Here is a 122,046-nt window from a genome sequence, read left to right on the forward strand (position 1 = left end):
GCAAGACCAAATAATTAAACAGCCCGAGAGTTCGGCAGATTGGTCTCCCCTTTGGGAAAATACAAGAAAATCAACAATTAACACTAATTAATCTCCTATTAACACCAGATAATTAGGAGACGAGCAATTCCCTGTAATCTGATGGCGGATCTGACAGCTAATGATTTCCATACCCGGTGAGGTGGGAGGAGGGCGAGGCAGGCTCAGCTAAAGGGGTCTCCTGGCCCCCACTGGGCTGCTCCCCACCCTGCGTAGCACGTTAGCCTGTCTTGGGGACCAAGCAGGCAAACAGACCAAAGTGTCCCATTGATTCCTCTGGCTTGGCCAGGGTTCCTGTCCTTGCTGTGGAAATTCCTCAGGGACATGCCACCCCAGCCAGATCTCCAGGGCTCACTGTATTGGATTTGGCCCTTGGGAGATGTGGGTCCAGGTTTTAAAGAATTATTTATTTTCAATGTATTTGAAAGAGGGCCAGACGAACAAAAATCTCCTGTCTATTGGTTCACTCCCCAAATGCCTACAATGCTAGGACTGAGTTAGGCTGAACCTGAACTGTGGAATTCAGTCTGGGTCTCCCATGTGGGTGGCAGGGACCACCAAGGCTTGAAACATCACTACTGCCTCCCAGGGAACACAGCAGCGGGAAGCCAGACGGGAAGCGGCGCAGGGACTTAAACCAGGCAGCCTGATAAATGGAAGCAGGTGTCCCAGCAGAGCCCTGACCACTGCCAACTCCTGCCCCCAGAGCCTGGCGTCCAGGCTGATGGTGAGAGTCACTGAAATTCGTTGAAGCCCAAGTTCCTAACGTGTGATGCAGCCTCCACCCTACAGGGATGGGAAGCTGAGGAGCAAGATGCGGACAGGAGGATGCACAGGTTAGACCTGTGCTGTCAAGTGTCACCTTAACCTGGGGTCCTTCAGGGCCCCCCAAATGCCTGTGTGGCCCGTGCTGACAGCACAGACTCCAGGGCTATCACGTGACCTCTGTTTTTTCTGTGCCTCAGCTGTAAAGCACAGCGATAGCAATGCACCTGATTTATGGAGTTAGTGCAAGAAAGGGAGTTAACCCAAGGCAGGTCTGGGCTAGGGCTTTGTCTAACCCACAGCTGGTGCTTGGTGTTTGGTAGCTGGTGGTATACATTCTAATGTTAAATAAGGTTATAAGGGGCCGGCATGTTGGTGCCGTTGGTTAGTCCTCCACCCGTGACACCAGGATCCCATACGGGTGCCGGTTCTAATCCTGCTTGTTCCACTTCCCGTCCAGCTCCCTGCTTGTGGCCTGGGAAAGCAGCGGAGGATGGCCCAAGTCCTTGGGACCCGGTATCCACATGGGAGACCCAGAAGTTCCTGGCTCCCAGCTTCAGATTGGCTCAGCTTTGGGTGTTGCAGCCATTTGGGAAGTAAACCAGAGAAAGAAAGATTTCTCCCTTGCTCTGTTTCTCCTTCTCTTTCTGCAACTTTTGCTAATAAAGATAAATAAGTATTTAAAAAATAAGGAGGCACGCGACGACACTTGCTGTGCAATTAGGCACTTTCTCCATAGAAGGTGTTGTTAGACAGAGAGAGAGACACAGGTTTCAGTCACTGCACAGGCTTCCTGGAGGAGGCAGGGTTTGGAAGGAGGGAGGGGCCTGCTCCCTGGTGTAGTTGGCTAAGCCTCCACCTGCAGTGCCAGTATCCCATGTGGGAGCTGACTCCAGCTCCCTGTGAATGTACCTGGAAAAGAAGCGGAGGACAGCCTGAGTCCTTGGGCCCGTGCACCACATGGGAGACCTGGACAAGGCCCCAGGCTCCTGGCTTCGAGCCACCCCCAAGCTCTGGCCATTGTGGCCATTTGGGGAATGAGCTAGCAGATGGAATAATAAATAATGGAATAATAATAATAATAAATCTTAGAGAAGGAGGAGGGCGCTGGCATTCCTGGCAGGATGGGCCATGGAGTAGAATGTGGAGGCAGGGTCCACACGGCGTCAGGAAGGGCAGGACCAGCCTGGCAACATGCAGGAGTAGCAGGTGGAACAGGAGAGCCAGCGGCTGTATTTTCCTATCTCTAATGAGTGAGGTCGAGATGCCTGTCCCAGACACACAGGGCTGTGGCCACTTTGGTCACATAACCCAGGGACAGGGCAGGAAGCCAAGGGTGTGGCTGTGTAAAATGTTTGCCCCAGAGGTCCTTTGCCCCGGGCAAAGCCTGGCCTTTGAGCCACGCCCACAGCACACCTGCATGCCCGACTGTCAGGCAGAGGGAGCCCTCCTCTGAGCCAGGAGTCTGAGAGCCCTGGTGTGACATGCGGGGTGTGTGTGTGTGTCTGTGTGTGTGTGTGTAGGGGGTACGAGCAGGTCAAGTGTGGGAATTCGGCCTGGAAGATAGCCGTTAGCAGGTGTTATGCAGGCTCCATGGTGACTACCTGCAGCTTGAGATCCATCGGGACACGGCGTGAACAAAGCATGAAGGAGCTCTCAGAGACTCAGGGCAGGCACCAAGGCATCATGGTACCTGCATGGGTCCAAGCCGTCCACCCTGTCCACATAGGCCAGCACCCTCCCTGGGCCATGCTCAGTCCTGATCCATAAGTGGTTTGTGATGTACGGGTTCTGTCTTCGCTTTGAAGTGGGAGCTTCCGGGTGGTGAGGACCTTGTCTCTTCACGGATGAACCCCCAATGCCGGCTGTGGAAGTCCCCATCAGGTTTCTGCCTGCTTGTCCTTCTTGAATGTTCTCCTGGCTCTGGAATTCCTCTTGCCCTCAGAGCCCAAGCCCCCTTCTCCAAATTGGGCATTCTTCTCCATCCAGTAGTTGAGCTTTCTTCAAAACAATATTTTTACTTATCTGAAGGTAGAGAGAGAGCTTCCACCCCCAACTGCTCCCACAATATCTGGGACTGGGCCAGGTTGAAGCCAGCAACTCAGCCTGGATCTTCCCTGTGGATGGCGCTGGAGTCGGCCGCGTCCCATGGTGTGCAGGAGCAGGAAGCCGGGTTGGAAGTGAAGCCGGGACCTGAGCCAGCCCTAGGCTATGGACCTCTAAAGCACTTTGTTAACCTCTACACCAAATGCTTATCCTGACTGATTTTTTTTTTCAAATTGTCTGAACATCTCCAACCAGCAGTCTAGGGCCCCTTTGTGCTTGGCAGAAAACCCAGCCCAGGCAGGTTGCTGAGCAGTTAAGGGCATGCAGTGACCGCCAGCCTGGGATTTCCAGAACTGCAGCCAGGGCCAGGGATGGGATCTTTTCTATGTTCAGTTTCACCAGTTTGCAAAATGAGGGTACCAGCTCATACTGTATGGGGACAAGATGCAAGCGTTCTTAGGTGGAAATCAGCTAAGTGATGCGTGACGGAAATGGTAGCCCTGGGGGTCCTGGGATGGCTGCACTCCCTCTGTCACCAAGGCTGAAATGTCAAGTCCAGGGCTGGGCAGGTTCATCCCTGCTGGAGGCCCTGACAGGATTCTGGCCCTGCCCGTCTTCTAGGTTCTGGTGGTTGCCCGCAGTCCTTGGCGTTCCTTGGTTGCAGACACCTTCCTCCAAGGCCTGCTTCGTCATCCGGTCTTTCTCTCTGGGGATGTGTCTGTGCCCCATTCCCCTTCTCACAGGGACACCAGTCAGATTGCATCAGGGCCTAGCTTAATGGTCTCATTGTAACCTGACGAGAACTGCAAAGACCAGATAATGTCCCATTCCAGGTAGCAAGCAGTAGGACTTCAATCTGTCTTCTGGGGGACGAAAGGCAACCCCGACAGCTGTCCTAGAGGGGTCTAGTGCTGAGGTGAGGGGCCTGACTCGTGTCTGCCCCCTGCAGGTGCTGGAGCGCTGGTGCACGTCCCCGCGAACCATTGAGGTCCTCATGAACACCTACAGCGTCGTGCAGCTTCCGGAGGAGGCCGCGGGCCTGGTACCCCCCGAAACTCTGCAGGTCAGACCCCAGGCTGGCCAGTCGTTCAGCCTGGCCCCGAGGGACCGTCAGCCTCTCCCATCCTTCCCTCCCATCCCCAAAACAGAGGCCTTGTGGAGGGAGGAGCGCCTGTAGGATTTGCTGCTTCCAGGAGGTTCCTTAGAGACACCCCAGGGGCCCATTAGGAGGAGTGGGTGTCATCTGCCGGTAGCTGCCCCTGACCGAGCCCCCGTTCTGCTTGCAGAAACACCAGCACTTCTACTCCTCCCTCTTCGCTTTGGTGAGGCAGCCCCGCGCACTGCAGCACCTGTGCCGCTGCGCCCTGCGTGCTCACCTGGCAGAGCGCCTGCTCCAGGCCCTGCCCCGCCTCCCCCTGCCACCCCGCCTGCTCCGTTACCTGCGGCTGGACTTCGAGGACGTGCTCTACTAGGTGAGCCAGGGGGGCTGGCCACGGTCACAACAGGCGGTGGGGAGCAGAAGTGGAACGGGCCCAGGTCCCATCCTGCCCCCTGCTGACCACCAGACTTCTCCATAGCCACAGGTCTCCTTCCAGGTGTGCCCTTGGGGAGTGCGTGTCCAAGGCTGCAAGGGGCAACCTGTGCACCAGCTAAGCTCAGGCTGCCCCTCATCTATCTCTATGGGCAGGGAAGGTGCCGGGGCTATGATTCCAATCCCAGAGAGGTGGGCAGACTGTGACAGCCAAGTGACATTTGCTGAGACAGTGAGGACTTGTGGCAAAGGACACACTCCCCTTGGGGCTCCCCTGAAGTCCCCTCAAGCCTGAGCAAATTGTATGTGCATTAAAATCTAATGTTCAGTGCTGTCTGTAGCAGGCTTGCCTGCAGGCTGGTAGGGAAGTCAGGGCAGGCTGACTTACAAGGGTCTTCCTGCCAGCTCATGGGTGCCCGCTGCCTCATTGTCTCCCTTTGGCAGCCACCAGCTGGTGAAGGGATCCCCGTCTGACCTGTCCCTGGGGACCCTGAAATGGCAGAATGGTCACCAGGTGAGATGGTGTCCGAAAGGGACTAAAGAATGGACATGGGGGGGCAGTGCAGAACTTCCACCTGTGGTGCCAGCATCCCATATGGGCAACAGTTCAAGTCCTGGCTCTCCAGTACCTATCCAGGTTCCTGCGAATGCACCTGGGATGGCAACCAAGGATGGCTCGAGGGCTTGGACCCTCGTATCCAGGGGGAGACCTGGACGAATCTCCTGGTTCCTGGCTTCAGCATGGTTCAGCCCTGCTGTTGTGGCCACCTGGAGAGTGATCCAATGGATCGAAGGTGTCTCTCTTCCTCAATCTCCCTTAACCTCTCTCTCTCTTTCTGTAACTCTTTCAAATAAATCTTTTTTAAAAGTTATTGGTGTGGTGGTGTTTCATGTTAACCTCTGCCTGCGGCGCTGGCCTCCCATGTGGATGTCCATTCAAATCTTGGAAGTTCCACTTCTGACCAGCTTGCTACTAGTTTGGGAGAGCAGCAGAGGTTGGCCCAAGGGCGTGGCCTCTGCACCCACGTGCAGGACTTGGGAAAAGCTCCTGGTTAAAGATTTATTTATTTTTATTGGAAAGGCAGATGTACAGGGAGGAGGAGAGACAGAGAGGAAGATCTTCCATCTGATGGTTGGTTCACTCTGCAAGTGAACGCAACAGTCGGTGCTGTGCTGATCCAAAGCCAGGAGCCAGGAACTTCCTCCAGGCCTCCCACGCGGGTGCAGGGTACCAAAGCTTTCGGCCGTCCTCGACTACTTTCCCAGGCCACAAGCAGGGAGCTGAATGGGAAGTGGAGCAGCCTGGATTAGAACAGGTGTCCTTATGGGATCCCGGCGCGTTCAAGGCGAGGACTTTAGCCGCTAGGCCACGCCGCCAGGCCCAATAATCTTTACATAGTTGATTAGGGCACAAAGGGTCAAGGGCTACAGGAAAGTGGGTAAGACCATTGTTTCCACATTTGCTCTCTCTCTTTTTCTTCTGTATCTGGGTAAGAGGGGAGATAAAGGGAGAAGCCCACCTAGCCTCCCACCCATCCCAGGATCCCCGACATGGGGCATGCTCTGAGGGTCCTGCTCAAGTGGTTTTGAGAGTTCAACAGTTCTGAATGGCTGCTTGTCTCACCATTCCAAGCATGATGAAATCTCTCCAGAATCCACTGGCTGACATAGTCCACCTTAGAGTCTCCATTTGCCCAGATTTTCCCTGCCAACACATGGCTGAGGTAGTTGGTTGACTTTTTCTGTTCTCCATCCTCTGCTGAGGTACTGGGTATACGATCAGGATTTTTGAGAACTTGCAGAACAGCAGCACTGGACCAGGCTGGCAACTACAAGAGCAGCAGCCAATCAGGTGCATTGTGACATGTGACATCAACGGTTGCCAGGCAAATTGCCCAGGGCTCTGGAGCGTGCCTGTGCTGCCAGCCTCTGGTGTTAAAAGGTGGATGGACTTAGGGTACAGAGGCACCAGAGGGACCAGAGGTGTGAATGGGTGAGACCCTGAGCTGAAGTCATTCCGGGCTGATCCCACCTGCTCCATGTCACCCGGGTAAAGGTCAGGGATCAGGAAGTAGTGCTATTCCCAGGACATGCAAGGGGGGATGGGGTTCAACCTGATACTTGAGGTCTTTGTTCACTAGCCAGGACCGCTAGGGGCACTGCTTGGGGATCTCCGCCATCCCCGGTGGGAGGAGAGTCGGCTGTGTTCCAGGCACCTTAGCTAGGTGGATGAGCTCCAGTTTGCCTTCCAGTGGAGATCAGAGACAGCAGATGGGGGGCAGCGTCCAACAGTGACAAACACCAGGGGAGAAGGGCAAAAGGGAGTCATGGGCCAGGGACAAGTGGGAGTTGATGGAGAAGCCAGGCACAGGGGCAGAGCGGGGTGACAGAGGAGCCAGCCACAGGGGCAGAGCTGGGTGACAGAGGAGCCAGCCACAGGGGCAGAGCTGGGTGACAGAGGAGCCAGCCACAGGGGCAGAGCTGGGTGGCAGAGGAGCCAGGCACAGGGGCAGATCGGGGTGACAGAGGAGCCAGGCACAGGGGCAGAGCGGGGTGACAGAGGAGCCAGGCACAGGGGCAGAGCTGGGTGACAGAGGAGCCAGCCACAGGGGCAGAGCTGGGTGACAGAGGAGACAGCCACAGGGGCAGAGCAGGGAAGAGCAGGGTGACGGGAAGGGGGTCAAGTGCACACTGGCTGCTTCATGGCCAGGAGAAGCCGAGAGAGCTGCTGCCAAGAGCTGGGGTGGCGACAGCTGAGAGCTGGGCTGAGTGCCCTGGAGAACTGAAGGGCTTTGCTGATGGGGCAGGAGGGGGACACCAAAGGAAGGTGTCATGGGGTGACATATAGACCTTTGGCTTCAGCGACTGGATGTGTAATGGCACACATGATTGGGGGGAGGCGCTGGGGAAGCAGCGAGCATCCAGAGGTACCTCTGAGTGGGGCACAGTAAGCTGCAGCTGTCTGTTAGAGCTCTCCTGGGGCTGCGTCCAAGGGCATTGGAGTTCAGGGCCAAGGGCAAGTCTGGACGTACCTATGTGGGCTTCCTGACATGTGAAAGATATTCATGGCACTGCCCTAAGAGAACCCTGACTCGGGGGGGCTGCGCCCCAGAATCCTGCGGGTGCACCAATGGAAATGCTATCAACGTTCCTCCACTTTGTTAACCTTGTGCGTCCCGGGCTCCAGGCGTGGGGTACCAGGAACACGGCTGTGAGGGAGGCAGGCTCCTGTCCCCAACGGATGGTCCGTCTATCCTGAGAAGAGTGTGCACCACAGGCTAGAGTGCACGCAGCACTGCCGGGGATGCAGAAGAAGCGAGAGAGCAGAAGCTGCGGGCGTGGAGAGGGAGGTGAAGAGCGGGGAGCAGACATCTGGGGGGCACTTTGTGTCTTCTCCAAGTAGCCCCAGGGCTAAGGGGGGGATGCTAAGTGGAAGGGAAGAGTGTTGAAGACTTGGATAGCTTTTTTGAACGTTTACTGACTTATTTCAAAGGAAGAGGAACAGAAAGAGCCAGAGAGACACACAAGGATCTTCCATCTGCTGGTTCACTCCCCAAATGGTTGCAACAGCTGGAGCTGGGCCAGGCAGAAGCCAACCGACAGCCAGAACTCCACGAGATGGCCTCTGAAGGAAGCAGGAGGGAGGAAAGCGGGTGTGGGGTGGTCCGCACGAGGGCGCTGTGCCTGTCCTCCAGTGCTGGGAGGGTCCTTCCTGGGGGTTACACATCCAGACACCAGCAAGCTAGGGAGCCTCCTCCCCAGCCTCCCGGCGGTCGGCGGTCGGTCCCGCGGGCCCAGAACCTCTCCCCGGTAATTGCTTTCCATAATGTGTTTGCTCCAAACCAATTTCACGCCTCTGTGAGGACTCCGCCCTGCACTGGAGGCACGGACCTCCCCACAACCAACTTAGCCGCACATGTGAACATGGGGGAATCACACAGCACATGTTTAACACAACAGAGTTCAGGTACTGGGATGCAACAAACATACAGAAACTTACAGGTGCCTGCTAATCTGCAAGGCACTCATGTACGTCGTTCCCCCTCCCAAGCCCGCCCATCTGCCCAGTCTAGGGCATCCGTAGTTGAAGCACGCAGCGCGGTCACCAGGCTCTCACCTGCTCCTGCTCCCATTTGCCCTCGGACTGTGTGTAGGAAGAACGCAAGGGGGCGCTGCAGCACCCTGCACGGCCCTCGCCGTGTCTGCAGTTGCGCTATGCTACCACCAGAGGGTACCCGCGGACAGGGCCAGGCGCTGCCCACGGTAAGAGGACTTTGTCCTGGCAGTAAGCGAAGGACAGACCTGTTGAGACTTTTGAAGACTTTGCTCTTTCTTAGCCTCGCAGGTATTGCTTAGCAGTGCACGAAGGAGAGGCTAGACGGTAAGATCTTACACAGGCACAAGCAGATTAAAAACCCAGTGGCAGAATGAGAGTGGACGAGCCCGAGCATGTTGACAATTAAAGTAGTGCTTGCAGAATTCCGCTTTACACAGGAACATGAGGACTTGCTCCTAAGGGACCTGCTTGTGGATTCAGTAGCAGATCCACAGTTTTCTGTGGGCGAGGAAGGCAAGCACTCCTGTTTAGATGCCATGGCTGGGCAAAGCGCAATAGCGTAGGAGTTAAAGTCCTTGCCTTGAACGCACCAGGATCCCATAAGGGCACCAGTTCTAATCCCAGCAGCTCCACTTCCCATCCAGATCCCTGCCTGTGACCTGGGAAAGCAGCCGAGGACAATCCAAAGCTTTGGGATCCTGCAACCGTGTGGGAGACCCGGAAGAGCTCCTGGCTTCAGATCGGCTCAGCTCCAGCTGTTGCAGCCTCATGGGGAGTGAACCATTGGATGGAAGATCTTCCTCTCTGTCTCTCCTCCTCTCTGTATATCTGCCTTTGCAATAAAAATAAATAAATCTTTAAAAAATACATAGATGACATGGCTGCAACATCTCACGTTGGTGCTGTGATGAGAAAGATAAACAGCTCCTTTGGAATGCTTCCTTTGCATTAACTTTGAGAGAGCGACCTTCTTTACCTGTTGGTTCACTCCCCAAATGCCTCACAGCAGCAGGGTTGGGCAAAGTCAAGCCAGGAGCCTGGGACTCTGCTCCATCTTCCCCACCCATGGCAGGGGCCCAAGGACTTCAGCCATCACCTGCCTCCTCCCAGCGTGTGTACAAACAGGAAGCTGGAATTCGAAGCAGAACCGGGACTTGAACCAAGGCACTCAGATATAGGATGCAGGAATTACAAACGGCAGCACCCCAGGAAGCAGGTTCTGGGGTCACTGGAGAGATGAGTCCTTCCCCTCCCTAAGCATTCTGCTCTTTTTAAAAATATTCATTTTTATTGGAATGTAAGATTTACAAAGAGAAGGAGAGACAGAAAGATCTTCTGTTTGCTGGTTCACTCACCAAATGACTGCAATGGCCAGAGCTGAGCCAATCCGAAGCCAGGAGCTTTTTCTAGGTTTGCCACCACATGGATGCAAGGTCTCAAGACTTTGGGCCATCCTCAGCTGCTCTCCCAGGCCACAACAAGGAGCTGGAAGGGAAGCGGAACACCCAGGACACAAAGCGGCACCCGTTTGGGATGCTGGGCCCACAGGATGGAGGATTAGCCTGTCGTGCCATTGCACCAGCCCCAGCTCTTCTTCTTCTTTTTTAATTTATTTATTTTTATTTTTGATGATGCTTACCTAGCTGATCAGGGTGGGAAGGGTAGAGGTTTAGGCAAATGTGAATAACACCATTGTTTCCAAATTTTCTTCTTCTTCCTCTTGTATCTAACCCCGTCCTTTTAAAAAAAAAAAAAAAGATTTCTTTTTATTTGAAACCCACTGCATTATGACACCAGCCCATCCTCTTTGTCTATTAAGTGCAGGAAGAACTTATTTGGAAGTTGTTCCTGCAGACCCATTGATCTGTGCTTTCTGCCTAGGCCGAGCAGATCTCGATCATTCTCTCACGGACATGGGCCCCAGTCACGTGGCCCAGGCAGGGTCAGGAACAGAACTGGCAGGTCCTTGCAAGTGCTGACCATCTCCCCACATGGCCTCTGTCCAAGCTCGCAGAAAGGAAAGGGAAAGGAGATGAGATGTTGGAGCTGCTACTACGGACATGACACGGAACAGCAAGCTGTACCGGAAAGTCACACCCTTCATGGTCCCACCAGCAAGGCAACAGACAGAAGGTGCAAGTTAGTTACAAAATGCAGTAACTAACAATGATGGGCCATCACAGGTCGTCACGTGGTCCCCATGGGGTCGCTTGTCTCAGTTCAGACTGGGTCCACAGGGACTTGCTGGTACGTGCTCTGCCAAGCTGAGGCGAGAACCCACTGGAGCCAGCATGGTTTTGAGCAACAAGCTCTTTGGCTCTTTGGCGATGAACAACAAAGAGCAGCATGCCTCTTAACCCGGGTCTTTGACAATTCACAGTCCATTCTGCCCCAACAGGAAGCCACGGTAAAGTGGCCGTTGACCGGAAGGACTGATGGGAGGGACATGTGTCTAAATGGATCATTCTGGGCTTCTGGAATTGTCTCTGGTGTGATTTTACCGCCTATGCAAAGATTGAATGCAATTACTTTTTAAAACTAGATCTTGGTGTTTCAGCTGGCTGATGTTGTGACTGGTTGTCACAAGTTGCCATGATAACAGACCAGGTAGCATCGTCACAGAGCCGCTGCTGGAAGCCATGACCCCAAGCACCTGACCTCCCCTGTGTGCAGGCTGGTTTTCTGCGTCAGTGCAACCAAATGATTGTCCAGAGCCTCTGTAGGGCCCGGCGGCGTGGCCTAGCGGATAAAGTCCTTGCCTTGAAAGCCCCGGGAATCCCATATGGACGCGGGTTCTAATCCCTCAGCTGCACTTCCCATCCAGCTCCCTGCTTGTGGCCTGGGAAAGCAGTCGAGGACGGCCCAAAGCTTTGGGACCCTGCACCCGTGTGGGAGAACCCGGAAGAGGTTCCTGGTTCCCGGCATCGGATCGGCACGCACCGGCCCGTTGCAGCTCACTTGGGGAGTGAAACATCGGATGGAAGATCTTCCTCTCTGTCTCTCCTCCTCTCTGTATATCCGGCTTTCCAATAATAATAAAATCTTTCAAAAAAAAAAAAAAAAAAGAACCTCTGTAGACACCAGAACCAGAGCCAGGCCATGAACGAGTGGGGTGATGGACCCAGGCTCAGCCACCTCTCTGTCCCCGCAGTGACAGCTTCCCAGCAGCCTCGCCTTCGGTCACTGGAGTCTAAGCGCCCAGGGGAGGCCAGCAGTCCATGGCAATGACCCTTTTCTGGAGTCTTCTCTCTGATGAACTGTCACTCGAGGCATAACCAAAGAGAGCACCTCCTGACTCCCAACTTCTCTCTCCGTCCTGGTGACAATGTCTTTCAGGGTGCGAATTCTTTTTTTTTTTAAGATTTATTTTTTAAGGTTTATTTATTTTTATTGGAAAGGCAGAGGGAAGGAGAGACAGAGAGAAAGTTCTTCCATCCACTGGTTCACTCCCCAAGCAGCTGCAATGGCCAGAGCTGAGCAGATCCAAAGCCAGGAGCCGGGAGCTTCTTCTGGGTCTCCCACATGAGTCCAGGGACCCAAGGCTTTGGGCCGTCCTCAACTGCTTTCCCAGGCCAAGGCAGGGAGCTGAAAGGGAAGTGGAGCAGCTTAGATTAGAACCTGCATCCATATGGGATCCCATGCATGCAAGGTGATGACTTTAGCCACTAGGCTACTGCACTGGACCCTATTTTGTAAAAATTTGTTTGAAACATGGAGAATTCTGTTTTAGACGGAGACATGAGGACTTGCTCCTAAAGGACATGCGCGCGTGCGCACACACACACACACACACATCCTCCATCTGTTGGTTCACTCCCCAAATGGCTGCAATGGCCAAGGCTGAGAGAAAAGCCTGGAACTCCCAGTATTCCAGGCAACTTGCGCCATCTTCCACTGCCTTCCCAGGCACACAGGCAAGGACCTGGATCAGAAGTGGAGCAGTGGGGATTCCAACTGGAGCTCATATGGGATGTGGGCATCCCAGGCAGTAGCTTAACCCACAGCGCCACCATGCCAGCCTCTCAAGTACACCAGCCTGGTCCTGGGCCAACGTCGTCGTCGCTCTCCTGAGATCCATTCTCTCTTCACACCCTGCTGGGTCTGGACTGCAACCCTCAGACTCACCCCCACCTAAAATGAATCAATTCCCCCCCCACACACCCAACAGCATCTTCCCAAGCTTGCTCAGCTTTGCTACTATCCCTCTTAACTAGGGTGGCTCTTCTTGGCCCCAATGGAATAACCCAGAAGCCACATGCTGCTCACTCGCGCTAGCCAGGCTTGCCCTGCGTCCTTAAAGTGTGGGTCACTTACCTTCTGTTGATTTGCCTGTCTCCGTTACTTTTCTGCCCCCTGACCTGAGGTGCCCACCAGGTCACAATGCCTGTGACTTTCTGCCTCTAGACTGACAGCTCTAAGGCTGGGGATCAGGAGCAGGGGGACCGGAAAAGGCGCCACCATCGCTGTGACTGAGGATGGGGGAGGTGAGCGGAGTCATCCGCAATTAGCCGATAATTAGCGCCGCTGACCCTTGGGGCTCATCAGCGCTCCTGGGGCCAGCCCCCAGCAATCAGCCAGGGCAGGTCGCAAGTGTCAGGCCCGGAATGAATAGGGCTCATCAGCAGCGCCGGAGCCAGGGAGCCAATCAGGGAAATTAATAGCAGCAGAGAGGGAGAGAAGGCGAGGGAGGGGGGCGCTGACAGACAGACCGACAGACAGACGCTTACAGATGCAGGGGAGAAGGGAGGGCAGAGAGGTGGCGTTGGGAACACGGAAGGAGGGGAGGGAGAGAGTCCATCAAAGGGGAAATGGGAATAGGAGCGAGGGCCGAAAGAGGGCAAGCTGCGAGTGGGAGGCAGGGGGAGCATGGGAGAGCTGGGCACAGGGGAGAGGCAGGTGCTGGTGAGTACCCGCACAGTGTGGCCACCTGAGGAAATCACCCACAGAGGCGAGAACCAGGGACCACGCAGGTCAGCGGCCCACGGGGTCGCGGAGGTCGGAGGGAGCCCCAAGGTCAGCAAAGGCGACAGCAGAGGACCCGAGGACAGGCAGGGTCGGGGAGCCAGCACCGGAGAAAAGGGGCCCCCAACACAGGGCCCCCCACCCCACCCCCGGGCCGCAGCGCCCCCTGCCGTCCCCGCCCAGCCGCCCTCCCGCCTGACGTGGCGGCTGAGGTGGTCGCCCCAAGCCCGCCACCTCGTCGGCTCCGGGAGCCGGGCTGCGCGCGTGGGGAGGACAGAAAGGCAGACCCAGGGTGTGGGGGGGGACAGCCCTTGAGGGTCCGACGACAGAAGGCCCCGCCGCCCGCACTCCCGGTGCGCCCCGTCCATGTCCGGGGCCGCCCGCGGGGATCCCGCTCGCTCTCCGAGCCGGGCCGAGCCCGGGCCCGGGTGGACTGAGTTAGGAGGAGGGCAGGCCGGGTGAGGCGAGGAGAGGAGGGCGTGTGTGTGTGAGAGGTAAGGGGGGCGACCGGCCCCCAGCAGCTGCCGCCGCCTTCTCGTGGGCCGCAAACTTTCACAAAGCGACGTGTCGGGCCTCATCAATCTCCATTAATAATAGTTGGTTGGGCCGCGGGGGGCGGGCGGTGGGTCCCGGGCCGACCGGCCGGCCGGGGCCGCTGGGAACCGGGTTCTGCCGAGGGAGCGGGAGCCGGGCGCGGCGGCGGCGGGCGGAGGGAGGAAGTGAAGCGTAATTTGAGGAAGATGGATGAGTCCGGAGGGCGACACCCCCAGCCCGCCCGCTCGCCCGCCCCCTCCCTCCTTAGGAGAGAGCGAGGAGAGAGCGCGGCGCCGGAGCCACACTGCGCCGAGCCCGCGCCCCGCCGCCACCTCGGCCCGGGGAGCCGGCGAGCGAGCCCTGCGTGTCCGCGCGGGGCGCACGGCTGCGCCCGGAGCGGAGCGCCCCGGGGCGGCCGCAGCTCCCCGGCGCCATGCAGAGAGCCGGAGGCGGCGGCGCCCCCGCAGCCAGCGGCGGGGGCGGCGGCGGGGGCCCCGGCACCGCCTTCTCCATCGACTCCCTCATCGGCCCGCCGCCGCCGCGCTCCGGCCACTTGCTCTACACCGGTTACCCCATGTTCATGCCCTACCGGCCGCTCGTGCTGCCGCAGGCGCTGGCCCCCGCGCCGCTGCCCGCCGGCCTGCCGCCCCTTGCCCCGCTCGCCTCCTTTGCCGGCCGCCTCACCAACACCTTCTGCGCGGGGCTGGGCCAGGCTGTGCCCTCGATGGTGGCGCTGACCACCGCGCTGCCCAGCTTCGCCGAACCGCCCGACGCCTTCTACGGGCCCCCGGAGCTCTCCGCTGCCGCCGCCGCCGCTGCAGCCGCCGCTGCCGCCGCCACTGCCTCCCGGAACAACCCCGACTCGGGCGCCCGGCGCCCGGAGGGCGCACTGGAAGCGGAGGAGCTGCTGCCGGCCCGGGAGAAAGTGGCAGAGGCCGCACCGCCCCCGCCTCCGCACTTCGCAGAGACTTTCCCAAGTCTGCCGGGTAAGTGCTGGGGCAGATCCGGGGCGCCGAGCGGGAGGCGCGTTCATCTGGAGATCCCAGACGGGAACCTGCTCGGAATCTGGCACTCGTCCGCTGGCAGCCCAGGAGTCCCGCACCGCCAGATCACGCGCGCGTGGGGTCTGCAGGGCCAGCTCCCGGCCCTCGGGGATCGGGGGAAGGGGCGATCCTGTTGAAACCTCGCCAAGACTTTAGCCTCCCAACCTCCCAGCCCTCAAACTGGCCGCCGGCTCCTTACCCCCTGCCCACTCCTAATTCCTTCATTTTCCTCCGCTACCAAGGAGGGCGGGTGCACGGTTGGGATTTCTGAGGGCACCTACTGACACCCTACGGTGAGGATTTGTGGGGGGCCGTTGTCAGCTCAGTTAGAAGGGGACCCAGCCTGGCTTCTGAGAACATTGTTTTGACCCCAAGTGAGTTGGATGGAAGCCTATACATGCCGGGTGGGGAATGGAGTGAAAGCGCATGCTGATAAGAGGTCACTTCTGAACTGGCAGATTTAGAACTAAGCCTTGACGAACCAGGTGGAAGCTGGGCTGATTTGGGCGTGGCCCAGAGACCTGGAATCAGGCGGGATGCAGCTGGAATGAGCTAAGAGAGCCTCTCTGAGCCACGGGTGCTGCGTGGGGCGTGCCCCCGGCTGAGGCAGGTGTGACACACCCAGCTCCGCTGGAAAGCAGGCGCCTCCAAGCCCTCCCAGCTCGGACAGCCGTTTCCTGAGCAGCAGAGCCAAGCGACCCGCAATGGAAAGCTTGCCCAACTGTAGGGGAGCCTGTTTCACAAGAACAGGGGCCCCAGTCTGGTGTGAGGCACCAAGGCTTCCTCTTCCTCAGCAGCGGGGTGAATCCGGCCGGCCAGGTGCAGGGACCCCGGAGGCTTTGGAGCTGACCCAATAGAGACCAGGAGGAAATGGCCTGAGTCCTTTTGTCCTTTGCCAGAAAAGACACATTTGTGACCAGAGGGTCTGGGCCCGCCCTGAGACTGTGCAGAACGGGGGTCACTCTCGCAGACCCCTGGGGTTCGGCCAGAACTGGATCCATCCTCCCTTTCCGCTTTAGCCTTGGGTGTTGTGACTGGCCTGGCGAAGTCGGCTGCTGTGCTCTGGTAGGGAGGACCGCACCTGGAGCAGCACCCCCCTCCCCGGGCAGTGGCTGGAAGATGGGAAGAGCTGTCCACGAGGGAGAGGGCCAGTGTGCCAGCGCAGAGGCTGACCTTGAGACCAAAAGGCCAGGAAGCTTTGCTGCAGGGTGGTGCTGAGTGCAAGACGGACGACGTGGAAAATCCGAGAGGTGACTTTGGAGGCTGTGGGATTTGGAGATACAAGCAGACACACCCAGGAAAGGGCTGAACATCTTGTCCTCCCCCTGGAGTCCCCTTAGTTCTCAGTTTGATTCTTGTGTATCATGAGGGCATTTTTGTGAAGCAAATAGAATATTGGCGATGAAAGCCGCAGTGCCAGAGAGGAGCAGAGGGCAAGGCAGGAGAGAAATGCCAGCCCCAGCAGGATAGAGGGAAGCCCCAAAGAATGAGCCATCCCGAGACCATCCGAAGGGAGCAGGGACACCTCTAGTGTGTGCTGAGTGACAAGTGGCCACTGTCAGTGGCCTGAGAGAGAGGTGTGAAGTCTGTCTGGAGAGTGTTGAGGGTGGAAGTACAGATGCTGGGGGACCAGGGAAAAGTTTCTGCACTTGGAGGAATTTTCTTGAAAGGTTTCTCAGTACTGGGAGTGATGAGAATCGAATGTATCTGGAGTGATGAAGAACATGTTGGAAGCAAAAAGAGCTTTGTGCTGTTCTTGGGATGCAGGTGTCTCTTGGCTTAGAGTGCAGGGAAGGAGAGCTAGCAGGCATGTCACCACCTGAGCTGGGAAGGCTCTGTAGCGGGCAGCCTGGCCTGAGTGCCCGGAGGAAGGCAGCGGTGGGAGCCTGTGTTTGCTGCTCAGTTCACTTGGCAAGGACTCTCCTGGCTCTCCCTCCCCAGGCCCCTGCCAGCCACATGCCCAGGCAGTCCCAGGGACGTTAGCTGTCAACATGCATCGGGGTGAGCTGCCACAGCCCGCACTGATCGTGCTGAGGAACACTCCTCCTTTGGGGGGAATCGGGTTTGGGCATTTGGAGTGGGAAAAGTTCTCTGCTGACAGTACTTCAATGGGAACCTCAACATTACAAGAGTGGAGAAAAAAAATCAGTCAGTAAAAAGACAGAGGAACTGCTCTTCTGGCGTGAGCAGGTGACATTGGTCTGAATTATTAATAGTAATTTACATTTGTCTAGTGTCTTAAAACTATTAACAGCTTCCAATAAAGGTTGTGGTGAAGATAGGCCACTTTGGAAAACGACAAGTAAAGCTCTTTTACAGGGAATTACAGGGACTTAATTTTTATAGAGTTTAGATAGCCTTCTCTATGAGAATTGATGAAGAAAGAACAGAACTAAATTTTGAGTTCTCTTACTCATAGAGATTGTGTTAGCAAATAGGAAGACCAGATTCTGAATTAGTGGGCTGGAAAGTACTGCGTGGTGGATTGCAGCGAATTGCAGGTTGCCATGAGGGGGCGCTGTGGAGCCAAGTGGCATGGGAGCAAGGAGGGGGGATGTTGGAGGGTAAGGCGGAGGTGAAAATAGCAATCCACAGAAAAACCCAGAGTGGTGCTAGCAACCAGAGGGCTGATGCAAGTCTTACGTCATTAAGAAGTTTTTATTAGCCACTTTACAAAGGCAAAAAGGAAAATTAACTTTAATGAAACATCTTCCAATTTATCCATTGAAATATTATCATTTCAATAGTAGGATCAATGTTTTTAGTAAGAGGTTTACTACTAAGTCTTTTAAAAGTCGATGTCTTTCTTTTTTTTTAATTTATTTTTATTGCAAAGTCAGATATACAGAGAGGAGGAGAGACAGAGAGGAAGAGCTTCCATACATTGATTTATTCCTCAAGCATCTGCAACGGCCGGAGCTGTGCTGATCTGAAGCTAGGAGCCAGGAGCCTCTTCTGGCTCTCCCACACAGATGCAAGGACCCAAGGCCTTGGGCCGTCCTCAACTGCCTTCCCAGGCCACAGGCAGGGAGCTGGATGGGAAGTGGGGCAGCCAGGATTAGAACCAGCGCCCATATGGAATCCCAGTGCATGCAAAATGAGGACTTTAGCCACTAGGCTACCCTGCTAGGCCCATGTCTTTCCTTTTTTAAAGATATATTTATTATTTGAAAGGCAGAGTTATAGAAAGAGAAGGGGGAGGGAGGGATGGGGAGAGAGAAAGAGATCTTCCCTCTGCTGATTCACTCTCCAAATGGCTGTAATGGCAGGAGCCAGGGGCTTCCTCCAGATCTCCCACACGGGTGCAGGAGTCCAAGAACCTGAGCCCTTCTCTGCTGCCTTTCCAGTATATTAGCAAAGAATGGGGTAGGCAGTAGAGCTGCTGGGACTCGAACCGGCGCCCAGTTGCAATGCTGGTACCACAGCTGACGCTTAGCTTGCCATATACAGCACCAACAACAAACCAGTGTGACACTCACAGTACATCTCAATTTGGGCTAGCCGTGTTTGGGGTGACTGGTGGTGGCCGTACTCAGCAGGGCGTCTAGAGAGCTGCAAGAACAGAGCCGAAAAGGCCGATGCAGTGGCATATCAGGTTAATTCTCTGCCTGCAGCATCAGCATCCTATGTGAGGGGTTGGTTCTAGGCCCTACAGTTCCACTTCCCCATCCAGCTCCCTGCTTATGGCCTGGAAAAGCAGCAGAGGATGGCCCAAGGCCTTGAGCCCTTGCACCCATGTGGGAGATCCAGAAGAAGCTCCTGACTCCCAGTTTCAGATTAGCTCAGCTTCAGCCATTGTGGCCATTTGGCGAGTGAACCAGCAGATGAAAGATCTCTCTCCGTCACTCCTTATCTCTCTGTAAAATTCTGCCTTTCCAATAGAAATGTAATAAATTAAACATTTTAAAAAGGCAGCATCCTGAGCAAGCACTGAGGCTGGTGGTGAGTCCAACCTGTGGTAGGGAAATTAGCCAGAAAGGACCAGTCATCCTGCCCCTGGCACAAGGTGGGCCCAGCGAGAGGTGGTGCAGGGCCGCCCCTCTGAGACCACGGTGAGGAGGAGGCTGTGTGCTGGCGGAGGAGGCACAGAGCTGGCTGGTTGGAGAAAAGGAGACCAGCTCAGGGGCTCCTGGAGCCAAGAGTGTGAGGTTTCCTGAAGGCAAACACTTCAGAATTGCAGGTGCTCCACACCCAGCAGGTAGGATAGTGCCCTGAGAAGAAGCACTTGCAGTGGGCACAGCAAGAGCGAGAAGGGGCTGGTGACTGGTGGTGATGGAGATGGTAGGAAAATGTGATAAGGCAGTGTAGTGTAAACACCATTTAAAACAAAACAACAACAACAAACAGGCAAAAAGATATGCTACTTTCTGAGCAGAAATTGGTGGCCATGGCACCAACCTAGGCAGGGAACCAGGAAACCTGGCTAGGAGCATTGGATCTGGTGCTGAGGGTTGTGGGCTAAACCTCTGGTTGGAGCTTGGGAGCATTCTAGGCCAGCATTAGTTATGGTTGCCAAGAGAGGATGTTTACTTATGAGAGGAAAGCAGGCAACGGTAATATGATGTGCCACCGGAGACTTCTGCTGTTAGAAACCAGTTTTTGGAGGAATGTAGAAACGGAGTATGATTCTCCAGAACTTTCAAAGAAGAGCCTACTGTGAGAGTGACAGACCCTGTGACATTTATAGAAAAGCAATGATCCGTCAGCTCAGTGTAACCGAGCAGGTGTCCTAGCATGGCAACACATGGCTTCAGGCCCAGCTGGGTCACTTTAGCAGGTCCTCTAGTTCAATTCGGACAAGAACATGTGTTGAGTGTCCAACGTGGACTTGGAATGTTTAAGACGCTGGCCCTCTGGCTCTCTGCTTAGGGCCTTGCACAGCAGAGGAGGGCCGGGGGAGGTGAGGCCATGGAGGAGGGCCGGGGGAGGTGAGGCCATGGAGGAGGGCCAGGGGAGGTGAGGCCATGGAGGAGGGCCGGGGGAGGTGAGGCCATGGAGGAGGGCCGGGGGAGATGAGGCCATGGAGGAGGGCCGGGGGAGGTGAGGCCATGGAGGAGGGCCGGGGGAGGTGAGGCCATGGAGGAGGGCCGGGGGAGGTGAGGCCGTGGCCCTTCTGTAGACTTCCGGTTCCGCGCCAGAAGTTGGAATTCAGACAACTTTTCACGCTCCTGTCAGTTCCATCAGCTGCAGTGTTTTAAACAAGGATCTGAGCTCTTCTCAGGTGATCGATGAGCTATGGGAGGGAAGAAAGTATTCATTTTTAAGAACTTAAACTTGATACTTCCTTTATGAGTGCCAGCTAAAATCATACTTTTAGCCATTCATGAGTTTTTCTGTTTGTCACTAATGGAAACCACCTATGTTTTTTTCTTTCTTTTTTTAACCTATGTTTTCAGATAAATTTATAACCGAAGAAGGGATAAATGTGATTCTATCACAAATTTAGTTTTGTGATTTCCTAACTGTATTTTCATACAGTTGGCTTCTAGTGTAATCCTGTGCAGTTTCTGTGTCACACCCGGAAGCACGGTTCCGAGAAACGATTCGAACGTCTTATCACGTGGTCCTGGCGAGCTGCTGGCACCAAAAAGACGAGGTGTCCCTGGTTGAGCAGTGAGCAGGACAGTTGGATTGAAAGACATGGTGAAGGTGACGCTGTGAGAGAGGGCAGAGAGAAGGGACCTGCAGTGGCCCACAAGGACACGGAGGGATGGGACAGGTGATCTGGCTGCTGGGCACACGCTGCCCATGCTGAGACCAGAGGAGAGTGCCAATCCCAGGAAGGGTGGTGGTGGTGGGGCACCCATTTTAATTGGAAAGCCGGAGGAGCAGAATATTCTGAGCAAAGTGTTTCGCAGTTAGATGTTACAAGACAAAGCTACAGGCAAGAACCTGCTCTGCAAGTCATATGGGAAAAAGATTTCACCGAAACCAGCTAGAATCAGGAAAGAGAAGGCAGAGGGGGAGTCATGGAGTGGGGATGCTAAGGAGACTGAGCAGAAATTGGTGCTACAGCCACACAGAAAAGGGCAGGAGACAAGCGGGGAATGCCCCGTGCTATGTGGAACAGTGGGCTGTGCAGCGGGGGCCAGGGCCCAGGACAAGGCTGGACCCATGTAGCCGAGAGGAGACTGGGGGAGTGGGCACTGGAAGAAAGCAGCTTGGAATGCTGTGGTGGGAGTATGCGGTGCTAGGACTAACTGGCAGACATGGTCAAGGGAGAAACAGGAGCAGCAAGTCAGGAGCCAAGAGCACAGAGCAGAAAAGGGCCCTGGGAGAGGCCCCTGGGGCACAGGAGGCTGGGCTAGGGCCGAAGAGGGGAAGATGGATTTGCCCCTGGGAGCAGCGGGAGGAGAAGCTAGGTAGGTGTCTGGAGGGAGAGCAGATGCCATCCCTGTCCTGGGAGTGAATGGAGGAAGAGCTGCGTGCCGGAGCAGGTGGGGACTGTCCTGTGAACCAGGCCACGTGCTGTGTGAGCTGCTCAGCTGTGGCCAAATCACCCCTGTCTGTCAAGCCTTCCTCAATCGGTGAGATCAGGGAGTGGGCTTAGACGATCTCTGAGGTCCTTTCTAGCACTGCAGCCTGTTGTACCTACATGGATCTCTCAGTTATTGAATTGCTTGTCTTTCGAAGGTACCCTGAGCCCAGGGCCTGGGGGAATCTCACTCCTTCCCCATAGTGGGTCGTTAAAGGTTGTGGAGGTAGAGGAGGGACTTGAGTGGGGGCTGTTTAAGCAGACCTCAGGCTGGGCTTTGGGGGGGCAGGTTTTGTGGTCCGGGATTGCGGGAGTCGCTCCTGAGGTGTGTGTGTGTGCACACCTGCTGTGTTCGGTGAGGGCAGCATTGGATGAAGCTGGTAGATTCTTGTCTAGGAGAAAAAGAGCAGGGACCGTGAGGGCCTCTGCCTGGCAAGCAGGGAGGTAGCAAGTGAGAGTGAAGTGGCACTGTGGGTCAGCCCCTGGCCTTCTGTGCTGTCCCTCCTGCTGATTCTGCATTCACGGCAGGACGACCTTAGAATCCAGTCCCAACATAACCATAAGCTGGGAGGCATGGCCAGGCCTTGTGTCTTTTGTGGTCCCTAGGAACCTCAGCAGCCCTATGAGGACAGGACCACTTACCTCCCAGGGCGAGGGCTGAAAGATGCTCAGGAAATGTTTGTCATCATCCTAGCACTGCCAGTAGGTAGGGTGCTGGGCTGAAGGGGATGGGCAAGAACACAACGCCACGCCCTCAGAACTGTTGGGAGGGCGACTGCAGGGGGGTACCAGGTGCTGCCCCTGCCAGGGGCCACTGCGCAGCTGCCCCTGCCTCTCCCTCCCAAGGCTTCCTGGAGCCTCCCTTCTGTGTCCCTGGGGTCCTGTTCCCCCCTTCTCCACTGGAAATCTACCCCCTCCTTCAGCAGAATTCCTGTTCCCTCATGACTGCTCTCAGGCTGATGTTCAGAGCAGAGCCACTAATTCAGTGAATTTCCTCTCAGGCGGACCAAGGAAATAAAAAAAATATATATATACAAATGAAGTGAAACTTGTGGGATTTTAGGTAGCTGGTGTTATCAGTAATTCCAGGTGATTTACAGCAATGATTTTGGAAGGGCAAGTTGCAGGAGTGAGGTAGAGACGCCGGCTCTTGCTGGGTTGGGTGGCATCCTCACTTCAACGCTGTCAAGTGTACCTGCTCGGAACCCCGGGCTGCTAATGACACCTGCTCAGCTCTGAGTGAAAATGTCAGGTTATGGATGCATGTCACTGCCCAGTACCCACGTCCGCCAGAAGCCTCTTTCAGGTCTCCCACGCGGATGCAGGATCCCAAAGCTGGATGGGAGTCAGGGCAAGGCAAGGACTTTAACCACTATGCTATCACACCAGGCCCAGTATTTTTTTTTTTTTTTATTTATTCGAAGGTCAGAGAGATGGAAAGAGAAGCAAAGAAAGATGTGGCCACTTCAAGTGGTATCTTACTCATTCCACCAAATGCCCATTCCAGCTGTGCACCTTGGTAATCCCAGGCTGAGATCCCAGTGGATTCGACCACCTATAACAACAAAGATGTCAGATAATTCGCTTTGGTCATGGTCTCAAGAACACGGAACATTGCAGTTGACCGGACCGGAGCTACACTGCTACCCTTGGTCAGGAAGATGCCCCAGAAGAGGGGAGAAGCAGAACCCTGAAGAAGAATGTTACTGTTCACAAAAACAAACAAACAAAAAACAACCAAAAAAAAAAAAAAAAAACAGTGGTGAGTGAGTGAGCAGACAAAAGCACCCACTGGAAAGTCCACCAGGAGAAGCACCTCTGGCAGTGCCATGGAGGAGCAGGGAAGGAAGGACCCGCTGTGCACCGGCTGCAGGGCACAGGCAGGTGGGCAGGCTCCCGGGAGGGTGGCACTGAGGAAGGCGGAGTTAGTGGGAAAGTGCCCCTCACCCAGGCAAAACCTGCCAACCAGAGAAAACTGGTCTCAGAACAAAACCACTCCCTTGTTTGGCCACATTATTTTTAAAGCTAGAAAGGTGCATTTTTAAGATAAAAGGATTCAGCCTACATCCTAAAGACAAATGGGAGGAAGACCAATGGGAGAAAGAGCCCATTCAGGGGCAGGTGAGGTTGGTTGCGTGGGCCTCTCCCACGGACCTGACAAGCACCCTCACAGAGGATGTTGAAGGGGGAGATTAATTAACAACACAGTTGTAGCTAGAGTTCTATGGTGCACACTGAGAGGGTCGGATAAGAAGCTTGTTTACCTAATGAGGCATCTAAGAAGGCTTTGCTTTCAGTGGGAGGGAAGGACAAGATATTTTACCAGAAAGGGTGAAGAGAGCATTACCTGGAGGAGGCTTAGCCGACCAAGATTCTGACAGGTGCTTGGTTCCCAGGAGTGGGACTCACAAAAACCATGGAATCTTCTGGAAAGCCTGTTTCATTTGTCACCTGCAAATAAGGCTTCTAGCTCTGGTGTCACACTAATGGCCGCTCTGCTGTGCTCCACGGAGTGGCTGGAGATGAACTATGACAATAAACATGGGGGAAAAAGAAAACAATAAACATGGGGAAACATGGGAAGCACTTGGAGAAGTTAAGGGGGCCACAAGGGTGCTTGCTGGCTGTGGCAGGAAACTGCCCTGAATGTGGGGGGAAGCCAGGAGGGGCTCTGAGGGCCGTGGCATAGAGAACATTGTACCAGAGTGAGTGCAGGATGAGAAGAGTAGAGAGAGACCGTGAACATGAATGTTCCTTATTGCACCTAAAATGATGGGGAAAGTGGCAGCTAAACAGAAGCTCGCGATGAACAGGGCTGAGGGAAAAAACAAAGGGAAAGTGACTGGCTGTCTTAAGCGACGGGACAGCGGATGTCCCCACAGCAGTGAGGGCCAGTGGCTAGCCTTTGAGGAATGGCCCCCATGTGTGACCCCACCCAAACTGGAACTGGATGCAGACAGCAGACTAGCTAATCCTGGGAAGCAGGCAGCGAGTCAGGGAGATGCATTAGACTGGGCCGGGCAGGAGAGCCATTGGGAGAGTGTGGGGGCAGCTGTTTTCAAAGCGCCTTCTCTTTTGCAAATAACCATGTCGGCTAGTTTTCTGTGAGCTACAGCTGAGGGTGGGGGCTGGCCCTGGGGATGGGCAGTGCACCTGTAGCTGGGAGTTTGAGGCACTCCTCCATCCTGGGGGGAGGTCTGTGCCACCTCCTCCCATCACAAGACCATCATGTAGACCCTACAGGTATGTGTGCCTTCACCAGGAGAGGCCCCCCTGGGACATTGCTGACTCTCCATCTCTCTCCATACCTGTCCTAACACCTGGCCCCTGGTTTCCTCCCCGCGTGTGGAACTGCTGCTGTGTGCAGGGAATCCTGCAGCCCGAGTGCTGCCCTCAGCACAGGCGCAACCTGTCGCCATGGCTTGGTCCACACGATTGCTGGTTATTAGGGTAAGAACTTCGGCCAGGAGAATCCCCTCACCCTCAAACTCTGGATCTTCTCTGATACGCAGTCTGGCCCACAGACATGGCTTCCTGGCTAGACTTCTCACAGGCTCAAGTTTCACTTTGCTGAAAGCAGCCACATCAGAATCATTCTTTGCCATGTAAACATCTCCATGAAGTTTCATTTGCTTGGCCAGATCTTTTTTTCTTTTTTTCAAAGTCAGATATAGAGACAGAGAGGAAAATTATCCATCTGATGATTCATTCCCCAAGTTTCCGCAACTAAGCGGATTCGAAGCCAGGAGCCTCTTCCAGGTCTCCCATGTGGCTGCAGGGTCCCAAGGCGTTGGGCCATCTGTCACTGCTTTCCTAGGCCACAAGCAGGGAGCTAGATGGGAAGTGGAGCTGCTGAGATTAGAACCAGCACCCATATGGGATCCCTGCATATTCAAGGCAAGGACTTTTAGCGGCTAGGTTACCGCGCCGGCCCAGTCAGATCAACCCATGATAGCCTCGGCAGCTGGAAATTTACAGATAGCAAGTCTATGAAGTCTGATCATTCTAAATCTAAATTTTGCAAATAGAAATTTACAAAAGATTGATTTGCCTGTTCTGTCAGTTTTCAGTCCAAGATGAAGGTTTATGTGCCGTTTGGGGGTTTTGTTTGGCTATATATATTTTTTTTTACCATTGATATTCTAAGATTAAGGAACCTCGTTTGCATCTTTGACTCATGAAGACAGTGAGCGATTTAGGGGCAAGTGTGAGGCGCACCTCCTGGCGGCCCAGGTCCTCTGCCTGTGTTCGCAGCCTGGGCGTGGGGTAAGGCTGAGAGCAGGTGGCAGGGCCAGCGTGTACAGCTTTGCTCCAGATGCATGAGCACTGCCAGGCTCCTGGGTTGCCTTTCTGCTCTCTCTCCCTCCTCAGCGATTCAGCCCTTTTCTTCTCTCCACTCATTCTCCTGCTACTGCTTCACCTCACTTCACTCCCACTGCAATTCCTTTCCTCCTGCTCTGGTCTCTCCTTTTCTCTCTCACCCCGTGTCCCTCACTCACTCGCCTGGACACTCTCCTCTGAGGCCAGCCACGGTTGTGGCTGTTTCTTCTAGTGCCCCACCCCCAGCTGGCTCTGAGAGAGAGGCTTATCGGAGTCCTCAATGTCAAGATCAAAAAAGGCTCAGAGAGGAGCTCTTCCCCCAGGCCACCCAGCATCCCAGTGGGCTGGAGTCGGAAGAGAGGCTGGGAACCCACACCCCTCACCCACGCGGCTGTAACAGCTGCACGGGGCGTGGGCTGGCTGCGATGGCCCTGACTGGAGGCAGCGGGATGGATGACAGGGTCTCAGGAGGGCCCTGCCACAGTGAGGAAGCTGGGCACTCATCTCAATCACCATCAACTTAGATTTATGGGACACCCTTGGGTGCTGGGAGCTGTACTAAACGATGGCATCCTTCAAGCCTCAGCTCCAGTCTCCGCCTTCTTAGCACTGCTTACAATACTGTAAGATTGTGCTGTTTTACAACCTTTTGGTGTTTATTTTACTTGAAAGGCAGAGTTACAGAGAGGTATAACGATAAACACAGGGACAGAATCTTCCATCTGCTGATTCGCTGCCCAGATGGTCAGCACAGCCAGAGTTGACCAGTCCCTTACTCCAACCCATGGTTTAAACACTGGTGCGATGGCTCAATGGTTAAATCCTCCACCTTGCATGTGCCGGGATGCCATATGGGTGCTGGTTCATAGGTCAGCCGCTCCACTTCCTAGCTGCCCTACTTCCCATCCAGCTCCCTGCTTGTGGCCTGGGAAAGCAATCAAGGACGGCCCAAAGCCTTGGGACCCTGCACCCATGTGGAAGACCTGTAAGAAGCTCCTGGCTCCTCGCTTCAGATTGGGGAGTGAACCAGTGGATAAAAGATCTTTCTCTGTCTTTCCTTCACTGCAAATCTGCCTTTCCAATAAAAATAAATAAATCTTAAAAAAAAATTGAAGTTAGAGGATTTGGTAATGCAGGGTCCTGCCAGCCCATGTGAGATACTGAGCTCCAGGGGCAGTGGGTAAGACTGTATCCACAGGGTGGGGCTGTCTCATGGTGCAGAGAACCAGCTCGGGAGCTGGAAAGGGGTGCAGGGAGAGCAGCACACCATGGCTGGGAATGGGTTCTTTTACTTAGTCAACAGAGGCCTACTGCAGGCCCACTCTGAAGACCCCACAGCAACTGCACTGTCTCTCTAGTCCGTGTCTTCATGAGCCTGTGTTCCAGGATGCAGTAGCAGTCCAGAGAGCGGATGGATCTAGCTGGCCGTGTGGGCTGTGGCAGCCAGCTGGAGATGGGAAAGAGAAAGCCCTGGAGGTTTAAAGATTGAGTTATTTTTATAGGCAGGTACTACTGCAACACAGAGAAAATGAGAGAGAGAGAGGTAAGGGGAGAGGTCTTCTACCCACTGGTTCACTCCTCAGGTGGACTCAAAAGCCAGCCTCTGAAGCCAGGAGATTTCTCTGAATCGTCCATATGGGTGCAGGGGCCTAAGGCGTTGGGCCATCCACCACTGCTTTCCCAGACATAAGCTGGGATCTGGATCAGAAATGGAGCAGCCAGGCCCGGAGTTAGAGTGTCGTGGTTAAAGTCCTCGCCTTGCATGCCCAGGATCCCATATGGGCACCGGTTTGTGTCCCGGCTGCTCTGCTTCCCATCCAGCTCCCTACTTGTGTCCTGGGAAAGCAGTCAAGGACGGCCCAAAGCTTTGGGATCCTGCACCCACGTGGGAGACCAGGTAGAATCTCCTGGTTCCTGGCTCCTGGCTTTGGATTGGCTCAGCTCGTCGTTGCAGCTGCTTGGGGAGTGAATCATCAAACAGAAGATCTTCCTCTCTGTCTCTCCTCCTCTCTGTGTATCTGACTTTCCAATAAGAATAAATAAATCTTAAAAAAAAAAAAAAAAAAGAAATGGAGCCGCCAAGACTCGAACCAGCATCCATATGGGAAGCCAGTGCTGCAGGAGGTTTTGCTCTTATGAAATGACCAGAAAGATCTGACAGAGGTGAAGGAGGTTGAGAATGAGATGGAGGTGAAGAACCTGGTGGTCCACAGGGAGGGGAGGAGAGTGGGCAGAAGGGAGCAGTGAGATGATGCCCCGAGCCAGCTCATAGACGGTGGGACGTAGGATAGCTGGGAGCAAGGACTGCGGCTGTGGGTTTCCTCGAAGGGCAGTGGTGCTGGCAGAACCTGCCAAGGGACACATGTGGGCAGGGAGTGAGGCATTCTTAAGGCTTGGTTTGAACTCAGGGTTGGTGGAGCTCCCTTTGAGTGAGGAAGAGCTAGTTGGGGGTCGGGGAGAGCAAGAATTTGGTTTGGGGTGCATGACGTTTGAGTTGTGGGGAAGTAGAGCATAGAGTGCGGAAGGGCCCAGATTGGAATGAAGTGGGGAGAGCCAGGGATGCAAATCTTGCAGAAAACAAAGTGGATTTGGGTGGGGTATGAGAGTGAGTCCCAGGAGCATGTGGTGTGTGGGTGGTTGGCATTCCCAGACAGGACAGGATGGGGAAGGGGGATGCTGATCTCTAAGAAGGTGCCATTGTGGCTCTCTGTGCAAAGCAGCAGGTGCACACTGCAGCAGTGAGCGTGAGGGGTTGATGGGGGCTGCGGGCAGGTGGGAGAGGCCTAGGAAAGCATTGGAGAATTGGAGATCTGCCACACACACACACACACACACACACACACTCAGCCCCCCCCTCCTCAGGAAGGGTTTGCTCCCTGAACTTGCTTTACTTTCAGTTGCATCCTCAACCCCCAGGGTGCTCGGGGGTGCACCTGTCGGGTGAGGGTAGCTGCAGACAGAGTCTCCCACCTGTGCCTGGTGAGCCTGCTTGGGAAGGAGCCCGACTGCTTAGTCCTCCCACTACCTGTGGTCTTCCGGTCTCTTTCCTGGGTCAGTACTTAACTATTTCATGGCTTTTTGGTCCTTTGAGGCAGAGAACAAGGGAGTTTGGAAAAACTCAAATACTGAAAACATTTATGATGCATTGTTTGTAATTCCGATGGAAACATCCGTGAACAAGCAGATTAAGATCAATGGTTGAATTCATTTTTAGAATTATGTATGGATTAAAATGTTTATGTGCCTGTGATTACAAATAATCAGTAATCTACTAAATGAGGTGTTTTTTTTCCCCCATTTCCTATTCTGCATTTCCCCTTGTTGCATTTCCACTTCCTCCTCCTCCTCCATTTCCTCCAGTCCTCCCAGCAGATAACAGCAACTCGGGCCCCTCGGGATGCCAAACTTGGGCAGAACGCAGCTGCTTGGGCTGCTCAGGCAACCTTGGTCGGGAGGCAGATGACATCATTTTAACAGTGAAGGCAGAGGACTGGAAGGGGAGGGAGGACTTCAGGAACCCCGGGGACACATCTGGCCAGATGCACAGGGTGTGGCCGGGAACCCCTGTCCTCCCTGGGTGGTCACAGAACTGGGGAGGGGGCTGGTGAAGAAAGCTCCAGTTCCTGGGTCCTTGGAAAACATTTCTGGGGTCCAGATTTGGGGAGGGAGTAGATGGGTTGGACCCAATGGGTTGAACCCAACAGTCGCCTCTAGACATGCGACTCTGACTCCTGGACTGCTGGGGCCTCTTAACCCAGGTCAGGAAGTGGTTCTCGGCCCCGCCCTCCCCAAGGGGGGCTCTGGAAGTGTCTGAGCCAGCTGGCTCCAGGCATCATCTTGAGACCTGAGACCACAGCCTCAGGTCTTGGAGAAAGCTGGGGAGGTGGCAGATGGGGGAAGAGAGGAGGTGGTGGGGAAATGGAGGGGTCCTCGCCTGTGTGCTTCCTGTCTCCCCTACTTCTACTTAGTGAAATCTGTGCCAGTTAATACCTTTCTTCCCATTTCTTTGTCTCCCTTAAACCTGTCCCCATCACACCCCGTTTCTGTCTCCTCTCCCCGCCCCCCATGCCCATCACCTCTCCCTCCCTGGCCATGGCTCCTTGTGCCTTCCGCCCTTTCTCCCCGTCACAGCGGAGGGAAAGGTGTACAGCTCGGACGAGGAGAAGCTGGAGGCCCCGGCAGGAGACCCAGCTGGCAGTGATCAGGAGGAAGAGGGCTCAGGCGGTGACAGTGAGGACGACGCTTTCCTGGACACTTCCGCAGGGGGACCGGGGGCTCTTCTGGGACCTAAACCAAAGCTGAAGGGCAGCTTGGGGACTGGAGCCGAGGAGGCGACCCCAGTAGCAACAGGGGTCACAGCTCCCGGAGGCAAGAGCCGGCGGCGGCGCACAGCATTTACCAGCGAGCAGCTGTTGGAATTGGAAAAGGAATTTCACTGCAAAAAGTACCTGAGCCTGACCGAGCGCTCCCAGATTGCCCACGCCCTCAAGCTCAGCGAGGTGCAGGTCAAGATCTGGTTTCAGAATCGCAGGGCCAAGTGGAAGCGCATCAAGGCTGGCAATGTGAGCAGCCGCTCCGGGGAACCCGTGCGGAACCCCAAGATAGTCGTGCCCATTCCCGTGCACGTCAACAGGTTTGCTGTGCGAAGCCAGCACCAGCAGATGGAGCAGGGTGCCCGGCCTTGATGGCTCCAAGGACTTGGGAAAGCTGCACAGCCCTGCTGGGAGAACCCTGTTCCGGACACCTTGAGGACCAGGGGGCCATAGTGCATTGGGAATTCTGGTTCTGTTCGCCAGGGAGCCCCTGCGGACCAGGGTGGGCTGTAGGACCCCTGGGACCAGAAAGAGGAACCCAGTGTGGCCCCTGGCCAAGTGGATCGCAGCTCTTATTTATTTTGTGTAAAGTTTGTACATATGGAGCCATGCCTCTGCATCCAAGAGAGGGACTGGGAAGCTGTTTCTTTGGTCCCCAGCCAGAAACCCTTGCATCCTTCTACTGTGGGGTGGGGCACACTCTATAGCATCAGGATGGGCAGAAATGAGATGGAACGGTGGTGTCATGCCCCAGGCAGCCCTCCATGCCCTCATCATGTAAACTACCTCCACACTCCGCTCTCTCCTCCCACCCCTGTAGCTCCCACTGCAGTCCAGCCACTTGGCGCTCCCTCTCCCCTTCTCACATGCAAGCTCCTCCCATTTCAGCATCCTTCTCTTGGGAAGGGTGGACAGGCTCTGGGGATGCAGGTTCGCTGCCCTCTGGGTTTAGTAGGGAGATGGAACACCTGACCCTGACCTAGCTGGGGCATGTCCAGACCATCTAGAGGGGTCTTGCTGGTTAGTATCCCCTTGCGCTCATGGGTAAGTTGTGTCTACACACAGGGCACAGCATTTTCAGTGCCTCTCCACCCTGTGGTACTCCAGACGCCAGGGCTCAGGGGTACAGGGGGAAGGATCATCTTCAAGTTTCTGTTCCTAACAGCTCACACTGTGTCGGGAGTGTGGGATGCCATCGCCTTGTCTGTTTCCAGACAGCACAAACAGTGGCAAGGGGTCACTGCTGAGCAGCTGGGACAGGAGTGAACATGTGACAGATTGGAAAGGGAATGTACTGTGAAGGGAGCCATGGGGGTGGCAGTCAGAGGCTTTGGAGCTTTGGGGTTTGGGTACATGTCAACCCCAGGAGCTGAAGTTGGCTGCCTCTGGAGTGAGCCTGCTGCCTGAGGAGGCAGGTTGAGCTGGGCCACTCTGCAAGAGGAGCCGGGGGGCTCAGGTCAGGGAGAGGAGGGTGCATACTGGGGATAAAGCCCGGCCAACATCCTACTGTCCTTAGAGACCAACTGCTGGCTGCCCCCACTCATGTCACTCACTCTAGCTGGTGCCGAGGCCCACACATGAGCCCTGGATGACCCTCTCTCACCCAGCCGCTGGGGGCAGCCTGGCACTGTGACTGGTCACCCAGAGATGTTGCACTTCTCCAGCCAGGATGAACATATCCGGGGCAGGTCCTCTCCATCCTTTGGCAGAATTTCAGCAGGGTTTGAGAACAAGGCTGAAAAAACTACGCAACCCAGACCAGCTCTACCCCAGGTCTGGTGTCGATCAGGGCTAAGGCTCTCTGATACCCCAGACCTCACCACGTGGAATGCATGAGGCTGCAATCTCTGGCAGGGCTGGCATTCAGTGGTGCTGCGGGCACCTCGCTGGTGCTGTACACACTCCATGGCCCTCTGGGGTGGAGGGAGAGTGAGCGACACACGGAAGAGCTACAGGCTCAGCCTGTATCCCAGCCCTGCCCACGGTCTGTCCGGCCTTGGCCTAAGCGTACCATCACTGGGCATCCTGGAGGGACTCACTGCTACCGTTTTCCAACCCCACAACCCAGTCCTGCCCCTGCCCCCATGATGCTCTTGCCTATGGAAGGCTCGTTTTTTACCAGTCTTGCAGCAGGGGCTATGGACCAGGAAATAAAGTCTGGTTTCCTCTGTGAATGGTGTTACTGGATTCTTTACTTCCACATGGGCAGGTGTCCATGCACACGGCACCAGTTCCTGCACCCACCTCCTCAAGGCATTTCAGCCAACAAGGGCCACCAAGCAAGGTGGTTCCTGGCAGGGGCCGGCAGCAGACTCTCAGCCAGCCAGGACCCACACCTGCCACCTCTCATCCTTCAAGATGAGAATAGCTAAGGGATACAGAGAGGAGGAAAAATGGGGTCTCTCAACCCTGCCCCAGCTGGGCTCAGTCAGATGCTGGTGGGGGGTGGAGCTGGCTGTTGGCCACCAGTGACCCACCTTCCCTGCTTCCCCACAAGCAAAGCCCAGGCATAGGCCTAGCTCCACGGTGACACAGCTACCCAGAGTCCTGGCCAGACAACGGGGCTGGCCGCTGACTCCTCCCACACACATGCGCCTGGCCATGTGGCTCAGCACCTGGATCTGAGGTGAAGGAGGTGAGGTGGGGTGGGGGAACAGTGCCGCCTCCTCTCGGCAGGTGCCCCATGCTGTGTGCTGCCACCACACCCATGGCAAGGGCAAGTCTGCGAGAATTCGCCTGGAATGGGGTGGCAGGGGTGGTCTTTAGGAAGACTGCCTGCCCAGAACCCCAGAACTGAGCAGGATTGAGGTGTCAGGAGAGCAGAGGTGATGGAAAAGCAGGGAGTCAGCATAGGCCACGTGGCTGCACACGCAGTCTTGTTTATTGGCTCATCAAACACGCACACCGAGTATGTACACAGACATAAATATTCCAATGTACAAATGTTACATGGGACTTGCAGGCCGTGCCCAGTCTGTGCCCTGTCCTGTCACGTGGGAGGATAAAGGCTGGCGGGGGGCTGGCACTGGGAGGCCGGGATCTGCAGGAGGGAGAGGTCCTGCTCCCCTCTCCTCACAGGCACCTCCAAGGGGTCCTGGCCCTCCTCAGCATGTGTTCCCCTTCTCTGCCGCTGCTCAAACCGCAGACCTCCCTGCGGGTCCCTGGACTCTGGCCAGTTCCTCTGCTCCGTCGCTGCGCAAACCTTGCTGCTTCACCTCCGGCCCCCCTGGCCTCCTGCCTGCGCCTCAGAGGAGGCTGGGGCTTCGATGCAGCTCAGCGGAAGGGCTGGGGCCGTTGGCCGGCTCTCTGCCCGGGGCGGGGGCCAAGCCGCAGCCCTCCCCAGGGCAGCCATGCTGGGTGAGGATGTCCGCACACTCCTGGCTGCCAGCCCGCCGGGCGTAGGCCAGTGGGGTGAGACCCCGGGCGTCTCGGCTCCTCACGTCCACCCCGTACTGCGGGAGAGAGCACAGGTTGGCAGTTGGAACCATGTGAGTGGAGTGGGACGGAGCAGGGTAGGGCGAGCTGCCCACTCACCCAGATGAGCAGCTGCGTGAAGACCACGTTGGCCATGGCGCTGGAGAGGTGCAGGGCTGTGCGGCCATCACCGTCCCCATAGGTCTCATTCACCTCCTCCTTGGAGCCGTGGGCCAGCAGCATCACCAGCAGCCGCAGGTCATCCTCCACCACGGCGCGCAGCAGTTGCTGTCCCAGCGGCACGTCCGAGCTCGGCAGCGGGGCCAGGAAGAGCTTCTGCTCGTACTTGGCCCGGATCCAGCGTTCCTTCTCCTCCCTGCGGCCACAGGTCCGTCAGTTGGGGCAGGAGCCCACGCGGGGGGCCCAGGAGGTGGCCAGGAGAGCAAGCAGGGTGCAAGGGAGAGATGGTGAGAGTGGCACACACGGGGGTCTTGGGGGACCGGGGAAGCTGACACTGAAGGCAGGCCCCTGGGAGGCAGCAGGGCTGTGGGGGGCTGCGAGGGGCAAGAAGGTTCCAGACAGGCCCATGTGGTGGCTTATCTGGCCGTCGAAGTCTCTGGATTGGCAGCGCTGGAACAAAGCAGGTGGGGGCCCGGCACAGGGGGCCTGGCAGTCCCTATCTCCCACCCATTCTCCCCATCTCAGAACTCAGGCTAGGGGCTCCCCACCACACAGCGATAGGAACCCTGCGCATGCGCCTCCTGCTGGCCCCCTGACCTGCTGATAACACTCAGAAAGGGCCTGTTGTTGTGAGCCGCCTGAGTGACAGGCCCCACCGAGGGGGAGGGCCGCCCCCAGGGGCCCACTGCCAAGCACAGCAGCCGCTCCTTTTAACCCTTCTAACACTGTCATGGCCAGCAGCCACTGGGCACCCACCAGCCCTAGTCTGTCCACATGCTGGAAGATCCCACCCCTCATCAACCCACCAACCTGCAGGCTTCAGGCCCTGGCTTTGAGTAGCCATCCAGGGCCCCTTCCCAGACGCTGTTGGCTAGGGCATTGCCCATGGCGGTCATCACGGCCAGCAGCTCGGGCGGCCAATCGTCGAGGTCGAGGGAGCGGACCCGGGACAGGTGAGCCCCCAGGTGCCGGTGGATGCCCGAGCACTCGATGCACATGAGGGCGCCCAGATTCAGGCTTGCCCAGTCCGGATCTAGATCAGGAGAGGAACCCCATGCAGCAGGCCAGCAGCTGCCAAGGGACGACTGGACAAACCCTCCCGGCCTCTTCCCGGGCCCATCCAGCTGCCTTGGCACTCACTGGGCGCGTCGCAGTCAATGCAGAAGCTGTTGCCGCGAACAGTGCGGACGGCCTGCACGGCCAGAGCTGTGTTCTGGTTTCCCAGGCGAGCCTGCCGCAAGGTGCGAGGGACAGGGTGGTGGCCAGTCAGTTGCCAAGGCCCCATGCAGTCCCGTTCTCGTGACCTCCCACCCCACGCAGGCTCAGCAGCCCCTATGCTGACCTTGTCCTTGGCGCTGCGGCAGCCCTGCAGGCTGGCCAGGATCTGAGCCTGCACGCTCTGAACCCACAGTTCCCGTTCTTCTGCCGTGGAGGCCTCGAAGTGCCACGTCTGTCCGGTGAGCGACACCACCACGAACTCAAACGACTCCTCTGCCTCTGGGGAAGGGGGGGTTGACGCCGTCAGGTCCCATCACTGCTAACTCCAGTCCCCGCCCCACTCTGCTGGCACTTGCTCCCCCTCCATGACCACGGCTGCCCGCCAGGCCCCCTCGAGGGCAACCTGCAGGGGCTAGAAGGAAGGCCAGCAAACTCCCAAACCTCCATCCCTAACCACCTGTGGAGCCTGAGGCCTGGGTGTGCAGAAGGGTGGTGCAAAGTTCCAGCAGCCCTGGCACTGCCAGGAAGGGGGTTCTGGCAAGCCAGGGAGGGGTGGTTCCAGCCCAGTGACTGGAGAAGGAGGCAGTGGGGTGCTAGGAGGCAAGTGTTGGGAGAGGCTGGAAGGGGAGCGGGCGTGGGCACCATCCGTACGTGTCAGCTGCAGCCGCCTCATTTTGCAGCTCATTAAACCCAATATTCCTGACAGCGTCAGTGTGGGGCTCCTGGGAGCTGGGCCCCTCCCCCACAACGCTGCCACAGCAAGCCAGGAAGGGCAAGTGGATGTGGCGTAGAGGGTCCCTCCAGGAGCACATGATATTGGGGGACCGGCTTGGGGTGGGCCGGAAGCTGCCAGCAATGCTGTGAAGCTCACCCCAGCTCTACATCTAGTCCCCCTGGGGGATGGCCACACATGGGTCTCATTCCCTCAAGGGTCAGGACCCCAGAGGCAAACACTTCCTGACAATCAGCAGGGCCTGCCGTAGGGGCGGGAGACAGTTCGGGCACCTGTGGAGGCTCACAGCACCTGCGCCCCGGGCAGCCTCTCGCCTCACTGACATCCCCAGCCTCTACTGAACACTTCCTGTCCCCGCCACCTGCTAGGGTCCCTCAGCTGCACTGCCAACTCTGCTTTCCTCACACCCCAGCCTGGTGCCCCACCTCACACTGGTAGCCTGCGGTCACCTGTGGGCCATGACCACTAAGCGTCACTGTGGCACATGGTTGGCCGAGAGTGGCACCCTCCCCACCCTGGCAGAGCAGGAAGGACAAACTATATGCCCACAGAAGTCAATTTGTTCGGCACAAAGAGACCCCAACCCCAGAAGAGACAGGTGTTGAAGCTGCGGGGGTGGGGGGACCATCAGAAGAGTGGCAGGATAACTAATCAGGACAATTGATGATGGGGAAGGCACCACGGGTTGGAAGTGTGAGCAGCTGGAAGTCCATGGCCTACAGAAGACCAAGCAGAGACCTGGCTAATCCACACACACACACACACACACACACACGGGAAGCACCTATTATGTACCCAGTACTTGGCAGTTGAACGGGTGACATAAGAGACACAGAACACAAACATCCTTGCCGCGGGCCTTGGAAGTCACTGCAGTGGCCTGCTTTCGCCTTCTTCAGGGATAAGAGAAGGAAGCTCGCATTGCAGCAGGGAGGGTCTCAGGCGAGCACAAGTAGGGAGGGCCTGAAGATAGAGGCCTGGATGACGCCAAGAGGCCTCGGAAATGCTTCTGCCAGAAGCTGATGCTAAAGTAAGTGCTTAGTCCGCCTTGAGCAGGAGGCTGTTAGCTTTGCTACGTTATCCCTGGATCCCGCTGCCCCACCTCCTGTGCCCGAGCGCCCTCGGGGGTCCCCCCTAACCTTCAGCGGCACTGCTGGGGCCATCTGGTCGGGGGGTCCCGGTGCTCTTTTTCCGGCGATGCTTCTTCCGGTTGGAGTGGGGAGATGGGGGAGGCTCCAGCTTGGGGCTGGAACTGAGTGCCTCGGCTGGGTCACTGGCTGGTGAGGAGGGGAGAGGTGGAGAAGTGTGGGACGGGGTGTGGGGGGGAGCATGGGGCATGGCAGGGCGCAGGGCCCAGGAAGGAGAGAGCCAGGCCTGCCACCTGGGGGCCACACCACACCTCTGTGGGCCGAGGGGTCTGCCCAGGCTCCCCAGAAGCCAATGCGGAGAGGGAAAGAGAAACAGAGAGAAGGCAACTTGGAGCAGACACAAGCAGAGGAAGTGGCCCTCCAGCCTGGAGGGGTAGGAGGAGGCCCCAGGAACTCACAGGGAGCTGAAACCCCAGCAGCTCCGCACCAAATTTATCCTCAATCACACTCCCCGCTCCTCACAATTAATAGCAGAATTAGAAACAATCAGGGAGCTGCCTAATTACTGTCAATTAGAGCGCGCTAATCAAGCTCCGGCTCCCACACCCCGCCCGGCGCTCACCACTAAATGTCAAACTTCATTAGAGGCAGACGCGCGCTCCCGCCCTCCCCGCGTTCCTCCTTCCAGACTCAACAGAGAGGTCTCACCAGGGCCCAGCACCGGCCACCACCACGCAGGGACTGTGACCCCGGGGCCGGATCCCCTCCACCTGTCCTGGGGCTGGGCTGGGCCAGAAGGTGGCTCAACCGCTGGCCCCTGGCCGCTGGGCTGCGAGGGCATCTCGGGAGACACTCTCCCAGCAGCACAGCAGAGGGGGCGCGGGGTGGAGAAGGGGATCCACTGCCCCGTTCCTGGATTACCAGGGGGCAGAGGAGCAGACCAGAGGGCTGTGCCCTGTCTTTAGCTTTGGGAACCGCTGAGGAGCAGGGTCTGGAAGCCCAAGCGTTAGGATTCGGGTGAAAGTAAGAAGGGTTGAAGAAGGGGACACACACACACACACACACACACACACACACACACACACACACACACACACACACACACACACACACACACACACACACACACACACACACACACACACACACACACACACACACACACACACACACACACACACACACACACACACACACACACACACACACACACACACACACACACACACACACACACACACACACACACACACACCTCTTCCCCCCCCCCCCCCCCCCAAGGGAGCCGGCCGCTTTCCAGCCTTGGGCAAACGACAGGGGAGGCGAGATGGAGTTTCCCCACCCACCCAGGATGGGGCGGGGTTCTAGCCACACGGGCAGGACCCCTGAGCTCTCAGTACAGTTCCGCGGACCCCGCTGCCTTCGGAACGGCTTGCACAGCGTCAGAGTCCCCAGCCTCTAACCTCGCTGCTCAGCCCTTCCCTGGCGCCCCCGCGGAGAGGCTGATGAGCCGACTCGCGGGGGGCTGATGGCGACCGGGAGAGCGAGGCAGAAGGAGCTGCACAGGGCGGGCCTCTAGCGCCGCCGCTGGCCGAGCCCGGGACCTGCAGCCCTAGAGGATGGGCTCGGCGCTAGGGGAGGCTCGGGCCTCTGCGGTGTGTGCAGGTCCTCAGGCTGCAGCATCAGTCAGCCACGGACCCTGGAAGGGCCCCGAGGGTCCGACCACTGAGCACCTCTGGGGCTGAAAGTGTTCTGTGGCTCCCCTCCTCTCTGCTTGCCTAACGGGGGGGGGCCCCAGCTGCTGCCGAGATGCCACTCACCAGGGTGCTGCGTGCTGGGGGGCAGGGCAGAGGCCTCACTCCACTGGTCGGTGCTGGAAACGGAGCAGGAGCGCTGGTGCAGCCCCTGGGGGCTCGGGCCAGCCCAGGCTGAGCTGCTGACGGGGCGCTCAGAATGCAAGGAAGTGCTGCTGGCCGAGTGGGGGGCACCTGGGAGGTGGGGGGTGGAGGTGAGGCTGGGAGAGGGGCAGAACTCCAGAAATGCCAGCAGGTTACTAAGGAAAATTCAGAGGGAGGGTCCGGCCTCAGCAGGTAGCAGCCAGGCATACTAGAGGAGCCCTTCATGCCTCAGGGGGCAGCCTGGCCCCAGACCAGGACACTCCCTTCTCTCCTGAGCCATAAAGAGGGCCAAGGGCAGGGACTCCGTCCCCTCCGTGAGGTCTCCCCATCAAGTGCCCCAGGCAGGGGAGTGGGGGAGTGCTCCCAACCTGGCTGGGCTGTGTACTGACCCCACCCCACCTCTCCTGGCCCAGGCCCAGGCCCTGCACCTTGCATCTTAGTCCACAAACGCCATTTGCTCTGCCTTGGCTTTGCTGCCATTCTGACGAGAAATAAGTGTATCAAATTCAAGTAATTATGTCTAATTAGTATTAGTAATTATCCTGTTGGGCTGGAGAAAATTAATCTTTCGTTTCCCATCAGGGAAGAATGGCAAAGCCGAGGGGAACCAAAGGCTCTGGGAGTGCAGCGGCTGGGCAGGCTGAGCCTTGGGGGGAGGACAGACTCTCGCCCCCAGCAGGCTGTGGGGTCCTCCAGGCTGGAATCCTGGGCTGGGCAGGCCAGGCCTAGCAGGGGAGGACAGACCCTCGCTCCCAGCAGACTGTGGGGCCCTCCAAGCTGGAACCCTGGCAACAGTCATGGGCCTCAGAGGCCCTGCCGAAACCTAAGTTCCCTGCCCTGTAAGATTGAGAGTAGTAACTTGACGTCAGGAGGAAGAAATGGCCAGGGGAGCCCAACCTCAGAAGCTGGCCAGATATGGAGGCTGTGGGGTGAGGCAATCAGGGGCCTGAAGCTGGGCTGAAGCAGAGGGAGCAGACAGAAGCCAGGTCTGCGGGGGGTGCACAGCCATGGGTGCCTCCCAGCAGCCAGGCAGGTGTGTGGGACTGGGGTCTGGCCAGGCCAGCACAGGAAGCAGCTGGAAGGTCAAGGAGCAGGCTGGCAGCACAGTGCTTAGGGAGGCCCGAGGCAAGTTGTTGTTTCTCTTGTTTTAGGAACAACACTCACAGCAGGACTGGACACAGCAGATGCAGAGTCACACCCGTGTGCTGCCGAGACAGGCCAGTGTGTCCCCTTGCAGCCCCCAACCCCAGCCCTCAGGAGACCTGACGGTGTGGCTGCCTCCCAGCCCAGTCATTCTCCTCCCATCCTCAGCGAGGCTTCCAGAGGACACACTCGCTCCCTGGTTTCTCACCCACCTTGCTACCCCTGACCAGGTCCTGCTTCATTTGCATCTAGCTTCCTAACCCTAGCCTGCGCCCCACCACCCCCCAGCCCCATCCAAAGAGAGCCCGGGCCCAACTCTCCTCCCCAAGCCCCCCAACCCAAAACCCTGAGGGAGGAAAAGTGCTTTCCCTTTTCTTTGTTAATTCTCCCCTCATTACGCCTGCAATCCCACAATCAGTGTGCACTGTAATTGTCGAATTTGATGCTAATGATTAATGAATTAAACATGGAGCCATCAATTAGTCCTCGGAGGATAATTCTGCATAAAGCAGCGGATAATGTAATTACAGTAACAAAGATAATGAGATGTTAACATCGCCCGGTGAGCGGGAGACATGTGTGTGTGCACGCGGGTCGGTGTCAGTGTGCGGCTGCGGGCATGCGGCGTGGTAGGCGCCGTCAGTGCGTTCCCGCGTGTGGGTGCTGTAATTAGGGGAGCGTGCGCACCAGCTTCCTCTTGCAAGCCACTTCAGCGCCCCGGGGGCAGGTGGCCTGGGCCTGGAACCAGAAACCTAAGCCAACCAGCCAGGGTGCATCAGCTCCCTGTACAGGCCTGGCACTGCCACCAGCTCAGCTGGGTCTGTGCCCCTAACACATCCTACAGGCTCCCCACTAGGGTGCAACCCCAGCATTTCCACCTCCCATGGGAGGCACACTGGCTTCTTTGGACCCACAATCTTGACTTCCCAGTGTTGCAGTGGCCCGGTGGCTGGTGTGGAGACGACTACCGTGCCCCACAGCGTTGACCTGCTCGGTGGTGGCCACCCTCACGACACACACACACACACACACACACACACACACACACACACGCTGTACCACGCTGGGAAGCTGCTGCCTAACCCAGCTGTTGCAGCCCAAGTGCCAGCAGCACTCTGAATGGGTGGTCCTTAGTTTGGGGTCTCTGGTTCATCCCAGGGGACTTGGTATCCTTACCCCGGACCCCCCGCTATGTCTGAAGCCCCCTCCTATCACCATGACAAGCAGACACATGCCCTGAGCCTCCCAGGAAAGACAGCACACACCCCGGCTCAGGACCTCCAGAGCTGACAGCTGACACAGGGGCAGGGCAGCGACCCCAGCTGCTGTTTCTGGGTCCAGCGAGGACACGATCAGAGGGGACCTAGAGATCTTAGAAAGAAAGGTTCAGAAGCCCAGGGAGTGGAGTGTTGGGGCAAGAGAACAGGGTATAGGGAAAGACAGTCCCATAAGAGTTAGGGGCCCCAGAGCAGAAGCCTGAGGGAGAGGGGACAAGCGAAGACTAGGAAGTCCCTGGGACAGATGATCTTGTGTGTAAACCCATACGATCCCACCGAAAGGTATGAGAAAAGCTGCACCTCCACGCCTCTCAGCCTCCACCTTCCTTCCGACGGCCCCATCCTCCAGCACAGCCCCGCCTTGTGAGCCCAATGGACTCGGGCCGCTCTGTCCCTCTCACCTCCTGCCTCTGTGTGGCAAGGCAGGCGGAGAGGCTGGCCCATCCCTCCAGTCACCTGCTCAGCTCCAGATGCAAAGAGGGTCTCCACCTCGTTCCCCAAACTGACCGCTCCTCTAGAAGTCTGCTGCTGTCTTAGTGAGTGCCCCCACAGCTGAGATAACCCCAAAGTGAGGGACCAGCTGGGCAACAGGTCGGGAGCCTCGTACCCAGACTCAAAAGTGGTAGGTAGGCCCATGGCCTGCTCCCTTGACCACACTGTGGCCATGCCCAGCCTTCCAGTACTTTCCACCTGATCCACCAAGAAGGCCGCCTCACCTGTGCCCCCACCCAGTTGTGTGTGACTCCGCTCCATGGGCAGCCCGTTGGCACGGGGGCTGGTTCCCGGGGCTGTGGCAGGCGTGGCTCGGGGCAGACGCTTGCCTGGCACCTTCACCGTGGTCCGCAGCAGGTCAATCTCCTTGCCGTGGATATTCTGCATGTAATCCTAGATGTCACAAGAGTGAGATGTAGAGTGGTCAGCGTGGTTCACTTTACAACAGTCCTCAACAACTCTATGTCCCCCAGCTGTGCTGCTTCCTGAGGTTGGGAGGGTGTGGGAGGTGGAAGCAAAGATCAAATCTTAAAACAAACAGGGCCCAGTGCGATAGCCTAGCGGCTAATGTCCTTGCCTTGCACGCGCCGGGATCCCATATACGTGCTGGGTCTTGTCCTTGCAGTCCCATCCAGCTCCCTGCTTGTGGCCCGGGAAAGCTGTCAAGGATGGCCCAGGACCTTCGGACCCTGCACCCACGTGGGAGACCCGGAAGAGGCTCTGGGCTCCCGGCTTCAGATCAGTGCAACTCTGGCCATTGCAACCACTTGGGGAGTGAATCAATAGAAGATCTTCTCTGTCTCTCCTCCTCTCTATATCTGACTTTCCAATTAAAAAAAAAAGCCCATCTCTGAGGGCTGGCGTTATGACCCAGAGGGTGAGTGCAGCTGCCGCTCATGACACCAGCACCCCCATCAGAGTACCTGATGGCTCTGCTTCCAGTGCAGCTCCCTGCTGTTGCACCCGGGAGAGCAACAGAGGAAGGCCCAGGCACATGGGCATTGCCACCCATGTGTGCAGCCTAGATGGAGCTCCTGGTCTAGTGGACGAAACAGTTCTCTCTCTTACTCTTTCAGATAAAAAAAATATGTATTTTAAAAGATTTATTTATTTTTATTGGAAAAGCAAATTTATACAGAAGAGATGGAAAGATCTTCCATCCACTGTTCACTGCCCCAAAGTGGCTGCAATGGCTGGAGCTGAGCTGATCTGAAGCCAGGAGCCAGGAGCTTCCTCCAGGTCTCCCACGTGAATGCACAGTCCCAAGGCTTTGGGCCATCCAAAGAGTGCCAGGGTAGCAGAAGGGCAGAGATGCAGGCATGGTTGGTAGGGGTAGCATGGCAGGGGAACAGGGCTGCTTTCCCAGGCCACAAGCAGGGAGCTGGATAGGAGGTGGAGTGCCTGGGACATGAACCAGTGCCGACATGGGATCCCGAAGCATGCAAGGTGAGGATTTAGCCACTGAGCTATTATGCTGAACGCTCAAATAAATAAATCTTAAAACAACACCCACAAACATCACCCGCCCAAAGTTCCCAGGTCCCAGGTCTGGAAGGAAGCAAGGTCGGGGGGGATCTAGGGACATGGAGCAGGGTACCTGAGGCTTAGCCCCTTACAGCAGCCAGCGATGTGGAGGTTGAGCCCTGGGCAAAGAGGGCTTCTGGAGACAGCCCTAAGACGGTGGACAGGACCCTACCCTCTGGGGGCTGGGGAGATGGTCCTGTGCTTCTCCCCGTTTCAGAAGCACCCCGGGAACCTTCAAAAGCCTAACCTGGTATTAAACATTTGCTGGACAATTTAGAGGGAAACACCCACCATTTCTGCTGGACTTGAGAATACAGCCACGGGCCTCCCAGTTCTTAGCCCTTCTACCGCTAATGGTCACTGGTGTCTCAGCAGCAGCCAGGCATGCCATGTGCCAGGGCAGTGCACCAAAGACACACACACACACACACGCGCGCGCGCGCGCACATATACACAGCACAAGTGTCACCTCCCAGCCTTCCACGCCAGGGTAGTACATCAAAGATGCACCCATACACCCACACATGATTCAAGTGTCATCTCCTGGCCTTCCACACCCACTCTGCAGGTAAACAGGCTGCTGGAGGCCAGGTGCCCTGCAGTTACCCCCCAAGGCGGGGTACCGGTTTTTCAGATCCCCATAGCTGCGCTCTACATGCAGTTTCTTCAACCTGTTCTAGGCACAGGGATGCTCTGCGTCTTCGGCTCGGAGACAACACAGCCTGGCTGAGGGCAAAGTTGGCAAGACCTGCAGGCCCCTCCACACCCCAACCCCAGGGCATCTCCTAAACCCAGAGCCGGGCCTAGCTGCACCTCCTGCTTCTCACCTCTCCTTCTAGTCCTCCCTTCTAGGTCTCCGTCACAGTCATGCTCCCACACCCTGGTCCCCCATGGTGGCAGATCCTCCCCACGGGGCCACATGCCTTCCCGGGAGAAGCAGCAAGGTGGCTGCCAGGGCAGCAGGGTCTCCAGAAGGCAGCCCTGTTCCCCTGGCATGCTATTCCTACCAACCATGCCTGCATCTCTGCCCTCCTGCTACCCTGGCACTCTGTGGGGGGCAGTGCCCGGCCCCGGGAACACACACTCTGGGCATCTGCTCCCTGTCTCGGGACCACAGGCCACAGTCTCTGCTGGCCATCTCTGGCTCGGGCAAGGCTTCTTCGACCACCTCTAGGCCCATAGTCTGCCTAGAGCTGCCAAGGTTCTTCTCACAGAGATGGCCAGGAAGGAAGCCAACCCAGGACCCCTTTTTCTGCTGGCCCCTCTTCTGTGTCCCTCAAACTAAACCTTCAGTGTTGCCTTGCCAGTCACTGTGGACCTCTGGTCTCTCAGCCCAGTGCCCAAGGTGTGACTATACTGTTAATGCTTCCTTTCTCCACCTCCATCCCACAAACTCAACTTCTACAGGTTTTTGTCCCTGGTCTCTGCACATACTGATCCCTGGTCCCTGCACATACTGATCCCTTATCCCTGCTTGTACCTGTCCAGTTGCATCTTGGATTGGCCACTCTAGACAACTGCCAACAGCTGGCTGGGCCGAAGGCACAGCTGTTGTCATCTCCCAGGGGAGGGACTTGGACCGCTCTAGTTCACAAGGAGGTCACAGCATCTGTGAGCTTCCAAGCCCACTCACACAGCCCTGGGACGCCCAGGCTGGGATGTGGCAGAAGTTGACCGGATGCCAAGCATGAGAGTTACACGGAGGTGACTCTGTTCAGGGCCAAAGAGCCAGAAACTGGATTCAGGGGAAAGGGCTGTCCCACGTGAGCATCTCTGACTGCCCTGGATGGGGAGTCCAGGAGCTCACAGAGGCCACCATCCACAGTGCTGGACCTTGTGCCCTGTGCCCGGCCAGCTCCAGGGCCCAGCACCAGGAGGGGACCTCAGGAGCAGAGCAACAGCGTTTCCCTCCGTCAGCAGAACGGGGAGCGCGGCGGTGGTGGTGGCGGCGGCTCAGGAGAGCGGTCACCACGGCTGCCTTTATTACCCACCATCAAACAGCAATTTCTTCCCCAGCCTCCTCGCTAATTACCCAGCCAGCGTTCTCATCTCGTTTTATTACTGGAATTAACAACGAGTTCAGAGCGTGGAAAGCTATTAAGATGTGTGATTAAGCCACATTCAATTAGTTTCTACAAACAATTTAATTGATGTTGCAGATAGAATTAACAGAAGGTGATTGTGTGAATGGCTCCGTTGGCTGCAAAATGGGGGAGGCTGTGGCGGGCTCTCTCGGGCCAGGCAAGGATCGAGCATGAAGCTCAAGGCTTGCCCACCAACCCATCCCCTGCACATCCGGTCCAGCCTGCCCTGACCCACCTCCACCACTGGGTAAGGTGGTGCCGGCACCTGCTACTGTGCCTCAGCTCTTAGGTGAGATCGCCCCGTGGAAGTGGGGGACCAAGCAGGGAACTCCAGGCTCTGGAATTCCCAGAGGGCCTGCCCTCCACATTCCCCACTGGGGAGGCTGCCTGCTCACAGGTGGGAAGGCAGCCTGGTCATGCCAGCAGCTGGAGTTTGCTGGAGTTGAAGCAGGTGGCAAAGAGTAAGCAGAAGAAGTTAAGGCAACAGGCACAGTGAAGGGCCAGAGAGGAGTGGGGGAGGTGAGAAGCCCCGGGTGGGAAGTACACACAGAGCCCTGAGCACAGCAAACCTCTGACCTGGCTCCATGTGGCCCTCTGTGGTCACAGCCCAGTTCCTTGTTAGTTCTGTGCCTCCTCCTCGTCTGGATGGGTTCTAGGCCTCTGGCAGTTCCTCCATGTCCAGCCACGAAGGGACATGAACAGGGAGCCGTGGGAAGCCAGGGAAGAGCTACCGCTGACTGACCGGCAACTGGCTCTTGGGTGCTGCCTGGACCATCCTCTTCACAGCTTCCTGGGCCCTACAACTACCTGCCCCTCAGAGAGCACCTCACAAAGGACACCCCTATGGGCCCGGAAGCTCCAGCACCCATTCCTGTCACAGGCAGCAGGAGAGGGGGTGCCTGGGGAACCTTCCTGTATCCAATGCCTTTCCTGGGATGCCCCAAAGAGATCTGAGCTCTGGGCAAGTGCAGACAGATCTGGGTGTTGCTGAGTCAATCAAGAGTCCACATTTCAGCCGGAAGAAGGCAGGGGGTAGGTGAGTCACACCAGCAGGCTGTGTTCGCCTTCCCCTCTGTCCCACAGACACAGCCTGCTGCCTCTTGGCATCCCTCTTCTCCACTCTGGGTGTCCTTCACTAGCTGGGGTAAGCAGAGAGCATGGGCTGAGCGCCCAGCCGGGCTGGCACAAAGCAGAAGGGCTAACCCTGCGTGGTGGGAAAGTCCGAAGCTCAGAGCACTCATGAGCCTACCAATCAGGGGGACAGAAATGCAGCCGGGGGGACTTGGCAGGTGCCACTTCCCGGGGTTTCCTATCTGGCACGATGCTGCAAGGGCCCCCTCCATCCGTTAATGTGGTCAAACTATCCCCCGACATACTGCCGCCCTCCCTAAGAGGCAGCTCCGTCCCAGCCCCATGGCAATAAGACTTTGTGCCTGCTGAGGGTCCTTGGACCACCTCTGATGCCTTCACCTCTGCTCAGTGTCACTCCCAGCAAGCTGTGCTGTTCCCTCATCACTTCTTAGGGACTGAGAAGCAGGCCAAGGTCTGTGGGAAGCGGCCAAGGAGTTACTGAACCAAACGGAGGGAACGCCACTCTGGCAGCCCCGCTTAGCCTCATCCCAGCCCTGTTCCTGTGCTGGGAGGTGGGTAGACTGAGGAACAAGGTGAGGAGGGTTCCCCAGAAGGCCCCCTGGGGCTGCCTGGGCACTGCCCTTGGCACTGGGCTGGGGCGGGACCCAGCACTTCCCAGGGTACAGATTCAAAGGCAGGCTGGGGACCCTCAGAGGCAGGCCCAGGGCCTCGGGCCCGGGGGTGGGGCCGGCCCACGTGCTGTGCTCGAGGGGCTTCACGGGAGAACTCATTAGCCCCGCAGTGGGGTGGTGACAGAGATGGATTCTGGTGACAGCTGTGTGCTGGAGCCACGCAGGGAGGGGAGAGGGAAGGAGGATGTGTGGGCGGGACTGCCACAGGGGCTACTCTGCAATGCCTGCAGCCCTAGGACCCCGGCCACACACCTGCAGAAGCCTCTGCAACACCAGTTTCTTCCTCACCTCCCAGAGGACATTCCTGAGGGCCCAGGGACAGCCTTGCCCACTCCTGCCTCCTCTACCACCCCAGGCCCTGCAGCCTGGAGCTCCCCCCGCTGGCATGGCCCAGCTGAAGACAACCACTGAGCAGCATCAGCACAGAGCCCTTAAAGAGCTGTGCGAGTGAGCGCGTCCCTGTGCTTTCAATAGCTGGGATGTGGGACGGCCAGCCCTGCTGCCCGGAGGGCCAGCCTAGCACCTGCTGGGTGGGGTATGGGCAGTATGGGTCCCTGGCAGAGCACAGCCCTGACCTATTGCCCATGCTCCACCCTGAGTGTGAGTGCTCGGCTAGGCCTGCATCCCGTGCCCTTGTCAAGCAACCAGTGAGGTCCTTCCTCAAGGGAGACGCCACACGGGATCACATTCACGAGGTTGTGGTACAGTGTTAAACTGCTGCCTACAGGCCCGGCGAGATAGTGTAGTGGTTAAAGTTCTCGCCTTGAATGCACCAGCATCCCATATGGGCACTGGTTCTAACCCCGGCAGCTCCACTTCCCATCCAGCTCCCTGCTTGTGGCCTGGAAAAGCAGTTGAGGACGGCCCAAAGTTTTGGGACTCTGCACCCGCGTGGGAGACCTGGAAGAAACTCCTGGCTCCTGGCTTTGGAATTGGCTCAGCTCCAGCTGTTGCAGCCGTTTGGGGAGTGAATCAACGGACAGAAGATCTTCCTCTGTGTCTCTCCTCCTTTCTGTATATCTGACTTTCCAATAAATAAATCTTAATAAATAAGTAAATAAATAAATAAATAAACTGCTGCCTACAATGCTGGCAGGCCCATATTGGCACGATGGAACCGTGGTTCGAGTCCCGGCTGCTCTTGTTCTACTTCTGCTAAGATGCCAGGGAAAGGAGTGGATGATGGTCCAAGTGTGTGGGCCCCTGCACCCACGCGGGAGTCCAAGATAGGAGCTCCGGGCTCCTGGCCTTCGTTGGACCCAACACTAGCTGTTGCAGCCATCTGGGGAGTGAATCAGTGGGTTAAAAAATCTTTCCCCTTTACCTCTTTCTCTTTCTCTAGAACTCTGCCTTTCAAATAAATAAATAAATTCTTAGAGAAAAAAACACAATCCCTGCAGTCTTGGTTAATCTTCCCCCCCAGGACTCAAACCCCTGAGCCCAGACTCACATGCAGGCTGGGGTGATAGGTGAGCAGTCCATTATCACACAGCGTCACATATTTCTTCTTCCACTCCTTGTTGAGGGACTTGCCGCTGCGCTTCAGCAGGATGCCCTGTAAACACAGCTGTGGTCAGAGATCACGAGCCAGCCCCACCTGCCCCCGCCAGGCCACCCCCGCTGCACGGCAGCAGAAAGGCCTCTGAACTTGGGTGCACCAGCTAGATAGCTCCTGCCATGGAACTCAGTCGGCCTGGGCATGAAACACCCTCTCTCCAGCAGAGCTGGTCAAGCGTCTGGACAGCTGCAGGGGTGGTGAGGCGCTGGGCACCTGGAGTGAAAAAGCAGCCGCGATCTCAGGGACAGCCTGGCTAGCAACTCCTCTATGAAAGCTCTGGACTGCCCCCGTCAAAGCTGGCCACTGGGACAACCCAGCGTTCCACCTCAACGGATGCACATCCCCCATGACCAGGAAGCCGCTGGCCCAAGACCAGGAGATTAGCATCAGACAGGGATCAGCTCAGTAGTCAGCCACTGCACACATGCAGCACACACCTGCTAGAAGAACTGGGGGACAGGGCCCCACGCGGTAGCCTATTGGCTAAAGTCCTTGCCTTGAATACGCCAGGAGCCCATATGGGTGCCGGTTCTGATCCTGGCAGCCCCGTTTCCCATCCAGCTCCCTGCTTGTGGCCTGGGAAAACAGTAAAGCACGGCCCAAAGCCTTGGGACCCTGCACCCGCGTGGGAGACCTGGAAGAAACTCCTGGCTCCTAACTTTGGATTAGCTCGGCTTCGGCTGTTGTGGCCGCTTGGGGAGTAACTCAACTGGATGGAGGATCTTCCTTTCTGTCTCGCCTCATCTCTGCACATCTGACTTTGCAATAAAGATACATAAATTCTTCAAAAAAAAAAACAACAACAGGGGACAGCTCCTCGGGCCTACATGGTGGGCAGCTAGGGAGGGCAGGAGGCAGATCCCACCAACAGACAGACCGAGATGGTGCCCCTCCACAGCTCCGTGCGCCTGCCTGCCTGCCTTCCCTCGGGCCAGAGCTCCTCTAGTGAGCACCCCCAGCACCCCCAGACTGTGCAACAACAGCTGCCACAACAAGGACTGGGAGGTGATAGGGTTGGGCCCCAGGACCAGCATCAACCCAGGGGCTCTCCCCACAGCTCCTTAACCTCAGGAGGTGCAGCTCCCCATTGAGATCTCAATGAGACTCCCATAAGAGGAGGAGGAGGAGGGACACAGTAGGCCCAGGAGGAAGAGCTGAGAAAGGCATTGGAAAACAGGAGGGAAAAGCTCCCCTCCAGCTGACTGAGACAGTGCGCTTAGTCCACACCAGGGAGGAGCCCCAGCAGAGGCCCAGGACACGGAGGGAGAGCGAGGGGCTGCTTCCCCGCCTTTAGCCTCTGGTCCCCAAGACCCAGCACAGGTGTCAGCACTGCACTCCAGCAGCACACCTGCCTCCTCAAGGCGGCTCAGGGGACCCTGACCCGTCCTTGTCGCCCATACCTCACCACAGGGCGAGGACAGAGAAGGGCACACGACTCTAGGGGCTCAGGTAGCTCCACCCACAGGCTCCCCTTTCCCAAGGACACCCCACACCTTTGCTTTTCTCTCCTGCCTGTCACCCCCAGGCGACAAACGCCATTTGCAGGTGGTCACCTAAGAGAGGACGTGGAGTCCGTGGCCCTCTGAGGACATATCAGTGTGGGACACCCTTCCGGGGAGCGCCTACTGATTAGTTTATGCTGTATGTGTGTGCCAGGGTATTGCACTGAGCCCTGTAAAACGTAGTTCGTAGTTATCAAACAATGGTCAACGGGGGTGCAGCAGGACACGTATTCAGCCGAGGACTAATGACCCAACCACAGCCTCTCCCACTGGATAACCTGCATTGAAGCCCCAACTCCATCACCCCATTCTAACTTCCAGCTCAGATGAAGCCTGAAAGGAAGCTCAAGTGATGGGGCCCCAGCCACCCAGATGGTAAGACCTGGATCAAGTCCTGGAGCCACTGCACACATTCTGCTGAGTGAAGCAGCAGGTGGTCAGTGCTGTGTCAATAAACAATCTAGAAAGGAGGCTTCTGAAGGCAGGTGCGTTCTGGCTTCCTCAGTGTGGCCCTGCCTTCCAGTCTGGGTCACCTGCCTTGGTGCCCCGGGCCTGGCATGCTCCACCCAGCACAGGCCAGGGACGGCAGTGGCTGTGAGCACAGCCCACAGTACAACGGGCCCCTGGTCCTCGGCCATGACAAGCACCTCTGAGGACAAAGGGCCACCAGCTTCTGCAGAAACCCTTGGGAATCATGTCTGACCACGTGCAGATGTGTGGGTGGAGCTTCCTTCACGGGCAGCCACCTCACAGGGCTGCAGGCTCCAATCCCAACCCCGGCTGCCCTTCCTCTGCCCCTCTCTCCCTGCCCTCACAGGTTCAGTCTTTGCTTCCAATCCGGCTACGGCAGAAGGCAGACCCTGCTCCCCTTGGCCACTGCTAGGCCAGAGCATGGAAGCAACCTTGGACTTGAGGCCTGCAGAGCCCCTCCCACCCACTCAGCCTGCTGGACCTCCTGGCCTGGATGTCTGCTGCGTTCCCCTTGCCCCCACCTCTCTCCTTGCTCCACACCTGCACTGCGAGCAGCTCCAGCAGCTCTGGGAGAGGCCGGGCAGTGTTACCGGGAGGGAGTGGGCGGAGCGCACGGGGCTGGGCAAGCGCGGCTGGCAGGGCCCGACCCGACCCGGCCGCCCACTCAGCTCCGCTGCCCACCTCTCGCCGGGGAGCCACACCCGCCTATCGCCACACTGTCCCGGCTCCCTAAGCTATCCCATCCCACCCCGCGGTTCCAGAAGGGAGAAGAGCTACAGGGGTTCTGCTCCCCTCCCTGGCCGGCCGGCTGCGCACGGCGGAGCAGGAAGCAATCTGGGGCGGAGTGGGAGCGGTGCGGAGGCGACAGCCCCCAGAGGACCCGTTCCCGCCGCCGCCTCCCTCCCAGCTCCGCCAGCCGACTTAATTGCGGAGTCCGGATTGATTGGGAATGCAAATGGCAACTGAAATGCAATCTCTACTCCCAGCAGGAGCTGGGGGGGGGAGGGGATGGAACAGAAACTGGGGGGAATGGGGGGCGGGGAAAAGGGCGGGGCCACAGAATGGGCGGTTGAACCAGTCCCAACAAGCAATTGGGGGGGATCTGCTCCCATCACCCCACCCCAATGCATGGCTGGGAGGGGAGGGGAGAGAGCGCCTACAGGTCCCTACCTGTGTGCGGCAGGGACCTAACACCTAAAGGAAGGGGCAGGCAATACCTGCCCAGCAGCACAGGCCCCCAGCAGGAAGCCGGGGGCAAGCTGACCAGCCAGCTTCTGGGGGCTGATTCCCAGGGTTCCTTCTCCCTATCCCCTGCCTGCAGAGGACTTGGGGAACAAATAAGCCACCTCCAAGCCGTCACCGCCCCCAGACAGGAAGGGGAGTGTGTTTACTGATTACACATATTCAGGTACACAGCCACTCAGGAAACACACGCCTCGCTCACATTTCCTACTCCAAGCAGGGAGTGGAGTGGAGACTGTGCCCCAGCACGCATTCCACCCACCGCAGCCAGGGAGGTGCCCGGCACTGCAGAGCCACATGCACTGTGGCTCGTGTGGACCCTCATCTACGACACTGACGTGCACACGCAAGCACAGGAGACGATGCGGGGCTCTGTGCCTGGAGCCTTTCCTGCGACCTCCCAGTGTGGCAGCCCAGCCACCTGCTATCATCCCCGACAGGCACAACTGCGACAGGTGCTTGATGAGAGTGAGGTGAGGCTGACTCCCAGCCTCCCCTTCCTCCCCGCCCCCCACACACTTGCTGGCACTCTTGCAGGTCACACTGGCTAGCCCCAGTCCCCAAGAGTGCACACTGCCCACAGGTCCCCTGCCTGTGCAGGCCAAACCTGCCCATGCGGTCTGGCTCGCTTCCCTGGCTACCGATCCCAGCCCCCTCTGTGGTCAGAGCTTGACAGTATTAGTCCTGGTAGACACAGCGTCTTCTACCACCAGATCCCAGAAAGAGCCATGTCAAGTCAGTACTTGGGGGGATCCAACAGCCAGGCTTCCACCACACTCCTCCTCCCCTAACCAGTTCTCATAGGCCCTGAGCTCCTTGGGGTCATTACCACCCAAGATTTCCTTACTCTGCCACCATTCTGAGCACAGTTGCCTTCCAGTGTCCAACGTCTTTTCTAGCTCATGGATCCATGGCTGGAGGTCTGGGGGAAGCCAGGCCTCAGGGTGCCTAGGATCCACTCCTACACACTGCAATGTCTCAGAAAGGAAGAGTCTCACATCCGGAAAATGACACCATTAAACATAGATGGGTGTAAACCGCACCCCCTCCCGCTCCAGACACACCCCTGCAAATTATTTGCTTCTGGATAGAAGGCCCAGACAAAGCTCTCCAGGCTGAATTGGGAACCAGCAACCGCTGGCGGAACCAAAGGCGTCGGCAGGTAGCTCTCTGCTGCCCTCTAGTGGCAATCAGAAGGTAGAGGCAGAGCCACGAGCCCAGGGAAGGACTGGTGAAGGAAGGAAAGGCCTCACTTGGCCTCCTGCCTGGACCACATGTCCCCTCCTTAAGGGCATGAGAGGGCGGCCTCTCAACACAGAAGCCAGAGGAGTAGCAGCCTCTGGTACTTGCTGGGCCTCGCTCCCAGCTGTCCTAGGACCACCAGGGCAGGCGAGTGCTGACCTGTTTGATGGGGATGGCCCGACCGCTTCCGATACTGTCCAGCTTGCAGTCAGCAGCCTTCTTCTCTCTGTCCAGGTCAGCACCCTTCCGAGACTGCAAGAGAAAACAGGAGGAGTTGTTGACGGGGGTGGCCAGGGTCTCAGGAGGGATGGGAGGGGGCGGGGAAACTGCCCAGCTAGCATCTCCTCTCCACCCTCCCTCCTTCCTTCCTCCCTCCTCCTCGACAGCCCTGGCGCTGGGGCGGGAAGGAATTGAGACCACGAGTATTCCAACGGGTTTATTCTTACACACGGCACCGTACAGAGCAGCACAGGTCACTGAGCCGGGCCCACCCCTCACAAGAGCAAGTACAGGAAGGACTGGGGCGTGAGGAGCACGCAGCCCGGGGGGCGGGGCCTGGGGGCCAGGAGGGACCAGGAGAGGTGGCCAGTGGGGACTGAGGGCTGGCCGGGAGCACGCCGACCAACCAGGGCGGTAGGGACAGGAGAGACCGCGAGTGAGCGGGCAGGTGGCCCGGCTGCGGCACAGACACCACACGGCACGTGGCACCGAGAGCGTCGCGTGGCCCAAGGGGGCACAGTGGATGGAGAGAGAGAGGAGAGAGGCCAGAAGAGGCCCTTTGCGCCCTGCCAAGCTCCTGGGGCAGAGTCCGCCTGAAACGCGGATCCTAGGAAATGGTGGGGTGGTGGTGAGGGAGGAGGCCAGAAAGAGGGGCAAGGCAAGCGCGGCGACAGCGGTGGCTTCCGGAGGAACAGGAGCAGGAACAGGAACGGCGGAAGTCCATGCAGGAAGGAGCAGAGGAGGGGAGGGGCAGGAAAGCGCCCCCCAGGAGCAGCTGGGCCGGTGGGGCGGTGGGCCGGGCCTCCCCCGCCCCTCTGGGCCTCGTCGCGCTGGCCGGGCCGGGCTGGCGTGGGGCCGAGCTCCCTTCTTCTCCATGCAGCGAGCCTGGCGCAGCGTCCGGGCCGGGACCAGGTCTCCGGCAGCCCCCCAGCGCGGACTCCGGCGCTCCTAGCCTTCCCTGGGGGGGGGGGTGTGGGGGTTAGTTACAAAGGTTCTTGTGGGTGTCTGGAGCGGGCGCTGGCGGCCGCTTCTCATGGGAGAGCAGTCCCAGGGCCCGGGCCGCCTCCGGCCCCGACAGGGGCAATGTCCAGAGGTGCTGTGTCACCACCTGGTCTTCTAATTTGGAAGGAGTTGGAAAGGCCTTTTTGTTGATGAAAAGTTGGAAACAGTGGCACATATCTGCAAATATCGAGAGAATAGAGATTTTTGGCAAGTTAGACTCAAGCCCCCGCACAAGTCGGTCAGCACTGGTGAGGGCACAGACCCAGGAGCCTGGGGAGAGGCGGCAGCGGGATGAAGAGGAGGAGGAGGAGGAGGCGGAGGAGGAGGAGGAGGCAGAGGAGGCGGAGGAGGCAGCAGCAGGCGGCTACACCACTGGGCAGGCACGGCCCAGCCCAGACAAACTTGGCTGGGAGGATTTGCCACTTGGCCCGGGGCCCATCCATCCCTCCTGGAGCCAAGGGCACAGGGAGGGGTGGGAAGGACTGCGCGGACAGCGTGGGAGGTATAGCACAGCCAGAGGGAGCAGGAAGAACTGGGCAGAGAGCCGCCCGGCAGCTCGGCGGGTTGCATCTGCCCCCGGAACCCCTCCTGGGCTCCACGAAACCCAGACAGCCACGGCCCTCTGCCCCCTTCTGCCCGGGGAGGAGGTAGGAGCACTACCACCAGGTCCCCAGACAGAAGAATCTAATCGGGAGGAGTGGGGTGTGGCCCACCCTTAGCCAGGCGGGTCAGCCAAGAGGGCCCCCACCACCAAAGGGCCCCTGAGAACCCAAAGAGGCATGGAGGATGGGAACCGGGCAAGAGCAGAGAACAAAGCAAGGACATGAAGTCATGGTGGGGAGACGGGAGGTCACAGCCATGACCAAGGTGTGTCAGGGAGGAATCACCAGCCATACAGAGCAGGCGCGACACAAGAAGCTCCCACCTCGAGCCAGGGAGGATCAGGAGGGAGAAGAGGGGTGGTCTCAGCAGCGAAGATGATGGGGCAAGTCCCCAGATACACCCATGGTGATGGGCATGCCTTGTGGTGGCCTTGGGCACAGCGGTGCCAAGTGAGGTCGGCGAGGGAACAATGCAAGACAGACAGTAAAGGGGCCACGGTGCAGATGGAGAGCATGAGAGGGCCCAGCAGGAAGGCCAGGCCGGGAGCGAGCTGGAGGCGGCGATGGTGGCGGCAACAGGGTGGGCAGCTGAGGCAGGCAGCACAGAGCACAGGGTACAGGGGCCTGAAGGTGCCGCAGAGAGAAGTGAAGGAGGGGGGTCCTGGGGTTGTCACAGAGCCAGCCAGCGGTGGTTGGGGGTGGTGCAGGGGGTGGAAATGGGAGCTTAAGAATGAAACTGAGGCAGCAGGTGATGGAGGCACCAGGTCAGGCAGCAGGATGGGCCCTGCCAGAAGCGGGCGGGCCCCAGGGCTGTGCATCTCAATGGATGTGAACAGAAACGAGAAACTATGAAGCCACGATGGTTTGGGCTGAGCAAGTGCAGTGCAGTGGCAGCCATCAGTGACAAGAGGGTCCGTCAGCATGATGACAAGAGGGTGGCAGGTGCGGAGCAGGGAGGCAAACAGCCAGCCAGGGGTGCAGGGAGGATGCGTGCTGGGCAGGGCGGAGGCAAGGACAAAGACCCGAGGGCACTGGCTCTATCTGGGTAGGGTCCCGAGGGCCCAAGGCAGGAGCCCAGCCCTGGCACTGGGTAAGAGGTGCACAGTGGCACAGAGGGACAGGTGCCATCGTGGCACAACTGGCATGGGAGGCCAAGGCTCCAGAAACCAGAGTTCGGCCTAAAGCCCAGCAGGAGGCTGGGGTTGGGGTTGGCACCCTGTGTTAGACACTGGGGGCTGGAGATGGCAGATCCCAGGGTAGCAAGAGTGTGGTGCTGACAGCTGAGGGGTTGGCCCCCCGGGCAGGGCTGGCCCAGCCCACCCCGGGGTCGGGGGCGGGGGGAATTCTACGGGGAGGGGCAAGGAGCTCACAAGGAGACAGGACAAACCTGAGAGGGAGGCACGAGGCAGCGTGGTGAAGCCCAGGAAAAGGTGGCTAAGCCTTTGTTAAACCAATCACAGCGGTGGGTGGGAAGCATGAGGCCCCCCTCGGCAGGGGGGACACGGGACAAGAGCCACGAGGCGGGCAGGGAGGCCTGCCTCTGACTCTAGCTCGGCCAGCTAACCCTCTGTGTCGCCTTGGGCAAACAGCCTTCCGGCCTCCGGTTCATTAGCTGTTGAATCAAAGGGGGTCAGGGCGGTTAGGCCAAAGATTCCGTTTCAGCTGGAACAGACACCCCCAAGGGGCCTGGACAGGAGGCAGGGAGGGAGAGGCAGGTGGAGGGCAGGGGAAGGGAACATGTGGGAAGGTGGGGCATGGTAAGGGCAGCCCAGGGCAGCCCCCTTGCAGGGCCCAGAGATGCAGCCTGAAAGGTTCTGAGGGCACCGGGAAGGAATTTCTAGGAGCCGTGTGTGCATCTATGTACAACAGAGAGAGAGAGAGAGCAAGAGACTGTGGACGGCGCCTTCCTGACTGGGAGCTGGGGCTCCCAGGGCCCTGCCTGCTCTGTGAGGGCGGCTGGGGCAGGCCAGGGCGGGTCACATACCGTGAAGATGTTGGAGCGCCTCTTGGACTGCTTGCGGATGGGTGTGGGGGTAGAGGAGGCAGCGATGGTCTCGATGCGCAGCTCCCGCTGGCTGATGCTGGGGGTGGAGGGCACTGAGGAGGAATAGTCGCTGAAGGCGCTGCTGCCGCCATTCGTGGCCTAAGAACAGAGAGGGGCTGCTGCTGCTGGTGGCTCTGGGGTGTGCGGCGGGGCTGTGGCCTAGGTGGGGAGTCTGGGGGTTCAGGCTGCAGGGTGGAGGTGAAGGTGTAAGGGAAGCCAAGGGGCCTTTCAGGTGTGTGTGGCTGACAAAGGGCTGCTCGCTCAGGCGGCACGCCGAGGGCCGGCCCATCAGAGGGAGTTACAGGGAAGAGAAGCAGGAAGGGAGGAGAAGCCAGCGGGGAGCAGCCAGCACACAGGAGTGTCAGAGCTCCAGGAGCCCATGACAACCGCCCTGCCTAGAGCATGGGGCACTTCACCTTCACGCAGCCCTGACCCGTGCAAAAGGGGCAGCTGTCCGGGCCCTGTCCCTTCAGCTGACCAGCAGACAGGCGATGGGGCCTGGAAGCACTCAGAGACACCGTCCACTCCCCACTCCCAGAGGTCAGGCTGTCGCCCAGGGAAAGGAGAGGGCTGGTATGGAGCAGGCCTGAAGAACACAGCCTCCGCCCTGCGCTGCCTGGCAGGGGGGCCTCGGGAAGCAGTTCATGAGGTGATGCTAACAGGGGTGAGGGGAGCAAATGCTTCCACTGTCTGCACTCAAGTGGATAGGTGGGTGGAAGGGTGGAAAGGGGCTGGGAAAGGGCAGCAAGAAGCTACAGTCCCCCACAGGCACAGCTGAGGCCAGGGCCAAGCACGCAGGCTGTGAGTTGGAGCCACATGCAAGGCTGGGAGGCCAGAGGGAGGTGGATGAGTATGAGGAGGGGGCTGGCAGAAACAGAGGCAGACGAGGAGCACCAAGGGACAGGGGTGCGCACCTGGTTGATGTGCACAGACGGAATAGAGGCAGCAGACACAGCCGAGTGGCTGGGCGAGTTGGGCAGGGACTTGCAGGGTCCAATGGCCAGCTGCTGCTTCTTCCTCAAGGCCACCACCTTCTGGGCCACTGCAGAGAACAGCAGAGTCAGTTATACCCATTAGGGAGAAATTAAGAGCCCGGCTTAGCACCTGCCTCCACCCTGCCCCTCACCCTCACCCCCGCTTCACAGGGCAGGGGGAAGTGGGGGAGCGGCTCAGGGACCGCCTGTGCCCTTTCTCTGGAACCCGAGTTACCGTCCTGGAAGACGCGCTCCACGTTGAGCCCGTACGTGGCACAGGTCTCATAGTAGGTGCAGCGCTTCAGGTCTGTGGACAGCTTGCGGGCCCGGCTGTCGTCAATGACTCGGGGGTTGGCAGCACTGATGGCGTCTGTGGGAGGGGAGCCGCTCAGCAGGTGGTGGCAAAGCTAGGACAGCGTGGGCTGAGGCCCCAGCGCAGGGCACACACAAAGCGCTGAAGACACACACAGGTAGGTGCCTGAGTACTATTTCAACCACAAGCCCACAGGTGGTCTCCGGGTTTCTCCAGGAAATGTGCCCATGAGCACCTCGCTGGTGGCCAGACTAAGCCAGGGAGCGCCCATGCAGATGAACTGGGCATTGTGGGTAGGGAGCATTGGGTCTGGGACTCTCCCCACCCTGATCCCTGGGGCTGCACCCATTCCTCGCAGGCTCCTACAGGCCCCGCCTCTCACCCTGTGTGCCCACCAGCACCATGGGCACTTCGCTGGTGTTCCGGAAGCTACAGAGCCGCAGGAAGTAGTTATACACCGTCTGGAAGCTGATCTCGTCCTCCAGGCTGAACACGAATACTACCGCATCCACCCAGGCAGCAAACTAGGAGAGACCAAGCAAAGTGAACAGCCTCACTTGGCCCCCAGCTCAGGAGAGGGAGAGGAAGAGGGAGAGCAGGCCCCTCACTGGGTGGGCAGGCCCAAGCCAAGCCACCCTCCTTCCCCTAGATGAGCAACCTTGGCCAATCCCAAGTCTTAACCTCGAGAAAAGGGTGCCAGGCACAGGGGGTGGCCCCGGGACCTGGGACAGGAGCATCACCTGGAGCTCGGGGGGCCCTCCTTCATCTCGGATCAGCAACAGGTAGCTCTGGCCATCCACCACAATCTCCTTCTTAAACCGACCCCCTAGGACAGAGGGCAGGGTCAGCAGTGCCCAGGCAGAGAGCCCAGGAGGGCCCGGCAGGGCAGAAGAGCGGTTCTCCACAGAAGTAAGAGGATGAGGGAGTGGAAACTTGAGACCCCCCACCCAAGCAGTGACTGAGGACAGTGAGGTGAGTGTAGCTCGGAGCCCCAACCAGGCTGCCACGCTCACCTTCAGGGGACTCCTCCTGGACATAGGTTCCCGTCAGATAGCGGTGCACCAGGGCCGACTTCCCACTAGACAGGTTTCCTACTATGCCCTGCAGGAGACGAATGGGCAAGAGCTGTGGTCACAGGGCACCCAAGGCGGGCCAGCAGACAAAGAGGCTCAGAGAGGGAGGCCAGGTGGGAGGTGGGTAGGAGGCGGATGGGGAGAGGCTGGTACAAACCCGAAGCCGTGGGTGAGGCCGAACTAAGAGGAGGCAGGGAGTGGGAGCCCCAGAAGCCCTGGTCAGGCCACACAGCTCCAAGCCTCCCCCAGGCTAGTCCCTGGCCCACCGGCACCTTGAGCGCCTCACTCACCACTTTAAGCTCCGGCACCGAGCGGCTCAGGGTCCACTCCTGGCTGTTCACAAATGAGTCTGAGAAGACAGAGGCGCTGGGTCAGGGTCAGGGCCAGGGTCACGGTTACAGACATACATCTGTGCTACCCCTCTTCCACCACTGCCAATGTCCTCTCCTGAGCCAAGGCTAGAGGACAGCACAGGATGGGATCCCAACTTTGACCCTAGCTCACTGGGAGGGGCAGGGCAAAACTTAGCGAGGACTTTCAGATCTCTGTCTTCTCCAGAAAGTAAGCAGCTCCCACCTGAGAACAGCAGGTCTCAGACCAGACCCCAAATGGCCTGAGCACCAGCAGAGGGGCAGGCCTCCTGCGAGTAGCAGCAGCTCACCCTTGGCAGGGTGGCGCCACTCAGTACATTCCTGAGCCAAGGAAAAAGAGGGTGGAGCCACACCCAAGCTCGGGGAGAGGCAGGTGGAACGCGGTGCTGGCGGCCCCGCCCTCCTCCCCGAGACTCCTCCCCGGTGGGCAGCAGCACCTCCGCGCCCACTTTACCTTCGGCGAGCCAGCTCTGGTGGGAGAAACCTCTGATTGACTCGAGCCTTGTCACCGCCAGCCCCATCCCAATGCTCCGGGTCTCCGTGCACAGATTCCAGCCTGGGACAGCTGCGCAGGCTGTGCAGTGCCCGCCTCCCAGTCCCTGCTCCCAGACGCGCTGTCCCCAAGAGGTTTTGAAGAAAAAGCTCCTAGGACTAGGTCCCCAAGGAGTCCCTTAAAGTCAGCTTAATGCGAGCCTGCAAACCAGAAGATGTGCCCCACCTCTGGCCTCCAGTGGCAAATAGGAGACCCAGATGCAGTTCAAACCCAGGAGCTTTCTTCCTCTTCCAGAATGCCAGGGGGCAAGGCTTTTGCCCGAACCTGCCTGCCTGGAATCTCTACCACTACCCACGACCCCAGACACTCGAACTGGTGCTTGCGCCAGACCCAGCTAGCTCGCGGTCCGCAATGGTGCGCCCACCTCCGCCAGGTAGGTTTTCCGGCAGACTCGCACGGCTCTCAGTTTGTGACTAGGCTCCACCCGGACAGGCCACCCAAGGCTCCGCGAAGCCGTCCCCTTACCACTCGGCGCGCCCAGGAACCCGGGGGCCGCGGCTGCCCGGCGGCTCCACAGCGGTACGGCGGGAGGCGAGGCGGACGCAGACTCCCTCCTGCGGAAGCGGCTAGTAAGCAGCTTCCAGAGGCTGGCGGCGGTGCGGGGGCGGCCCGGCTCGGGCGAGGCGCACGGGGCCTCGGCACCCAGCAGGTCGCGGCGGCTAGGGAAGGCACCCAAAGAGCCAGTGTCGCCGTCGCTGCGGGTGCGCGCGCGGGGTGGCCGGGCCAGCAGCCCCGACTCGGAACGCCGAATCTCCTGGCCGCGGCGCAGGCGGAAGCTGAAGCTCTTCCTCAGCGCAGACAGGCCACGCCGGGGGCCCTCGGCGCCGCGTCCCCCGCCGCCACGGAACACCTGCCAGCGCTGGCTGCTCCACAAGGAAGCGCCGCGCAAGAAGCCTGAGCTACCGGACCGGCCCAGTCCGGGGCTTGGCGCCTCGGCCGCCGCTGCCGCCGCCGCCAGTTCCAGACGGTTCACCTCCAGGAACGTCATGCTCGTGGGCCGTGGCCGTGGCGCCGGCTCCCCTGAGGCGCGGCTGCGCCGGGTTGGCGCGGGACTGGCCGCCGGTGAGCAGGGCGACTCCGATTGCGCGGGGCCACGGCGGCCGAGGCGCGGGCGCAGGAGACCAAGCAGCAGGCCCCTGGCGCTGGCGGGCGCCGGCCCTGGGCCGCCCGAGCACACACTCCGAGGCCGAAGCGGCTGCTCTCGCGCGGCACACAGGGCGGCCTGCAGGGCGGCGGCGCGACCGGCCGGGGCGCCTTGCAGGTCCAACGAGTCACAGACGCTGAGGGCGCGGCGGCAGGCGGCGGGCCGCTCCCCGCTGCAGCTGTCCACTGATGGCCAGCCCCGCTCCATGCTCAGGGCCGGCAGGCCAGGGCCAGGCCCATGGCGAGGGGCGCAGGGCTGGGCCCGGGCCGGGGCCGCGGCCGGAGCGCACGGACCGCAGGCCTGTGGGGCACCTGGTATCGGCCGTCCTGGTGTCTCACCTCCTCCACCTCCGAGCCGGCAAGCCCAGACCTGGAGAGGCCCGGAGCCAGCGCAGCCAGGAGAGGCAGCAAGTCTGGCCTGGAACACCGGGAACGGCGGGCGGCTTGGCGTAGGGGAGCCGGCCTGCTCGGGCAGCCCCCGGGAGCCCACAGAAAACAGGAAATTCCAGCTCCGGGCTCCTCCTAGGATTGGGCAGGTAGGCGAGGAGCTGTCATTAATTAAGAACTCGCCAAATAAATAGCAGTCCGAGTGCAGCACACATGGGGGCCCGGTTCTAGAGAAAAGTGAAAAGGGTTACCAGCTTCACAAGAGGAGGGCTGACCGGAAGGGTCAGGGCCATGAAAAGCCCTCCGTGAGGAGTCCAGGAGGCAAGTCTCCTGCCCCTGGGCCTCTGGGACCCCATCTGAGGTTCTGGCGTGGCGCGCCAGATGCTGCTTCCACCGACTGCAGCTCCTGACCGAGGCCGCCCTGTCCTTTGGAGGTTGCAGAACCCAGAAGATGAGCCAGCCTGCCTGTGGGCAGGGGATACCTGCCTAGGCCTGGACTCCGCTCTGCAAGGGGACTCACCCCTGCAAGCCTCAGCAGCCACATGCAGGGCCAGAGCTGCAGCTGGTGGAAACAGCAGCCCCTGCCTTGAGGGGTGCTGCACCGGCCTCCCCCTAGAACCTAGGCAGGCAGTCCATCAGGGTGTCCCCAACAGCCAGCACCCCCTGCAGTCCACACACACAGCAGAGAGAAGCCGGCTCAAGTCCTAGCCAGGAGCACAGGCTGAGGGGCTGTGTGCTTCCTCACAGGGGAACAGAGGGAGGCAGGAAGAGAAAGACCCCTGCTCTCCCACCCCCATCTAACCTCACCCAACTCCCACCATGCCTTTCAGCGGTCCTGCTCAGGGCTGCAGAGATAAAAGCAGCACATTCCAGAGGGGGCTGGGGTAAGGGGGGGATGCCTGAGAAAGGCAGGGCCTCTCAGCCCAGGTGCTCCCCACCGCCAGGAGGCCTGGAGACTCCCAAGTTCTGGGCTGGATCTCCGCAGCCTGGAGAGGCCTGGGGGCGGGGTGGCTGTTCACAGTGCAGAGAGTGGGTTCCTGTGCTCCAGGAGGCCTGCCCCCCATGCTAACTGGTTCTGCAGGGCAGCCCTTCCGGGATTCCTCACTGCGCCTGCCTCCTGACTGCGTCCTCCCTGAGCTACCAAACAGAAGGCAGTCATTCTGCCTTACCTCCCTATCTGGATTGGTCTGTCTGTCTCTCTCACACACACAGGAAATTACCCCTTCCTCAAAATAAGCCAGTCAAAGTGTGAGCATAGGAAGGGAGCTGCTCTTTGAGGGGCAGAGGACAGATGGCCTGGGATCCCGGCTGGTTCTGTCAGTGGGTGGATAGCCGGATGTGAGAGGATGGAGAGAGAAGTCAGGGAAGGTGTCCCCCTCCCCCAGCACACCCTGCATTCTGAGTACACACAGGCTCCCAGTGCCCCTGCACACACTCCCAGGCAGAAAGCTCAGCCTTACTGCTTCGTCGTTGGCTGACTGCTTCCGCCTACCTTCCCCCAGCAACTGGGCAGGTAAGGGCACCTGCTCCCTCCTGAACATCCCCAGACGTGGAGCCAGTGAGAGAGTTCCCCACCAAGGGAGGAGAGCTGCAGGCCCACACAACCCTCCTCCCTGGGTCAGCCCCAGGTCACAGCCAAGGTCTCTGTTCTAGCTGACAAACTCCTTCCTGCTCTCCAGACCAGCAGCAAACCCAGCTCTGCCCCCCTCAGCCAGCACCTGCTGGGCCCAGAGACAGCAGCCCAACACTGAGCCGCTGTGGGCCGGGACCACGCCAGTAGCACAGAAAAATCCCTTCGGCTGTCCCCGAGGCTGACTCAGTTTCTGGAAGCCTTTAGGGTGCCAGGCTGGGCTTCCTCCCAGAATCCACATGAACTCAGCATGGATTCTGGGTCAGGGGGCATATAATCTTCCCTGGGTGTTGGGGGGGTTAAGAATGCAGATCACCCCTCCCTTCCCCAAGTGCTTGGATATCAGGAGAGCAGGCTGACTCAGATACGCCCTGCCTGCAGGTGCACTGCCGCGTTGAAGGGCTTGTACAGTGGCGGGGTACGGGTGGTTTGAGAAGACCGACCACTCAACAGGCGTGAGGTGTGACAGGAAGGGAAAAGGAAGCTGTCCGCGGGAATCCCCCCACTGCATAGCTGGCCTCCATTCAAGTGCGTGCTGGTTGATAAGCCCTGGGCCATGCCCAGCCGCAGCCTACAACCACATGAAGCTCATGCAGGTCCTTCTCCGAGGTCACAAAGACCTAGCTTCCCGTGGAGGGCCCTGGCTGGTGGCACCTTCTGCAGCAAAGACTCTACGCTCTTCCAATGTGACTTTAGAAAGCCACACTGGACCGCCAAGAGCCATCAGGCACTTCTTGACCACAAGGTGGCAGCAAAGTACCTTCCTGGGATCTTGGTAGCTGGATTTGCAGGAATGAAGGCTGGTGGCCACTTGAGTTGGTCACACCTAGGGTCCCAGAGCCCAGGAAGGCAGTAGGAGGTGAGCCAAGTGCCCAGTGAGCAGGCCAGTCTCAGACAAGCTCTGGTCTCTTTACACAGGTCTCTGGGTTGGAGATTCAAAAGTCACAAGGAGGGGTCAGTGTTGTGGCATAGCCAGCTAAGCCTCCACCAGCAATGCTATCTTCTCATATGGGCACCAGTTCAAGTCACAGTCATTCCACTTCCAATCCAGTTTCCTGCTTTTGGCCTGGGAAAGCAGCAGAAGATGGTCCAAGTGCTTGGGCTACTGCCACCCTGGTGGGAGACCCAGAACAGCTCTAGGCTCCTGGCTTCACCGTGGACCAGCCCTAGCAATTGTGGCCATGTAAGGAATGAACCAGCAGAGGAAAATTCAGTCTGTTTCTCCCTCTCTCTGTAACTCTGCCTTTCGAATAAATTTTTTAAAAATTCAGAAGAAAGGGGAGTTTCTTGGGGCTGGCTCCCCTCACACCTGCCGATGGCCGTGGCTATAGCACCTGCAAGCTTGCAGCAGGAAGGTAGGCCACTGTGTCAGCTTCCCAAAGTCTCCCTCCAGTCACCCGTCCAGCACTGCTGTCAACCTGGCCTGACCTGGTCAGCAGCACCCTGAGGAGGCCTGCTGTGGCTGTCCACATGAGGCCACATCACTTCCCTACTTCTTGCCAGCACCCCACATACCTAACTGCCTGAGGGGGGTCATCCGCAGCTCTCCCCATTCCCACGTGGTGTCCAGCACCTGCACAGACGTCCATGCCTGAGATAGTCACCCCGTCTCCGTGGGCAACGCCCAACACCGCCACCCCCCCAGGGTGCTTTACTTGGGTTTCCTATTCCTCTAGTGGAACCCTGCTGGGCACACTGAACATTCTTGCAGAGGGAAGTGATTGATTCACTAGGGCATTATGCTGATCGGCGCCTATGCGCCTTGGCTTCCCTTCCCATTGCAGGCTTAGAGGCAGGCCTGGAAGAGGTGGTCCTTGGCTAGCCACAGGCTAAAGGATCCGTCCAGACCTCGCTTATAGGGGGACCTAGGAGCTCCCGGGACGGCAGGGTTTGTAGAACCTCATTTGCAAATGGGGCCACTGGAGATAAACAGTTAAGATGAGGTCATATTGGTTGCTTCATGCTTTCCTAATAGAACTCTGCTTGGGGTGGGCCCTGATCTAACAACTGGTGTCATAAAAGGGGGAGATACAAGAGTCAAGAGAAGAAAACATTAACAGACATCGGGAAGGGCTGGCCCCCAGGCCTGGGGCAGATCCTTCCACAGTGCCTAGCTACAGAGGCACAGCCTGCACAGTTTACTGTGCTCTCAGAATCCACTTCTTTGGCTTTAAGCCTCCGGCTAACAGTGCTGAGTTCCACAGCCCCAGAAAACGACAGCAACTATGGACTCTGTAGGAAAGAACGAAGCTGGGGCCGCCACCATGGCTGGTGAGGCGAGCTGCTGCCTGGGAAGCACAGCCTGGGAATACAGCAGGGCTGGTCTGAGTCCTGGCTGCCGTACTGCTCCCTGCGCCTGCGAGCCCCTCCCCATGGGAGACCAGGATGGAGTACTTGGCCCCTGGCTTCAGCTTGGGGCTACTGTAGCCCATTTGGGGAGCTATCCAACAGATGGAAGACTTCTTTCTCCCTGTCTTCCTCCCCATTCCCCCCCACAGACACACATATGTTGTCTTTCAAATAATTAAAAAAAAAAGGACCATGTTCATGCGGGTGAACATAAAGACTTCAGAAGCATCTTACCAGGAACCACAGATCCTGGGTTCAAAGCTTGCTCGGGGCCTCCTGTATTAGATGTAAAGGCCTCACTCCAGGGGGAGGGCAGGTGAGACTGGCCCAGTAACTACCTCTCGAGCCCACGACCCCCCACTATTTGCTGGATCCAGGAGTCCGGACCCTCCCAGTCCAAGTTCAGGGTGTTTGAGCTCCCCTCATGCAGTCTTCATTCCTCTGCTCCCCATGGAAAAGCTTAAGGGAGCTGAGGATGGTGGAGGGAAACAGAGACAATCACAGGTGCTGGGCTCCGGGGCTCCAAGACACTGAGGTGACAGTGGACAGACAGGCAGAGTCCTCCCGGCCTGAAATGGCCTTAAGTCACAAACCAGCTACCAGCTACTTGAGAGTAACTTCTTTAATTAACGACTTTAGTTTTGTTTTGTTTTCATTAAGAGGCAGAAAGCAAGATAAAAAGATCTCTCATCTGCCAGTTCACTTTTCAAATGCCTGCAACAGCTGGGCCAGGCCATGCTGAAGACAGGAGTTGGGAATTCAGGCCAAGCTTCCCATGTGGGTGGCAGGGACCCAACTCCCTGAACCATCACCTGCTGTTTCCCAGGGTGTGTGTTAGCAGGAAGCTGAGCTTGGGAGCAAAGCCAAGACTCCAAGCCAGGCACTTGGATACAGGACGCGAGTGTCCTGGCCATGGCTTGACCAGCTAAGCCAAACACCTGGTCCAGAGTCACGTCTCCATTTTCATTACTAACCACAACACTGGACAGGACAAAGGGCTCCCCCTCAAAGCCCCAGGCCTGCTATGCCACCACCTGGTCTTCTGACCCTGCCCATCTGCCACATTCTAAAACTCCGGGAGTGCCCTGGTCACAAACATACACACACCCTACCCAACCCTGACCAGCTGTGGCAACTGCCTGGATTCTGGCACAGATGGAAATACCAACAGGACTACCGAGGCCTCCCAGGCATACCCCACTTCTGTGCAGCTCCTCTCTGAAGGGCAAAGGGAACCGGCGTATCCATAGCCATGCCCTGCTGGGTAGCACAATACCAGGAGATGGTAATGCTTAATACCATCTCCAACCCTCCACCCCTACCCCATGTCACACTGGTTGGGCCTTTTGGCCTCAGACTCTGAAATGTCATATACCTTCCCAAGATGCACCCCACCTTTTCATCACCATGTTGACCTATAACCTGACTCTCTTGTCACATTTCAATGTCATCTTCTCCCTTCAAAGCTGACTGCATGGTCCACCTGATGCCCTAGGAACTAGCAACCAGCTTTGTACAATGCAATGGGCCTCCACGATGCTCAGTTCAAGTGTCCGCCATGCCCTCTTAGCAGTTCCAGCACATTCATTGTACTTTTTACAAAAGTGCAATACACAATTCCAGGGCAGGACTCGTGTGGGAGGAGCTGCCGGGAGCACGGGGATGATGAGTAAAGGCACGGTCTCCAGGAAGGGGCCGAGGTATACAGGGGCATGAGAGCTTCAGGAGGGCCAAGGAGCTTGTGGGCATGCCTCAATTCCCAAGACGGAACTGGCAACAGTACAGCCCGGCCGTGAAGGCCCCTTCCGTTGCGAGCTGCTTCTGTTCACCCTGCCCAGCTCATGGCTACCACTACACCGCAAAGTGCCTGGGGGTGCTGCAGGACCTTCAGCTTCCACACCACACGGACAGCATGACTTGTCTCCGCTGTGCAAGCTCATGCGCAGTCTGCTGTCTGCTCATCTCTTCCAGACCTGCAGGGCACACGGAGCCAGCCTCCAGCTCGTGTCCTTTGGTACCCTGACCAGTGGCAACAGCCATGCAGGACACCACTGGCTGCCCGTTACCATCAAGTAGCACACTGTGCCCGATGGCCCACACTGAGCCCTGGAAATGTGTTAGTCCTTATAGTCAATAGAGCCCTGGGAGGAAGGAAGAAATCAGGCCCACATGTCAAGTGACTTGAATAAGTTACCAGCTAGTGGATAATGTGAGCCCTGGCCATTGCCTTCCCAGGCTGGAGGGACCTTTGCTCACCCAGGGCCAGCCAGAACCTGGTGCTGTCTATCTTCCTCTCCTCCCTGTACTGGCACGCACATGGAGACATGGCCCCGTCTTGGCCTTCCTGGCACGCACATGGAGACGTGGCCCCACCCTGGCCTTCCTGGCACAGTGCCTCTTTCCAAAAGCACTCTTCCTTGGTGGTGGGTGTTGCAGCACAACGGGTTAAGCTGCAAACTGTGGTGCCTGCGGCCCATTTCTAAGTGCAGGTTTGAGTCCTGGCTGCTCTGTTTGATTCAGCTTCCTGTGAATGCACCTAGGAAGGCAGGCAGTGTTTGGGTTCCTGCCACCGACATATGGAGAGACCCAGATGGAATTCTTGGCTTCTGGCTTCAGCTTGGCTCAGTCCTGGATATTGTGGCCATCTGCAGAGTGAACCAGCAGATGGAAGGAAGGTCTCTCTCTTTGTTTGCCTTTCTAAATAAATAAACAAACAAATGGAATGACTTTTTTTTTTAAAGAGAAAATGTGGCATGATATGCTTGAAAACAAAGGAACATATCTAAACAGTGATGAAACGGTGACAGCCACTGATGAGGAAGCAGCAACAGAGACACTACACTCCTGTTTGCTGAAAGGTGTATAAAGGCTGCCAGGCTTTTAGAAAAAGCCCTGGAATAAACTGGAGCCTGTTCTGACTAGGGTCAGACAGAACCACGGTAACTTCCTGGGCCCTCCACCCCCACCCCGCAGGCTCCCTGCTGACACTTGTGTCCGGCAGTCCTGGCCCCTTGCCATTTGCAGCTGCTGTGGGCTCTGGGCTCCTCGTATGGTCTGTACCCTTGGCCACTTCCTCGCATTTTCCTTTCGGGAATAAACACACCCTCAGCACACGCTCCGACAACTGCTCTCCGGAGGCAGGCCCTGCGGCTCCCTCCCCTTACAGACAGCTGTTCCCGCTTTCTGTCCTCCCTCTGGGACACTTCAGAGGGTAGATGTCCCATCCATTATTGAACCATTCCCCCTGGCGAGGGGCACGCGGGCCGCCGTCTTCTTTCTTTCCCACTACACGCCTAGCTGCAATCAACACCCGTGTATCTATGTGCTTTCTTTCCACTGGGAACATTCCCAAAAGTAGGACAGTTAGGTTCAAAAGCGCGTGAATTTTTCATGCTAATGGATGATACTGATTTCCTCTTCCAAGTTGGCGGCGGCAGTTGGTTCCCTGCCCTCCCAGGCAAGTAGCGAGAATGTGTGCAAGCCTGCAGACGTCCCAAGTCACCGGCTCACTGTCTCTCCGCCTCCTGCACTGGCGCTCCCTCGATGGCCAGTGGAGGAGTGTGCAGCTTTCCAACAATGTGTGCTTCCCCTTTGGTCAGGCACTATTCTCTTCCTGCTTTTCTCTTAGATTTTTAGCATCATAACAGTTAACAGGAGCTTTTGTATAACAGGCATGTTAGCTGTTTATCTAGCACATATGCGCTGTAAGCAAACTCTCCTACTCTATGATGCGGAAGTGTAATTAAATCTGTTAACTTTGCAATTGATCTCAACATTTGCACAACAGCAAAAATCCATGAGACAGGGTTGAGTTAAGCGGCACAGTGAGTAAAGCTGCAGGCTGTGATGCCATCCCATATGAGAATCAGCTCGTGTCCCGGCAGCTCTACTTCTGATTCAGCTCCCTGCCAATGGCCTGGTAAAAGCTGTGGAAGATGGCCCAAGTGCTTGGGGCACCTGCGGAATGCAGCTGGCTCCTGGCCTCAACCTGGCTAATGTTGCATCTCCTGGGCAGTGAACCAGTGCATGGAAGATCTGTCTTTCCTCTTTGACTTGTAGATAAATAAATACATCTTTTTAAGAAATCCATCTTGGCCAGGCACGGTAGCCTAGCAGCTAAGGTCCTTGCCTTGCATGCGCCGGGATCCCATATGGGTGCTGCTCCCTGCCTGTGGCCTGAGGAAGCAGTCGAGGACAGTCCAAAGCCTTGGGACCCTGCACCTGCATGGGAGACACCAAGGAAGCTCCGGGCTCCTGGCTTTGGATCAGCTCAGCTCCAGCTGTTGCAGCCACATGGGGAGTGAATCAGTGGACGAAAGATCTTCCTCTCTGTCTCTCCTCCCCTCTGTATATCTGACTTTCCAATAAAAATAAATCTTATTAAAAAAAAAAAAAGGCAGGGTGAGGGGAAGCTGTTCTTGATAGAAAGACATTAGCCAATGCTTGCAGAAGTTACTTCAGGGTTAGAGAGCTCCTTTTCTACTTTTTTCATTTTTTAAAAATTTATTTGGGAAGCAGAAAAAAGAAAGAAAGAAAGAAAAAGAGAGTAGAGGAACGAGAGAGAGAGGCAGAGAAAATGAAAGCTCCCACCTTCTGGTTTGCTCCCCAAGGGTCCTCAACAGCTGGGGCTGGCCAGGCTGCAGGAGCTAAGAACTCAAACCAGTCTCCCCTCTGGGTGTCAGGGAGCCAATCACTGCCGCATCACTCACTGCCTCCCAGGGTGTGTGTCAGCAGGAAGCTAACACCCAGAGCAGAGCCAGCACTGAAGCCCAAGAACCCTCACACGGATAGTGGCCATCTTAAGTCTACACCAAATGTCCGCCCTCAGGAGTCACTTTCTGACCAACTCAAGGTTACCTACCCGGACAAGGACCACAGATGGAAGCTAAAGCCATCAGGCAAAAGGTTGAGGAGGGCGCACAGCACAACCGCCCACCGCTTACTTAGCACAGCAGGGAGGACCTGAGCCTTCCCAGCAGGGAGACCTGCTTGTCACAGCCCGGTGTCACTCAGACAGGAATTCCTATCCAGCCTCTAGATTCCATTTCAGGTCACAGGCCACCTGCATGATGGAAGAGAAAGTGACACCAGGCCATCATGTGAATCCAGAATGTGGACCTGTGGCAAGAAGAGTATGTCATGTGGGATCTGTTCTGCATTGAACCCACACCAACTACAATACGATACGTAAGACGTCTAGGGAGCATGGAGCTGCAGGTTAAGCCTATTGGTGACACTGCCATCCCATGGGAATCCCAGCTGCTCCACTCCTGATCCAGCTCCCTAATGCACTCGAGAAAGCAGCAGCAGGCCCCAGATAAGTATTTTTTTTAAATAAAAATAAAAAAAGAGTGAGCAAGAGATTTTCTATCTGTTGGTTTACTCCCCAGATGACCGCAATGACCAGGGCCAGGCCAGGCTGGATTTAAGAGCCAGAAGCTTCACCTAGGACTTCCATGTAGGTGGCAGGGACCCCACACTTGGACCATCTTCCACTACTTTCCCAGGAGCCTTGGTAGGGAGCTGGATCAGAAGTAGAGCAGCCAGGACATGAACCAGAGCCCACATGGGCTGTTGGTGCTGCAGATGGCAGCTTTACCACTACCCCTCCCTGCAACGTTGACCCTAGGAACAGCTCTTTTTTTTTTTTATTTTTTTTTAATTTATTTATTGGGCCCGGCGGCGTGGCCTAGCGGCTAAAGTCCTCGCCTTGAACGCCCCGGGATCCCATATGGGCGCCGGTTCTAATCCCAGAAGCTCCACTTCCCATCCAGATCCCTGCTTGTGGCCTGGGAAGGCAGTCGAGGACGGCCCAATGCATCGGGACCCTGCACCCGCGTGGGAGACCCGGAAGAGGTTCCAGGTTCCCGGCTTCGAATCGTCGTGCATCGGCCCATTGCGGCTCACTTGGGGAGTGAATCATTGGACAGAACTTCCTCTCTGTCTCTCCTCCTCTGTGTATATCTGGCTGTAATAAAATGAATAAATCTTTAAAAAAAATTAAAACAAATAAATAAAAGATTCTGCCAGGAGCACAGGCTTGGAAGCCAAACTTCCTGTGATGGGGTCCTGTCGTGTGAGTCCTGGGAAAATCCCTCCGCACATCCTCACATCAGGGAGTCTGCACCTGCAAAGTAGGGGGTGGATCACTGACACACTGCAAGGATGCTCCAACAGCTGATAGGTCAGCCTGGCGGGCAGCATCCGGCACCTCTCCTGAAAGCCGCCCTTGTGCTGCTGTTCGCCCTAAAACAGCAGAGCCCGTCCAGCTGACCGAGCTTGGCGCCCTGGAACTCATCCCTCACAGTAAGAACTGTTAATCTTGTAATATCTGCAGCACCAACACCCAGTGTTGGAGTGTGGGGTGGCATGCCTGAGCAATTTTAAAAACACACAATGCCAGCAATTTTCATAATGAAAGCGCTACTCCAGGAAAACCATGTTCTGGTGGGACCTCTCACGGTGGCCAGCTCCCCGCAGCAATCCCCTGGCTGTCCCTGAACCTCAGATACGGATGTGAAATTGACCCCTGCCCTGCACATGTATGCTGGAGATACTCTGGAGACAGAATGCTTTGCTTTTCCACCAACACAACTTTGCCCTGGTGCCAGGGACATGGCCCTCTACCCCCACCCCATCTCCAGCTCACAGCAAAGGGGTCCCCACCTCGATATCATTCACACGGTCCACTCTACGCACTGCTGCTGGGTAGGGCTATATCCCGTCCTCCCCCCATCCCATCTGTCATGAAAACAAATCCTACCCCTGATTAAGCTTTGGGCACATGTGGGAAGGAAAGGCTGTGGCACTGCTGCCCATCCCATGGGATGGGCAGCATGTGGGTGGCATGAGAACCCTCTCCACATGCTCCTCAGACTCTGTGAGCCCTCTGGGGTCAATGCCTGGCTGATCAAGGTGTTGAGGGGTAGCATCCCAAGCAAAGGGAGCCAACAGGGAACTCACATTTCTCAGGGGGAAGCAAGATGCCAGCAGCGCATGCCCTGGATGGCTCACAGCTGTTCTTAAGTCATATGAGACCGGGCTCTATCTACACACCACTCCCCCAGAGTGTGTCATGCCCCAACCTGGATTCAATGGACACCCACCCCACTGTACCTCTCAGGCTGAGGGCTCCCCACTCCACAGAGGTGCTCCTGTCGGTGCAGCTGCGGGCGCGTTACTGCAGGGCAGTGTCCTTAGCTCTCAGAGCCCACTCTCACCAGGGTCGCTGCACCCCACTGCTCTGCCCCAGATCCCAGCTCCTCGCCATCTCAACATCGCTCAGGCCAGCACTTCCCAGGGCCTCTCCTTGCTGCACAGGAAACTCACCGTCAGAACCGAGCCGGACAGTCCAGCGGGAGTGTGCACCAAGAAGCAGGGCAACCATGCGTCCTGCCAACTCCCAAGTCCCATCTCTGACCCCATTCACAGGTCACCCAGGCCCCAGCCCAAGGCAGCTCCCAGGCCTTCACAAACCCACTGCCTAGTGGCCTCCAAGTCCCTCTCTCACTGTTCTGCCTCCAGCAGGCAGCACCACAAGCACGGGCTGAGCCACAGCAGGGCTTTTCTGACCCAGTACAGAAGTGGGGCAGCTCCTTGCTGGCTGAAGTCCCCCTGGGTCAGGGACTCAGGGCTCAGCATTCAGTGAGGAAGCAGCCAGCAGCATGTGACACATGCCAGCGGGGGAAGGCAGCATTCTAGGCCAACAGCGCGGCTGTGGGATCAAAGCCAGGGAAGGCTTTGGTGGGCGGAGTGGCGGGAAGGAGAGGAAGCCTGAAGCGAGCCAGTCTGGGAGGGGGCTGCCAAGCAGGAGGCCAATGTGGGACGGCTCCCAGCCAAGCAGGCCAGGCTGCTGGACAGCAAGCAAGCAGAGGCCCATGGGCAGGAGCCAGTAGGGGCTGGGTCCTGGGCAGGGGCAGTGGAGGTTGTGCTTGGGAACTGAAGGTGGAACTTGGAGCAGGGTTTCTAGGGCCAGAGCTGGCTTTAAATCCTACCCTGTCATCCCCACAGAGGAACTGTGAACTCCAGCTCAGCTGCTATGAGCTCACTCTTGCCACATGTAAATGGGGCGCATCCTTCATAAGCTGTACTGTGGCTCAGCACCCAGGCCGAGGGCGACAAGCAGGATGTGGACCCCTCAAATGGCACCTCCTACCGAGCATCCTTCGGGCATCCAAGGGCAGGAGAGCCTTTGGCCCAAGGTCCATGGCTGACCCAGGGTAGGATGAGAGAAGCTCAGGAAAAAGCTGAGAAGTCAGTGAGTTCAGCATATCATGATCCCCTCCTCCCTCTCCCAGTGGGACCTGAGGAGGCCTGGGACATCCCCGTTTGAGATGTTACACAGGGCTCCCAGTGCACCCCAGCCGAGAGTTCCCAGGGGGTGGGGTAGAAACTGCTTCTGGACCCTGGCAGCAGGGTGGGCAGGATGTGTCCATCATTTCCTGCTGTGTTGTTCTGGAAGATTCTGCTCAGGATTCTCCAAGACTGCATGGGGGGAATGAGACAGGGCCAAGAGGCCAATCCAAGGCGGAGGAGATTGCTTCCTTCTAAAACACCCTGCAGGAGTATGTAGATGTTCACGAACCTTCTACTTGGATAAACACCACTTAGCAGAAGTTAAGGAACACATACCTCTTACTAAAACAGGGAGCAAGAACTACCACAACCTTTGCTGAGGAAGGCTTTGGCTGGCTGGCCAGAGGCCCACCCTGAAGCCCACCAGGCCCCGGGCATAGCACGACGGCATGGTGTTGCAAGAGCAGGGGCCAGGCTAGCTGTTCACACCACCACTCTCAGACTGAGCTGCCTGGCTCACGATTCCGCTTCAAGAACCCCACACAACGGCAGTATAGGAGATGCACAGGGACCCCAAAAGTGCTGTTAATTCAGTAAAAGCTCGTTCAATGGATCTGTCTGCTAGCCATCACCACAGACTCAGCTGAATTCATGTTTGCACCGGAAAATGGCAGTGCTTACCTGGGTAGCGCATCCTTTGTAAAATTTAAATACAACCATTTGAAAAGAGGCAGCAGAAAGAACCCACTGTTGCCTTCTGCCATTGCTTTTTGTTTTGTTTTTAATAGCCACCAGGTACTTCTCTGTAGTCTTACAGGCTATACATCGGAATGGCTCCTCCAGGACACAGGTGGCCAGTGGGTCATGGAAATGCCATGCGAAGGCAAAGAGGCCTGCATGGGAGCACGGAGGGGCCGGGCAGGGCCTGAAGCTGCAGCATGGACATGCCACAGGAGACAGCTCATGGCTTCCCGTGGAGACTAGGAAACTTGACATGATAATATCTATGCTGTCTTGAGTTAAATGAGACACAGTGTTAAAACTGGCTGTACCTTTTCTTTATACCTTTTGGAGATTTTAATTTATACATGTGACTCACCTAGGTCTATCAGACATTGCTGAAGTGGACAAGCTTTCAATAGACCATGACAATGCAAGAAAGACAATGCTGAGTCACAGCCCCCCAACCTGAGATACACATATACACACATACTGCCCTGTCCCGGGGCCTATGCCCTAGGCACCCCTGCCCCTGGCCTGGCCAGATTGTACCCACACACCCCAAGCTCTCTACCCACCTCCACGCTCACAACTGGGGTTCCAGAAACACACTCACTTGTGGGATTCCATAAGTCATCACCTCACTGTGACCCTGCAAAGGCAAATGGGACAACCTGACTGGTGAGCAATGAGGCTCTGGCTCCCTAGTCGAGAGCACTCAAAGCTGTGCATATATTAGCAGCTTCCACTCTCACACCTACACCATGAACCGCCTGCCGCTCATCCTCATTCCCCCAGTGCCACGGCCCAGGCACAGAGACGCCAAGGAACCTTTCCCCCACCACACCACTGCAACGCGATGGGGTGACAATCCAGGGTGCAAACCTCGGCAGTTGGTGCTTTAAGCACTGCTCCACGCAGGGCTCCAACCACATCACTGACAGTCTGAAACAATCTAGAAGCAGTAACTAAGCCAAAGCAGACCTTTGGAGAGCTTCACAACTCTTCTCAAATATGAGGCTCTGGGGTCTATTGGACACCAATCCTCCAGCAGAGAAGTGACATGAGATCCCTACTGAAGCCCCAGCAGAGGCAGCGAGCACGGCTCCGGGCAGGAGCAGAGCTGGACCCCCGCAGCCCTGCCACACCCGGCATGGGGGATGCAGTCTGGATCTTTAGGGCTCCCCGGCCTCCATGATGGGAGTTTGAATTCCACTCCATAAGCCTGGGTTGGGTTTTTTTGTTGCAAGGCAAAGAAACATCCAATGAAAAGGCGACAGATAAAGTGCCCTAGGAGGTACAGGGATGACACCAAGGAGGAAAACAGAACTGGTTCCACGCAGAAGACAGGCACAGGAGTACCAAGGGCCCATCCACCTGGGACCAGCATGGGGCGGGGGTGGGAACAGCTGGGGGGGGGGGGGGCATGGTGGCCAGTGGGAGGCTCCATGAGCTCAGCTCCAGCCACTAGCTCTGAGAGTAAAGGCCTGACTTCCAACCAAGAGGACAATGTGTGATCTACAAAAATCTACATGTGAAGAGGATTAAAAACCATCCTAGGCTTGATAAGAAGTCGACTAACAAACCAACAGGAAAATAAGATACAAGTAGGGTTAAGCATAGTGCAAATAACTGCCTCCCCAAATCAATCAACAGACTAAATAGCTAAAGAAATTAATGGTAATGAAAATTAACGGTAATGAAGACAAGGAAAGCCATTCCATGTATCTTTCCCTTTACCTGGAGAGAAGAAAAGGAGGAGCCAGGTAATAGAGCAGAGAACAGGCCCAGTGCACCTGGGAACTGTCAGGGCAGCGAGAGTCATAAAACAGAGACCCCCTAATCCCACCATCTTCTTTTGAAGTTCTTCATACAGGATTCCGTGCCCTCTTCTAGAATAAGGACTCATGTTTATTCTGTATGCAATGTGCCAGGCACTGTGCAGGGTCTGTTGCATGTGTTAACAGGTAAGCAAGGTGGCTTTGGGGCATGTCTTATGGCACGGCAGGTGAAGTCACAGCTTGGGATGCTCACATCCTGGATCCGAGTCCTTTCTCTGCTTCCCACCCTGTCTCCTGCTAAGGCATATCCTGGCAGCAGGGCAGGCTCAAGAACCTGGCTTCCCACCAGCCACATGGGATACCTGGAAGGAGTCCTGGGCTCCTTGTTACAGCCTAATCCAGCTGGTTCCTCTTCTCCCATAGGGACACCTACCACCCAAAACAACAACAACAACAACAACACACCCTTGTAGGGCCCCGGTGTGATGGTTCAATTGCCTAATCCTCCACCTCCAAGCACCAACATCCCATATGGTCCCGCCAGCTCCAGTTCCCATTCAACTCCCTGCTTGTGGCCTGGGAAAGCAGTTGAGGACAGCCCATATTCTTTAGACCCTGTACCAACATGGGAGACCCAGAAGAAGCCCTGGCTCCTGGCTTTGCATCAGCTCAACTCCAGGTGTTGTAGCCATTTGGGGAGTGAACCAGCAGACTGAAGATCGATCTCTCTCTCTCTCTCTCTCTCTTTTTTAAAGATTTATTTATTTTTATTGGAAAGGCAGATATACAGAGAAGAGAGAGAGAGAAAGATCTTCCATCCGTTGATTCATTCCCCAAGCGGCCACAACAGTTGGAGCTGAGCCAACCCGAAGCCAGGAGCCAGGAGCTCTTCTGGGTCTCCCACACGGGTGCAGGATCCCAAAGCTTTGGGCCATCCTCAACTGCTTTCCTGGGCCACAAGCAGGGAGCTAGATGGGAAGCGGGGCCACCAGAAGTAGAACCGGCGCCCATATGGGATCCTGGCGCATTCAAGGTGAGGACTTTAACTGTTATGCTATCGCACCGGGCTCGCTCTTTCTCTTTCTTTCTTTCTTTCTTTCTTTTTTTTTTTTTTTTAAGATTTATTTATTTTTATTGCAAAGTCAGATATACAGAGAGGAAAATCTTCTGTCTGATGATTCACTCCCCAACTGACCACAACGTCCGGAGATGAGCCGATCCGAAGCCAAGAGTTTCTTCCGGGTCTACCACATGGGTGCAGGGTCCCAAGGCTTTGGGCCATGCTTTACTGTTTTCCCAGGCCACAAACAGGGAACTGGTTGGAAAGCAGGACCACCGGGATACAAACTGCTGCCCATAAAGGATCCTGGCACGTGCAAGGTGAGGACTTCAGCCACTAGGCTACCACGCTGGGCCCTGAAGATCTTTCTGTCTCTTTTTCTCTCCATAAATCTGCCTTTCCAATAAAAAGAAATAAAATCTTAAAAAAAAACACAAAAAGCAGAAAATTTAAAATCAAACCATCAGTAGCTAATGGAAAAAAATACAAGATCGGGAGGAAGCATGTTTTTTTGGCTTCCGGTTACACTGGAATTGCTGTAATAAACATAGATTTATTTTCATCCTTTAAGTACACATTTAAACAAATTTTTAAAAATTTAAAAATTCTTGAGCAAGCATCGCTCTGCTGATAGCACGGAGAGTGGCACCGAGGGCCACCCGTTCCCTCGGAGATTTCAACATCCAGAAGAAATTGAGAGGAGGAACAAGAAGTCCACATTCCACTTCAACCTGTATTCTGGAAGTTTTGAAATTGCACTCCAGCGGGGTTTGTCTCTCCGAAGAGCTTCCTTGGGGCATGTCACTCAGCCTGAGGACTGGGAGCCTGCTAACCCACCAGCATCCAGCCGAGGGCCTGGGGCAGGCCAGGCGCCACTCCTCACTCCAGGTTCCAGTCAGCCCAGACCGGGGAGGCAGCATTGCTGACAAGGTAATTAGGTTTCTTGTCAGTCAGGTGGGAGACCAGGCTGGAGGTGTTCCTGGCTCCTAGCGTTGGCCTGGCTCTAGCCAGGATAACATGAGCATTTGGGGGAATGAACCAGCATGTGGAAGCTCTCTCCGTCTGCTTTTCAGATAAATACATAAAATAAAGCAATGATAACTTAGACATGGTCCCTACCCTTAAAAAAAGAAACATGCTAGAGCTAGCCTGGAGGTGCAACAAGCATCCCGTCCTGGCTGCTGCATTTCCAATCTAACTCCTTGCTAAGGCATGGGAGAGCAGCGGGTGCTGGCCCAAGTGCCCCGCCCTCACATCCATCTCCAGGCGGGATGCCCAGATGGAGTTTCAAACTAATGGCCTCAGCCTGGACCAGCCCAGCCATTGTGGTCATATAGGGAACAAACCAGCAGAGAGATCGAGATCTCTCCCTCTATTCTTTCAAGTAAATAAATCTTGAATAAATAAATACAGAAAAACGAACTCAGAATTTGCTGCATATAAGGTAACATAGGCTGCTGTTCAGGCGTCTCCCCTGACCAATGCCTTCCAGGAAAGGCAGCCACTCCTTTCACATCAGAGCCACAGAATCTGGCAGAGGGGTCCCAGTGTGCACACGGCATGACTGCAGCCTACTCCACACTCCTGCCTGAACCATCCCGGGATACATGATCCCCTGCAGGAGGAAGCACCCACTCCAAACCTTCTTGAAATATAGAGGGCCGAGCACAGTAGCCTTGCATGCACCAGGATCCCATATGGGTGCTGATTCTAATCCCGGCAGCCCCAATTCCCATCCAGCTTCCTGCTTATGGTCTGGGAAGACAGTCGAGGATGACCCAAGGCCTTGGGACCCTGTACCTACATGGAATACCTGGAAGAAGCTCCTGACTTTAGATCGGCAAATCTCCGGCTGTTGCGGCCACTTGGGGGGAACAGGAGGAAGACCTTCCTCTCTGTCTCTCCTCCTTTCTGTATATCTGACTTTCCAATAAAAATAAAATAAATCTTTAAAAACAAATTTAGAAGAAGCTGCTGGCTTCGGATCAGCTCAGCTCCATTGTGGACACTTGGGGAGTGAACCAGTGGACGGAAGATCTTTGTCACAGTCTCTGCTTCTCTCTGTAAATTTGCATTTCCAATAAAAATAAATAATCTTTAAAAAGAATAAATACGGAGAGATAGAAATAAGCCCATATTAAGAGAAAGCCTTAGGGGCCAGGGCTGTTGCACTAGGTGAAACCAGCACCTCTTCAAATGGGATGAAGTGCCGGCATCCCATATGGAGGCCAGTTTGAATCACAGCTGTTCCACTTCCAATTCAGCTTCCTGTTGCTGCTCCTGGGAAAGCAGGGCCCTGAACCTATGCGGGAGACCTGGAGGAGGCCCCTGGCTCCTAGTTTCAGACCAGCCCCACTCTAGCCATTGTGGCCATTTGAGGAGTGAACCATCAGATGGAAGATCTCTCTCTCTCTCTCTTTCTCTTTCTGTAACTCTTTCTAATAAACAATAAAATAAATAAATAAACCTTAAAAAAAAAGAGAGAGGCAGCACTTAAACCTCATCCACTAATGTTCTACCCACCTATCTCAGAAGGGACTCAATGGTGCAGCCAGGGACCGTCATCTCATGCCACGGCTGGCTTCAGGATCCCATTCCTCTGCCTGGGAAAACCCAAGCTCCCCTGCCTGCCACACACTTTATAACGGAGACAAACCAGGCAGGAAGATGGAGGCTGATGATACTGGGGCACAAGGACTGTCTGCATGGTCACAGATGGAAATCTTCCTCCTGACACCTGAGGTCCCCACATTGGATCTGGAGCAAGGCATTTCAATGCATTTCAATGCATCTTCCCCAGTCTCTAGGCTTTGCCCCAGTTTTTCAAATACCTGGGTTTTACCGCTCAGCACCTCCCATCTGCTGAGCCATTTTCCTGATGCCTGCTGAACCCAACCCCTCCAATCTTCTCTTCTTTCCTCCTCTTTGTTCTGCTTTCCACAATGCTACCTGCAACTGGGCCACCCAGTAGGAGCCAAATCAATGGATGTGGAACAAATGCAGCCAGCACCCATAGGGGTTTCCTCTTTTTCAGAATTCCTAGAATGCCTCTGTACAAAGACCTACAAAGGCAGCTTGGTCCCAGGCCCTAATTCCCCAACAGCCTCAGCGCCACGATGGCCCCAGAGAGAGTGACTGACATGGGTCCCAACCTCCCCACTCGGGTTCCAAGGGAGCCTCAACAATGTATGAAGTGTAGCAGGTCCCAGGTGACTCTTCCGGCCACTACTGCCAACAGGAAGAAAAGCCAGCTGGCTCAGGAGAACACTTCCCTAGCTCTAAAATGGATACCGTCATCTCCAGTTCCCCAACACAGGACGACTCCAGGACCAAAGCACAAGACAAACAGGAAATGCCGGACCAATTCTAAAACCCCAGGCTGCGGGAGAGAGGGGAATGGCGCCTGCTCCCTCTGCCACACCTGGCCCCTGCTGGTGCCCCAGAAGCCAACAGGAGAACCCCACAGCTCCCCTCTCCTCCCTCAAGGATGTACCCAGGCAAACTGGAAACTGAGTGCGTGCAGGAAGGTGAGGGTGACACTAATTCAAACCCAGAGTCGCTGTTTAAACACACACAGAAAGAAAAGCCTGGGGGAAGGCAAAAAACAAACAAGTCACCTCCTACAAAGCTGGGTTCCTGCACACACCATGACAGCCATAGGGCACACACATGGTCACACTACTTCCAGGCTGGGGCTGTGAGCCCTTAGCCAGAAACACCAGCTGTTCTAAGCCCCCCTCCCCACCAGTCACTCTCCCCAGCCTGGCCTGCCCTGCCCTGCCCTCAGGGAATGGCCTTTGCCAGAGCCATGCACACCTGCTCCAAGATCCACAGGCCTTTCCAGACCACCTGCGGGAAGCTGGCTCCTTCTCCTGGCTCCTGGCTGGCTTGGCCCAGAATCCCAGGCTCACATAACTGATGGCCGCCCCTCCCTCCTCGGCCCTGTCCCCTGGGTTATAGTCCCAGGCACCGCTGCCTCCTTCATCTCTCTAGGACACAGCCAGGAGAAGCAGACAAGTCAAGGGCCCTCTTCCCGTGAAGAGGAAGAATGCCGAGTGGGAGCCTTTCCATACCAGCCTAGGTCTCTCTTGTCCTTTTCCAAGCCTCAGTTTCCTACCGGCAAGCCAAGGATGATTAAGAAGCTGCCAGCCGGGTCCAATGCGGTAGCCTAGCAGCTAAAGTTCTTGCTTTGCATGAGCTGGGATCCCATATGAGTGCCAGTTCTAATCCCGGCAGCCCCGCTTCCCAGCCAGCTCCCTGCTTGTGGCCTGGGAAAGCATTTGAGGATGGCCTAAAGCCTTGGGACCCTGCACCCATGTGAAAGACCTGGAAGATGCTTCAGGCTCCTGGCTTTGGATCAGCTGTTTGGGGAGTGAGTAGGCAGATGGAACATCTTCCTCTCTGTCTCTCCTTCTCTCTATATCTGACTTTCCAATAAAAAAGTAAAATAAATCTTAAAAAAAAAAAAAAGGAAGCAGCAGCAGCTACCAGCGCCCAGACTTGCCCACAGTTACAAAGCTCTCAATGCCTAAGACCAAGTAATGCTCAGGTTTTCTCTTTCCTTGACCTTCATTAGGGATGGAATTTCCAACACAGTGTGCTCCTCTCAAGTCCTGAGACACAGGGAAGCTGAATGCACATTACCTGGGCCCAGACCCAGGGGTCACTGACAGGAGCAGAGAGGGGTCGGAAGGGCACAGTGCCCACTGCACCACACTGCCTCGCTGCCTAATGGATTGTGACTGCATCACCCAGGTCACAGGCAGAGGCAGGAGGCACACATCTTCCCCTTTGAGCTAACAAGAGGAGGCTTCGCGAGGCACCTTGGAAATGTCACCCTCTCCACCAAAGGCTCGCACTCCAGGGGACACAGGCTGCAGCCTCCTTGAGAAGGGATGGGTTTATGTAACAGCTCAGGTATGCGGGTCCTGGTGGGGGGCTCAGTCCCAGCTTGGGGTGAGCTGGGAAATGCCTGGAGAAGCCACTCCTCTCCTTCCCCAGAGAGAGATGGGGACAGGCGTGGCGCGTTGCAGGACACGGCAATCTGGTAGGGCAGATGGAGAGAAGTTCCACCACAGGAAGCATATAGGGCAAAAATGGAAGGAGTTGGATTTTTTTTTTTTAAGCCTGCCGACAGCAGAAAAGCTAAGGCGACAGCAGTGGGAAAGCAAGCAGGGAGGAGGGTAGTCAAGATAGGTGCTTGGAGACCGGAGGAAAAAAAGCAGGAGAAGGCAAAAACTGGGGGATGGGGGTCTTCCAGGAGGGGTCAACCATCAGGACAGGCAGTGGCAGAGAGCTGGGGAGGGATGTGTGTGGAGCAGCTGGCTGGGTCTGGTGACAATGAGACATCGGGTCCCAGGATTTCGTGGCAGTGACAGCCAGCGTGCACGCTAAGCAGATGGGAACCCGGGGTATTTCCAAACCGCAATGGGGAAGTTGTTGGGGGAGCAGGGCTGCTCCAGAAGGGGAAATCCTGCTTGTCGTGTTGAATTTAAGATGGAGGTAAAAACCCAAACGCACCCCAGGAGTCCCTGCCTTCACATCACACAAGATGCCCAACCAGACACCTTCCGGGTGCCAGGGATAGCTGGACACAGCTGCAGGGCAGCACCCAGCCTTTCCCTACTTTGGGAAGGACTCTAGAGCAGCGAGCTCATCCCTCCCCTAAGCCCCTCCACCAGTCTCCGCATTTCCAAAAGGGACTGGGGTTAAAAACTTGGAGTTTAAAACTCACTTCCTCCAAGGCCAAGTGAAGCTGTAGGTCACAGGGTTCCTGCCCACCATCACCCCATACTTCAGCTCCTCATATTCAGAGGAGATAAAACTGGTCGTCTCTTGTCTCTGGGGCCCCCTGGCTTACACAAATGCCACCTCGCAGTCCCCAGCCACGGAGCTGATCCAGGCCATTTACCCAGATCTGTGTTAATGAGTTTTTCCCATTACCTAATTAGTTCACATTGAACTCAGGTCTTGAGAGGAAAGAGATGGGAGCCAGCTGGAGAAAGGGCAGGAACCAGACTAGAACATCACAGCAGAAGGGCAAGCCCCCAGGTCTAAGGGCAGCTCTCCACTCCACACACCAAGTATCTGTTCTCTGGCTAGGGGACCTCTGAAAGCAGAAGGAGGGTGCGAAAGGCAGGAGCCCCGGAACCTCACACAGGACAGGAAGAGAGGACCAAGGCCTTTGGCTCTCTCTGGATTACCAGGCCCACTCCACCACCTGCTTGCTGGTGGGCGTCCCCCATGCTGAAGGAGGAAGCAGATGGCCCAGGGAGAGGCCCATCTGGCCATGCACACTCGAAGGTCACCGTGCCACTGGGGTGCCTGCGACATCAGGGGTCGTGGGGCTTCCGATGGCAATGTGTCCCCACTTCCTGTGGCCCTGTCGCAGCCCAAAACTCAAAGGTCCACTAGCCCGGAGAAAGGAACACCGGGCACCATAGTGGCCGGGGGCTTTTCTGTCCACAATGCAAGGTGAAGCATCCCTGCAGGTCAGTCAGCACCTAGCAGTTCTCAAACAAGCGGCCCACGAGGGGTGCCCGGCTGCGCGCGTGATGCCGCAAGCGCGTAGACCGACCCGCCAGAACCTCCCACGCCGTCGCGGCGCCCCAGCCCCGCGCGCCAGGCCTGGCCTGCGTCCCCGCCTGGCCGCGGCGGCAGCGTGGAGAATGCGCGTCGGAAGAGGGCGCCGCGGCCAGAACCACCCTCCGAAGCCCGCGGGCACCGGGCCCGGGAAGGCTGCCATCCACGAACTAGACGCCCCGGTCCCCGCCCCACGGACAACAACTAAGAAAAGCTTCCTGGGTCAGAGCCCCACGCCCCCTCACCCCCACCCAAGGGCCCTCAGAGATCCTCTGCCGCGCCCACCCTCTATGGACATGCTTAACCAGCTCAGGGCCCAAGTCCCCTGAACCTCTGGGACGGGGCGCGCGCTCATCCCCGAACAACATTGCCCTCACACACACTGGGGCACCAAGAACAAGATCCGACCACCAGCTTCAAATTGTGACCCCGACCGAGATGGGGCAAATCCTAGAGGCCGGGTTCGCAGCGCCGACCAGCAAACCGCGTGTCACTGACCGCAGGCGCGCCAGGACCCCTGACCCAGACAGCGTGGCCAGGGCTTGAGGGACACCGCGCCCGACTCCCGCAGCCCCCTGCTCCGCTCACCCTCGATGGAGATGACGTGCTCCCGGATCTGATTCTGCAGCGCCAAATCCTCGATGCGCTCGATCAGGTCGTAGATGGCGTAGATATTGGGATGCACGGACTCGAAGCGCTGGATCTCGGCCCGGATGGCCGCCGAATTGGAGAGCGCGAATTGCTGGGGGGCCCCGCCGGTCAGCTGCTGCGAAGGCCCGCCGCCGCCCCCGGCCCCCGGCCCCGCACCGCCGAACTGCCCGCCGCCCCCCGCACCACCGCCGCCGCCGGCCCCCGGAGCCGCCAGGCTCTGCTGCTGCTGCGGGCTCTGTCCGCCGCCCGCCTGGAAGTTCATGGCTCCGGAGCCGCGGGGCCCGAAGCGGGCCCGGCTGGGGCCCGGGGCGGCGCGGCGGCGGCAGCAGCCGCGGCGAGCGGGCGCGAGGGGGGCTGGCGGGGCCGGGACTACGGAGTCGGCGGCGCGGAGCTAATGCATGGGGCCGAGGGCCGGGGGCCGAGGCCGGCAGGCACCGCTGCGCACGCTGTGGGCCGCCGCTGCCGGGCGCTTCCCGGCGCCGCGATCCCGCTGCCTCGGAGCAGCAGCCTCCAGCGGCAACAACAACGGCCCGGGAGCGCGCGGCCCGGGCCCTCCCCCCACGTCATGCGCACGCACCGCCGCCCCCGCCAGCTCCGGCACTCGCAGCCCGAGCCCCCTCCCCGCCGCCCCCGCCCCTCGCGCGCTCGCCCGCCCCGCAGCCTCCACCCCCAAGCCGCACACTCCAGCCCTGGCGCCCGGGGCCCTCCCACCGGCCGCGGCCCTTCCGCCTCCTCAGCAGCCCCCTCCCACGCCGCCTCGAGGGCCTCTTGCTCAAAGGGTACCGCTGTCCCGGCCTGCTCCCGAGGCCTGGCTGTACCCCCGCCTCTCGCTGCACCGGTCTGGGCGGGTGTCCCAAGCGGTGTGCTGCGCCTGAGGGTGCAGATTGGCGGCAGAGGAGGCGGTCCCAGCCTCGATGCGGCGCTGTCTCGGCGGTGTCCTGTCTTCTGAGAGGTGCGGCACCTGCTCCAGGTGCTCAGGCCCGGAGGTCTAGCTGTAGCCCACCCCTCCGCCGAGGTTCTCTCCGTGGCTCTCCGCCCGGGTTCTCCACTGCTGGCTGCGCCTCCGAGGCTGGGATGGGTTCCCGGCTCTTATTTCCAGTTCTAAAATTCTCCTTGGACTGGTGTTGGAAGTGGCACTTGGAGCAGTAAGGTTTCCCACCCCAGTCTTCTTGTAGCAGCCTGTGCAAAAAGATCCTTCCTATGAGAAGGTTCACTGAATGTTGCCAGAGCCAGTTGATATGCCAGGAAAGAAGAGGCGCGAATCGAATGTGCCTGCTTCTGCTGCCCACCCCATTCAAGACACCAGCAGGCACCCACAGGGCTCCCATATAGTTCCTTGACCTTAGTCCCTTGTCCATCCTGTCTTTCCACTGTCTCCTGGGTCAGGAAGGCCACATTCTCATTTCCAAAAGGGATCCATAGTCCTAGTCACATCCCCACCGTCACCCCCATAACACATCCTGGAATCCACAAGGGGTGGCAGGTACAGGGCAGTGAGCCCAGCCAGTAAATCGGCCATCACCTTTTCTACACACATGTCACTTCTCAGGGCCAAGCTGGACAGATCTGCCCACCATATGACCCATCTACTGTACCTCGAACCAACACAGCCAACAACACTGTCTTTCTTACCTCCCCAAGCGACTATAACGGCGAGAACTGAGCCAATCCAAAGCCAAAAACTGGGAGCCTCTTCCAGGTCTCCCGTGCTGCAGCAGGGTCCCAAGACTTTGGGCTCTCCTTGACTGCTTTCCCAGGCCACAAGCGGGGAACTGGATGGGAAGCAGGGCTGCCAGGATTAGAACCAGTGTCCATATGGGATTCTGGCGCATTCAAGGAGAGGACTTTAACCACTAGGCCACCATACTGGGCCTGAGCTGTGTGATTTTTTTTGAAAGAATTATTTTATTTTTATTACAAAGTCAGATATACAGAGAGGAGGAGAGACACAGAGGAAGATCTTCTGTCCGATGGTTCACTCCCGAAGTGGTCGCAACGGCTGGAGCTGAGCCAATCCAAAGCCAGGAGCCAGGAGCTTCTTCCAGGTCTCCCACACAGATGCAGAGTCCCAAGGCTTTGGGCCGTCCTCGACTGCCTTCCCAGGCCACAAGCAGGGAGCTGGATGGGAAGTGGAGCTGCTGGGATTAGAACCGGCGCCCATATGGGATCCTGGTGCGTGCAAGGCAAGGAGTTTAACCACTATGCTATCGCGCTGGGCCCTGTGCCGTGATTTTTAAAACCAGTAACTAACATCTCTTTTATACATTTCAATAGAATTGACAGCAAGAAATTGCCTGGGTATATTGTGCAAGAAAGATGGCAATGGTGAGGGGCTCCTCAGTACCTCAAACCAGTAATCACACACACCTGCCTTAGTACTGCTGGCCCATTACACATGGGTGTCTGCAGTGAGTCCTGTGAGGGAGAGAGGGCGAGGGTCTGATTCAGCATTGTATTCCCCCTGCCAGTGGACTTTGCTCTGTGCCTGGGCTAGAGTTCATATACAGTTAACACATGTTTGTGGAATGATTATTTGGATGAATGTGAAGAAAGGAACTAAAGATTAGGCTTGTATGTTGCATGTCTAAACTGACGTGCTGAAGGTATCATTTGGGGTGTGCTCCAAGTAGGCTTATGCTATGGGTAACTAGGGTAGATTACTTTTAATCTAGGCTGGCCTGTAAAATCCAGGATGTGAGAAGCTCAGAGGAAGCACAAAAGAATCACAGGGATTAGAACAGGCTAGGCTGGCACTGAACATCCTTTATAATACTCTAAAGACTCAGTTTACAAGCCAGGTTTGAGTAGAGGGTGTGTCCTAATGCTAAGACAAACAAACACCCACTGAGGCTTTCACACACATTTAATAAAACCTTCCATCGATTCGTCAAAGTGGAGGCAGGAGGTATGTTTTAGGGGAAAAAAAAAACTCAAGTTCAAAACATATTTATTAAAAGATTTATTTTTATTGAAAAGGCAGATTTACAGAGAGAAAGAGAGACAAAAAGATCTCCCATCTGCTGCTTCACTCCCCAAATGACCTCATTTGCTTGAGCTGAGCTGATCTGAAGCCAGGAACCAGGAGCTTCTTCCCCATCTCCCACGTGGCAGGATCCCAAGGCTTTGGGCTGTCTGTTACTGCTTTCCAGGCTGCAGACAGGAAGTTGGATGGGAAGTGGAGCAGCCAGGACATGAACTGGCACCCATATGGGATCCTGGTGTTTGCAAGGTGAGGATTTAGCCAATCAGCCATCGTGCCAGGCCCTAAATTCAAGGAGATTTACTAGTCCACGGCAGGTCAAGCTGCTAAGCATTGTATGTGTATGCGTGATTGAACAGACCATGTTTGTTTCACAGTCCTGCAGGGGACCAGGTGAGGGGACAAGCAAAGATGGGGAATGGCATCTTCAGCCTGCCTGGTAGAGCAGCCCAGGGGTCAGCCACTCCTACATAAGGGTAGGCCGGGATAGGAGCCAACTGAGTCCTGCAACGCTTTCATCACTGCACCACCGACAAGAGCGCTCTGACGTGCTCCAGCTGACGTTGGCGCCTGGAACCACACCTGCCCTGGCTGCCGGCAGCGGAGGGGGCGGCTCCTGACACCGCCCAAACCTCTGCGCACTAGTCCAACCTCCAAAGCCGCCCCTGCCAGTCTCTCCTCCTCAGTGATCCAGAGAGCAGGGACCAGAGCCCGCCGAGCTGCGCACGTGGGTCCGCAGGGAGGAGGGCGGGGACGGCACGGGACTACAAATCCCACAATGCTCCGGACCGCGGCGGCGGGGAAGGAGGGGTGCTTCAGGTGTCTGCGACCTCGGCGCCTCCCGCCCGGAAGTGCCCGAGGGGCCGAGATGGAGCTGGTGGAGCTAGGCGGTGAGTACCCGCACCGTGACCGCGCCCACCCCGTCGCCCCGGGTGCCAGCTTGGTCCCGCTCGCCCCGCCCCGGGATTGCCCGCGGCCTCCTGCGGCTCCGGGAAGGGGGAAGGGCGGGAAGATGGGAGGGGTGATGGAGGAGAGAGAGAGTGTGTGTGTGTGTGCGCGCGCGCTGTGTGGCGGGGGGCGGTGAAGTCTGGCAGCTGGGTGGGTTTGGCGAGTCTTCTAGCGCAGACGCGGTGTCAGGCCTCCACGGGTTGGGGCTGGAGTGGACTAGGCGGGGGCCGAGTTGAGTGGGTGGCAGCTCCTAGAGGCTCCAGATTGCCTAAGGGCGGAGTTTGACGTTTGGTGTGGGTGGCAAAGCTCTTGGGAGGCAGTCCCGTGCGGCGCGGTGGTGGGTTTGACTGTGGGGTAGGGGTGAGGTGAATGGGGTTGCAGGGGCCCTGGGTTTACCCCATGGAGAAACAGTATCAACTGAAGGGCAGATGAACTTAGGGACAAAGTAGATGAAAGGGTAGACAGACATCCCGGTATGAAGTAGGGTAACTTTGGGGTGAAGTGTGGAGGAGTGTAAATTCGTGGGATGCTTAAAAGGTGCTAGGGGTTTTGTAAGTTGAGGAGTTGGTTGAGACCAGAGCTCAGGTGACAGATTAGCAGTTGGTATGGGGTAACAGGAAAAGATAGGAGGAGGCAGGTTTGGGATGGCCGGGAGTGAGAATACCCCGCATTTTGTGAGAGAATGGAGGAAGAGGAGAGCTGTGGTGGGGTGGGCTTGGGGAGATCGGGGGCGGGGGAAAAACCAGCCCTTCATGAGATCTTTTGTGCCTCTCCAGCACGGTAGCCTGGCGGGCAAGGCAGGGACCATGGCCCTGATCGAAGGGGTGGGTGATGAGGTGACGGTCCTGTTTGCGGTGCTGGCCTGCCTGCTGGTGCTGGCACTCGCCTGGGTCTCCACACACACCTCCGAGGGGACTGACAGTACGCCCCAGCCCTCAGCCGTCCCGTCGCCAGGCCAAGCCGTGACAGCTCCTGACAGCATCCAAGCAGAGGCCCCAGGTGCCGAGACCTCCAGCCTGAGACACAGAGGCCCAGCTGCACAGCCCGAGCCTGGCCCAGGGGTCACAGCAGCGGCACCACCCCCGGACTCCTCACAGGAACCCCTCGTGCTGCGGCTGAAATTCCTCAATGATTCAGAACAGGTGGCCAGGGCCTGGCCCCATGACACCATTGGCTCCCTGAAAAGGTAAGCAGAGGAGGAGAGCAGGCGGTGGAATGGGGCAGGGGTGATGGCTGGAGGGCCACCTGAGGTGGGTGAGCTGTCGCCCATGTGGGAGGGAACCCAGCTGCCCCTGTCCCACACTAGAGCCCGCTTGTTTCCCTGGCGGCTTGGGTGGTGTGGTTCTGGGGCAGCAACTAGGACTGCCTGAGGCCTGCTCTGTTACCCAGGTCCCTCTCTCCTCAGGACCCAGTTCCCCGGCCAGGAACAGCAGGTACGACTCATCTACCAAGGGCAACTGCTAGGCGACGACACACAGACCCTGGGCAGCCTTCACCTCCCCCCCAACTGCGTTCTGCACTGCCACGTGTCCACGAGGGTCGGTCCCCCACATGCCCCTTGCCCGCCGGGGTCAGAGCCAAGCCCCTCCGGGCTGGAGATCGGCAGCCTGCTGCTGCCGCTGCTGCTGCTACTGTTACTCCTGCTCTGGTACTGCCAAATACAGTACCGGCCCTTCTTCCCGCTGACCGCCACTCTGGGCCTAGCAGGCTTCACTCTACTGCTCAGCCTCCTGGCCTTCGCCATGTACCGCCCGTAGTGCCTCCAAGGGCTCTCGGCAGCGTCGCCGGCCCCTCTGGACGTTGCTCCCCACGGCACAGTGGGAACTGCTGCCTGCCCAGGCCCGCGCCTCCGGCCTGCCTCTTCCCGCTCCCTTGGAGCCCAGTCCTTCGCCGCCGAGGGCTTCGGGGGCTGGTGGAACCCCCTGCCTGTGAGCTGCACGGCTCGGGGGCCCCTCCTAGGGCTGCTGGCCCTCAGCCCTCGCTGACAGTGGGCCCCTCGGGATCAGACACCTGCTGTCGCTGCCTTGGACCTGGACAGAGCCAGACCACTCCCTTGGGCCCGTCTTAGTGTTCTGCCTGTGGACCCGTCTTAGTGTTCTGCCTGTGGACCCAAGCCATTGGGCTGATTTAGGGACGCACAGACAGTGGTGGGATGTGACCAGGGCCGAGGTCAATGACATATGTGCAGATTAAAGTAACTGTGAAATTTTCACTCTTAGTGTGTGTCTGTGGGGGGCGGGCCCTGGTCCCCTGGGAGGAAAGGCAGTGAAGGACGGCCAGCCCAGCTGCCAGCCGTGCTCACTTCCTCTCTCCGCCCTGTCGCCCCAGTGGCAGCCTGGGGTCCCGCAGCCCCGCCCCCTCGGCAATGGGCCCGCCCGGGGTGCGCGCGCACCTTCCGGAAGCTAGGGGCGGGGCCCTTGGCATCCCAGCTCGCGGTGCCTGCCGGGAGCCACGTCTCCGCTGGCCAAGCCAGCGCTGCACCGGGATTGGCGTCCGGTGGCGATCCCGGGGCTGCTGGGAAGATGGCGGAGAGTGTGGCTCGCGGATGAGGAGGCCGCGGGGGAGTCCCGGCCCCCGGGCCCCGAGACCGACTGAGGCGGCGATCTGCGCGGGGCCTGGGGAGTCATGTACGGGTGGCACCTGTGGGACGGGCCCGGCCGGGCTGGGGGAGAGGGGTGGGAGCTGATGTGAGCTGGTGGCCACTGTCCCCTGGTGTCGCTGGGCTGGACGGGGAGTGGGGGGCCCCAGCATGTCCCAGTCGGCGCCGTTGCAAAGATGCGCACTCGGGTCTCACCCACGCCCTGCGAGGTGGCAGCTGTAGTTGCATTTCCCTGGTGAAGAGATTCAGGCAGAGAGATGAAGCCACTTGGCCAAGGTCACGCAGCTGGTAAGTGGGAACGCCCAGCATGGAACCCAGCAGTGTCCAGTTGCGGTCGGTGTGCATGTTCCACCTTCCCGGCCGCCGCCACCACTTCCTCCTGCGGTAGTGGGAGGTAGCCGGAAGGGCATCTTTCTAGGGCCTTCTGGGCTCTATACTGGGTGCCACCACTAACTGGCGAATGACCTCAGCCTACACCTCGTTGCCACTGTGGCCTTGGTTTCCACATCCATGAGATGAAGTGATGCCAGCCCTGCCTACCCTCCTAGGCACTTGTAAGCAACACCAGAGGGGAGAGTGCATGGCAGCCGCCTTGTAAATGGCGCTGCCCTGAGCACGCCCAAGGTTTACAATGTGTGTGGCTTGGAAGGAGTGGACGGGGGCAAAGCAGTCCTAGAGGGTTGCTCTGAATGGGGAGTGAGGTAACGAGCAAATAGCTCCTTTGGAGAAAACCTCACCCCCTTTTTCTGGGCCACCCCTTAGGGTCTTCGTCACCCAACTCCATGCTTCGAGTCCTGCTGTCTGCCCAGGCCTCCCCTGCTCGGCTGTCTGGCCTGCTGCTGATCCCGCCAGCACAGCCCTGCTCTTTGGGGTCCAGCAAGTGGGGGCACCGGCCTCTTGGAGGAGGCCCCCAGGCCGGTCCCGTACAAGGACTGCAGCGGCTTCTGGAACAGGCAAGGAATCCTGGGGAACTGCTACGCTGGCTGGGCCAGAACCCCACCAAGGTGCGTGCCTGCCACTACCCCGTGGCACTTCGTCGCCTGGGCCAGCTCCTGGGGTCTCAGCCTCGGCCCCCTCCCGTGGAACAGACCACCCTGCAAGACTTGAGTCAACTCATCATCCGAAACTGCCCCTCCTTTGACATTCACACCATCCATGTGTGTCTGCACCTTGCCGTCTTACTTGGTGAGAAGGGGTTGGAGCGGGTCAGAGAAGGGAGGGGTGCTCCTGCCGCGGAGAGGCCTGAAATGGCGGACAGGCGCTAGGATGACACATTGCAAAGAGGCGCACTTGTTGCAGCTTTCCTTGCCCTGTCCATGGCGGACATGAGTCAATCAGCATTCCCAGCATTCCTTCCAGCCTCACTTAGGCTCCCTTCAGTGGGAAGCCGCTTTGTCCCAGTTGGCCTGAAGGGAGAGCTTACTGGTCATCTTTGTGTAAGACTTTCCCCCCTGCGGCCCATGTGCTGATAACTCATGTTCTCATGATAGCCAGCGGTTCTGCAGTGTTTCCACCTAGACCCTGGCACCTTCCCATGCAGGAAACAGACGTGGACAGGGAGGATGGGGATTCACTAACCCCACAATCTGAAGGCACTCACAGGCCTGCCACCATCCTCTCCCTCAGGCTTTCCACCTGATGGGCCTTTGGTGCGTGCCCTGGAGCAGGAGCGCCAGTTCCGCCTCTCTCCCAAACCTTCCAAGCCACCTCCCTCTCTGCAGCCTGCCCTCCATGGTGGGCAGAGGCTGGAAGCTGCCCTGAGCTGCTCACGATGGCTGCGTTATCCACGGCAGCAGCTGATCCGCAGCCTGGCAGGTGCTGGAGTGGGTCACAGGCAGGTGGGTGTGGGGGAGGGGGATGTGGTGCAGGAGCAAAGGACACTGAGGGCTAGAACCTAGCCCTTGGGGAGGGGGGAGGAGGAGGCCTGACCTGATGGTCCAGCCTAACAAGCTTTTCCTCACAGAGGCAAAGCCTGAAGAACTGACTCCCCACGTGATGGTGCTCTTGGCCCAACACCTGGCCCGTCATCGGCTGCGGGAGCCCCAGCTTCTGGAAGCCATCGCTCACTTTCTGGTGGTCCACGAAACTCAGCTCAGCAGCAAGGTGGGCCTAGCTCCCAAGATCTTGGTAACTCTTCCACTCTGTGTCTGCCTTGGCTGGTCTCTGTCTCCAGCAAACACTTCAGCTGGGCCTCTCTGCTCTGTGCCCTAGGGCCACCATATTTGTGATTGTCCTTTTAGCAGCCTGTCTACCAGCTATCAGGACCAGCACCCATGCCAAGTACGCAGTTGCCCAGAGCACTCAGTGCCACACTAGTTTGATCAGTCCCACTACTTGTCTTTAGGGCCACACTCCACAACTAAATCTCCCAAGATACTGCTTATGCTGTTGGGGGTGGTCTGTGTTGGAGCTAGAGGGACCAGTCTCCCTTTACTGCAGTGGTGTCAGCCTCACAGCCAAGTTAGCCCAAACCCTGGCTTGCAGAACAGATTGGAGAGACTTCGTGCTGGGTCACACTGTTCTCCCGGCAGGTGGTACAGAAGCTGGTCCTGCCTTTCGGGCGGCTGAACTACCGGCCCCTGGAACAGCAGTTTATGCCCTGCCTGGAGAGGATCCTGGCTCGGGAGGCAGGGGTGTCACCCCTGGCCACGGTCAACATCCTGATGTCCCTGTGTCAGCTACGCTGCCTGCCCCTCAGAGCCCTGCACTTTGTATTCTCGCCGGGTTTCATCAACCATGTTAGTGGTATGCACACAAGACGGCTGGCAGGGCCCTGAGGGCCTGGGAGAGTGGGCACGCTCTGCAACCCAGCGAGCTGCTGTCCCCAACTCCCCCACAGGCACTCCACATGCTCTGATCGTGCGTCGCTACCTCTCCCTGCTGGACACGGCTGTGGAGCTGGAGCTCCCAGGATATGAGGGTCCCCGCCTGCCCCGAAGGCAGCAAGTGCCCATCTTCCCCCAGCTGCTCACCACCGACCGTTCCCGTTGCAAGTACAGGTGGATGGGGTAGCTTGCGGGGAAGGGAGGGGACACTTGGAAAGCACTGGGCAGAGCAACCAGAGCGCCCATGTTATCTGCAGGCTGCGACACTCCAGCAGTCATAGTGACAGAAAATGGGCCCAGAATGGCTGTGCCTGACACTGGGACAGACTAGGATGAAACTCCAGGAACCACTAACTGTGCCCTTCCCCCTTCCCCAGTCACAAAGACATTGTAGCTGAGGGGCTGCGCCAGCTGCTGGGGGAAGAGAAATACCGCCAGGACCTGACCGTGCCTCCAGGCTACTGCACAGGTGAGTTCAGCCTGGGTGGGCAGGCAGCAGGCCCCAGGAGACAGCCACAGCTAAGGCCTTGGCCCTCTGCCCCTCCAGACTTCTTGCTGTGTGTCAGCAGTTCTGGTGCTGTGCTTCCCGTGAGGACCCAGGACCCCTTCCTTCCCTACCCTCCAAGGTCCTGCCTGCTGGGCCAGGCTGCCTCTAGCCTCACTACCAGGGACCCTGTCCAAAGGTAAGGAAGGCAGTGGCGGGGTTCCTGGGCTGCAGTGGCCCACGGCCATCCTGACCCTTGCCTGCTGTCCCTCAGGGTGCTGCTGATGCTGCGGGAACGCTGGCATTTTTGCCGTGATGGCAGGGTGCTGCTGGGCTCCCGGGCCCTGAGGGAGCGCCACCTGGGCCTGATGGGATACCAGCTCCTCCCGGTAAGCTGCTGTCCTGCCCTGCCCTGCCCATTTCCACACTCCCAGTCCACAGGTAACTTGCTGCCCTCTCCCCACAGCTGCCCTTCGAGGAGCTGGAGTCACAGAGAGGCCTGCCCCAGCTCAAGAGCTACCTAAGGCAGAAGCTCCAAGCCCTGGGTCTCCGCTGGGGCCCTGAAGGGGGGTGAGGGATGACCCCCCTATGGGGGGTACACAATTTGCACTTTTGATCCCTATATTTTGGTTTTCCATTAAAGTCTCCTTCTTTCCCCATTACAAGCTTTGTTCCTGGGACAGGGAGCAGGGTTGGGGGTTCCCGCTGCCCCCAACAGAGACAAAAGGCCGGAAGTAGGTGGCAGCTAAAGCACTTTACTGGGGGGGAGGGGGTAGGGGGAAGGGGAGGAGGCTTTAAATTATTCACTTAAATAAAAACAAGGAGGGCCTAGGGGCTGCATCCCATCAGCCTCTGTTCCCACTGTCCCTCCAGGCAACAGCTACACAGGCATGGGCATCTCGTTGTATTCATCCACGCCCTCCCGCTCATCAAACACCGGCTCCGCCTCATTAGCATCCAGCTGTGGGAGGAGGCAGCTGTTAGGCAGGAAAAGATCTGGAAGCACAAGAGGGAGGTCCCAGGGAGGGTGGGTGGGAGTCCTTACACATTTCATCTCTCGCTCAGTGAAGATGCGGGTGAGCACCACCATGCGGAGAGGCACTGTGAGGATGAGGATGAAGGGGAAGGCCAGGGACGCAGCTGTGGACATGACTGCCCAGAGCAGGGCCAGGCAGAGCAGCTGCAGGGCTGTGAACAAGTGCATCCGGAGGGTCCGAACCTGGGAAAGGAATATAGGGTGAGCCGGGCTTCTCCCCAGCCAGCCTCAGCCAAGGGTGGGGATGAGCCTCCTCCCCTCCTTGGCAGGTTACCTTCTAAAGTGCCTGGTCTATCCAAAAAGGAAAAGGGCAGAGGAGAATGGGATAGGGCAGAGGCATGGAGGCCCTCCCTGCTGGGACTCACCTTCTTGACGTAAGTGACGTCGGGGTGGTGCTTGGGCGGCATAAGCAGCAAGTGCAGCCGCTCATAGAACTGAATCCCATTAAGGGAGGTGACTCCCATATACAGGAAAATTCCAAACAGCACAGCCAGGGGGATCTGCCGGAGCAGGTCCCCAATAACAATGGAGAGGCCTGTTGGGGGAAGGAGAGGAGAGAAGGTTGGCACAGATACCACATCCCAGTGGCCTGGAGCCCCTGGGAGGGTGGGAAGCAAACAGCAGCGTACCTACAAGCAGGGCTACCAGCAACCCAGTCACCCGCTGCTCCTTGACCTCCTGAATCTTGGGCTTGTCCCCAGGCGCCACAGCCTTGCTCATGACAGTGAGCGCGTTGGCATGAGTGACGGAGCGAACAGTGGCAGCAGCCAACCAGGGCAGGCCAAAGAGGGCACAGATGCCACCCATGGCCACGATGAGCAACAGGTCCAGGTGGAAGCCGGAGCCCTTCTGTAGCATGCGTTCCTTCTTGGAAATGATCAACCTGAGAGCAGAGATCAGCCTATTGCGGCCTGGGCTGGACTCAGCATGCCAGGTCACAGACTTTCCAGAACTCACTCCCAGCCAGACCCTGGGGCTGTTATGGAACTTGGTGGTCACTGTCCTTTCCGTCACATTCCCAACTGCCCTGTCCTGCAGGACAGGCCCCAGCCTGCACCTTGTTGTCTTCCCGTCCCATATCAGTGGGCCTTTCTGTTGCCAATTAAATGAATTCCAGTGGCATAGCTGGCAGTTAGAGATTGGCTCCCCGCGCTGGGAGCACTCACGTGGTGATCTGCGTCTCCATGAAGATGAGGATAAAGACCAGGATGGCGGGCAGCAGACTGGCCAGCATCATCCACACAGGGAAGGGACTTTTCTCTCCCAGGGGGTTGATGACCCAGCCCCGCTTGTCAGGAGCTGTCACTGAAAATCCACTGGGCACACTCAATTTCTGCAAGGCAGAGGGGTGGCAGAGTGGAAAAAGCTTGTCAATGGCCCAGTTTAAGGACTGCTACACTGGAGGCCAGAGTGGGAGGGGGGCACCCAGAACCCAGGCTCACTGTAGCACCTCTGCGCCAGCCTGTGCCTCCCCAGTGCTACATGGGCAACACCTTACCTGGGTGTAAGTGTCCTCAATGCTATAATCCACAAGCACCATGATGAGGATCGCAATAGGCACCCCGAAGTCCCCAATGACTCGCCGGATCTGAGTGGGCAAGCATGGTGCTCAGAGGCCGTGTGGCCCACAGCTGTCCCCGTCACCCCCCAGTCACTTGCCCCAAGGCTGCCTCCAGCCTGCAAGCCCACGCACCCGGCCAGGGAAGAAGCGGCTGTTCTTGAATTTGCGCAGGAAGAAGGCAATGAAGAAGGTGCCAGCCATTAGCACCAGTGACAGCAGGGCTGTGTTGGGCTGGCCCCGGGGTCTTATCTGCCCAGACTGTCTGGCTGAACTCCTGTTGCTTGGCCCCAGCGTGGTTTCCACCCCTGTCCACGTCACATTCTCACTGCTATCCGCCTCTGAGCTGTTGGAGACCGAACAGCCGTGGAGTGGGTGCTCCTGGAAGATCTGGACAAAGCAGGCCAACACGTCAGCTACACAGCAAACGGAGTCCCTGAGGGCACAGCTGGACGGGGCTTGGGGGGCAAAGCCAGCCTGTCTGCTAGGAGCTTCTGCTGTCAGATCAAGAATATGGCACAGGGAAGCAGTTCCAATTCTGGGGCCAAATGGGATGAGAGGGCCACAGGAGGCCAGGCAAAGGCAGAGGGTCATTGAGTGAGAAGTGTGGCAGCAGGCAGGTACCAAGAGGCTGCGAGGCAGGTAGCAGAGGCCTGGGAGTGGCACTTCCAGCACCCACATGGTGACTATGTGTTGCCTCTGGGCATTCCCGCTGCAACCTCCAACCTCCGAGTTGATACTTTAACACAAACATTGTTACCTTATTATAAATAATGTTTTAAAAGTCTGATGTGAAGCCCTGGGATGTGGACTGGTGAAAGGACACAAGGCTGTGGGCTCCACTAAAGCCATGCGGGGGGGGGGGGGGGGGGGGGGGGACCCACATCAGCTGGGACGGCAAGCACCGCCCTCCTGCCCACCTTGATGAGCTTGTAGAACGTCTCATAGATGAAGATGAGGGAGATGAGAAAGGCAAAGATCTCCTGGGTGAAGCGGGAGACAAAACGGACAAGGAAGCTGCCCTCCAGGGCCACCATGAGCAGAGCCAGGAGCACCAGCCAGAATCCGATCCACACACGGCCCACCAGGTACTCCAGCTGGTTGCTGCTACAGAACTGCAGGTGGAAGAATGAGGAGGAGTCAGGCCCGGGGGTGAGAGGATGGAGGTATGGTAGCGGCAGGGTGGCTAGCAACAAGAGCACCCACCGAGAAGAAGGCCTCCTCGAAGACCAGCAGAGGCCCGGAGAAGCCAATCACCAGCAGTGGCTGGGCCCCCAGCAGGCAGAAGATGACTCCCTGCAGTGCCGTGGACATGATCAACTCTGACACTCCTATCAGGTCCTGCGTCTTCTCTCCTGAGGGCACGTCAACCGGCTCAGCTGCTGGCAGCTGGGCCCCACCCACCCAACCAAAACCCCTGCTTACCCAGCAGCCCCCCAAAGGTGATGGCTGGAGACAGAGCGGCAAAGTAGATGAAGATGACAGCAGCCAAGCACTGGGGATCAAGTGCATCCCGGAAGTCACTCAGGTAGTGTGGATAGCGGCGTCGCACATCGCGAATGAGGCCCCCAAAGGGTCGGCCTGTCCGCCGCAGTGGATCATCATCTTCAGCTGCACCTGCCGCCTCTACCATCTGCAGGAGCGCTGCAACCCAGGCCTCCGTCAGGGCACCCATGGGCCCCTCTTGCCCACCCTGCCTAGCCCTCCTCTCTGCACACACACCACCTGCCATGGCCAGGAGCAATGCCACCCAGGTGTCTCTCAGGGGGCTGCTCAGGCAATCTCGTCCACCCTTTTCCCTCCTCAAGGTCACAGGTCAGTACGGGCCCGTACCCTTATCTTGGGCAGACTTGGGCTCGAGCCCAGCCCCAGGTGGCAGCAGCCGGCCCTGCTCCTCACGCTTCTTGAGCATCTGGCGTTGGAAATGGGCAACAGAACGCAGCAGCTCCTCGCCCTGCACCTCTGAGGGCGGCAGCACCACGCTGCAGTCCAGGAAAGCATTGATGGCGGTCAGCAGGTCATCCCGCTCGTCTGCCAGGTAGGCTGCCTCATGGAATTGCTGCCAAACAGGAGGGTGATCAGGAGGGGTGCCAGGGGGAAGCTCTAGGGCAGGGAGCTGGGACAGTAGAATCGGGCTGAGGCTAGCTGGGAAGATGGGGCAGAGGGGGTGCAGGGTGGTCCATATTAACAAGGCCCAGATGAGGAAGGACACTGACCTTGTCAGACATGAGGGTGGAGATGGAGCGACCTATCTCATGGTAGTCCATGTTGGCGCTGCTCGGGCCCAGCAGCAGGAAGAGAAAGCGCACAGGCACAGGCACCTCCAGCACTGCATCCAGTTCCACGGCCTCCCGCAGCCGCACAAAGGCCATGGTGGGGCGGGAGAGGAACTCCACGCAGCCTAGGGACATGAGGCCATTGTGGGTGAGAGTAGGTGCAGGACCATCTTCAGCCACCAGGCCAGGAGGAGCCCTGAGGCCTGGCTGCAGAATCCCCCTCTCCCCGAGACCCGCTTAGCCCACGTACCCACAAGGACCACGGTTGCCTCAGCATTCTCCGGGATCTTCTCCAGCAGCTTCAATTCGTGCTTGGACTTGGAGCGAGTGATGCCGGCTGGTGGGGCCTGAGGTGGCAGCTCACGCTGGATGGGTGGTGGGGAAGGAAGTCAGCCCACACAGGCTTGCTCATGGTCCTGCACAAGCCCCGCCCTTGCTCTCCTCTCACCTCTCGTTCCACCTCCAGTCGGGTCTCTGGAATGCCTCCAATGAGTGGCTCGGTGACATGAGGATCGCTCTCGGCCCCCTGGCCATGGTGATGGCCCAGCAGGGAGCCCAGGGAGCCAGCCGAGATATTGCGGGGGAAGGAGAAGTCCTTCTCGTCACTTGGGTGGCTGGGGGGACAGAAGGGGTGGTGGGGTTAGTGAGGGGCTGAGGACAGGGGCTTAGGGACAGGCAGGAGGGGCGGGGTGAGTCCCCTGCCCACGGGGCCTCACCTGTGCTTTAGCAGCAGGGCGCGCAGCACGTTGGCTCTGTCCTCAGCCTTGATCTGGTCCGAGATGACCATCTGCTCCACCACCTGGTGAGCCACCCCAGGCAGGGTCTGCTGGTCCAGGTCCAGGAGCACAGCCCCTAAAGTACAGGCAGCAAGGACTCCTCAGCACTTCATCAGAAAACTATGAGGGATGGGAGCAGGGATAAAACAGAAGGCAAGCCTGGGGGTCAGGGGAGTAGCCAGGAGTGGGGTATATGATCCAGGGGATGGGCTGCAGCCCCAGCTTCGTCCCATGTCTAAGTCATACTGCCTCTGATCTCTTTCTGTGCTCCCAGATCTCACCTCAGGAGTGGCATGAGGGCTGCAGAGTACCAAGCCTCATCCACAGATGCTCCAGGCCAAGAGCACCCAGGCTCCAAGCGATGTTCCAGGCTGCGTGCCCCAGCCAAAGCCTCCTTATTGTTAGAAAGTCCCTCCTGGGGCCAGCATCATGGCATAGGTTAAACCTCTGCCTGCAGGGCCAACATCCCATGTGGATACTGCTCTGAGTCCCAGCTGCTCTACTTCCAGTTCAGCTCCCTTGTTAATGTGCCTGAGAAATCACTGAAGGATGGCCCGAGTCCTTGGGCCCCTGCACCCATGTGTGAGATCCAGAAGCCCGGAGCTGCTGGCTTTGGACTGACACATCTCTAGTCATTGTGGCCATTTGGGAACCAATGAATGGAAGATCTCTCTCCTTATTTCTGCAAATCTGCTTTTCAAATAAAAATAAAGCTCAAGTCGTTAGGCCCCTGCACCCACATGGGAGGCCGGGAGGAAGCGCCTGGCTTCAGATTGGCTCAGCTCAGGTCACTGAGATCATCTGGGAAATGAACCAGTGGATGAAGGATCAATTTCTCTTTCTCTCTCTGTAAATATGCCTTTCCAATAAAAATAAACAATTTAAAAAAAAATTAAATATATATATATTCTTTTAAAAATATTTATTTTTATTGGAAAGGCAGATATACAGAGAGGAGGAGAGACAGAAAGATTTTCCGTCCGATGGTTCACTCCTCAAGTGGCCACAATGGCTGGAGCTGAGCTGATCTAAAGCAGGAGCCAGGAGTTTCTTCTAGGTCTCCCACGTGAGTGCAGGGTCCCAAGGCTTTGGGCTGTCCTCAACTGCTTTCCCAGGCCACAGGCAGGGAAGCGGGGCCACTGAGATTAGAACCGGCATCCATATGAGATCCTGGCGAGTTCAAGGCAAGGACTTTAGCAGCTATACTATCATGCTAGGCCCTATTTGTTTTTTTTTTTTTTTTTTTTAAGGTAGTCCCTCCTCCCTCTTGGTAAGCTGTATGTTCATTCTAACCTCTGGATGCATGTCATGGCTTTGTCTGCACGACAGCCCTTAGGCCATCTGAGGATGCCCCCTGCACCCCACCACGTCCACTTCCCCTCCACTCCGTCCAGTCCGAAAACCACTCCCTGGGCAGCGTCTGGACCTCCCTCCACCACTCTGTATAGAGACAAAAAAGTCCCTTCAAAGTCGCCAGGTCATAGTTCTGGCAAGGTCAACTTTCAGGAACAAAGAGCTGAAGAATAAACAGAAGTGAAGGCCCCTGGGCAGCCAAAACAGACATGGCAAAGCCACAGGGCGATAAAGAGCTCGCGCTGTGGCATGTGACCCACAGCACTCAAGACTCACTTGGAGCCTTTTTGCTTTCAGCTGGGAAACAGTGCAACCAGGGGCTGCTCAATACTTGGGAGGAGTCGGCCCTCTAGCAACTGGGAACGACTGATGGGCAGGGAGCATACATGGACAGTAGAACACTGGACATTGGCTAGAGTGCCTGTGCCAGCCTTAGGCTACAGACCAGCTGGGGGGTTCCCTGGATTCTCTGATATTAACAAAGCATGCAAGGAATATGCACAAGCTGTCCATCACAATGGTTGCAAAACAGCTTGCCACCCCAAACCCATCAGCTTCTGCTGTCTGGAAACATCATGTACAGAAGCTGTTCACTGCCAAGGCCAAACAGTGACGGTCACATCACTCCCACCCTGGTAGCCTGGGGCCAGGATGATGCTCCCTCCCTGACAATGTGCACAATACGGAGTGTGTGCCTGGACAGATTGGGGGCCACCTGACTCTCAGGGAACAGCCTAAGAATGGGTTGGGGGCTGAACAGGGCATTCCCAGGGAGAGGCAGGGTGGCCTTACCGTGGGCCAGGGTCCGGCGGAGCTCCAGCAGACTGCGGAAGGACAGAGAGGCCACATGAGGCTTCCCCCAGCGCTCCGTCTCCTCCTCCACATCTTCCTCAAATTTGATCCAGCGCGCTGTCTCCCGCCACTGAGGCTCCTGGTTTTTGTCCAGGAGCAACTCATTGAGCTCCACAAATACCTGGGGGTAAGATGAGAAGGCACTGCAGGGTGTAGAGCCCCAGGCCACCCTGGGGTGGAGTTGGTCCCAGGGTTTCTGCTGGGAGCACAGTGTGGCTCCCAGCTCACAGGGTAAGGGACTGACCAATCTAGTACTTGGTTTCCCTCAGCTGCAAAATAGGAATAGTGACATCCACCTTAAAGGACCAACAGAAGAATTAAAGGAGCACAGAAAACAATCTGCTCCTGGACTCAGTGCCTGATACACAGTCCCTTCCTATGGAAACAGAGGGATCTCCTGCAGTTCTATTCTTGTGCTTTACGAACCCACTCCAAGTGACAGAGGAATGGGCACCAGTGGAGAATCCCAACCAGCTCAGGGCACGACCATGGAAATGTTCTCTACTTAAAGTGGTGGTTTCCAGGTGTTGCGTGAGCTAAAACAAGTGCAAATTATGGTATGTCTATTATTCCTCAATAAAAAGGCTCCAAAAATACACCGAGCCAGGGAGCAGAGCACTGGCGACTATGCCGGGCAGTGTCCCTCAGTAATAGCATGACCTTGGCCAAGTTACAGCTGCCCGGTTTATGGCTGGCACCACCTGTGCAGCCATGCTCACAGATTGTTGGGAGGAGCTCAAATGCATCCAGAGATGACCGGCTTGGAAAACGAAGGGCAGCACCCACAGCCACCTCTGGCCCAAAGGGTCGTTTTGTTCAAACCAGAAAAAGGCAGTTGCTCCCCACTCTAACACCTCATGGTCACGCCGTGCACTCATCCACCATGTCTCAGGCGTGAATCATAACCACAAAACCCAGACCCGCAGGCGCCAGGACGAGCTCAGCGCACTCCTGCAACCTCTGTGACCAGAGTGAGGTGACCCCAGTTCCAGTGGCCAAGGAAGAAAGGGCATGGAGCAGAGACTGGTACCTCATGGGGCTTGTGGGGGGCCCGAGGGCGGGCTCGAGGCGTGGGGCCAGGCTCACGCCCTTCCCGACCGCTCTGGGCTGACCCTTTGGCATTCTTCCGCACCAAGTGCCGCCGCACCCCAGGAACGTCCTCGAACCGGTGACCTGGCCGGGGACAGAACCAGGGTCAGGGTTCCCCTTTGCCTGTGGGACTCCTTTTCCCACCCACACTGGACGGGACCCAGACCCCAGCACTCACTCTTCATGAGGTCTAGATCGGCTGTGGCCAGTGTCTGGGCCTCGCTCTCGTCTGTGGGGACACGAGGGAGCAGGGCCTGTTCAACCCCAGTCATGCTCCCGATGCGCCTCCTCTCCTGAAGGTTGTAGCTGCGATGTCCAGGCTGGGCTTTGGTGAGGGGGCGCCCCGAGGCACCCCCATCATCACCTCCTGCTGTGGCACTGGCCACTGCCACCACCTCTTCCAGTGGGACTCTAGACACACGGAACAGCCTTAATAAGCCCAAGAAAGTCAGCCTCCTCCCCTACAACCTGCACCAGGCAGGGGAGGGCGGGGAGAGCAGGGAGGGAACTGCCTAGACCCCGCCTCCCCCTACTTCAGATGAGGAAAGAGGGAGACTTCTGATAGAATGCCTGCACTAAATCTCAACTCTGCCCTTTCCTAGTTGTGAAGGCATCAACAGTTACCCCAAAGTCCCCCTGAATATCAGCTCCTTCCATAGGGCCGTGGGAGGCAAAATTCCAGAACAGGAATAATGCAGGGCATGGCTATAATGGGTGTTTGGGAGTATTTCTTTTCCTGTCTTTGCATTCACTCTCTTGCCTGACCACGGGACTCAGGAGCTTCCCAGAGTCTGACATTCCTAACCAAAGGGGACTAGGGCTGTGGAACGGGCCCTGGAAACTACAGCCAGCTTCCCTGGGCTTGTGAGGAGGAAAAGCATCCAATAGCTTGGTGCCCGGGTTAGAGTCCTAGCTCCACCCAAATTCCAGTTTCCTGCTTTTGCATACTCTGGGAGCTGGTGGTAATAACTCAAGTACTTGGGTCTCCACTACCATGTGAGAGACCTGGACTCCTGGCTTCAGCCTGGCTCAGCCTCGGTGGCTGTGGGCCACTATGCAAGCCTGTGCCCACTTAGCCCAGCCCAGCACTCCTGCTTCTCCTTGATGTTCGCCGGGCCCCTGGGCTCACTGACACCATGGGCCAGCTCCATCAGCACAACCTATCTTCGCAGAATGCCGTGCACTCTGCCAAGGGGGCCAATGTGCCCTTCACTTCTGTCAGCCCTTCACGCTAGCTAGCACCCAGAAAACAACAGGTCTGTGATAGTAGTGACCTTGAGCCCAGCTCAAAGTCATCTCCTCCAGGAAGTCTTCTTTGGCTAGTGCCCCTCAACTTGACTCCCAGTCTCCCGCTGGTACTGGGATTCTGTCTGAGCCAAGCTACCGCATGCAGTGACAGCATTCTGGCACCACTTCACATGACATTTGGTTTCCAACTGGGTTGGACTAGCAGCTCCAACTCTGGAGTGGTGCTGAGAGGCCACCAGGTCAGATCCTCAGCCACTGCCCAGGGCTGTTTCTCCTGGCACCAAGGATGGAGGGCCAGGCGAGGGGTTGAGGGGGCAGCTTAGCCTGCCTATCTGTTCATGGCCAGACCATACTTGGAACCTTAGCTCACACCACCCTTTAATCCCTACTCTACCCAGGGAAAAAGCTTCCCAGGGAGAAAGCTTCCATGTGACTGCTCTGAAGGCTAGGGACGACCCTGAGGCACAGAGGGCAAAAGAAACTTGCTCATACAGCTGGTAAGGGGAAGGACTGGGGCCTGAACCCCAGCCCAGTGATCCCATGGCTCATGTGTTCTCTTGTGTCCCCCCACTGCCTTAGCAGGGGAAAGCCCGTTGCCAATTGGGGTGTACTTACCCCGTCTGGGCCCCTTTGGTGGCCCGAGGAACTGCCTCTTGGTGGGGCAGCAGTTCAGGTGGAGATGGGCTGGTCCGCTCCACCTTCCGATCAGTACCTTCATCCTCCTGGAGAAAGAACTGCAATAGGAACCCAAGTGAGCAGCTGAGGCCAGCCCAGAGCTCACAGGTGGGCCCTAGGAGCCTGGGTCCTCCCTCACCTGTACCGAAGAAGGCAAGATGACTGATGGCTCAGCGGGTGCCCTGGCCCCCTCAGCCTCATTGGCCTCATCCTCATCTTCCTCCCCCTCTTCAATGGTGGGGGTTTCCCCGGTTGGGGAGGCTCCTGGGCGCCTTCGAGGCTTCCGTCCTGGGCCCTGGGGAGTCTTGCGGCGGCGAGTGTCCGGGGGCAGGTGGGTGGACAGTGGGTGGTGGATGTGGTGGGAGGACTGACGATGGTCTGCAGGGAGGAAGGGGCTTGGCTGCCGGCAGGTACAGCATCTCTCCCTGGCCATCCTGGTCCCCAACCCCAGCCTCTCCCGTTAGTACCCCAGTCCTTTTTCTAACGGACAGTCAAGCTTGGCCCCTCACATTCAAAGTCTTCCTCCCCATAGCTGCGGCCTGGTTCCTCCCCTCCACGAGATCCGGCCTCCTGCAGGATCTCCTCGAAGCGCTCCACGCCCAGGGTGCGGTGAAGGTCATCTTCTTCCTGTTCTGGGAACCCAGGTGTCCCAGGGCCCAGGCTCTCTGGCTCTGGCTGCGAAGAAAACGGGGTGAGAGAACACACAGGGGTTCATGGGGAACTATATCAAAACTCCACCCTGCCTAGTGCTGGAGATCTAGCACCCTCACAGCAGGTCCTTAACACCACGGATCCAGTACACACATACACACCACCACCGCCCTCCCAGCAGCCTTCCAATGCACTCCCTGAAAACTGTCCTCTCCAGCCTGGGATCTGGGACCACCTCTGCTATAGCCTGTCCCTTGCAGTGCCAGGAGGTCAGCCATCCCACCCTCCTGGTTCCTGTCAGTACAGTCAGTATCAGCTGTAGGGCAGGTGAGCCAGCCTGGAGGCTTGGCAGAAATCCTGTGTGTCCAGCCCTTCTGCACCCTGGAGGGAGGCTGTGGGAACTGAGCAGATCCCAAGACACAGACTGAAGGAGTCTACTTTTGGCTGCAGCAAACCTGCTGAGCCCCCAAATAACTTCTAGGGGCATCCAGGCTTAACTGGTCCCCAATAAGTGGGAGTCACAGAAACCCAGCCATTCAGGATGGCAATCTACATCCTTCACCTCCCCAGAACAGCCCCCACCCCCCACCCCCCACCCCTCACAGCAGCAAGCATCCCCCCCAGCCTGGCTCCACCAGCGCCTCAGGCAGCTGGCCCCGCCTCTCACTCCACCCCCACTCCCCCCACCTGAGTCATCCTGCAGAGTGGCCGCAGCAGACAGCCTGGGCAGAGCCAGCCGCCAGGAACTGCGGTGCTCAGCGCTCGCTGGGCACAGCTGAGCCGAGCTACGCACGGGTCCACCGCTGCCACGGGGCTGGGCAACTGTGATCCAGCCCCCACCCCACCCACCCCGGGGCTGCTCTCAGCTCTGGGCGCCTCCAAATATTTGCTCAAGAGCTTCTGCACTTGAAGGGCATCAGAACCTCCAAGGGCGTGGGGTAGGCACCCCCTCCACGGCACTATCAGCCGCTAGAGCGAAGAGGGTGAAGGGCGGGTCCTGGGGACACACCGGAGGAGCTGGAGCCCACAGGGACATCAGACAGGATAGGACGATAGGGCCAGGAGGTGGCCTTCTTCCCGCCCAGACATCTCCACAGCCTGCGCCTGGCTCCATGCGCTCGGGCCCCACTCCCACGACAAGCAGCACGGCAGGAGAAGGCAGGCAGGAGAAAGGACATAGGGAGCCAGCTTGGGGTCAGGGGAGGAGGGGGGGCGGACCCCTCGCACCTGAGGCCGCAGGAGGAAGTCCATGGCCGGCAGGAGCGAACTCGCGAAAGAGGGGAGGACACAGGCCCGGGTCCCTTTCCAGTCACGTGCTCTTTTGGGCCGAAGTGACCAATTACAGGGCTCATTGCGGCAATTGGGGTTAATCATCAAACTCCTTAGGGAAATCGGGAAGGAGAGCAGGGTAGGGCGGTGGCCACGTGGGGGCTGGGCGGGGCCGGAGGGGCGGGGCCTGCCTTGGTCTGCAAGTCCCGACCAGAGCCGCTCCTGCGCGCGCCATAATAAAGCCGGGTCACAGCGGGTCGCACGGTTTGAGTCCTCGGGTTACCAAAGCATTCCACTGAGGCTAAACTACCACCTAGGTCCTCAAGAAACTGTTTTCACTGACTCCGCAAGGATTCATTTTTGGTGCCTCAAGTCGCCAGGTCAGGAGAGGGATGGCAGAGGGTCTCCCGAAGGCAGCACAGGCTCCTTTTCCCGGCTTTTACACATACACACACACACACACACACACGCAGGCAAACACACTCCATCCCCCCATTTGGCAGCGACCCTCCGCCAGAACACCTGTGTCTGCCAGGGAGGGCGGCACTGAGGCTGAAGTCTGGGCTCCGCCGACCCGCAGGCAGTACTCACCGTGCGGAAAGACTCTGCGCCCGAGGCGGGGCGCCGGGGGGCGCTGCTCATGGCCAAATCTTAGCCCTTCTCGCTGTCGCTGCGGCTTTCAGAGCAACAAGGTGGAGGCATAACCTGGGTGGGGAGCAGGAACGACCACCATCGGCCAGTGGCCCAGCAGCGCGCCCCTCCCCCCGCGCCCCGGAACCAAGGAGCCTGGCGCGGCACACGCGCAGGGGTCTCCTGCTCTCGCTACTCAGGCTCCTCCTAGACTTTGAAGAGGCCTCAGAGTGGCCCTCAGAGGCGGCAAGAGCAAAGAGGAGAGTTATTTATAGGAATAAAAAAGAACAAAGCGAGATGGGAATAGGAGTGAGAGAAGGAGGGGGGCCGCTAGAGGCTGAAAGACTTGAGCAGAGAGCAAGAGAGAGAGAAGACGGGAGGAAGTCCGCCAAGAAAACGGGGGAGGAAAGAGTCAAGGCTCACTCCTGCAGGGAAAGCAACACGGATCAGGGAGGGAGCGATAAAGAGAAAGAACAGGAGTGAAACAGGAACCAGGGAGGTGGGCCCGGGGAACAGCCAGAGGGGTGTGGTGGGCAGAGCGAGACACCCGTGGAGCAGGAGCCGCTGCTGGGAGGAGGGGGAGGAGGAGGAGGGCCAGGCTGTAGAGGAGCGAGGAACAGAGGCAGAAAGAATTCTGGAGGCAGCCCAGGAGGCAATCAGCAGGCCAGGGGCTGGGAGGGGTGTCCCCTCCTCAAGGCGGCTAGGGGGTGAGGTGCCCCTGCTTCAGTGTCTGTGCCCGCAGACAGCAGAGAAGGAGGCTCCCCCAGGGTGAAGGGCAAGCTCTCCACTCCTCCACTGAGTGGGAGGGGAGGAAGGGATAGAGGAGGTGGGCACAGGCTGGGCAGAGTTTTAAATGGGAGAGGGAGTGGGGTGGGCACAGAAATCCAGAAAGCAGTCAGGATCCCGCCCCTTCCCACCCCAGCTCGAGGCAGGAAAATCTGAGTGGCTGGGCTGCTACCCTCCTGACAGTGACTGGTGGGAGCGTGCAGATGACACTGGTGGGGGAGAGCAGAAGGGGTGCCCCTTCTTACCCAGCTCCCCACAGTGCTTGCTATTGGGAAGCCTAGGCTGCCTAACTTAAGGTCCCTTGGGCGGGTCAGGGGAGGGTCAAATGGTATAGGGGGTAGACCAGCCCAGGATGAAGGGGCACATTGCTGGCAAGCACTCCAGCTCAGCTGCAGGTTCCCTTCACCTCCGCCTCCTCGGCAGGCCTTCAGCCTAGGCCAGCAGCGGGGAGAGTTATACCCGAGGCCCACGATCTAGGTAGGGTGTGGGGGGAAGACTGTCCTAAGCACCTGCGGGTGTTCCCTCCCACCTCCAGCCTGTGCCCTCAATGTGTGCTCCTCCTCCCTTCACCCACGCTCCCCCAGTCCTCCCCGCTGTCCTGGAACACAAAGCAGTTTCTGTCCACGGCATCGTGTCCATAATCCGGGTGGGGGCACATTCCGGGAACCAGCCCCGACCGGCCCGGAGGATTAGCATCGCTCCCCTCTTGGCCTGAGGGATTAGCACCCTGGACCCCCACTTGGGCATTAACTACAGTCTCAGTGAATTCCTACATTCCACAGCTCTGGGATGTGTGTCCACCCTGGGAGAGGAAGGGGGATAAAGTGGACCCCCGCTTTCAAACATTGCCGCCACCCATGACAGGCACAGAGCTTCTCACACAGATAAACGACCCCCCCTCTCACGCCAAGTTCGTCTTTCTGATCCCCACCCAACTGCCCCCTCTCTTGAGCGCCCCCTCTTCCTGACCTGACCCGCAACCCCCCTCTCTTGGCTTGGTTCCGCCTTTGAGCCCGGAGATCAGAGCCCGAGGCCGTGGCAACCCCAAGGCGGAGAGTCCTGGACAAGACTGAGGGACACTATCGCAGGGAGGGGTCTTCTGGAGCCCACCCAGTGGAGCTGTGAGAGTAGCCAGCGCCTCCCAGAGGCTACCCCCTTGGTGGCAGGGGGCGCGGCACTTCGGCGTTTAGAGAACTTTAAGGAGCGGACCCCAGAATTCCCCACTTCCGACCGGGACTCCGTTCGCCTCCCCATCTTTCTCGTCAGGACCTCAGTTCCCCGCGCCCCAGTCTCCGCCCTTTCCTCCACTTCCACTCCTCCCAGCTCAAGTCCCGAGTTCCCCCGCCTCCCCCCCCCCCGCTTCTTCCCCTCTCCCTTCCTCCCTCCGCGGCCGTGGCCTTCCCTGCCCCCTCCCCCGCCACCACCTTTCTGCTTACCCGCTCGCTCTGGATTTCGTGCCCCGGAGGCCTCGGGGTCTCTCCCGGTCCTCCGGCGCCCTTGCGCGCTCCCGACGACTTCCCCGTGCCCACCCCGGGGCGCGCCCCAGCCGCTCCCAACTTCTCCCAACTCAACTTTCCCCCGCGCCTCGGGCAGGCCAGCCCCCAGCGTGCGCGCCCCCCGGCGCACCGTGCGCGGCCCCGCCGCAGCGAGTGGGGAGGTGGAGAGCTGGGGGCCGAGAGTAGGGGCGTGGGGGCGCGCCTCCAGGCACAAGCCGGCACCGGAGTCCCGCGCTGGGAGGTCGCTGCCGCTGTGCCGCGGCCCGGCCCCGCGAGGCCGCTGCCGTCCGAGGACGCCGTCTTTAACTCCCTTACGGCATTTGTGGTGCGGAAGGGAGCTCGCCTCACGCAGGAGCTCCCGGGCAGGAAAACGTAGGTACCAGACTAGCCAGGCAATTCAGGCTTTTGAGATAATAATGGCATTGGAGTCAGGATTCTTTTGCGCCTCAGTCCTCTTCACATAACCACCTCAGCGCCTCCAGAGAAGCCTCTGTCTGCCCGGGACACGGGGTGGCTGAGAAGGGTGATGGCGGCCGGAGTTTGGCTGCCTCGTACCCAGATTTGACCTAGGACAAGGAAGCTTGTTTGAAGACTCTCCACTTTGAAGGACAGAGCCTCCTCCCTGCCGCGGCCCCCTCCTCCTCCGCACTGAGTCTTACTCACAGCCACCACCCGTCTTTTTGAAAAACTTTTGTATGACATCTTGTTTTCTTAGTTACATCACAACTTATTTGAGATAAGGCATTTGTCAGCTTGTCTTTTTAGCCTGCCACGTGGGGTGAAGCGCTGGCAGTTGCGTATGCAAAAGTACTCAGATATCGATGAATTAACAAATTGAAAAGCACCAGTTTCTGGTTCCTGAAGTGAAGAAGAGTGCTTATTAGAGGCTGTTTTCGCCCCGTTCACAGCTTGGAAGAATGCAATCATGAGACAATTAGAGAGAAGCACTGGAAGATCTCTCATCAGCTGCTTTAAAGGATGAGGTCAAGGCTGCTGCGAGGGTGGCCTCCTGTCTGTGGTCTTGTCTGTAGAGGGGATAACCGACCTGTCAGCCCTCTTGGGGCCACACCCTGCCTGGCTCCAGTGGACTCTGCTTGCAAGGCTGGGATCTGGGAAGGGAGGCTTGCCTCGACACGTCGTAGTGGAGTGGCTGGGGTAGAGTTGGGTGGGCTCTAAGACGTCAAATGGGGTCGCCGCTCAAATCCAGCCTGAAACAGGACAGCCCTGCCTCCCGACCCAGCTCTGCCTGTGGTCAGCTAGTCCCTGTGAGGCGACGGCAGCAAACCAGCGTTCAGAACCAGTCCCTCCCATGAACCCTGGGGTCTGGATAAGTGGTGGAGACCCGTGCTGAGGTCGTCAGGAGGTTGCCCGGTGTTCAATTAGCACCGACTGGGGCAGAGATGGGCCCAGTAGGGTTCGGGATCTGGGCCTCCAAACCTCAAAACCAAAGGCTCCCTACCCCCTACCCCGCTGCATTCTGGAACGCAGCGAACCCCTTTTCGAGAAGGCACGCAGAAAAGGAATAACAAGAGCGGGGCACACTGGGAACCGCGGCGTCAAGGTGGGGACGCCGGAGGAGCGGACACGTGATGCTTCCTGGGACTTGAAGTCCGAGCTTGGCCTCCACGCTCGAACGGGAGTCCCGGGAGTCGAATGCTGCAGAGAACCTCATCGCAGCCCATTGGGGGTTGTAGTTCTCTTACACGCATTTCCGAACAGCGCTGGGGAACCTGGCCGTCCTAAGACTACAAGCCCCAGAAGCCCTTGCGCAGACAGGAGGTGGGGCGGGGCCGGAGGCTGGGGTGCCGCCTCCTCCGCAACGCCGGGGCCGGGAGTCTTAGAACCCAGGGCCCGCAGGGGTCCCCACGGCCGCCGTGATGCAGAAATACGAGAAACTGGAGAAGATTGGGGAAGGTAATGGAACCACGGGGCGTTCCTGCAAGATCTTCTGCAGACCCTTCAGAATTCCTTGCAGCCCTGGCTCTCCCACGGTCTGCAATACTTACAGGCTCCGACCTCAGTCCTGGTTTGCAGCCCTGTCCCCCCGCCCCCCCCCCCCCCGCCCCCAGGCTCAACACTCGATGCAGACATCAGTCCTTTCCGTGTTAGCAATTCCCGCAGACTCCCCCTCCCAACCTTAGCGCTCCCTGTAGACCCGACCTCCCCACCGCGGCACTTCCTGCGTTTCCCACGCCTAAGCGTTAACTCCACTTGCACATCCTCACTCTGACCTCCCCCACCCCAACCTCAGCCCTTGTTGCAGATCTCCAGCCTTAAAGTTTCTGCAGGTCCCCCATTCTCTCCCAGAGCCCTGCTGTCTCCAGACCCCCCGGGAGTGCCGCCTTTTTTAGGGACATCCTAATCCAGCGCAGGGGAGATTCTTCCTGCAACTTAAACCTTTGAGCCTCAAACAGGCACCTCCTCGCCCTTTCCTCCCTATCACAACCCCCCTTACAAAGCTCGTCCCAGCCTGGCCTTCACCTGGAAGCCCTTACCCTCTTGCACCTCCACGAATTCCTGAGGTGTGGAGGGTGCCTCATTCTTCCCCTCACCCATGACCTGCTCTCCCCAGGTACCTATGGAACCGTGTTCAAGGCCAAAAACCGAGAGACTCATGAAATTGTGGCTCTGAAACGTGTGAGATTGGATGACGATGATGAGGTAGGTCTAGGGCACCAGGGCAGCGGGAGGCAGCTGGGGGGTGCCATGGGTGGGATCCGACTGCTGCTTCCTCACCATGCAGGGTGTGCCGAGTTCAGCCCTGCGGGAGATCTGTCTGCTCAAGGAGCTGAAGCACAAGAACATTGTCAGGTATGTGGGGAGCAGGGCCTCAGGTGGTGGAACAGGGGGCTTCAGCCCGGGTTGGGGTCCTGCTGGGATGCCTGGCTGAGCCCCTTCTCTGCTCCACCCCCCCCCCCCCCCCCAGGCTTCACGATGTCCTGCATAGTGACAAGAAACTGACTCTGGTGTTTGAGTTCTGTGACCAGGTGAAAGGGAAGAACCTTGCGGAGTGGGGGCGGGGTATAGGGGTGCATACTGAGCTTCAGCTCTCTCCTGTTCTCCTTGCCCCATCACCCTCTAGGACCTGAAAAAGTATTTTGACAGTTGCAATGGTGACCTCGACCCTGAGATTGTGAAGGTGAGGGGAGGAGTGTTCTGGGTACCGTCCAAGGATGGGGTGCAAATCTATGTCCAGGGTCAGCTTTCCTGTTTAGGCACCAAACATGGTCTTTCTGGGGGTGCTGGGGGGTGAGTAAACCCTGTTTCTGACATCTAGGGGCCTCTAGGCTTAGCTGGTGTTTTTTCCTGGTCTCCTTGCACCTGGGCAGTGACATGCTGATGTTGGGGGTATATATGCCCAATGAGCTGCCTTCTTTCATTCAACAAATATTTACCGCATGTACTAAGCCTCAGCCCAGGGTCCAGGGGAGTCAGGTTCTGGCAACACTAGAGCACAATATTAACGTTGTGGCTGATAGGCTGTTCACTCAGATGTGGCCAGGTAGAGGAGAGCGATATGGGCTGGGAAGGCAGGAGACCCATCAAGGCTGTAAGGTGTAGAAATGTGGGAAGCAGAACCAGCTTGTGCACTGCTGATCAACTTCCCACCATGCTGCAAAGCGCACCCTTGATGGAGAAGGTGTGATGCTATCCTGAGTTCAGTGCTGGAAACTGGGGGAAACAGGGCACACCCCCGCTGCTGGGTCTCGCCTCGTGTCCAGGATGTCTGACTGTCCTCTCTGTCCCCACTCCAGTCATTCCTCTTCCAGCTGCTGAAAGGTCTGGGGTTCTGTCACAGCCGCAATGTACTGCACAGGGACCTGAAGCCTCAGAACCTGCTCATCAACAGGGTACTGCTCGGGATAGAAGGCAGAGGGTTGGGGGCTGGAGCCCGCCCTGAGCCCACTGAAAAGCCCTACTCCATATGTCTTCTTCCTGTTTGCCCTCAGAATGGGGAGCTGAAGTTGGCTGATTTTGGCTTGGCTCGCGCCTTTGGGATCCCTGTCCGCTGTTACTCAGCTGAGGTGAGCTGGGGGTTGGGATGCAGTGAGCTGAGAGGGGCAATCCACTATGGATGCTTCTCAGCTCCTACTCCAGGTCCAGCTGGAAATGCTCACTCCTTCTCTCTGAACGTCCTCTCCAACCTTCTGCCCAGGCCTCTAACTGGGTACCCCGCTGGGCGGGGGGGATCTTCTCTAGGTGGTCACGCTGTGGTACCGCCCACCGGATGTCCTCTTTGGGGCCAAGCTGTACTCCACATCTATTGACATGTGGTCAGCCGGCTGCATCTTCGCAGGTGACTGCCAGGGCTCTGCAGAGGCATAGGCTCCCCTATCTGGGTGCTCACATAGGGCCCTGGCGGGAGAAGGGAGTAAGGCCCTTGGGTCTGAGAATGGCAGGTGCAGGGGCTGCCTCTGAACAAGAAGTGCTCAGTGTTTCATGGCTGTTCCCCTCTCCCAGAGCTGGCAAATGCTGGGCGGCCTCTTTTCCCCGGCAACGATGTAGACGACCAGCTGAAGAGGATCTTCCGATATCCTTTTAACGCCCCTGAGCCCGCCCAAGGGGGTGAGTGTGTGAGTCTATAGCACAGGTGTGAGGGCAGCAATGGCTTAGCAGAGACGTTGGGGCATGTGGACTTGCTTCTGAGGGTGAGAGGTGGGAGGCAGATACACATGGTGCAGAGGTACGGGCTGTGGATGTGAGGGCATGCTGGGGCAGCAGACACAATGGTATGCTTCCAGGTGAGAGGGGGATTCCTGGGCCAAAGGAGACAAAAGGAGCAGGGGTTTTGTGGAGGAAGGGGATGAAGAGCTGGCTTCTTTGGGATCATAGGCATCAGCACTTGGGTTAGTGTCTGCCACATGTGTGACTCTTCTTGACACCATGCTGTTGGCACTGCATATGCAAGCCACCTGCTCAGAGCTCTCTTCTGTTCTGAGCCAGGGGGACAGAGTAATGAGGGGCTGTGGAGTCTGATATAGGGAGACCTAGCCTGGAGGGGGCCTCTTCCCCTGCCCCTGAAGATGAGTGACCCTTGACCCCGTGGACACATTGCTGGGGACACCAACTGAGGAGCAGTGGCCTGCGATGACCAAGCTGCCAGATTATAAGGTGGGACTGGGAATGGGAGAGATGAGTTGTGGTGATCCCTTGGGGGTCCTTCTCAATTCCCAGCTTTGCAGCTGTCCTGTCCCATACTGCTGATCTGACTCCCTCTGTCCCTCCACAGCCCTACCCCATGTACCCAGCCACAACGTCCCTGGTGAACGTCGTGCCCAAGCTCAATGCCACAGGGAGGGACCTGCTACAGGTAGAGAGAGGGGCTGGGACATTTGTCCAGAGGGACTTTGGGAGGGTGATACTTCTGGACAGCTGACCTGGCCTGACCTGACCCTGCCACCGCCTTCCTCCCCTGTCTCTAGAACCTTCTGAAGTGTAACCCTGTCCAGCGCATCTCAGCAGAAGAAGCTCTGCAGCACCCTTACTTCTCAGACTTTTGTCCCCCCTAGACCCTGGGCTTCCTGCCTGCCAGGCTGGGGCCTGGCCTATTTAAGCCCCACTCCCAGGAGGGGAGGAACTGTGGGAGGTGCCCTGAGTGCTGCGCCCCAGCTGTGCTGGGTCCAGCTGGGGTGGAGGTGCCCTGGCCTGTGGTCTTTACTCCCTCCATGGACTTTATTTAATTTCATAAACTGGCTCCTTTCCCACAGTCTGCTGATGTGGTAGTAGGGTGGCTCTGAAGGGGGTATGTGCTGGGGGCCCTGCCCTTCTACCACCCTCTGCAAACTGGCTTCCCCACGTGACCCAGCCCAGCTCTAAGCAGCCAAGCCCCAAGGATGACCCTATTGATGCTAAGAGGAGCCCTGTGCTCTACCCCTTCCTTCCTCTGCCAGGACACAGTCCCAGAGGGTTAGGCAGCCCTCATGTCCATCTGCAGTGGGGAGAAGAGGGTTGGCCCTTTCCTTGTGCTCCTTAGCCCCTGCAGCCTGTATTGTCCCTTCTCTCTTCACACCCCTACCCAGGCATGCAGGCTGCAGCAAGTGAGCACCCCTTCCTGCATTCCCTTGCTTGTCAGTTTCCCAGTACACAAGGGAGGCTGGGTTTGTGGCTGGGGCCTGACCAGAAGGAAGAGGCCGTACCTTCTACTCCTCCATCCCCACCATCTGCAGCTGGGAGGAAGCTAGGGAAGCAAGAGCTGTTCTCAGGTGGACAGTTGTGAATCAGTCCCCAATGAGGGAAATAGACTCAAGACCTCAGGCAGGACATCAGTGGAATGGCCCCCTTCTCTTTTCCCTCTTCACCATCTTCCAGTCCTTCCCTACCAGCGCAGGGAGGCCCTGCTGAGTGGGACTCCTGTATGCCCTCCCACAGAACCCAGATCTTGGGGGAGACCTGTTCCTTCCGTCTCTCTGGGATGTCAGCCGATAAACTCCGAGGTGCAAACGGCTCCTGTCCTCTTCTTACTGAGCGAGATCAGCTAACCTGGACCCAACCTTACATTTCAGAGGCCAATGTCAGCTGGCTAGCAGCCAGAGAGAACCCCTGGTGCCCAAATAGGGTCAGCTTTGGTCTGGCTAGGCCCTGCCCTGGAAGAGGAATGCCCAAGGCAGATGCATTAGTACTTTATTTGGGGTGAAGATAGCCAAGACACACATATGCTGGCTCCATCCAGAATGTTGAGTTGTGGCCACAAGGACCCGGATGGAAGGGCTAGAGCCGAGTGACGAGGTAGCAGGTGCGGTGGGAGGCAGAGAGAGTCTTGGTGATGGCACAGGGAGGGGTGGGAGCCCTAGGAGGACAGACCACAGAGTTGCCCAGGAGCCCTTCACATCCACAGCCTGCCCCTGCCCCCCAGCCCCAGAATAGATTTAGGCCACTGGAGTGGACCTGCCCCTTCTTTGACCTTGGAGGGTACATTTTATATTACCTGGGGCCAAGACCAACATGAGGAACTTGAGTTCGTTGGCTGCTCAGTCCTTCCTGAAGCTGTGGGAGAAGGGAGAGGGTCAGGGGTGGGGGGAGGGGCGCCCAGGGACCAGGCACGGTCACTACCCCCCTGTCTGACAGGGATGATGTTTGTCTGGCATGCCCACCCAACTTCCCAACCCCCCACCATCCAGGGTGGGGGGTGGCAGAGGAAGCAGCGGGGAGGGGGGTGGGGCCTTACCAGACTGGTGCTGGAGTGCCTCTGGGAGCGCCTTCGGTTCCAGAAATACCCCAGAACTCTGTCTTGGAACACCTGGGACAGAGAGTAGGGGGAAGTGGCCAGTGCGCACCTTCCCTGGGGATCGCTGGGACTGATTCCTCCCCCTCCCCTAGCTGGGGCCCTTGCCTACCTCACAGAGGTAGTCTAGGATCTCAAGGATGGTGAGCAGGCTGGCCCCAATGAACAGCCCCATCTGGCCCCCAATGTCGCCTGTGGAGACAGTCACCTGACATTCTCAGCCACCTGCCCTTGCCCACCCCTCCCAGACCCTGGGGGTGGGCGACGAGTTTCTGTACACGCACACACACCTAGCAGTTCTGACACTTCGTAGGCCTTCTTCTGCTCCACCGTCTCATAGTTGAGGGCCTCGAAGAAGATGTCTAAGACAAGCACATTCTCCCTAAAGGAAAGAAAGGCTTCGAATGTTCACAGGACCTACCCGGCTACCAGCTGCTGCCAGGAAGCAGGTTTTTCTCTGTTACTCTGAAGAACCCTGAGAAAGAGCATGCATCTCCCTCAGGGGCAGCGAGGCCAAGCAGTTTCCAGAGTCGCACATCTGTGATGACGTGGAGTAGGGCGTCCAGCCTGGCCGTGCGCCCTGCCCTCCTGACCAAGCTTCCCACCAGCACCCCCTTAACCCGGAGGAGGCAGCCTGGCGGCCCACCCGCTCCAGCCTGCCAGGCTCTGCTCACGTGATGTAGGCCTCGCTGCGGTTGTATTTCCGAGCCAGGTAGCGGGCGGCGGCACGGCTCGGGATCCGAACCATGGAGAGCTCCTTGGCGTAGCGTGTGATGGCACACGGGTTGGGACAGACGCACGCGTCCTTCCGCAGCATGGCGTCTGCGGATCACAAAGGCCGCAGTTAGAGCCGTCTGCGGCAGGGTGGAGGTCAAGGGCGGGATGAGGGTGGGGAATTGGGCTGCAGGTTTGCTTCTTACCCAGGGCCGGGTTGGCACAATCCTTGTACTGTTGGGGGCTGCATACGGGTGCGCCTCCTGGGGTGGGGAGAGGAGACAGCCTTAGGTGTCCCCAACCCTAGTCCTCCCTCAGGTCCCTGCCCCCACCCCAAGGATTCCGACACCCCTAGCCCCTTACCGGGCATGTGCATCATTCGACAGCCACACTTGCGAGCCACGTAGCGGGCCTCACAGGCCAAGCGACACCCCATTAGGCTGTAGGGAGGGCTGGGGTTGGGGCTGGGCTCAGGGAAACCCAAGGCATCGGAGGACTCTGACTCAAAGTCAGGGTCCAGAGACACAGAACTGCAGTCACCCCAAGGTGGAGGTAGGAAGCTTAGCTGTGAGGGGGACAGAGGAGAATGTAAGAGATGTGGAGTCCCTGGGGTAAGTCTGGGATGGAAGGGCAGGCTGAGAGGGGTTTAGATGTGGGTGTACCTGCTGCTGCTGGCAGGACACAAAGGTCTGGTAGCCAGGAGCAGCACCGAAGCCCAGCTGGTCGATGACTGGCGGCTCCTCCTGGCTGTGGACCTGCACTCGAATCCCCACTTCAAATGGGGTCTCCTCTGTGGGGAGAAGCCCCTGGGGCTTGAGACCCAACCTTTGGTCCTGCTGGCCAGTCCAGATGGGACGTCCCCCTGCAGCATCCCCCCAACACATACCCCCAAGGCAGGGACAAGCCATCCTGGCCTCTTCTCACAGGACCCTCTCTGCAGCACCCCACCTCCTCTCCTCTGTAGCCCTTCTTGTGCCAGCCACCACAGGCTCCCACTGGTACTGCATACCCATGTCTCTCCACACAGGCAGGTACTCCTCCTGCTGCACATCCAGCATGAGCTCCAGCCCATTGCCAGCACCACCCTTGGGAGTGGTGAGCAGCTCTGCCCCATTGGCACCAGAGTTGAATGTATAGCACTGTCCCATCCTGGTCAAGATCTGGGGAAGGGCAGAGGAGGTACAGTGATAGTCTCCGTACCCCATGGCAGGTTAAAGGCAGGGACCTCTTGTTTCCTCACGCTCAGAGTCTGAGTGCTGGAACCCACGACCTCATGCACCAGCCCTGCTCTGCTTACTGGCACACACAATTGGATGTTTGTGGATGTATACCTGCTCGTCATTCGCACTCCCCCACTCCCTTCAAAGTCCAGAGCACTGCCTTCGATGGTGAGGTTCTCTTTGGGGGTTTGGGCTAAAAGGACATGGGCTGCAGTGACCCTCCTCTGGGGCTGGCAGAATTTGAAGAGGTGGAGGGAAAGCAAGCCTCCTCCACCTGGCAGAGAACAGTGCCACCAGGGAGTCCCTTGTCCCAGGGGTAGTGTTGCCACAGGCCAGCACTAGGCTCTGGGGTCAACCTGGATTTCTGCCTTAGCTAAAAGGCATGGTTTTACACACTGCTGTCCAGCTCAGAGACAGGGAGGGGCACCCCAGGACAGGCACTTGTGCAGTGGGGAGTATGTGTCCTGTGGGCAAGAAGGCATCCCCAGGCAGGGATCATCAGGGAGCCCTGACTCTGGGGGAACCTGGGACAGCAAGGCCGGGGAATGTGTGATGGGCATGGGGGAGACAGCTCACCACAGTGAAGTTCTCAGGCCCACATGGTTGACCACGGTAGCGGCAGTCCAGCAGCATGTCCTCCAAGGAGTGGCCGGCACGAGCATACAGCTGTGCCATGTCGAATGTGGAACTGGGCATGAAGCCGGGTGGTGCAGGGGGCCGACCCAGGGCACGCAGGAAGGCCGCGTGTTCAGCAGGGTCCAGGCCCAGCAGCGCAGGTCCAGCCCAGTGCAGGTCATTGGGTGTGAGGCGTGAGCGGCGCAGTGCGTTGATGTTGCAGAGGGTGACGGCTGGGAAGGTGAGCTGGTGGCTCTCGCGCTCATCCAGGGCTGTCTCATGGTGGAACTCTCCATAGTAACGCACCCTCTCAGCCACCTGGTAGAGGAAGGCAGCCAACGACAGGAGCACAGCTGCAGCCCACAACCCCCGGCGCAGGGTCAGGCCCCCAGGGCCGAAGACATGCCCCAGCCCGTGCAGTGTACAGCTGCTGGCGAACACGCGGATGTCAGAGGCTGACCGTTGGGCTGCTTTCTGTTCTGATGGGGGCTTCATGGTCGCAGCCCTCAGAGGGGGCTGCACCTAGGACCTGTTGGCAGGATAGGTTAGCTGGAGGGCTGTGCCAGCAGGGGGTGAGATAGGATGCAGGTGGCCAAGAAGAGGCCACAGTGGGTGAGGCAAGGGGAGGAGAGGAGAGAAAAGAGGAGAGGAGAGAAGGGAGAAGGAACCGGGACTAAGGGGCGGGGAGATGCTGGCCTGGCCGGACAGGACGAAGTGGCCTGGTCAGTCTGCCTGCAGAAAGAGGCAGCGGTTCCTCGGGGCTTGGCGCTGGGCTGGGGTCTGTGCAGCACAGCCCAGGCAGGGCGCAGGCAGTGGCGGCAGCAGGGGCTGAGGAGCGGTGCTGAAGTGATGCTGAGCCAGAGCTGCCGCAGAGGATTGGGTTTCAGCAGTGAGGGGGGCCAGGGGGCCAGCAGCGCACTCGGGGAGGGGGGAAGTCCCTGGGGCTCCAGGCTGAGCCATTAGTGCAGTGGCGGGGGCGGGGGGTGTGCCTTGGCTGTCAGGGATCAGAGATGCCGCCAGAGGAAACCACAGCAAGTCTGGGTAGGACTTGAGAGGAACCCAAGGGTGGGGGCTGGGAGTGCCTTAAGGACCCTCGAGGTTCCTTGGTGCTACCTTGTGTGTTGGGCCTGGGTGGGAGGCGTCAGCTGGTGACCCTCAGTCCACTTCTTCCTCTTCAGGTCTTTCTGGCATTCCCATTAACCTCATCCAGGATCATTTGTTCTTTCACAAAGAGTGGACTTGGCTCTTGACCAGGTTGGAAAGTTTGGCACTGACAGTTCCTTTTTCTTTGCCCCAGCCTTCCTTCTTCCCTGGGATGAACAGGGACCTCTCAACCAGGGTGGTTTTTCTGGAGTGCCCCCCTTTCCCTAAGGAGCCAGATCCCATATCTCCGCACTCATGCCTAGGAGGCTGATTGCTGCCACCCTGTGGCCTTACCTGCCACTCCCCAAGTACAGCGCGGTGCCCCTTCACCTCCCAGGTAACATGGTTGTTTAGCCACTCTCCAGAGAACATGGGTGACCCACCACCAGCTTCCCAGCTACCATAGGTACACTGTGATTTTATATCTTACTCTTCTCACTTAAAATGTTCTGGAGACTGTGAAATAGCTGGAAAACATCCTTTTTAAAACAGCTTTAGGGCCTGGCGGCATGGACTAGCAGCTAAAGTCCTCACCTTGAACACCCCGGGATCCCATATGGGTGCCGGTTCTAATCCCGGCAGCTCCACTTCCCATCCAGCTCCCTGCTTGTGGCCTGGGAAAGCAGTCGAGGACGGCCCAAAGCCTTGGGACCCTGCACCCGCGTGGGAGACCTGGAAGAGGTTCCAGGTTCCCGGGTTTGGATCGGCACAGCACCAGCCGTTGCGGCTCACTTGGGGAGTGAATCATCGGATGGAAGATCTTCCTCTCTGTCTCTCCTCTCTGTATATCTGACTTTGTAATAAAAATAAAATAAATCTTAAAAAAAAAAGTTTTATTTATTTGAGTTGCAGTGACACCCTCCCCCTCCCCCCACTAGAGAATTCTTCCAATCACAGTTCACTTCCCAAATATCTACAACAGCTGGGGCTGGGCCAGG

At 57.8% G+C, this 122,046-nt stretch overlaps 8 protein-coding genes across 22 annotated transcripts in view; 5 read left to right on the forward strand and 3 right to left on the reverse strand.

The window, feature by feature from the left end:
• The window catches only part of ASB10 (ankyrin repeat and SOCS box containing 10), an 11,146-nt gene extending 6,629 nt beyond the window's left edge, over nucleotides 1-4,517 (forward strand). For 2 of the 3 annotated variants that reach the window (XM_058654937.1, XM_004594411.2), the window contains 2 exons: nucleotides 3,800-3,913; nucleotides 4,137-4,348. In XM_058654937.1, the coding sequence (XP_058510920.1) occupies nucleotides 3,800-3,913; nucleotides 4,137-4,322 (300 nt within the window). In that variant the 3' untranslated portion in view covers nucleotides 4,323-4,348. Of the gene's footprint in view, nucleotides 1-3,799; nucleotides 3,914-4,136; nucleotides 4,349-4,427 lie in introns of those variants that run through there. The other variant, XM_058654936.1, reaches the window with a different exon arrangement.
• A 9,729-nt stretch (nucleotides 4,518-14,246) lies between these two features.
• GBX1 (gastrulation brain homeobox 1) lies at nucleotides 14,247-31,041 on the forward strand. 2 transcript variants are annotated; one of them, XM_058654899.1, is made up of 3 exons: nucleotides 14,247-14,920; nucleotides 29,133-29,219; nucleotides 29,904-31,041. In XM_058654899.1, exons 1-3 carry the CDS (start codon nucleotides 14,368-14,370, stop codon nucleotides 30,455-30,457), a joined length of 1,194 nt encoding a protein of 397 aa, XP_058510882.1. In that variant the 5' UTR covers nucleotides 14,247-14,367; the 3' UTR covers nucleotides 30,458-31,041. The 2 variants fall into 2 exon arrangements, with proteins under 2 accessions (XP_058510882.1, XP_004594470.1); XM_004594413.2 differs by lacking the exon at nucleotides 29,133-29,219 and having other exon boundaries at nucleotides 14,279-14,920.
• Nucleotides 31,042-32,928: 1,887 nt separating this feature from the next.
• On the reverse strand, nucleotides 32,929-84,925 carry AGAP3 (ArfGAP with GTPase domain, ankyrin repeat and PH domain 3). 10 transcript variants are annotated; one of them, XM_036497297.2, is made up of 18 exons: nucleotides 84,601-84,925; nucleotides 59,432-59,490; nucleotides 59,082-59,169; nucleotides 58,809-58,894; nucleotides 58,451-58,592; nucleotides 57,991-58,125; nucleotides 57,696-57,823; nucleotides 56,722-56,880; nucleotides 53,074-53,166; nucleotides 48,350-48,454; nucleotides 41,753-41,921; nucleotides 38,539-38,706; nucleotides 36,770-36,907; nucleotides 35,022-35,176; nucleotides 34,820-34,910; nucleotides 34,490-34,712; nucleotides 33,620-33,875; nucleotides 32,929-33,537 (listed from the first exon to the last, which is right to left on the reverse strand). In XM_036497297.2, the coding sequence occupies exons 1-18, from the start codon at nucleotides 84,923-84,925 to the stop codon at nucleotides 33,331-33,333; spliced, it is 2,727 nt and encodes a 908-aa protein (XP_036353190.2). In that variant the 3' UTR covers nucleotides 32,929-33,330. The 10 variants fall into 10 exon arrangements, with proteins under 10 accessions (XP_036353190.2, XP_058537323.1, XP_058537325.1 ...); XM_058681340.1 differs by lacking the exon at nucleotides 84,601-84,925 and adding an exon at nucleotides 60,531-61,479; XM_058681342.1 differs by lacking the exons at nucleotides 38,539-38,706; nucleotides 84,601-84,925 and adding an exon at nucleotides 60,531-61,479.
• Nucleotides 84,926-88,317: 3,392 nt separating this feature from the next.
• Nucleotides 88,318-90,671, forward strand: TMUB1 (transmembrane and ubiquitin like domain containing 1). Its single transcript, XM_004594415.3, has 3 exons — nucleotides 88,318-88,533; nucleotides 89,368-89,777; nucleotides 89,997-90,671. Exons 2-3 carry the CDS (start codon nucleotides 89,398-89,400, stop codon nucleotides 90,346-90,348), a joined length of 732 nt encoding a protein of 243 aa, XP_004594472.2. The 5' UTR covers nucleotides 88,318-88,533; nucleotides 89,368-89,397; the 3' UTR covers nucleotides 90,349-90,671.
• A 342-nt stretch (nucleotides 90,672-91,013) lies between these two features.
• On the forward strand, nucleotides 91,014-95,158 carry FASTK (Fas activated serine/threonine kinase). 2 transcript variants are annotated; one of them, XM_004594416.3, is made up of 10 exons: nucleotides 91,015-91,218; nucleotides 91,953-92,375; nucleotides 92,817-93,005; nucleotides 93,154-93,293; nucleotides 93,722-93,935; nucleotides 94,030-94,189; nucleotides 94,393-94,484; nucleotides 94,563-94,698; nucleotides 94,774-94,888; nucleotides 94,966-95,158. In XM_004594416.3, exons 1-10 carry the CDS (start codon nucleotides 91,137-91,139, stop codon nucleotides 95,071-95,073), a joined length of 1,659 nt encoding a protein of 552 aa, XP_004594473.2. In that variant the 5' UTR covers nucleotides 91,015-91,136; the 3' UTR covers nucleotides 95,074-95,158. The 2 variants fall into 2 exon arrangements, with proteins under 2 accessions (XP_058537285.1, XP_004594473.2); XM_058681302.1 differs by lacking the exon at nucleotides 92,817-93,005 and having other exon boundaries at nucleotides 91,014-91,218.
• A 105-nt stretch (nucleotides 95,159-95,263) lies between these two features.
• On the reverse strand, nucleotides 95,264-110,397 carry SLC4A2 (solute carrier family 4 member 2). 2 transcript variants are annotated; one of them, XM_004594420.3, is made up of 23 exons: nucleotides 110,135-110,397; nucleotides 107,874-107,987; nucleotides 105,872-106,037; nucleotides 105,502-105,740; nucleotides 105,303-105,421; nucleotides 103,618-103,850; nucleotides 103,381-103,523; nucleotides 102,291-102,471; nucleotides 100,086-100,221; nucleotides 99,818-99,983; nucleotides 99,620-99,734; nucleotides 99,310-99,494; nucleotides 98,927-99,152; nucleotides 98,519-98,737; nucleotides 98,300-98,448; nucleotides 98,014-98,208; nucleotides 97,229-97,483; nucleotides 97,034-97,123; nucleotides 96,702-96,868; nucleotides 96,165-96,418; nucleotides 95,901-96,070; nucleotides 95,545-95,718; nucleotides 95,264-95,460 (listed from the first exon to the last, which is right to left on the reverse strand). In XM_004594420.3, the coding sequence occupies exons 2-23, from the start codon at nucleotides 107,922-107,924 to the stop codon at nucleotides 95,380-95,382; spliced, it is 3,714 nt and encodes a 1,237-aa protein (XP_004594477.2). In that variant the 5' UTR covers nucleotides 107,925-107,987; nucleotides 110,135-110,397; the 3' UTR covers nucleotides 95,264-95,379. The 2 variants fall into 2 exon arrangements, with proteins under 2 accessions (XP_004594477.2, XP_004594478.2); XM_004594421.2 differs by lacking the exons at nucleotides 107,874-107,987; nucleotides 110,135-110,397 and adding an exon at nucleotides 107,241-107,364.
• A 1,561-nt stretch (nucleotides 110,398-111,958) lies between these two features.
• On the forward strand, nucleotides 111,959-115,902 carry CDK5 (cyclin dependent kinase 5). The gene is made up of 12 exons (XM_004594422.4): nucleotides 111,959-112,108; nucleotides 112,767-112,855; nucleotides 112,938-113,005; nucleotides 113,121-113,181; nucleotides 113,277-113,333; nucleotides 113,950-114,045; nucleotides 114,145-114,219; nucleotides 114,395-114,491; nucleotides 114,656-114,725; nucleotides 115,246-115,306; nucleotides 115,425-115,505; nucleotides 115,618-115,902. The coding sequence occupies exons 1-12, from the start codon at nucleotides 112,072-112,074 to the stop codon at nucleotides 115,702-115,704; spliced, it is 879 nt and encodes a 292-aa protein (XP_004594479.1). The 5' UTR covers nucleotides 111,959-112,071; the 3' UTR covers nucleotides 115,705-115,902.
• Nucleotides 115,903-116,798: 896 nt separating this feature from the next.
• On the reverse strand, nucleotides 116,799-121,407 carry ASIC3 (acid sensing ion channel subunit 3). Its single transcript, XM_004594424.2, has 11 exons — nucleotides 119,927-121,407; nucleotides 119,140-119,290; nucleotides 118,793-118,920; nucleotides 118,494-118,695; nucleotides 118,337-118,393; nucleotides 118,091-118,238; nucleotides 117,707-117,798; nucleotides 117,529-117,608; nucleotides 117,360-117,431; nucleotides 117,120-117,178; nucleotides 116,799-116,981 (listed from the first exon to the last, which is right to left on the reverse strand). Exons 1-11 carry the CDS (start codon nucleotides 120,458-120,460, stop codon nucleotides 116,903-116,905), a joined length of 1,602 nt encoding a protein of 533 aa, XP_004594481.2. The 5' UTR covers nucleotides 120,461-121,407; the 3' UTR covers nucleotides 116,799-116,902.
• Between the last annotated feature and the right edge of the window lie 639 nt (nucleotides 121,408-122,046).

This window comes from Ochotona princeps, chromosome 25 (assembly GCF_030435755.1).
Source record: "Ochotona princeps isolate mOchPri1 chromosome 25, mOchPri1.hap1, whole genome shotgun sequence".
Lineage (NCBI taxonomy): Eukaryota > Metazoa > Chordata > Mammalia > Lagomorpha > Ochotonidae > Ochotona > Ochotona princeps.

Coding starts and splice junctions, on each gene's coding strand:
- GBX1 (XM_058654899.1), top strand. CDS start 14,368: ATGCAGAGAGCCGGAGGCGGCGGCGCCCCCGCAGCCAGCGGCGGGGGC. Junction 14,921..29,132: donor GACTTTCCCAAGTCTGCCGG/GTAAGTGCTGGG, acceptor CATTTCCTCCAG/TCCTCCCAGCAGATAACAGC. Junction 29,220..29,903: donor GGGCTGCTCAGGCAACCTTG/GTCGGGAGGCAG, acceptor TCCCCGTCACAG/CGGAGGGAAAGGTGTACAGC.
- AGAP3 (XM_058681340.1), bottom strand. CDS start 61,416: ATGGAGCGGGGCTGGCCATCAGTGGACAGCTGCAGCGGGGAGCGGCCC. Junction 35,177..36,769: donor CCCCAGCAGTGCCGCTGAAG/GTTAGGGGGGAC, acceptor CCCCTTCCCCAG/AGGCAGAGGAGTCGTTTGAG. Junction 33,538..33,619: donor TCACGCAGCTGCTCATCTGG/GTGAGTGGGCAG, acceptor TCTCTCCCGCAG/TACGGGGTGGACGTGAGGAG.
- TMUB1 (XM_004594415.3), top strand. CDS start 89,398: ATGGCCCTGATCGAAGGGGTGGGTGATGAGGTGACGGTCCTGTTTGCG. Junction 89,778..89,996: donor ACCATTGGCTCCCTGAAAAG/GTAAGCAGAGGA, acceptor CTCTCTCCTCAG/GACCCAGTTCCCCGGCCAGG.
- FASTK (XM_004594416.3), top strand. CDS start 91,137: ATGAGGAGGCCGCGGGGGAGTCCCGGCCCCCGGGCCCCGAGACCGACT. Junction 93,006..93,153: donor GCTGATCCGCAGCCTGGCAG/GTGCTGGAGTGG, acceptor TTTTCCTCACAG/AGGCAAAGCCTGAAGAACTG. Junction 94,889..94,965: donor TGGGATACCAGCTCCTCCCG/GTAAGCTGCTGT, acceptor CTCTCCCCACAG/CTGCCCTTCGAGGAGCTGGA.
- SLC4A2 (XM_004594420.3), bottom strand. CDS start 107,924: ATGAGCAGCGCCCCCCGGCGCCCCGCCTCGGGCGCAGAGTCTTTCCGC. Junction 99,735..99,817: donor GACTGGAGGTGGAACGAGAG/GTGAGAGGAGAG, acceptor CCACCCATCCAG/CGTGAGCTGCCACCTCAGGC. Junction 99,495..99,619: donor GGCAACCGTGGTCCTTGTGG/GTACGTGGGCTA, acceptor TCATGTCCCTAG/GCTGCGTGGAGTTCCTCTCC.
- CDK5 (XM_004594422.4), top strand. CDS start 112,072: ATGCAGAAATACGAGAAACTGGAGAAGATTGGGGAAG. Junction 112,856..112,937: donor GATTGGATGACGATGATGAG/GTAGGTCTAGGG, acceptor CTCACCATGCAG/GGTGTGCCGAGTTCAGCCCT. Junction 113,006..113,120: donor AAGCACAAGAACATTGTCAG/GTATGTGGGGAG, acceptor CCCCCCCCCCAG/GCTTCACGATGTCCTGCATA.
- ASIC3 (XM_004594424.2), bottom strand. CDS start 120,460: ATGAAGCCCCCATCAGAACAGAAAGCAGCCCAACGGTCAGCCTCTGAC. Junction 118,696..118,792: donor TGTCCTGCCAGCAGCAGCAG/GTACACCCACAT, acceptor TCCCCCTCACAG/CTAAGCTTCCTACCTCCACC. Junction 116,982..117,119: donor CATGTTGGTCTTGGCCCCAG/GTAATATAAAAT, acceptor CTGTCCTCCTAG/GGCTCCCACCCCTCCCTGTG.